The sequence below is a fragment of the Diadema setosum genome, chromosome 4 (assembly GCF_964275005.1).
Source record: "Diadema setosum chromosome 4, eeDiaSeto1, whole genome shotgun sequence".
NCBI classification, from domain to species: domain Eukaryota; kingdom Metazoa; phylum Echinodermata; class Echinoidea; order Diadematoida; family Diadematidae; genus Diadema; species Diadema setosum.
Window position 1 is genome coordinate 32,065,103 of NC_092688.1, and position 121,896 is coordinate 32,186,998.

The following is a 121,896-nucleotide window of genomic DNA, read 5'->3' on the forward strand; positions in this document are numbered from 1 at the left end:
TTTAAAAAAGAATATAATGAAGTTATGAAGCACAATATTGAACAATCTTAAAAACAAGTTATGTGAGAAATATGGTGTAGGCATAACTGCTGGCACTACCCCAAGCAATTATCAAGCATTCAATTTACATATATACAATGTATGTACCCCCTCCCCCCCCCCCCCCCAGTGAATTTCATTGGTCCACAAGATGACTCCTTTTGGAGTCTTGCTCTGTAATGCATTTCGTTATGAAAACAGAACTTAAGTCATAGAGATCTGTACCAAACTTCATTTGTTGCTGATGTCATTTGACAGAGTACTCCACAGATGTGAGGAGTTAGAATTAAAAAAATGAGGGAGAAGAGAGCAATGGTCTAAAACAGCATATCAAATGCATGCTGCATGTGCATGGACCAAGAGGAGTACTGTATGTTGATCAACCAATGATTATTCATGATTATATGCATAGTATTCTTTTACAAAAGTGTAAACTGCCTCCCCAGGAAATTTTGAAATATTCACAGACTGTGGACACATCCAACATCGTGTATATCACGTTCCTGTAGGCAATTACAGTAGTTGGAAATATCATTCCTAGACTTACTGTAGAGTGTATGGTCAGGATACAGCATTTATCTTGACAAACTGTCATGTGATATAACTTGAATAGAAGCAAAGCACATACATCAGTTCATCAAAACTAATTCTGTGGAATATTTTTACAATGGCAAAGGTAATAGTCGACACAGTGATGCAGTTTCACTTTGCAGTGAAAGGAAGTCAAAACTACCAGAGAACTACAATGTTGTACAAGCAAACTATCAGCATTTGTTACAACAGCAACAATAACAACAGAAAAAAACAAATAAACAAAAATTAACAAAAAAACAACAACAGAAAATTGCTATTCTGTTCTGCTAAACATGACTTTGGTGACTACATTTTGTTTCCTCATTGATGTGGGGCAGTTTTTCAATCAGTTGCAAATCACATTTTATTTTGTGTGTAGTTTACAGTAACACTTGTGTAAGACTCATGGTGTGTTATGTAATAGCTTACTGAGCTCAATCATGCAGCACACTTTTGCTGTGAAAACCAAGTAATGAATTGGTAATTGCTTGTAAATTACATTGCTTTATTTATTCAGATGTACAATATTGTATATACAGTACAATTTTGTAGTATATCTTTTATGAACTACAAAGGTATGTGCTGAGCACATACCTTTTTCACCTTGATGTGTATCATACCAATGGACTTTTTATGAATTTCTGATGTACGTAATCTGGGATGTGATCGGCTGTGTGTTTACCTTTGTTCAATTTATCTTGTTTTTAGAAACATGTTTTTAATAAAATTAAATTATGCTACATTGAAATGGCATTTTATGTGTGAATTTATTCTTAAGATACAGCTGTATGGACAGTGTGATTCTGAATTTACATGTTCATTTGTTTTAAAGGACAAGGTCCACCTTCAAATACATGTGGATTGAGTGAATGCAGTGATATTACATGTAGTAGAACACATCAGTACCAGTCAGATCTTTATGTTTATACAGGAGAGGTGGCAAACTTGCCACGATTTCACACTAAATACCAAAACCCGCCTGCCTTACAGCTACAATTTACAGCCAAGTATATGCTTTGAAAAGAAAGAAAGAATGTCCTCAGTCCCCCAAATTAAATTACGATTCCCTAAGTAACATTAAAGGACAAGTTCACCTTCATAGACATGAGGATTGAGTGAGTGCAGCAATATTAGAAGAACACATCAGTGAGAGTTTGAGGGAAATCGGACAATCCGTTGAAAAGTTATGAATTTTTGAAGTGTCTGCTCAGTCACTGCTGGCGGAGAAGACTACATGTACTACAGCTGATGATGTCACATGCATACAACAGTATAAGGAAAATATAAAGAGAATTTCACAAAATTTCAAAAAGTGAAAATAATATGTTGAATTTTCTTTATATTTTCTTTATATCGTTGTATGCATGTGACATCATCAGCTATAGTATTCTTCTCATCCAGCCGTGACTGAGCAGAAACTCAGTCACGGCTATGTGCTGTTTGACCTTTCATAAGCTGATTAAAAAATAAAGAAATCTGCCGACTATTGCCATAAAGTTATCCCATCTCCGTCCCCCTGTAGACACTCGGTTTTTTTTATTCTATTTCTGTGAGGATTTACGGTACAAATCTTTACGCATAATAGGGGACTCCCGTTGTACATGTACATAAAGTCCTCGGAACCGGCAGTTTTCGTTAGTTATATAATTAGCCGAACAAAGGAACTACACGTTGAATATAATGGTAGACAAAGATAATGATTTCGGGACCTGAATTTATACGTCATTGTAACGAAATTTCGTTTTGGCAATATTAAGAGAGAATAAAGAGAGAAAGTATCAAGAAGTTACTAAGTGTCAGCACGTTCATGATAACCTGCAGCAGACAACTATTGAAAAAAAAAGGTGCATCTGTTGAATGCTCACCTCGGTGTTAGCTGGTGGGTGTGTTGTTCAGTGAAATGTGGTTCTACCCTTCATTTTTTGTGTTTATTTTGATTTCTACAAGCTGTACATGATTGTATTGTCCTTACAGTTCCGTGGTTTAGAAAGACAGAAAATGGAATTTCTATTTATGGTAAAGAGGGTAACGGTTTGTTACTCCAAAGGTTCATTACTCCTTGTTAATCCGAAAATGAAAAAAGAAAAAAGAAGAAAAAAGGATGGGCGTTATTCGGAAGGTTCCTTAATCCGGAAACGGAATAAAGTTTCTATGTAATTCTGAAGGTTCATTAGAACGCCCTTATTTTCCTTTTCAGATTAATGAACCTTCGGAATAACGAACATCACCCGTAAATACGGGTAAAGCAAAACTAAGCATAAATAATATAGTAAATAAATATATATTCCCTTTAATACGTAATTCATTATTTTGTTTTCAGAAGAGCAAAAATTTACTCTTTTGAAAATGGCATCGTCACCGCGGGTTTGTTCTCATCCTGCAGTTCTGATTCATTGATTGACTGTATTTTATAATTTCAAAGTACACCGTATAACGAAACAGTGCAAACCAGATAGGAAAGAAAACATTCAAACAACAGTAAGAAAACATATGCACAGTGTATATCTTATGGTTCACATTACAGCGGTTTCCAAGCAGCAATCAATCGATCAATCAATCAAACAACCGATCAATCAATCAATGCATCAATTAATAAATCAGTCCATCCATCCCTTGTCAATACATGTACAACTTGCTTCTTGAGACAGCAGATTAACCTTATTTTTCCAATACAACTTGTAGTTTATAAAATCTTTAAACTGAACATACATGTATCAGATACATTGAATTGCGTACATTTTTTTGTTGTTGTTGTTGTGAAAATGAGTTTGTATCTGTGTTGATGTGATTGCATGAATTAAATGTCCTTTTAAGTGTATTCTTTAAGGTGGGGTGCAACTATCTTTTATCCCTGCTCCTTTACTAATTTTTTATCTGCGATGCATAGTAGCTCCAACATATAATATGGGAATGTGCGAAATAGCGAATTTCGGAATGCGATCTTTAGTCTTCACCCAGGGATAATCAATAACAATGCATTCGTCATGCTCCAGTCTTTTTATTTTTCTGATATAGTGACGTCACATTGCTGCCGTCCATACGTTTACATACATTGTGACGTCGAAATGAAATGTGCGCGTAGCAGTTAGGATAAAGTTATGGTAACGGAGCGCGCGCGTAGAAAACAAAGGGTTGGTAGTCAGAACACGCCAGCTCTGATTCTACTCAAAAACTCAAACTCGTCATACACTCTTCGCTTCTATTGTGCATAAGCACTACTCTCTCACGAACTTAGTTATACGGAGCGAAACATCAGAATATATAGTTATTTTGGCCTGCAGTGCGCTAAATTAAAACTGCAATCAGAAAAAAAAAAGAAGAGTCTTATCCAGGTCAATATGACGACATCTATCGGCCGCCGCAGGGCGGAGACGCCGAGTATGAATGGTGATGCGGAAGCCGACTACGTTCTGGCCGAACAGGAGCTGAGCAAACTACATCGGGAATATCGCATCCTGAAGAATCAGCGCAAGGCCTACCTTGAGGAATCACAGAATATCATCCGAAAACAAAAGTGGGTACAGTGGTTCTACAGTACTTCCCTTCCCTATTTTCGCTGTTTTGTTAATTCACTATTTTCGCTGTTTTGTTAATTCACATTTTCAGAAGTTAATCAAAGGATTACTTTCACCATAGGCCTACCACTTTCGGATTAATCAATGTAATGCATCAAATGCTCGTAATCAAGCAAGCAAGCAAGCAAACAAACAAACAAAAAAGGCAAAAAAAAAGGCAAAGGCTCATAAATAGGGCCTAGATCTACATGGAATTGGATGCGGACGAGGAGGAGTCAGCAGAGGTCATCAAGGTCAATGGTACCCCCCCCCCCGAATCTTTATATCCAATGCCTTTTTTTTCGATCTTATTTCCTCATTTTTTCCGATTTTTTTTTTTTTTTTGTTTTTTGTTCAGACCAAAACACGTGGGGGGGGGGGGTGTGAGGTGGAGTCGCTGTAGAATCATTGGACATCCATCGAACAACAAGTGAACGTATTTGTCAAATAAGGTGATCTTAACTGATAAACCGCTCTCTTCTCCCGATCCCCACCCTGCCGCAATACAGTGTTCACATCACGTCGCTGAAGAGAGAGCGGTCGGAGATGGACATGGACCTCCGGCTGGCCACCAGTCTGAGGGTGTGTCAGAAGGATGCCATAGATGATACCCTGATGAGGACACTCCTCAAAAACTTCCTGGAGTATAAGTCTCTCTGCGCCAGTGAGATGGATGAAATACGAGTAGCGAATAAGCAGGTAATATAAAAATGAGCCCAAGGGATTATATACATGCATGATTATATATAATAGTCAATATAGACCACTGTAGACCGCTGTATAGCACTATGTAACTTAAAAAGCATGGAGGGGGGGGGGGGCTTCTAAAATACAAAGAAACGATTATTCAAGAGGTTACGCAATGAGTTAGGAGCATTGCAATATAGGCATACGTTGCATGAATGAACTAAATTTATTTGTTTGGCATACTGCAGCCTCTATACGTATATGGCTGAAATAGCAATTAACATAAAAAAAAAAAAAAAAATAGCACCCAAGCCGAACAGGTCTAGATAAATTAAATGTTGCATCTTTATACTTCTATGTGAGATTTAATACAAAACGGGTTTTATAAAAAAAAAAAGTGAAGTCATGGTAAAAACATAATTTTTGGAAAAGATATTTCGGAAAGGATATCCTCGAGTCCTCGTTTGAACCTTCTTAATTTAGTGGAACGAGTGAACGATTTAACTTAGATTTAAAAAACAACAACAACAACAACGGGCATTAAATAATGAATCATATCAAATTATTCCTACAATTTCTAGCAGAGGAAGCAGAGGAACAACATGCATGTGACGATGAGAGAATTAAAATGTGCATCGAAGACAAACCAAGAAACATACGGGTCAGCTTGCATGTCTGGTGCATATCAAAACAGTGGGACCTGTGCGTGGTCGCTCGATTTAACTAATATTGCCGACCTATATTAATGATAACAAGCAAAGCAAAACAGAACAAATCAAAAATATCGAGCAGTCAAAGGACAGCATACCAAAAGTGTAAAACATGTCTGACTAAAGAGCAGACAGTTGCTTTGGGTAATGCTGAAATGTGCCAAGATTAATCAACGACTTTGTCTTCCATTTCCAGATGCGCGTCTTGGACGAAACGGTGCGCCGATATCGCCTGGTCAATGACGGCCGTTCGGAGCAGAACCGATATCATCTGACCACGGAGAAAAGAACTCGGGTCATGGAAAACAGGCTCTTCCGGGTAAAGCTCTGCCTTACTCATGATTATTTCAGAAACTATTGGAATCACCGTTTCATTTTCTTCTGTTATCAAGAGTTGTCATATTGATTTGATTATTCAATATCTTTAGAAATATTGACAAGTGTTTATAGTAGTGTTGCAGACACCGTAGTTGTGGGCATCGTTCTAACAGTGAAGCTTTTGGTCTATTTCTGATATGAATGCAGTATACAATGCATACACGATTCGATTTCAAGCTAGGACCTCCCTGATGGATATTCAGAATGAATAACGTTTAGAATGTAGAATATTTTAATAGGCCTGCAATGCTCTTGTTTCAGAAAGCAAGCAATTTGCAGTATATTATGGGCAGTACGGATAGACCCTACGACAATCATTGATAATAACACATTGTATAGGCCTACATTTATCAGATTCACGTACAAGTATTTAAGGAAGCTAATCAAAAAGTAAGTATTTTTTATCAACATCTATACAACGTGTATTGCAATACTGTACTTTTTTCTTGCGTGAATTTAAAGGGCCTGTACAGCACTGGTTGAGGTGGGGATTCATGAAATTGAACATTTCTAAATGAGATAAAGAGAAACCTCTTATGAAATATGAAAGACCATGTAGTTTTAAGTAGGATTCAGCGTTTATTTGATGAAAATTGGTTTTCAAATGGCTGAGATATCCAAAAAAGTGATAATAATAAAAGGCGACAGGCCACACTTTTATTAGGATCTCTTTGTTTCACCTTGTTTTTGGATATCTCAGCCATTTCAAAACCGATTTTCATCAAATAAACTATTGATACCCCTTAGAATTGCATGCTCTTTGACATCTCATAGAGTGGTTTCTGAATATCTCGCAAAACGTTAAAAGCTAAATCCTCACCTCAACCAGAACTGTACACACCCTTTAACGAAAGCTTGCCAAACACAATTTCACAGTATTTGAGACAGTGTACTCACTAACAGTTCACATTTCTGACTGCAAAAATGTTCGTATGACAGCTGATATCGATATAAAATGCACGAGTATAAATCTCTGCCGCAATAAAACCTAAAATGGTAGCAGACACACATAAATTGGACAGCTGAAAGATTCACTGCGGAAGTATCTCAGTTTGCTCGCTGACAGTCATTTGTCTCATGCGACTCATACAGGCAACCGTGACCTTCAATAGGGCGCTGAGGAAGAATGGGGAACTGAGGGAACGCATCGAGGAGCTGCGCCGAGAGCGGCGGCTCTACAACAGCCTCTACCGCAAAATGTGCGCAGATCAGAACGATCTCAAGGTCGAAATGAACGAGATAATCGAACAGTCTACCTCAGCCTACGATTCGAGGTACGTATTGCTCATAGTCAGTCATATTATGGGCATATAAATGTCGTTTCGATCCAAAGTACAGAAAGAGAGCATAATTCTTGTCGTGATTTATACGTAGGGCTTTATATAATGCATTCAGCTTTGTTTTAAACATGTTACACACAACCCTGCTCGTTTTCTTCACTTTTCTTCACTTCTTCTTCTTCTTCTTCTTCATCTTCATCTTGCCTCTCATCTGATTTTTTTTTTTTAATAATGCCATACCTGCTTCTCAACCTCATTCTTCTCGTTCTCACCGCCATCATCATCACCATCACCATAACCACCACCAACACCAACACCACTAACACCACCAACACCACAATCCTCATCATCAGCAGCAGCGGCAGCGGAAACACCACTTTTATCATCATCATCATCATGATGTGTGTTTTCTTCTTCTTCACAGGGATGAGGCGCACAACAAGATGGCGGCCCTCTGCGACCGTCTGGAGAAAGATCAGAATATGTTCAACATTGAGGTCAAAGGTCTCCAGCGCATCGTGGACCACGAGGAGAAGCTGAAGGCCTTCATGAACCTCAAGGCACAGGACCGGGCCGAACAGTTAAAGGCCACGGCCGATGAGGTGCAGAAACGGAAGCAGAGTGAGTCGATCTTTAAGTGACCACTATCGTGCTCAGAATCAAGTTAGTCGTCCAAGGCCGGCTTATCCTTATCATGGACCTACAGTTGTAGGTCCATGTCTATTATACCCCACAACTCATTTAGCCGACCAGAAACTATCAATATCTTGCCCATGATGTCTGTCTTCTCTTTCGTATAGGTCCCTACCATTATCGGTTGCAGTTTGTTATTGCGAAGCTTCGTTAATCCTAAAATGAAAACAAACAAACAAACAAACGAACACGTTATTTCGAAGGTGTGCTAATCTCAAAACGAAATAGGATTCGTAATTCCGAAGGTTCGTTATAACGCATCTTCTCCACTGTTCTCGGATCATCGAACCTTTTTGGATTGACGAACGTCTACAGTGGAATTATAAGGACTTTGTGCGTATCGGAATAACAAACCGTAAGAATGACGAACATCAGCCCCTTTATCAATATTCCAGCATTGTTCGGTATACCTATTTCATATATAGTTGGTAATGATTATTCTTTGCTTACACTCATAGAGCATGGACAGCCAGACAGTGCCGAGACCAACATCAACGACCTCGAGTCGTCGTTCCTGCGTCTTCGCACGGCCACGGGAGAGGTGGACCTCGACAAGCTCGTTCGCCGATTCATCTACCGCGAGGGCCTCAACTTCGCCCTCTTCAACTACGTCAACGAGATCAACGACGACATGGAGATGCTGCAGGAGGAGATCAAGAAGACGGAGAACGACATGGCCAGCTTCAACAGCCAGGGAATGGCGCTGGAGGGAGAGCGACTGAAAATCATGAAAGGGCTTGAGGTATTGAAAGAGATCGCGAAGTGACTGTCTTGCGCGTCGTTTATCTTGCGCGTCGTTTATACATGACTGTATAAAGCGTTCATCACAACACGAAAATCGAAATGACAGAAGTCTTACTGAAGATTTACCAGAACTTTGAACTATACCATTTGTATAGAACAATGACATGCATGTTATCCATAGGGCTGACTGCAGTGTATGACAGGTAGGATACCAGAGCCAATTCTCTTGCAGTGCATACAGTATTCTGTTGGCACTACTTGAGAGTTATACCTATACCTCTCAATCATATTGGGGTTTTAACGTCATCGAAAAGAAGAATTCGTTCTGTAGTCCATGCATGCAACGGGGGCAAATTCATTGTTACGAACAAAAAATAAATCTGTCTGCTTGTTTGTCCGTTTGCCGTTACAAAATGTTCCGCCGTTGATAACACACAAAGTAAATTATAACGCGAGAATATCGCATGAATGTGAATGTTTTCGATGCCTTACAATGATATAAAGGATACGAACGCTATCAACAACAGCAAATTATGTAATTTTCGAGATCTCTCTCGCACAGGAATCAAACTTTTAGGCAAATCATTTTAGTTCTATGAAATATAAGCAAATTTCTAGAATACAATGGTAGTTTCATTGTTAGAGAAAGTAACGGACTGTGTTGTTTTTATTTTTATTTTATTTTTTTGTCACGGTGACGAAACAGCAAGAGGCAAACGCAATCACAGCAGAGGCCCACCAACATCAGAGCAACGCCAAGAAGGTGCTCAAGCGGCTGCACCGCCTCATGGCTTCCGTGATGAGCACCGTGCGCAAACTGGGCTGCGACCAGACGACGGTGCTGCAGAGGCTTGGCGCGCGGGAAGGCATCTCGGAGCTAGACGCAATGTCGTATCTCGGCCTTATCGAACACACCATGAGCGACCTGTTGCTCATCGACAGATGCCGAGAACACAAGGTGAAACGCAAAAGAAAATATTTTGTTTCATTTGTTATTATCATCGCTGTCAGGATTTGATTTGCTTCATTTTTTTGTTTTTGTGTTTGCTTTTATTCCTTTTTGAAGGTAATAGTACTCTCTGTTTACATTGAAGTTTGTTTGAAAAATGATTTGTTTCCAGCACAAGTTACGTAATTGTGTCTGCTTTTTTTTAATTCCCAATCTCCGTTTAAAAGTATTCAACGGTCGATTTGATGCATACGATATATTTATGTTTATGTATTATTACGTCATAGTTTTATCAGACACATTGCCATTCAAAACTGCTTTGGCTCCATATTGTGTTAAAGACAATCACATGTAGGCATTGAATCATACTAGCAACAACAACAAAAAAGTCACGCTCTGTGCATTAAATGACACTGCTACATCACTCTTGAGAAAAATAGTTTCAACTTTGCACCTTTACCAGTGCCACACTGGGAGCACCTTTACGAGTGCAACTTCGCACCTTTCAGACCAGTGTTATACTGGAAACACTTTTAAAGGTGCTTCCAGTGGCTGTCCAGTGTGACACTGGTAAAGGTGCAGAATTGAACGTAGAGCGTATATGGAGGCAGAAAGTGATGCAGATTTTCTCATCATACAAAACGTTCACATCTTCGGAAGTAAACGATGGAAATGTAGGACATTTTTCATCATTATTTTTTTTGAACTGAAGATTTCACATACCGGTACGCTCTTTGGCATGAAATATACCCTGGGAGCAAACGTAACGTCATATCATGTATTTTTGTTGAATGTGAGGCAGTATGTGTTGCATGTACAACTGTTAGTCCTTACGTTGATTATTTGGCTCTCTTTCGGAGACAGAAAGCCATGATTTTGAAGAACAGCGAGAAACAAGGTAACGGGCGGGACGGATCTCCGGCTAAACAGACCGGGAGTGTGACGATACTGCGCCGCCAGCCCAACCCGTCGGTGGAAGTAACCATTATTCCGCCAACCATCAGGTAACACAGAGTCAATATGGACCTCATCTCAATCAAAGCATCGATCATTAGCCGTCCACCACATAAAAAGCGACTTTTTTTCAATAGATTATTTTCTCTGTAGCAACTGTATGATATGCTGATGATATTTAAAAATCTACAGATAATATGGCAGTCTCAATCTCAATGAAACAAACATGCTAACTTGATAATTACCAAGTCGATAGCAATAAACGATAAACAAAATTATTAACTCACACTCATATTATTTAGATAATATAAGAATAAAACTTTAAACAGGTAAGTTCTCGTTCAATTTTGTTATCATGTATAAGACATAGTCCACTTTCCACTTCACTGAACATGAATCATTTGCTTGCAATGCCTTTGAATTGATAAACGCTAGATCGACCCATCGCAGTGACACCAAACACATCGTAAGCTAACAAGCCCCATAAACTTCTTCTGACAACACACACACAAACATACAAAGAAAAAAACACACCGAAACACAAACACTCACACGCACAAATTATCCTCCACCACCTGTATCAAACAATGAAATGACCTTCAGTACAACTGCGTATCCCCCACATCATCCACATTTCGTGTTGTTCCATTCTTTTTTAATTCTTCGTCAAACATCGTTAAAAGTCTGCCGGAAAGTCTGATCCTCCACAATGATAGATCGTATTGACTCCAGTTGTCTGCGGTGGTATTAGTGAGTTTGTGCTCGTTCTCATTATGATTACGACGACGAGTCTTCTTTTGATCATCGTTGCTCATGACAGGGACGAGATCGACGTAAGCGAGCGTTCGTCGTCGGCCGACTTTCTGAACACCAAAGATCAACCCTTGACCCTGGAGCAGGTGAGGAAGCGGGTCACTCGTCGCCTCCAGCGCCTGGAAGCTCAACAGCAGAGGGGGAAGAATGTCGGGAAAGCCCCTACAACCACGCCCACTAATCAGCAAGAAGCACCCACCGACGTACCGGACGATAACCAGAGCAAAACTGAGTCTTCGTAACCCGATCAGCCGAACTAAGAGGGGGAGAAAAGAGGGGAGGGCTTTTATAGTCACACTACGGGATTGCAAGTTTTCTGTGTTGCACTTCAGTTGAACTCCAGCGGGTAACGTTGTAAGCTAAACAAGACCCTGGTTCAACTGATTTGTCAAAATCATTTGTACGTCAGCCCTCCTTTGCATAGCTACCGAATACTAATAGACGAATTTCGCTCTGCCGTTAGATTTCTTACTTTATACTAGTGTTTACGAGCCTGCCCATCAAATAATTGCAATCTTAATCTTCTTCTTTCTTTGGCTACTGCAAAACATTTTCATCTATTTCACAAGCCAGCCCCTCTGTGCAAAATCCTCATCTGAAGAAAGCACAATCGTAGTCATGTTTGCAATGCAAGATACGTTTTCTTCCAAGTGCGTAATTCCACTTAAATACTACAGCGAATTTGAAGAGGGAGTACGGTTCAGGATACAGGGGAAAAACAACAACACACAGACAAAATGTGTATTCATCCTCTACCTCCTAACCAGTGCGTAAGTTTATGTACGTGTAAGTGCCCCTGTGAAGACGAGATAATTTCTCACCTGATTCGCCCTTTTCGGGCCCAGCAAGAAGGCTGCAAAATCTGAGGATCTGAGGAGGCGAGAAGGCGAGATATGACTATGAGATCTCGTCTCCTTTCCTTCCCGGACCCAAGAAGTCGAGGAGACAAGATCTTACATCATTCCTTCTCTCCTTTACTGACCAGAGAAGTCGAGAAGACGATATCTCACAACTCGCCTCCTCGCGAGAAGGATCTTGTCTTCATGACTTCTCGGGTCCCAGGAAAGAAGACGAGACTTATAGTCTTATCTTTTCTGTTCGCCCCTACAAGGCGAGAAGACTAGGTTTCAATATGATTATCTTGCCTTCTCTGACCCGAGATGTCAAAATGTCAAGAAGACGAGATCTTGCATCTTTTTTTTTTCTTCCACAAAGAAATTTTATTAACTTATCAACACTCAGGGACATATCAATGACACGTCATTATACATTACACACATAATACGGTTTGGCGGCAGCTACAAACAGTCAAAATGACATGAATACGATGCCAATATTGGATACGAAACATTCAGTTGTGTGTGTGTTGTTGGGTTTTTTTTTTTTCAGACGTTGAAAAAAAAATCATCCATTTTCTTTATTTGCATTGAAATCTCGAATCTTTGCTTCTTCCTTTCTCGGGTACGAGATATCGAGAAGACGAGATTCCACAGCTCGCCTTTTTGCTTTCTCGGACCTGAAAAGGCGAGAAGATGAGCTCTCATGTTTTGCCTTCTTTGCCTTCTCGAACCCGAGAAGTAGAGAAGATGAGATCTTATATCTCTCCCCTCCATTTCTAGGACCCGAGATGCTGAAAACATTAAACCTTATATCTCACTTCTCGCTTTCAGGGACCCGAGAAACGAGAAGACGTTGAGCTAACACATCGCGCCTCTCGACTTCTCAGACCCGAGAAAACGAGAAGACGAGATCTCAGAACCCGCTTTCTAGTCTTCTCAGACCCGAGAAGGTTGAGCAAGCGAGGAATCATCTCGTCTTTTCAGGGGCACTTACAAGCTTCCGTAAATCAAGATCCCCCCCATCTATCTATCTTTAAAAAAAAAAAAAAAAAAAGGTATGGGTGACAGCAAGCTAACCACCGACATGACCGAGGTTTAATGTTGTTCATCAGTGACGCAGGAGTGAACATTCATCATTTTGAATCGATAGTGTGTATATTGCTGACATCGTTACGTCAGCAATGGAGAAGCTTTGAAGTCATTGTTGATGACAAAGCAATGTCATGTTCCTCTGTTAAATTCCTCTTTACTACTTGTTATAGCTCAACCATGGAATATGAACGCAGTCGAGGATATGTAGATTCCACGTCTTCGAATGACGTTTATTGACTATCGACAGCTTCGCTGCCTTTACATCATCAGTTTGAACTATATCAGTAAGTCTAGTCAACTGGACTTACTTGTAATTTGGAGTAGCGACGTTTCACGTCCTCTCCGGGACGCTTCATCAGGCTGACTGGTCTTTGGCGGCAATTGGTTGTTGACCCGTAACAGGGTCAAGGAATTTCGGAAAGCATCGAAGAATCTTCCAAACTGCCGGGTTGTAGGCTCCGGCTAGATTGTGTCGCAGGCCCCCGCCTTTGTTTAGGGGTGGCTCCTTCCTTTTTACGTGAGATAGACTCTTTGACTCCCCTCTCGAACTACCGTGCCTCGCGATCTAAGATGACCACGTCCTTGTTGTCAAAGGTGTGGTTACTGCTGTTCAGATGGGAGTTTATACGGCAGAGTCTCCACATCAAGACGACCTACTTCGTCTGTGCTGGTACATACGTTTGGCTAAGGTCTGCTTTGTCTCTCCTTTGTACAGCTCTTCTCACTCGTCATCCTTCCATTGGATAACATAGACCACGTTATTTTGTTGGTCTTTCGGAGTTGTATACTTAGGATGGACTAACTTCTGTCTCAATGTGTCGGTAGGCTTGAAAGAGACAGGAATATCAGAGAAAAATTCGTAGAATCTTCAGCAAGCATCATATTCCTGTCTCTTTCAAGCCTATCAACACATTGAGACAGAAGTTAGTCCATCCTATAAAGGATTGTCTCCGAAAGACCAACAAAACAACGTGGTCTATGTTATCCAATGCAAGGATGACGAGTGTGAAGATCTGTACAAATTAGGAGAGACAAAGCAGACCTTAGCCAAGCGTATGTACCAGCACAGACGAGGTAGGTCGTCTGGATGTGGAAACTCTGCCATATACTCCCATCTGAACAGCAGTAACCACACTTTTGACAACAAGGACGTGGTCGTCTTAGCTCGCGAGGCACGGTGGTTCAAGAGGGGAGTCAAAGAGTGTATCTACGCAAAAAGGGAGGAGCCACCCCTAAACCGAGGAGGGGGCCTACGATACAACCTAACCGGAACCTACAACCCGGCAGTTCGGAAGATTCCTTGGCGCTTTCTGAAATTCCCCGACCCTGTTTTGGGTCAACAACCAATTGCCGCCAAAGATCAGTCGGCCTGATAAATCGTGCCGGAGAGGACGTGAAACGTCGCTACTCCAAATTACAAGTAAGTCCAGTTGACTAGATTTACTGATATAGTTCATGATATACTTTACCTGGATGACTAAGAACACTCACAGACTTACATCATCAGTACTTGACTACTTCTGTTCCTTATAACATAATATTTTCCGACGTCTAGGTAGTACATAGTAAAACATTCAATCACTCTATTCCTTGGCTGTTTTCATACTGAAATTGCTTCTAGAAGATCATTAGTCATGCCAAAGGTGAGCCTTTTTTTTCCGCCTGGCACTCGTATTTGATTTTCCCCCCTAAAGCGCTATCTTCCTTCGTGAAATATTGATACTTTGCAAATGTGACATGCTAATCTATTCTATATCGAGGTTTACCCGAACAAAAATAGTATAAAACAAACAAAACAGTGACATTTTTAAAAATAAATTTCATAACTCATAAAAACGTGTAATATTAATGTTTGACACGTTTTCTACGAGATGATGTTTTCTGTCGTGATCACACGTAAATTTACACGACATCGCGATGTCATTTGCGTTGCCACTTCCCATCATTTTGCAAATAAACCTTCACTTAATTGTCTCGTAGAAGTCAATTTGCATGAAATTATTATTGCTTTGTGATGGCTACGCAATGATGACTTTATAGTGATAGGTTTATAGGTTTAGTTACTCAATCATCGATGATTTTGCTACCCCCTATCCCCCCCCCCCCCGTGACCGATAGTGACCGATATATCTATACTAATACACGTATTTCTTGAATTCATACGTAACTTTCAAACTTCCTTACCCTTTCTGGACTATTTTTAAACATTGTACCGCAGTTAATAACAGTTTCACGTTAGGCCTGCTGTTAAGTTTCCCTTCAAGCCCACCGTACTCTCTGCCACAAGAATTCATATTTACCATCTTCAGCTTTCACGGCAAAATAATTCTCACCAACCCTCCTTTTTTCCTCCTGACTGAGCGTCCTTTACGCCTGAAAAGTTTGTCGAATTGAACTTACTTTGCATATTGGTTTATCAGTGTGCGATGAACGGCGCGAGAAAACCCGAATCACAATGTGTGTATTCCAGCTTTAGCTTTTGCTCGCCAGCCTTTATAATACACTGAAGTGCAACACAGAAAGTGGGACCTGCTATAGTCCCCAATCTAGCACGTGTGACTAACTATATATTAGAGGATTTTGATTTGTGGAAAGAAAAGGGGCCCTTTTCAGGTAGAATTAGGCCAGCTGGGGTTGGCAATAATGCAATAGATTAGCATTGGTATGATAGAAACGTGTGCAATGAGGTCAGTTTAACGTGACAACACCCACAACGAACGATCGTGGAGTGGAGGGGAACAGCCTACTCACACAATTAATAATGATGCTTTGATATTTATCTTCTGATCACAAATTGTAATACGGGTATTGCCAAATCTGGCAAAGGTTCTCGCATCAGCATTGAATAAATCAAGTGAGGTAGGCCTAATGATAACTTTTGAAAAATCGGTTTGTGATTAATGTTCGGTTATATTTGAAAGTGTGTGAAGCATAGCAATTGATCAGATCATGACAAAAAAATTACAATTTATACCTTGGCACACACGCGTTTGTCGAAATTTCAACGAGACTGTACTTCTAATAGCACAGTAATATTGTTGTGTCCGTAGGGCTATGAGCATGTACGGTTGGTGTACGATATACAGCTTATATCTGCGAATAAAAGCATACAAATTCAATAACATTTTCCCCCTTTTTCAAATGCTTTAAAAAGAGCGTACTGATGTCAGTCATTGACAGTTGTTGTGAGGAGACAGATAACAGGAAATTGATCGAATTAAAGGGATTCAAACCAACTCTGTTGAACGCATAGGGTATGGAATATCTGAGACTATATCAATGTCTTCGTGTGATCGTGTGTCTTGTGGATGTCTTGTGGATATGTACGCTGCATATATAGGTCTTCCCGGCCAATATCGAGCTTTTGTCAGTCCAATTCCTTATTGCTGCATTCAATTTAGCAAAATTTAGCCGTGATGACATGTTCGGTATTTCAGTTTTATGATCTCTTCATTGAAATTCATTTTGGAGCATTCACATTACCTTTAACCTCAATCTAATTAACACTTTTCAACAGAAATTCATTAAACAAGCATCATTTCGCTATTCGTTCATTCAGTTTAGAATGATATAGTCATGTGATCACGTATATGCTGCGTTCGTTCATTTGAATTCATTTTTTTGGGCATCCAATTCAACATCTTTTGCAGTCAAGTTAGCACACATGTTTATTGTTTGGTTCTTTCTTTATTTTCTTTCTTCATAGTCACTGTTTTGTAAGCATTGATAATTACATTTCATATTTTCGTATTCATTTAAGAGATTTTGGCAACAGATTTTTTTTTTTTTTTATGTGCTTTACTTTGGGTCTCCCAATCCGAAGATAGTGCATGTGGCCACAACTTAAATCTGGCCGTTGAGCGCTTTATTCTGAGTGTGTCGGCCAGTCCTAGGAAGTCAAGGTTATGATCTTCAAATGTTTCTATAATTCTTTCTCTGTCTTCTTGAGATATACGTCTGTATGTTGTGCTGTCATAACTGTAAGAAGATAGGCTTATGTAGGCCTATGATGGCATGTATGAAAGAAAAGGGACGTTATAGATCAACGAACTCGAGTTATATATAGGGTCAAAAATATGATACTTTTACTGCTTAACAGTGTGTGGATGAAATAAAAAGTCACATAGAAATGCACGTTTAAATATTCTCACCTTTTCAAAAAAAGAAATTATATAACGTAAATTTGAATGAAAATGTTTGGAATTTGACTGCCCATTCGCGAAATTGAATGACTCAAAAACCCTTTTCGGCGAATAATGGCGAATTTGAATGATCGTAGAGTAGGCCCTACATGCCGGCCAATTTGAATGCTCATTTTATGAATTCGAAAGCTACATGTGCAAATTTAATTGATCGAAATGCTAAATTGAACGCACAAGTTGCAATTTTGAATGACAGACTGTGCGATAACCAGGGTTTTTGCTAAATTGAATGAACCTTCTATCAATTGTCTGACCAAAGTGCAAAATTGGTCGGGAGAACCTATGATAATAAAGGTTTGCTTGTACTTCAAGGTAGTACAGTTGTATACTGAGTATTTCTGGGGTTTTTTCCGTCGGTTTTGTGAATTCTGTTTACGTGGTACCTTATCACTCTGATAATCATTTTCATATCATTTTTGTTTAAAAATACAACTGTACATTGTGCTTGTGAGTATTGATAATCTATTTTTGTGTGGTTAGATGATCAGTGACGTGATTGGTTGAAAGTTTTGGTTTGCCGAATTTGCGTGGATTTAACTCCTGAACCGATCATAAAATATGTTCCTGACCTACATATCTAAGTGCACAAAAATGATACACTATTATGAAATTGGGCGCAAACTCATAGACAAACAAGGATAATTGCGCAATATTTTGGAAAACCCCACTTTGATTAACTAGAGCATAACTTCGTCGAGCTATGCATGTGAACACAACTTATGTCCGTAGAGTTTACAATGCATACAATGTCATATCGATATATACTGTAGGCGAAGGTTCATAAAGCAATCATGGCGGACGATCAGCAGAACTCACTGGAGAAAGTGGCCTCTCCAAACCCGAGTGAAGAGGAAATTGACGAAGAGCGTGAGGAAGTTTTGCTTCTCGAAAGTGACTCCGAAGATGATTCTGACAGCGAGCGGAAGCCGGTGGAAAAAGAAAGACGAGAAATCCCTGTGATAGATCCTAGAATCGACAAATCTTTGTCGGAAATAGTGGTAAGTACGTGGGTGAGAAATTCGTTGTCCCACGTGTTTAAATCTGTGTGGTAACATTGAACAATTGCCGTTGGTTGTCCCTGGTGTGCGTACAGATGTATCACCCATCTTCGTCTAATGCATGTTTAACGACTATAAAATTCAGTGTAGCTACTCACTGTTTAAATCAAATCAAAGGTATATCATTACAGAGGTCAAATGTTCATAGCTGATCAATTCTTCTTGACAGGAACATGATTTTACAATTATGTTAATTTACAAAGTCTCCAACAATCTGAATGACACTGAATGCCATGCCCATGCAATATAATTGAATCACAAACTTGTGTCAGCGAATACTTCTATTGCTGCTAGTACCTACTGCTGTTATAACTACAATACTGGGCTATTGTTACACTCCACAATATAGGCGCGTATATTCAAATGACAACAGATCTGTTTTACATCAGTACATAGTATACTACATACACGGTCTAAGAAATGGCTAGTAATAGAATCTATAAATTAGTCATTTATTAGAAGTACTTAATTTTATTAGGGTGCAGACACACATCTACATGCATGATGCACATACACTACAAAGTACAAACTTATGAAATGAGCTTGTGGTGTATGGTGTGCACCATATACTCACTTATAGTCATGACTCTTGTCTTTTACTTTTTGTGTGTTCAAATTCAAAAGCCCTTGATATAAAAATGGGGGGTTGGGTGTCCGGACACTTAAGACTCTCGCGTACTGACTTGCTTATTTTACTTTGAATGCACATTTACGCACAGCTCCTCACCGACAAACAACTGTTTACGTAGGCGCATCATTGTCAAATGACGCGCCTACGTATCATATTTGTATCATATCAACTTTTAATAATATGGGGCCCAGATCCCCCCCCCCCCCACCCCCCAAGCCCCTGGTGGGGTGCCCCTTGAACTGATATCCAACAGGTACAGGTACCGGTACCCTGGTACAGCAGGTAAAGTAAGATGGACCAAAACCCTCCCCCATTACAGAATGTTCCACGGCCTAGCACCCGTCTTCATACAGATCAAATTTTGATAACTGAAAAATGACACAATTTATAATTTTCTGCATGAGACACTATTAAGTTGGATCGTATGGCTGAGGGTTATATCACTCAGATCCATCTAACTTTCTTGCACACAACTCATTTTACAGGCATGATTCTTGGATTGCAGCAATAACCTTGAGCAAACCATCCTCAACGGGTTAATCTGTATTGTGCTACCTTGGCTTTCCTTTTGGACAAAGTCACACTGTTATGCCTGAGTGGGCTGACCAACTAATACATTTAGGTCAGTTTGGGAGGAATTGCCTGAATGCTGATGAAAAAGCTTGACAAGTTAATACCACTGTAATGAGAGGGTACATAAAGGTTTGAGACAATAGTCCTATCCATTTAGCTACTTCTTGTATGGTCTGTAGTCAAGATAAAGGCAGGATCCTTTTTTTTTATATTGAAATATTACAACTTGATTGGATTTTGTATTCATTGATAGGATACACTAGTGTACACTACATGCATGTGTACATTGTATACCAAACCATCAAACCCCGTAAAACAGTATTCTAGACCTCCCTATTGGACTTGAATATAATTTGCACATGTATATCTTGAATGATGAGCACTGTGCTGCATACGTAGCGATTTTAATAGTTTACTGTGGACAGTTCTTAAAATGATAATGACTACAAGATAGGCCCCGTAGCACAATCATCTCTTCAGACTTGTCTCGATACCCCTATTTTTGTAGATCCCAGTTGTCCCACTGTGCAAAGGAGGGGGGAGGGGGCATAGTGAGATACTGAATATTTTTTTTTTTCCTGCATTGAAGTTTCAATAGCAGAAGAACTTAAAGACCCAGTAGTATGGGGAATCATGTGTGACCCAATTAATTCGCTGCCCACCAGGTCACATTCTAAAACCACAAATAGCACCAGTCAGCAATAGGTGCATCGAGGCATGCCTCTTCGGTAAGCAGTTAACTGTAGTTACAATTCTGTGGCTGTGTGTGTACTTAACAAAACACTCAACAAAACATAGAGATCAGTGGGTCTGTAGGTCTTGGAAATTTGACCGCTTTATTCATTGACAGTAAAGAGAGGAGCTGTGGTATCAACAATGTTCTAGAAGAGTTAAAGGGGTTTACTTTGTGGTACTAATGGGGGAGACAATAAATACTTGACAAATTTCTTTGTAAATGTTGTCAGTGTGTATCAGCAGATTGGACAGATAAAAAGAAGACTACCAGATATATTGTAAGGAATCTTGTCGCAAAGGGCTAGTAGCTGTCAAGACACAGATGCCCTGGAGAAAAGTTCTTTCACAATAACAGACGTGAAGTATGAACTTCAGAAGTCTGTTAAAGATTGATGAAACTGAGAAGCAAGGTGTAGTTTGGACCATTTGGCAGTTTGTATAAAAGTGATCTACTCTGTATCTTTATGCTCAATAAGCAGTGACATCATTACTTTGAGAAGAAGTTGAGAGGGAATATCTTTGAGCTGAATTGAACCGAGTCCTGAAAGAACGTTTAACAGTCACACAGTTTTATGTGACTGTGTGTGTGTGTGTGTGTGTGTGTGTGTGTGTGTGTGTGTGTGTAAGATTCACATTAGATATGTACAATGTAGTGCTCTTACTGACCAAACTGTCAAACTATGTCTTACTATTAAAATTGTGTAACTGTCGGTTTGGTTTCACTTTCTCTTTAAGGCCATTCTGATTCCAAGTATGATACTGCCCTCTATGGAGGGGAGTGTAAATTGCATCAAAGTCCATTGCATTTTGGGTAATTCAGACTGGAATTGGCACAGGAAACTTGGCTGGTTCAGAGCTTCTTTGAATTTGATTTGTGTGGGCTTGAATGTCTGAATCTGATTAGGGCTTTTCCTCATGATGATTGCGTAATTTAAGACAGCTGCCCTAGCTCCCCCAAAGAGAAGGAAAACTGTGACTGTGGGCATCACGCTTGTTGGAGTTGCCGTCCGAGAAGGCTTCTTCTTCTAGATCTGATGCCCCCCACAAACTCATGTTGGTATAGACACGTATGTACATCACAGAACAACTTTCATCTCGATCGGTTACAGGAAATTGGCCCCGTGCGTCAATTCTCTTACCATGTCTACACAAGTGTAGAGAATTCAATATTGGTACTTGTATTATATCAACATTTGTCATTCATTTTTTTGGGATGAGCAATTTTGTGGTTTAGCAAGCATTACTGCTAAGGCGTGTGCCAGCATTGTCAAAACACTCACGGTCAACTGTGCCACTGTGTTCAGGTCATTGGCTTTTAAAAAACAAACTCAGTAAATTCTTGATGTATGGTATGTCCATGAGCCCTTTGGTTCTCCCTCTGCAAAGGCAGTTTTATTTGATGAACAGATGTCAAATATCAAACATATTGACCACTTTTGAACAAAAAATGCATTTGAGATGATAAGGTTAATGATAGCTTCTTTCAGAAGAGAAAGTAAATTATGATGAACCCATGACATTATCAGGAAATTCACTTTTGCAATTTAATACTATGTCAGAAGTTTCTGAAAAAAACTCAAGTTACCGGTACCGGTATATAGTGGCTGTGTTGGTAGCAATTCCATGATTACAGTTGGTAAGATATTAATATCATTTTTGTACACTTTAACAAAAGCCAAGGTGTAAGGAAAAGAGTTTATATTATTAAGATCTCGTGGATGTTAATGTCATGACACAACGACTTTGCTACAGACAATATTTAATTTTTTTTTTTCAAATTCTATTATTTTCTTTCTTTTTTTGTGAGGGGGTTAGAGATTTAAAATCTGCCCAACTGTGATTTTAAAAAGTTATGCAGAGCCCTGCTTTGGATGTCCTCTCTCCATGAGAAATTGATGATTTGTTCGATTTGACCCTTTCTACATAATCACCCAGTTATGAAGCAAATTGTCTAAATTGTACAATGTACTGCATGTTATATCACCAGAAGGGTGAATGCTCTTGTGTGGCGTAGGTCAATATCAGATCATGTCTTAGTTGCCATGGGTTATTGGCTTTCAATGACCACGTCTGTGACCTTGATTTCCCTCCCGTCTCATTTTCCTCTTTCTGTTGAGAGAATATTTCAGTGGATGATTTACGAGGTGGCTGCAGAGAGTTGCCGTGGCAAGGAAAAAGAGAAACATTTTGTTTACCCTGTCCGATTTGATTTCTTTTGCAAGGGGCGCATTGTGCAGTAAACCTGGGGAAAGGATGAGTGTGATGCATGCACGAATTCCGTTGCTAACCAATTACGGGTTGGGCGAGACAGATAATGAGGGGAAAGAAGAAGACGCAGGACTGTGCACGTGGGACTGAGAGATGATACGATTGGATGTGATTTACAGGATGTGGGACCTCATGAAAACCACACCATATTTCTGTCCTACACGACAAGGAACTGACACATCAGAGAGGTTCACCGTCTGGCATGCTGTTTCGATCTTGACAGTTGCTGTGTAGAGATGGGCGTTATCATGATTACAGACATAATTTTGTCAGACAGCACTGCCGCTCTTGTAGTCTACAGATCATCAAGATAATCGGGGGGAAAAACAAGCAACTCAGACGTATTGATAATACTACTACACCAACAGATTTGTTTCAAAGCTTACAGAATTTTGGCAGTTGAGTTTACTAAAGTATAGTTCTTGTCATCATCGTGAAACAAGTTTTGAAACTGTAATTCCAAATGTGTGCACCACATGTGTTTCTTAACAAAAACATAAATACTGTGGCCCCCGCTAATTGGGAGGGGTCGGGAGACAAACTTTTCTACCATTCAAGCGAGGCTCCTACTTAAGCAGTGGCTGATATTGGCCTGTGCAAATCGTCCCACATGAAATCCAGTATGTATATCAAGCTAAACCATGCACAGTAATTTTACCCATTGATACCTACATTTGCATCATAAAAGGGCAAATATGCATCACCAAAGTTCCCTTTATTTAATTGTACTGCAAAATGATTCTCTTCAGTTTCAAAGTTTGCATTACATATCAAGTCACAATGTACTGCATGTGGTCGAGATGACTCCATAATCGCACTTACTGTAAAACACGATATATTCGCGGCATGAACATTTCGAGAAATGGAGCCAACGGCCTTTCTCGCAGCATGAAATTTTTCGCGAATTGCCACTGGCATCCCATGCATATTGTGTAGGCAAGAACTTTTGGGTGCATTTTTATTTTGTGAATTTTGGCTCTCGTGAATTTCACGAAATTAAAATACATGCGAACATTCCTCGTTATACAGTATATATGCAAATATGAGTAGAAGCTGACAGCGCTCGATGCGACTGCCAACACAATGCCACCAGGGTACTGTGTAGTCCCACAAAGTAAGTCCTACTGCCCAACAGCAAATGTTTCGACTGCAGTCGGCAAAATCTATCTGGGATTGGTTAGAAAATAACTGTCCAAGTGAAGAAAAATTAAGTCCCTGTTATTATTTTTGTAGATTTAGTTATCATTTTTTAAGACATTAATGAGGGACCATGATAGTGTTTTGGCCAATCTATGTCCTGGTAAAGCAGTCTGTGGTACTGATTAAACAGTGAAATGAACATGTCTATAGAAAATTTGTTACATTGAATTTCATTGCAATTTAGTGATCTCACCACTATTCTATTTAAAGCACTTCTGTAATATTGGGTGAGCGCTGTACTGTGATATGGGTTCAGTCACGCTGTTGACTTCTTCAAGTGGATTGTTGGGGTAAGTGATGGGATCAGAGCAGATATGTACTGCAACTTTTGACACATTGGGCTCCAAAAGTGAATTTTCCTTGTGTGTATGTGTATTTGGTGGTGTGTGTCATATGAAGTTTTTTTGTTTTTTTGTTTGTTTGTTTTTTGCAGACAACAAGGAGAGCTCTAAGAGTGCATGCTGTAATGATTGTGTTTAATCCTTTCATGTGCACACACCCAGCCCCTGCTTGTGCAAAGATGTTTTTGCAGGACTGGTAGCAAGGAATGTTTTCAATATCAGTGTAAAACCCATAAATTTTCAAGGAATGTTATTATTATTATTTTTTTTTTTTGTTAGCACCTTAATTTTTTGTTTGTTTGTTAGAGCATCACACCGTCTACTCTAGATATGAAACATCAACGGAAATTCTTATTCATTGTACAATTCTCATTAAAGTAGCATTGATTTATGCAAAGGAACCTGTTGAATACTTTTATGAAACTTGCCACAAGTTCTGGCAGGATTGAAATCTTTGTTTTGCACCCTTTCACAAATATAGTATGCCTGTGAAGGCAACAGCTTGCCTTTTAAGTTGCTGCAGAAATAGGCACAGCTGTGTTGTCACTGATCTCATGTTGTGGTTTGCTTAGTGACGACGTTGTGTGTATCGGATCACTTGGATGGTGACAAAGGGGTGAGGTATCCGGGGAGGGGAGGGGATTGAGGCAGAGGCGATAATTTCTCGGGGGGTCATCGCAGGAAGTAATTCACGGGTAAAGTAGCCCTGGAGAAGCGCGCCGTAGTTACCAAGGGCGGGACAGTGGGAGAAGAATGACACCGACAACACCTGTTGCCATTTTATTAGGCTGAGCTTGATGGGTGCTGCATGCCAATTGCCAATGATGCCAACTGTTTTTCCCTTCATCATGTAAAAAAGAAATGATCTGAGTAAAAGGATCGCACCACATGATTATTGGAGAGAGTACAACTCCATGAAACTGCATGTTAACGGTGACTTATTGATAATGAATGTAAAATCATTTTTGAACAAGACGGGGAAGATTTTATTGGAAACTCAACCAAGGTTTGACACTTATGAAACTCGTTTCATGTTCACATGTCTCCATGAAAAAGCATTCTTTATTATGATTCAAATCATAAGCCACTCGGATGTTCTCACCTCACAACTTTCCAATTGCTGCTTGCATATCAATAAGAAATATATTTCAAAAAACTAAATTTCTATGGTTGATATAAAATTAAATAGCAACTGTAAATGCCTCGTCCTTTCAAGTCATCATTGCCAAGTCAATAAAACTCATGAAATATTATGCAAAGGGTATTATTAGTTTATTTGGTTTGTTTTGTTTTATATGTATTCATTTCTTCTTTTTTTGTTAAAGAAACAGGAAATTCATGCGTGTGCAGGCCAGTTGGAGTCTTGTAAGGCAATTGCTTTAAACATTACCTCATCTATCTCGCATGTGTGACTATAACGACTGTAACTGTCCTCGGAAAACTTTATTTAAGGGGACCTCCAGACTAAGGACAACTTTTTGTATGTCTGTTTAAATGCTTAAAAACATGTGCTCATGAAATATTAGCATCTCATAAGCGTAATTTTTTTGACCAGAAAACCGAGAAAGAATTATTGATGTTTATGAATTTTATGGAGTGTCTTTGCATGGCCTTTAATAATTTGTTCATTTTAATGATACTTGAACATTCAATGCTTACTGCTTCTAAATTATCAGGTCCACTCTATCAATAATGATAATAAAGCGTGATAGTAAATTTTGCTTGATTCTGGTGGAATCTGAATACCTAAAAAGTTGTACCTTGCAATGCTCCCTTTGATTACAGTTGGCATTAAGTAAAACCATCAACTCCATGATTGCTCCACACTGCTTTTGTACCTCCTTTGTCGTATCTGAGACACTCGAGAGCAGATGAACCAAGGAGCTTTAATTGAAGTGTTTGAATGAACACATGTACAGACAGACCAATGTGCATGGATATACGTATACGCAGTTGTACATACATACGTGCATTGTACAGACAAAGAGACACACATAACTGAACTTGATATGACTCCAGTGGCCATGTTCCTCGAGCGTCAATAGAAAACCTCACCCATTTCTTCCACTTTTACCATACACATCAGATATTTCATGAGTGTGATGGTACAGTAAATAAAAAAAAAATTGGGACTTGTACACTGTTTTGCAAGTAGTTGGATTCTCAATGAAGAAATGCAATGACTGACCGAGAAAGAAGTATTGATACCCCTATTCAAGAGAAAAAAAAAAGATAGTGTTTGCCCAATTTCAAGATGATATATCAAAGTGCACAACACATTTTGTGTCATGGGAGGCAATACTTTTGCAAGTTGCTAATTATGCAAATATTGGCTGACATGCAACATTAACAAAAATAAACCTCAAGCAAAATACACCAATGGCTGGGCATTTGCCCATGTCACATGTCTTCTACTGTTATCCAGTCTCCTTTCTATGGTTGTCAAAGTTTATTTTTACTCTCAGCCATCCCATGGTCTTGCATTCTGCACACCTATGTGTCAAAAGAATTGTGTACACAGAAATGAGCAGACCTGTGGCCCGTTGCATAAAACTTACCGTTGAATTTCAATGGTAACTACCGTCAAAATTAGGCATCACAGCCAATCAGCATCAAGGATTATAAGCTTTACCGCTAATTTGAAGACTTACCGCTAGAAAGGAGCGGTAAGTCCAGCGGTAAGGGTTTTATGCAACAGGGCACAGGAAACAAAATTATGACAGTTGAGCTAACTGTCAAACCAAAATGCACATCTGCATCATGTACAAGCATATTTTCGTCTGTATGTTAGTTTTGTCAATTACATGTTCAACTTATGTGGGCATGTTAACAGAGATTGCCAGCGTGAGGAGTGCGGAAGCTGTGACACCCCGCGCTCCTGATGTACCCGCCCGTCTGTCAGCGGGCCAAGAAGTGAGAGATATTAAATGAGTAGTGCTTCCTACTATTTCGTGGTCACAAGAATTCATTGTCTCTGGGCTCCTGGCAGCCTGAAGATGTTCCAAGAGACACGTCATTGTCCTTGGGTGTTTGGTGAAAGATGTCTTCCTCTATCGAATCCTGGAGCATTATTCAGGAGATATCTCTGGCAATGCATTTTGATTCATTGACAAAAAGAACAACACAAAATAAACAAGTACAGTAAGTACAGCGTGATTCATGCAATTCTGTAAGTCTTTTTTTTCTTAGTTTTGCGCACTAACAGTTTCTGGAAGAGTCAAATGAATGAAAGTTGGATGATAATCTTTTTATAGTGCTCTTGTAATCCCTGTAGTCAGACACTTGACAATACACAAGGTTGATCCCTTTCTTGATTTAATCAAAACATATTTATTTCTTAACTCAAAGTTAGATGCTTCTACAATCATCACCACCAGTGGGACGAGGATTAGTTTTTAGAGGAAACATCCTCTTTAGTCCTTATCAAATCCTGGCATCATCGATAGAGCCAGGGATCTCTGTAATGCCTGTGCTTGATGAATGCTGTTCTTCAGCATGTAGGTGAGTTCATGCGTTCGGCTGGGTGAAAGATGGGTGCGGGCATCTTTCCAGTCCTGACTGAAACCGAACCTTGACGTGTGACTCATGCCCAAACATGATGTTCGTGTTCACCGCGGCTGTTTGCTGAATGTCAAGACCCCCTTAACCTGTCCCTGATTGCAAACGGTACAAATTTAATCAGCTAATTACGCTCACCGAGGAGCAGATGCGACACTTCTCTGCCATTTGGGCAACGTATGGTTTTGAGTTTCCATTTTCATCTCAGGCCACTCTTTGCAAATATCCTGATCTTCTGCTCAACTTTGATGAGATACGTTAGATGTGATAATGATCACAAGGGATAAAAATCATTTTTTTTTCTTCTTCACATCAAATAAATGTTACAACTTGACAACTTCAAAAAAAAAAAAAAAAAAAAACCCACAATAACAGTGACCATAATAGGCAAAGTGAGGGGCCTATTTTATTTTCATCACAGAATGCATGTAACTGTAATACCCGACGTCTATACATTTCATATAATACATAGTTCATGTTTGTCAGATAATAATGAAGAAAGCAAGTGCAAATGATATTTTTTCAGCTTTAACACTTCCGCTCCAAAGTGTGCCAGATGTATATGACTGTGGGTGCCAATCCGTCTGTCCATCCTGAAGATATCATGATTTTGAATAGAGTAAAGGCCTCATGGAATTTCTTAGTTCTTGGACCAGGTTTGTGGCATTTAAGCTTTTGCATTGATTTGATTTTAGGCAAAGTCCCATTAAAGGTCAAAGTTAAAGGCAACTGAATGGATACTAAAAAGGCATTTTTTGCTGCAACTTCATCTAGGAATATCCAGTGGTATATTAACCTGCTGAGGATGGGCTGATTTTGCTATAACACGCATTTTCAATAGACACCTGCCCGAGTATACTTGGGACTCGTCCTCAACGGGGTAAAGTTGGTAGGAGGGGTAGAAATACAAAAGACAATTATTGCCTTGAAATAATGATTTATGGTGAAAGGTCAAAGGTAAAGGTCAAAGATCTCTATACTTTTGCAGATTAAGTCATTTCAAGTCATTACTTCAGCTGAAAATGTGAAGTGATGATGTAAGTTGTTGGACAATGCAGAAATGAATTAATAATTATTTTGCACAAACATGATAGTGGTAGTAGGTCAAAGGTTAAAGACCAATCTACTTTGATTGAACATGTCATTCCTGAGTCATAACTTCAAGTAGGAATGCCCATTGGAAATATCATCTTGTGAGAAGGATAGAATGTAGAAATTGTTTGGAATGACGGTCAAAGGTCAAAGTCAAGGTCATATCGGAGTTTTGTATCTACGTCTGCTCTACGCCAGTTGAATTATAAGTGTATTTGTATGGTACCAGTGAATTGCAAGTTACATTTATTTTAGTTACAAATCAAATTGGACAGAAACAACTTACATTTGAAGAACAAAGAGGAGAAAAAGTTAATACATGTGGAGGGAGCACAAGATTCCCAGGCAGATAACAATGAGCAAGGATAGGAAAGTCAAAGTATGCATGGACAAGAAGGTTGAAGGAAGAAGTAAACTGAGTTCTTTCATAAACTTTACAGTTGTTGTTGTTGTTGTTGGAGCTGTCAATCATGAGTTTTCGGAGTAATGAGGACATGCCATATAAAACATCACAAGTTTTCATGTTGCTATTTTTCCCCTTTTTTTTTTGTGAGAATGGTCCATTTTTTAGACGTTTGGATAGACTCAAATTACAGAAATGTGACCTGTAACCCTCTTGATCCTTCAATGTTGATGTTGTTGTTGTTGTGTATAATATATGTATGTGTATTGAGAATTCATATATTGTGTAGAGAATGTATCTTGCTGTAACTAGAAGAGACACAGAGAAGAGGAGGGTAGGGGAAGGAGGGAAAACCGGAAAACCAGTCAAAAGGAAACCACTTCTAGTGGTGTGGAAGTCTACCCACAAAGTTTCAGATGGCATGTGTATAAGATGTCTTGTGTGTGTGTCGGGGGTGGGGGGGGGGGGGAAGGGTGGGGAGAGGGGGCTGTTGAATTAAGTGTGAGAGTCAGGTCGTAATATTTTGACACTAATGAGATATGAGGGGGCAGAGAGATTGTGATCTGAATCAAGTCTCTCACACGGATTCTTACAATCATCTTTTCAAGATGCCCTCCCCCGTGAGGACATGAATAGTAAATTAAAAAAAAAAAAAATAAGAGAACATGTGGAACCGAGAGGTTAAGAAGATGGTAGTGACTTAGAAATAGAACCCCTCCCCCCAGAAAAAGAACAAAATAAAACAAAACAAAAAACTCAAACAAACTGCATATATTGTCATGTAACAGCTACATATATCTAGAGCCAAAAGAAAATATTGATTTCATCATTTAAATCTGTAAAGAGAGGAATTTTTCTTTGCTGCTAAAGAAATTTGACACATGGCACTTTTTAAATTTTGTGTACAGTGTACTGATATTGCACTGTACATGCATTGGATATTATTTGCAAGGTCGCTAAGATGTCTCAGAGATGTCACAGACAAAATTAGTCTCCACAGCGCAGCCACAACTATTGAAAAGGAGTTGTCACAGAGACATCTCCGAGACCAACTGGAGACTGGGAAATACCTTAGAAAAAAAAAAATTGAACATGAAAGAAAGATATTATTCAGAGGGATGAAGGTTCAGGTGTGAGTTTCTTCAATTTTTCTTCCTCTACAAATTTAATTTGCAGAGGGAGACAAATTGAAGAAACTCACACCTGAACATTGAACATGTTCAAATCTCCCACGACTCTCCGGAGACCCGGCCAGTCTCCAGTAGATGTCGTGGAGACTTCACAGAGATCCACCTGGGCCCCATTTCATAAAAGATGTTAGGATAGCTACTCTTGCTGGAATGGCAACTTCCAATAGCAACAGCCACTCAGGAAGCTTGATTCTTGTTGTTACCGTGACAATTGCCATTCCAGCAAGAGTTGTTATCATGTCAACTTTTTACGAAATGGAGCCCAGGTCACCACAGAATCTCCGGCCATTGAGATACCCACTTCAGACTGCCACATGTACATCAAGGTTCTCATCGGATGCTATGAAAGGTGATTTAATAGCATTTAAACTAGCCAAACTCAAAAATCTTATCACCTGCCTACTGGATGCATTCAAATTTTCACCAGTAGTTTGCCTACGCAGTGCTCACCTGTTCTCTGAAATGAGCACCTTTCTCTGTAGGCGAATGTTCCTTGAAGGCTCATGCCTCGTCACCTCCAGACACCTTACGGAGACATTCCCATTAGCTCCCCAACACCTCTTCAATCAGCCCGTCTGATGGACGCTGCATTTCTTCACACGTTTCCATTTCATCGTCCGCCCCTATCTCAGATCTGACAAATTTCCTGCGTAGTAAAAAGCTGCAAGGCTCCCTCTCTCTCTCTCCTCTACCTGTCTCTTGTAACTCTGTGGCCTTTTAACTATCACTAGCATACATCATGGATGGGTGGCAGGGAAAACAACGATATCAGTAGACAGTCACTGAGGGGGGGGGGGGTTAAAAGGATGATCTAGCTGTGGTTGAGATAGAGATTCAGATTTGAAGTTTTTTGCGAAATAATTAGAAACCACCTTGATGAAATATTAAAAGCATGTACAGTATAATTCTAAAGGGATTTAAAAGTTTTATTTGATGAAAATCGGTTTTGAAATGGCTGAGATATCCAAAGAAAAAGCAAAACAAAGTGGTCCAAGGTAAGTCCCACCTTTTCTTAGGACCACTTGTTTTACTTTGTTTTTGGACATTCTGAGACATTTCAAAATAATTTTTTATCAAATAAACTTTTAATTTCTTGTAGAATTGTATGCTCTTTTAGTATTAATTCATCAAAGTTATTTTTAATCATCTCACAAAAGGTTAAGATCTGAATCCCCATCTCAACCAAAGCAACACCATCCCTTTAATGAAAAAAAAAAACAAAAAAAAAAAACAAAAAAAACCATGAAGCCCAGAAAGAGCTCTGACATGAATGGGACATGATCAGGGATAACAACTTCAGTCAGTCTTTCAGTCCACAAACACACACTCAAGTGAATAAATGCATTTAACCTGTTCAGAATGAGCTGATTTTGCTACAACACCCATTTCCCATAGGACACCTGCCTGAGTGTACTCGAGACTAGTCTTCAATGGGTTAACAACAACAAAAATCACATTAAGAAATTACCAAATGAAATACACAGAGGTACTGTAAAAGAGGAAATGTCTGCATATTTTGTGCAAAAATAAAAACATGCGAATATTTTTGTTTGCAATATGTAATAATGAGGTATCAAAATTGTGAAGACAACATCTCGCGAAAGTGTCTGTGACATCCTCATTCGCGAAAATATCTGTATGCGAAAAAAAAACAGAAAGTATGGTAGGCAAAAACAAAACCCGCTCATTTTCATACACCTACCCCTTCCCACACAACAGTTTTACACACACATGCAAGACACACATGCAAGCAAATCATTGAGTGGTTAAATGATTTTAAATGAAGGGACCACTATTGATTCAGGTGCTGAAGGGTTGGTTGTGACAATGCAATTTCTCTTTGATCCCACCCACAATGCACTGGGAACGAGAGCAACTACCATCCACCAATGAAACAATTGGAGAAAAAAAGAGTAGGAATGTCCGTGTTTCACCTGGCCTCGCTTCTGCGTAGTGTTAGTATCGCAAGTAATTAATGAGCCCAATAAGAAAGTGCGAAATGCCAACGTTGGCAGTTTTTATGTTGTGCAATTTTTTTCTATACTCTTGGTTTCAGTTTTCATGGGCAACCCTGCCAGTCCCTCATGGAGTCGATCAGCGTAACCTTGCCTCCTATCATGTATTTAGCAGGAAGATGTAAAATTCCTTCGTTTGCCGCACTCCAAATTGGAAAGAAAAATACCCCTTAAATCAAATTTACCCCTCTGATGTCTCAGCTTCCTCCCAGAGGTGCAGTTAAAAGATCATAATTTTTCTAAACCCGTTCGGGATTTCCTTACCGTTAGGGTTCACCGCCGCCTTTGCTTGATTTGATTAATGCTAGCCGGCAATTACACCATTCTTGAAAAGCTGTGTGCTTTATAAAAGGAGGCGCAACTGAAGCGATACCCTGCCAGGGCAGTAGGAGTGAAGAGTGGGTGTATACAGCAACCTGCTGATTAGAATAATAATTTAGGGCATCAATCAATCTTTTTGCTCATATTTTTTCCTTTTTTTGTGGGGGGGGGGGTGAATAGAAGATGGGGATTTCGTATTGATGCTGATTATTCTTTTTTATCGAAGTTATTTGAGAAACACTCTGAAGTATGCTAGCACTTAACTGTCAATTTTGATTATTACTCAGAGCTCTCATTTTGACACTACTTTTCATGGTGAGATGGTGTGTGTGTGTGTGGCATTTTGTGTGAACCACTGCAGTGCATTTCTAGTACATCTCTGAATCATTCCGATATATTGTTTCCACTTTTATGAACTGCAGCAAGTTGTGTTATGAGCAATGTATTACATCATCAGAGCACAGAACAAAGTTACTGTAGCATTGTAGTATGTGACCCACCACAACAAAAGGATCCGAAAGTCGCTGACGGCTGAGTCGAGAAAATCGGGTTTGAAGTCAGAACACTAAAATCGGTTTTTGGCATGATGTTGTAATCTAATGTTTCGTTTATGATCTGCCGAAATTTCGAAGCTAAATGACCAAAGAAAGCAAGAAATTAGCATTTTTGTGGGCCATGATTTTCTGACTTTCAACGGAACAGAATCATGTCCGAAGATTTGGATTTAGCGCCGCAGGTAGACTTCGCCCCTAGCAACGAGGGATTGATCTTATTGGTCAGTGCAGGGCATCCTGGTTACTGATTGGTCATTTGTAGACCGCGGGGGCAAAGATTGAATGAACATCGTGGAGGTTGCTATGAGCAGACCTTCTATTGTCAATTGATGAAAACAGTCTTACCTCCCCGCAATCTCGATTGCGTGGGAAAGAAAACTTTGAAGACAGTTTTCTTGAGACACTGATTTCCTACGCCACTTGACATGGTCTCATGAAATCATTAATATCTCCGCAAGTGAGTACGTTTATAAGTCGTGTTATATATGAAATTGAAGTGGAAGAGTGAGGGAATAATGTCATGTCATTTTCAGAAAATTTATCCCCCTTGACTTTCGGATCCTTTTGTTGTTTTGGGTCACATATACAGATATTAATCAAATGTCAAGGGTGTAAATGGTCCTATACAGATGCCACTGTTGCAGTATGTAATGGTTTAATCTTATCAGGGGATTTGCAGAGAATGCTCTTTGGAATGGATACGTATACACCAATGTGTTGATTCAAGGTCAGTAATTTATGTGTTCTAATCTCATTTCTGCACTGGTCAGATGAAAATTAACAGTCCTTCTGTCATAACAAACCCTGATGTCCTGTTTTCGGAAACTAGAGGTTAATGTTCATTAGAAGCCAAATATGAACGCCTAAGTCAAGAACCTTGACTTGCAGGACGGTGGCTTGTGACAAAGGGACAAACCAATTTGCATATTTTTTGTTTTCTTAAGTGGGTATCTCATTGGCTTGGAGACTAGGTGGCAACCTGGTGGCAACTCTAATCTTGCTTGTCGCAGAGTGGTGGTGAAGATGTCTCTGCGATGTCTCCCGGAGACTAGCCTGATCTCCAGGGAGTCACAAGAGAATCGAACATGCTCCAGTCTGTAGCTGATCTCAGAGATGTCTCCTTATTCGCGGCCAAGTTGCAGAGACCAATTTTGTCCAGAAAGTTTCGGAGACGTCTTTGCGACCTTGAGGAGACTGTTTGGTGACCTACAGTACCAGAGACGTCATGGAGACATCTCCATGACTGGGAAGATGTCTCTGAGATGTTGCAAGGACAGTGTCTATGCGACTTGTGGGTGAATATTAGAGTAGTCACTCTGTTTGGAGACATCTCAGATGTGGCGCTAGATTCACCTTCTTTTTGAAAGCGCAAGCCATTTCTTGGTCTTTCATGTAGCAAAAGTAGGAGAGACTGATCAGTTGCTGCAGCTGTGCCAGGATCTCCAGTGAGATAGGTCCTTAAAGGGACTGTACAGTACTGATTGAGGTGGGGATTCATGTTTTGAACATTCCTAAGTGAGATAATGAAAAGCCTCTTTTGAAATATGAAAGAGCATGTAATTTTAAGAAGGATTCAACGTTTATTTGATGAAAATTGGTTTTCAAATGGCTGAGATATCCAAAAAAGTGCTAATGATAAAAGGCGACATGCTACAACTTTATTAGGATCTCTTTGTTTCACCTTGTTTTTGGATATCTCGGCCATTTCAAAACCGATTTTCATCGAATAAACTTTTGATACCCCTTAGAACTGCATGCTCTTTGACATCTCATAGAGTGGTTTCTCAATATCTCGCAAAACGTTAAAAGCTAAATCCTCACCTCGACCAGAACTGTACACACCCTTTAGAGGGATGGTATAGTATTGGTGGAGATGAGGACTGCACAAGATACTAAGAAAACCCCTTTAACATAAAATGTTATAGAGCATACCATTCTAAAAGGAATTCAAAGATGATCGATGAAATTTGATTTTAAAATGGCTGAGATATTAAAAACAAAGTAAAACACAGCAATCCTAATAAAAGGTGGGTCCCACCTTTTATGAGGATTACTTTGTTTGGATGTCTCTGTCATTTCAAAACCAATTTTCATCAAATGAACGTTGAATTCCTCTTGGAATCACATGCTCTTTCATATTTCACAAGATGTTTTTCATATTCTCACCCCAAAGGTTTGAAACCTAAATCCAGGTCCCAACCAAAACTATACCCTCCCTTTAAGAATGAATCTCGACATATTCATCAACCTCCAGACTAATATCGGGCCTCCAGGGAAGGAGGTTGTTGTGTGTGTGTGTGTGTGTGTGTGTGTGTGTGTGTGTGTGTGTACAAACCACCCCTTCCCTCACTAGTGACTAGATTTACACTTCACAGAAAACCGAGGAGGAAGAAAAAATAAAGTAAGACTGATGAGCCAACCTATTGCTTGGCCGATCATGAGAACTTCTGGGCCTGTGCCCAATTTGTTTTTTTTTTGTTTTTTTTTTTATAGACATTGAAAAAAAAAAAAATTAAAATCGAATATGTATCATAGAGATTTAAAAAAGACTATGTTGCAGTGAACACAGTTTAATATGGAACGCTTTTATTCTCCAAAGCTGTACCTATATGAAATGTGACCTTAGAAAACTTAATTTTGAGAGAAAAAAAAAAAAGAAGCCAAATAATCCCCTTCTTGAGTGTATGGGGCACCCTCTCCCATAAGACTCTTCCCCCTCAGGTGCTGTGTGCCCTCACTCTGTTATTGCAGTCAATCAGGTCTATGATGTCCTGTAAAACACGATATATTCGCGGCATGAAAATTTCGCGAATTGGAGCTGACGGTCTTTCTTGCAGCATGAAATTTTCACAAATTGCCAATGGCATCCAATGCATATTGTGTAGGCAAGAACTTTCGTGTGCATTTTGATTTCGCGAATTTTGGCACTCGCGAAATTCGCCAAATTAAAATGCATGCTAACATTCCTCGTTTTACAGTATTGGATTGCACCTCAAATTAAAATTTCAGTCATAATCCTGTTCTACCTCTTCATTTCATGGGAGTTAGTATGGGGCATACATTGTATGTGAGAGGTCTAATTTTTGGAAATATTTGTTGTAGACAACTCATTGATTGAATGTGGACATGGGACGTTGTATGAATAGTCTGGATGCTGATCAGGTTTAGAATCATTTGTTGTCAATATCAACAAGTTGGGCCACCATTCAGGTCAAGCTTTGCTTGTGATGGCATTCTCCTACATTTTGTTGTTGTCAGCAAGTTACAGAGATATAATACTGTACCAGTTTTCCAACTGGCTGGGAGTGGGAAACTGCGATTTAACGAAGCGATTAAAAAGTGCGGGGAAGGGGGGGGGATAGGAGCAGGTGCCCCATTCCCTGTTTGGTGCTTTTTAATTTTGAAATTTGAAATTATGCAGCTGACACACACTTTTAAAACAATTTTCCTTGTATAATGCTCATCTATTTGTTTTTTTTATTTGTTATTTGTTTTATTTGGTCCTGAAAGACATCATTTTGACCTTTTTTTTTTTTTTTTTTGGCCAGAATTTTGATCAAGGGTAAATAAATGTAGAATAGATGATTGACAGGACATAGTAGATGGCTGAATTTTTAGAGAGCTGTTTGGATTATGATATGAAGAAAGGAGAATAACTGTAAGATGCAGTGCATGTAGGACCTAGGTATCATCTGTAGCCAACATATGAATCAAATTTTTATTATTGATTAATCAATGATTTATATTTAATCCTTCTAATGATTCCTTATCATGAATAAAGTATTCAAGCTCCAAGAAGTTTAGATATCAAATTGCAGTTGCTGTAATAGAAAATAAGCCATAGAATTCATAAAGTTCTGCAAATGGCAAATGATTTTTTATGTGAAATGTGAAATGATAGGATGTCTTGTTTGAAAAAGCAAATTTGTGAGATGTTTATCATTTCTACTTATTAAATGTACATTGTACATCTTCTGAGAGGAAGTTTTTGAAGTTCTTGAAGTTTTTAAAGAGTTTTATGAAGTCTTTGGAGTTTGCTTTCTGTCTGCTAAATGGGAGTGCCCCGACTTCCTCATATATGCCCTTTAGTCACGATTGAAGCAAGGTTGAAGGACGGTAAAAAAAAAAGGGGGGGGGGGGGGGAGGTTATTAATCGATGTTGTGCCATGGATATGCTTCTTTTGAACTTGGGAAAAACACTGACCTTTTCGGAAAAACATTTACCTTTGGAGAGGACACGGATGAATAATCGACTTCTACTTCCCGATCCCGTCCCTTCCCGTCATCACTTGGAGCGAGTCACGATCCAGTGGAGGAGATAAAATTCACGATGTCAGTATCACGTGTTGAATGGGCACGGCAGCGATATGCTTTTTATCGGAATGCTCGTGATGAGGGTGCACTTTGAATGGTCTTCATTTAAACCAGAGTGTCCCAGAAACTGGATTTCTGTGGATTTGTTTCTGGTTGTTTGTTTGTGTGTTTTTTTACTATTCAGTGTTTGTATTCCATAAGTTAAAGTATTTTTTTCTTTTGTGTGATGCTCATAAAATTTTTATTGTTTTGATCTACATAGTACTATATTCTAAAGGCTCTAAATTGTTGGGATTTGTAATTCATTCTTAAATTGGCAACAAATTGCAGAAGATTACAGTTCATATTTCTCTTTTAATTTGGCAGTACACCTATAGTCATTTTTTTTCTCACATTTTTTTTTTTTGCAGATTTGATGAATCTAACCAGTTCTTTGTAATCTTTCTCAAATGCTAGAGATATGCATTTAAAATTCAGAGTTGCCAATCTAGTGAAGCCAAGATGATCAGTTCTGTAGCACGCACTTATAAATAGGACGTGATGGATTGAATTTGTGTCAGCCATTTTGTTTGTCATGGAGCAACAGATACACTTTTTTAATAGTCCACCAAGTTCAACCTTGACCAATACTTATTGTGAATGATCATGTCCTCTGAAGAAAGATATCATTAATTTGCAATATGTACTAGAAATTTAGATGGTTTACGAAAGGATCAACATTGAGATACAAGTATCTTCTCATCCCCATTACTTTTCTGCAATTGTCCATTGTGGAGGATCTCTGTTGTTGGTAGCTGTGCTCTCAAGAATATACAAATATAGCAGATGGTACTTCAAGTTGCTTGGGAAAATAAGACTGGCCTTATTTCATTTAGTGCAGAGATCAAATTGTCCAGGTGTTGTCCACACCTCGCTTCCTCTCCCCTCGGACAGTAGGATAAATGACGGGCAACCGAAATCAGAGGTTTGCGAGAGTGCCCAAAAGTAGTCGTAATTGAGATCAAGATTTTTCCAAACTTTTAGGTCATTTCGTCAGTGCTTCCTCGTGGTCGTTGATTGAGGGTATATGACTCCCTGCTACCCTCTGGGAAAAAAACATTTGATTGAACTGCTCACTTTAGGCAACGCCAAAGTTTTATTTTCTCTGTCTCCTTCGTTCTTTCTCTTTTTGAACGATTAGTAAAGAATGAACAACTCATTGGCAGAGATAAAATTTAAAATGGCAGATTTTTTTTTTTTTTTTTTTTTTTTTTTTTTTGCTGGAGATCACCATCACAAATGTTTTCAACGGTTAATGACATTTTAATTGACATTTGCATTACAACCTGTAGCAATCTTAAATGATGCTTGGTCTGCTAAGTGGATGATTTTTCTTGCTATCAGCATCATGGCCCACTTCCTACAACTTCACATCAGCCCTTGTCAAAGGGTCACGAACATGGGGTTTATAAAAATGTTTCTCTCGACCCTTATGTCTGTTGATTGGTATACTCCTGAAAAATACCAAGGTGCAGTATATGCTTTTGATTGTATCTGTCTCTTTTTGAAAGTCTTTGCAAATGAATGATATTTACTCAGGGACGCTCAGAATCACTAGAGATGAGTGTATATGTATATATATATATGTCAGTACGTCAAACTTTAGCTGTGACGTTGGTCCGGCAGCATTAATCACCCAAACCGTGTTGGAGGAAAGAAGCAAGCAATGCCAGCAGAAATACCTGATACTGTGATAGAATCAAGGCCCATGTGTATTTATATAAGCTTAAACTGGACAGAAACTGCGTGCAGTCATTTCCAGGCTGTTTGTCATAGCATCTACTACAAGGCCTAGACACCGCCGAGATTTAGTGTTTGGTGTTTAGTTTATCAATCCTGAATATTATACACAGTCACTGGAAATTGGGTAGGAGAATGGGACTGCAACTTCAGTGACAACAATATAATTATAAAACCATTGCATAGCAATCTGATGACTGATGATGCTTTTCTTATCTTAACTGCAAACAGGAACTAACAGTGAGATATCAAATATTAGATATAAAGCACACAATTAACAGACGAATGTCCGTAAAGAGAAAGTTAAATTCTCTATCACATGATTCTAGTAGCTTATGAATGCATTGGTAGCTTTATAGCCTGATGTGAAGAAAGCCGCATCAGTTCCATGTCTGTCTGACATTTGCGGCTTTATTGGTGAGACAGAGAAAGAGAGAGAGATAATTAGTAGGAAGAATGAAACAGAGGATGTTTCCTCACGTACCAAGAGTGTTCTATTTGAATCACGGTTCTAGTGATGCATCATCAGAATCACGATTTAAACGACGCATTTTGGCCGTGTGTATACAAGCTGGAATCAGAGAGGGTGATTTCGGTCATGATTCGAATGACGATCTGTAGGTGTTTTCCTGTCTGACGATTGTCCAGAATAACGAAACGAAACAGTAGTGTGTACGGATTGACCTCCAAATTGTATTTTTTGGGGCGGAGCTTACGGTGACCTTTCAACCACTTCTGCAGAAAACCAGCACTCCTTACCCCAGAGAGCCATTGATAGAAACCCGAAAAGAAGCCACACCTCCTCGCTTCGCTCTGAAAATCAAAACTGCAGAATTCGTAAAGCCTCCTTTGGTCGTATGTTCATGCAATAATTCTATTTCTAATTGTAATTGTAATAGTAATTGTAATTCAGCATTACAATTATGTTTCTCGACCTATGTAAAAATGGCCAGAGTCTATTGGTTGTAAAGACAAAACCAACATGTGGTCTTATTAAGTAGACAAGGCCACTTCCTGAATACGTGCATATTTTTTATTGTAAAGAGCTTGAAGGATGATGGTCTTGACATAGTTCATCGCAGCAGGAGGAAATGCTTGCGATAATGTTCATTTGTGTATCTCGCATTGGACTGTTCCTATGTGGAAAATAATGCATTTTGTCTGTGCAGAAAGGGAAAGCGATCATTTCAATCATATTCTTGCTTTGGGGCTGATTGCAGTAAAATAGTTGTACAGGTCATTGTTAATTACCTGAATAGGTCTCATTGGGACCATTGATTAGACACTGCACAATCTGTTGTCCTGATTTTCCCTTCATTCTCTCAAAGGCTCTGGAGCTCAGTTCAAATCTGTATGTGATTGTGACTCTTGTGAGAGTTTGCTAGTGATCATTTCAAACCTTGGATTTTTTTTTTCCAGACACTTCCATCTTTAAAAGGTAATGTACTGCACATATATTATTCATCTTTAGTGAGGATTTTCATAAGAAATTAAATTTAGTTTCTTCTTTTTGTTTCAGTTTTGAATTGTTGCTACATGACAAATAAAGATTGGGTATGTTGAAATCAGTATTGCAAGACTTCTAATTTCCTATGAAGCCCATACGCTTACCTATTGCTCCGCATTTGAGTGTGTTTCAAAATGCATATTCCCTTCAGCATGGCTATAGATTGTGATGTTCTGATATAAACTGAGCAGTACGAATTGTAAGTTTAAGCGAGAATGTTGTGCTTTTCTGTGAACCCCCCGCCGAGATCACATTAGATATTTAAAGTTTTCAGGCAGAATGGATCTCTCTCTCTTATCCTGTCAAAGTTTAAAGCAGAATGGGGGCAAGACAGAGCTCCTTAATACTTTTCCTGTGGGACTGGCACCAGACTAATCTCAGGAGAAGGAAGCTGGGGATTTTCAGCCCATGCAAAGTGTGGGATGGAATGGAGTTTGGGAAGGGGGGAAATTTCTGACCCTTTACACGATCCTGTCCAAAGTCCTCCCCTTGCCGGCTCCCCCCCCCCCCCATCATCATTTGATTCATGAAGGGGGAGCGTTAATACCCCCTCTCCTGCCCCAATTCCAATTTCCCAACGTTGACTAGCACGTGTCATAGAGCCTTCCGTCTTGTTGCTTCCCAGTATCCCCTAGTCGCTTCGTTTCATGAAGTCGCTTCATAGAAATCAGGATGTCTGTCATCTGGGACTGTGTAAAGACCGCAGCTGTATACAACAGCTTTACCACCATTTTTGTTGTTAGCTGTTGTTCATTTCTTTCTTTTTAAATAGTAGTCTTGTTTTGTACATTTTGAAATCTACATGTGATATTGAAATGTCATTTACAGGTAGTGTTCTGAATTTCAATTTGCAAGCAAATGTAATATCTAACCTGTTGAGGACGAGATCTGCGTATATGCGGGCAGGTGTCTATGGGAAATGCATGATGTAGCAAAATTAAACTCCTCAATGGGTTAAGAAGACTTTACATTTGGGATGAACTGAAATCTTTACAAAAAGAACAAAGTAGATTATTTTGTGTACCCTCCATTCTATCTTGAGATGTCCTACAGAAGAACGGGATCATTTTATATACTACATATTCATTATTTGTTTATAAATTCTTTTCCAGGGGAGAATAGCCATGTAGCCATTGATTTTATATTTCTCTGAATTTCTCTGACATAAACTGCATATAATGGCCTTTCATAAAACGATGAAATCATCTTTAACCAGCTTTTGAAATTGATACCATGCCTGTTACTTTGTGGAGATGTGATTTCAAACTTTGTGCTTTGACATGAGATAAAAATATTGAGTATTTTACCATTTAGTCTGAGCTGTAATTTGCATATTGCATTTCTTGAGCTTTCTTTTCTGTCTCGCACACAAGTGAAATGTGTATTTTGCTTCTTTTTCTGAATTGGTTTCCATGGAAACCACCCTCCCATCCTCACTTGTAATCATCATACCATCTCTTATCTCCTCTGATGTTCTGATTGATAATTTCTCATCCATCTCTGAGTGAAAAGAACGTTGAATCAGTTTCCTCGGCATGTCAGAGTGATGACACCCACAGCTAGCTCTGGAAAGAAATTGCCAGAAACAGTGTCGTGAGTGAAAGAGATAGAGAGAGAAATAGAGATGAATACGTAGATATATGGACATATGTTTGTGTAGATAGACAGATAAGTAGATGAATTATATCGATGAATAGATAAATGTTTGGATGAATAGATAGATATGAAGATGAGTAGGTAAAGAATTAAATGAATATACCAGATAGATTAATACAGAGAGATCATGTGTAGATATGAAGGGCATCTTCTGATCACTAGTGTCTCTTTATAGTTGTGGCTATAGTAATGAAGGTTTGCCCCAGATTGTGTGTGAGAAAGGGGGGAGTGTGGGGCAGAGAAGTCAAGCCGACACTAAGTATGAAGTAACTTTGGGTGCTGCATCTAGCTCTAGGAAGGTTATGATACTCACATACATGTATGATAGAATTCTCTCAGAATTTGACACCACTTATTATCACCAAGAGACTGGTGTGATAATGTTGATGATCTGACCAGCATTGTTGATAGAAACATGAATATTCTTACAACACATTCATGCATTGGCTGGCACATATTTTGGAACATGTTTTATGACGAGGTTTGCTCCACAAAGCAGAGTTGTAATGGAGCAGTTACAGAAATACAGTCACAAAACAATATTAAAATCAGATGTGATCCTTTAAAGCTGTATGCTGTGATTACTGCAACTATTTCAATTTCTTGATAGTTGCAAACATTATACTCTTGTAATGGGCCCCTTCTATATCGCTACTTTTAGCTTAGAGGGGAAAAAAGTTTGTTAGTTCTTTCTATGTGTATATTAGATGATGTCAAAAGCGACTGTATGATATGAGGATGATAAGGAAATTGTATGTATTTTTAGCCTGAAATGCTAGGCTATCTACATGTGTGGGTACATTTTGTTATCCTTCTGACACATACCTCCCATGCACAGAGCTTTCCAATTACGATAATTGAAATATGAAGTGAGAATGAGATTTTATTTTCCTCCTCTCTGGAGTATCGCACGCACACAGCACTTGACTCCTTTTTCTTGGAAGTTTTGAAAATCTTTCATCATCTGAGTGATTTCTTTCTTATCCCGCTAGTTATATACAGTGTAGAAGCAAACGCTCTCCTGAATGTTGTTTGTTAAATGGCCGAGGAGACTTAATCTTTAAATGATCTGTCAATTGACAGAAGGGTACTGCGTAATAAATACGAAGAAGAAGGAAGATATAATACTACATGCCATATATTTAGTGGGCCTAATATTTCTGAATCTGGACTTTCCAACAATCTTGCAAGTGGCTGAATTCATGATCGTGGAGAACAATGATGAGCAGAGTAATGTATGCATGCACATCGGGATCAGAGTTGATATTTTCCTTATTTTGTTAGATTTGCGAATAGTATCCGACTCGCAGAATTCATGGAAATAAACACCCTGTGAAATATATGGCAGGTACAATTCATATCAATACTATAATGATGGGAAAGTTTCCTGGCTACCTTCATTCTACTATAATGATGGGAAAGTTTCCTGGCTACCTTCATTCTACCTTATCAACCTCATTTGACAATTGTGGTATTAATTGTTTTCAATGAGGAATATGCCATGGGTAATTGTTACTAAGTAGTAACTGCCATTGAATTAAAGTTATTATCATTTTTTTTTTTGGGGGGGGGGGCACTGGGGGAGGGGAGAGGGGAAGGGAACTTGAGTTGATGTTCTATGGGGTGGTTTTCTGAAGCCCTCCTTTGACAGTGTTGACATGAAACAATAACATTCATGTTGTTGCATCTCCTCCTCCTCCCCCCCCCCATCATGCTTTTTTTTTTTCCACCCCATTTAAAGATGATGATGTTCAGATGCTTTTTGATGGACATCAAATCATGATCCAAGGAACATTTCATGCAGCAACCTCAAGAGTCAGTCGGGATGATTTTGCCTAGGTAGGAAGTCTGTGGTGTTCTTCAGGGAGAACAGAGCAAGAAGACCTCTGATATGTGTAACTTACACAGTGTCGGTGTCACGCCATGACGATGATGAGACTGCCCACCGTGCTGTGGGTATCGCACAGTCATTCAAGTTGTATATGATGGGTTGTCTGGATCCCACAGTGCATTCACTTTGGTTTGAATCCCTTCAATTCATTATACCTGCATGGTATCACCACAGCCAAGAAAGAATAAATCCACTGGCAGTCTCCTCGCATTTACCATGGGGGCGTGGTGGCATAGTGGATAAACTCCTGACTCCCAATTGGAGGACCCGAGTTCGATTCCCACCCAGCGCTTACGTCCCAAGGATCCAGGATGTTTTTACCCACCACATTCTGATGGGCCTGGTCTGTAGTTCACATGAATGCATATTCATGGGAGGGGGAGGGGGGACTTGAAAGATTGAAAAGTACATGTATTTAGGCTGTGCTGTCAAAGTCCATGCCTTACAGTTAACATTGATTGCATTTCTTTTGGGTATCCCTTTTGCAACCCTGAAAATTAGATTCCTTTGCTTGAGCTGGTATATTGTAGAGTTAGGTCATTTATACCTGTCCTCCAAATAATAAAACTAAAAAACGTGTTTTATGATGGAGGGAGAAACAATACTGTTGATCTCCAGTTAATTTTTCAGACCCTGAAAAGTTCCAACTGTTTTTTCTCTGTATAAAAAGGAAGCTTATTCTTTTGTGACATGGGGTTTAGTTAGTTTTTCATTTCTTTTTTTTAATCAGAGCTGTGTTACCATAAGATTTCATAAACCATGTTTGGATTCATTATTCTTCAACCATGCAAACTTTTGTGTTGTTTGCAAAAGAGATATACTACCTTTAAGTGTGTGTATCAACCACATTCACAAGAGACTTTAGAGATCTAGATGTCAAGAAGTTAACCTGTGACTATCTCCGTTAAGTAGTGAGCTGCGTTAGTGGCAAGTACTGTAATTCATTCCTGTCTCTGTTCTCTGGCTGGTTGAACAAATTTTGCGATCATCCCAAACTGATCGGCACGGAGTACAGGAAAGATCTCTGGTATGGATTCCACGTCCGGGAGTCACAAATGTCACAATAGGTTACCTCAACAGCCAGAGTGACAAACCGCGTACATCGTGAGAGCTGTGGTTTCGGTTCTCTGCCGACTGGGGAGAAATACGAAGAAAGAGAGAGGGAAATGTTTCCGATTTACAGAACCGAACCTCTGACAACCGTCCCTGACAAGCTGGTGCGAGAGAGAGAGACTGTCGCAGGGCCACGATCTCTTATCGGTTCGTCTTGTTGAGACTATTTATTCATTTCCCTGGAGCGAGGGATGTCTGAATAAGAGCTGACAGCCGCGTTGTCGGGTCCCCATTACAGCACTTCCTACTCCCATTACACTGGCACGAGACGCACCGTCTTCGCATAGATGTGTGTACGTATTATACGTGAGCAGGGAATTACCTTTTGCGAGGTACAGCCAGAGAAAGGGGTTTGCATTTACTATCTTTTAATCCTGATAAATTCATCTGCAAGGAAGTTACAAGATAATTAGTCTGTACAATATATACAGTATGTACATTTTTGACTTACTATGAAAACAGCATATAAGATGTAATACTTCATGATAGATATATTTCCTGTGAACCAGATTGTAAAAGAAGAGCAGACAAGGACCGTTTGTTTCCCTCCCTGATGCACTCAATATCATGTTCAAAGAGGAACTTTATTCTGCTTCAAGGCCATGTGAAGTTTTAGGGAAATTCCCTTATCTTTTTTTTTTTTCTTATTTCATTTATGTGCCAGTTGTGGTTTGTGTGATTAATGCCACATTTTTAGAGAATATTTATTTGGTCTGATTCTTTGTAATACAGTGATTGATAGTACAAACATGAAAAAAAGAAATGATGTTCATAGATGCATGAAAAATCATATGTATTCTCCCCAGCATGTATCTTTTATCTAGATCTCTTATCTGTAGTACGTGGTTGTATGAAATTAGTGTAATTTTTTTTTTAGGTGTACACAATCCTGTATAATTATTGCACAACAATTGAATCAACGCATCTTTAAATTGCACATGTTCTGACTTGTAGTTCAGTGAATTTAGCGTTTACTTTGAATAGGGGGAGCATTGTGCTGTGTGTAACTACTGTGCACACACTGTATTTAAGAATGTGAAGGATTGATTACAGTTATTGTAGTGAGGTTGTTTTTGTTTTTGTTTTTTCCACGAATTCCCTGAGTCAGGTGCTATTCACAAATTTAAAAATGTGTGGAAATGTTAACTGTGATCCCAACATGAATGTGACCTGCACACATTAATACATTTCTCCATTTGGTTTACTTTACTCTCCATGATCGCGGATCTAGCCACTCGCGAAATTGTTGGGAAGTCCCAATTCACAAAAAATTAGACTCGCTATTAAGATATATGGCATATACAGTAAATGTCACGTAAACCAGTCATTCACAGTGTCATCTGCTGATCTTGTACGACTGATCTCCAGTCTGATGTTCACAGCTTGTTGTCATTAAACTTAAAGGCTGGATGAGGCATCGCAATGGAAAGCTGCCACCGTGCTCTTGGGGCATTAGCAATTTTTGTGGGTCAGGTCCTTAACTTTGAACACATGAACCTTTAATACTACATCAGCCTGACCAAGTCACAGGCATTGAAACCAACCAACCAACCAAACAAACAAACAAACAAACAAACAAACAAACAAAATAAACAAACAAAAAGACCTATCTTAGGGTTTAGTTAAAAATGGGAAATTTGATATTCAGAAGATTGTTAAAAATTTGATATTGTTATTGCCTTCTGTTCACATGTCAAAGTCGAAGGGCATTATTGATTTCATTTTTTTTTTTTAATGAACCATGTCACTAATGAGTTTGCAGTGATGACTCTGTATTTAAAATCGAAAAGGGGGAGTTGTGCTGTATGTAGCTGTGTATTTATGTTGGATGAAATATGCATTTGGAAAATGTTTTTATTTTCTATACATGCTAAAGCCAAGGGAAGCATTATGAATCTATATCATGTGATTTGGACACATGTTTGCACCAGATAATATGAAATCTTAGGAAACTTCAGAATGCTATAACTTTTTCCTTTTTTTTTGGAGGGGAAGATATATGGTTTTAACAAAACTTTCATTTCATTTATTTGACAGGTTATTGCAGGTCAAGCTAAAAAAAGGAATGTAGTTTTGCCTTTTTGTGTCGCGATATATTTTAACACTTGCTTTATAGTTGAACTTTATACAATGTGTGTGCATGTGTTTTGTATCTTTGTTATTTTGTTTTATTCTGTTGGACCTGTCCGATAAATGTCAAGCACCGTTAGCTATGTCCCAGTGCAGCCGCAAAGCGGGAAGGAATTAGCACCCTCTTGTGCAAGCACTGTTCAATGTGAGGATACAGACGTGAGGAATCTAGGCCAGTGTAAATGAGAAAATTGGACTTTTCCATAGAGATTTATGATTAATACAGGCACTTTTTCTTCGCAAGTGAACTGTGCCTAGTTGAGAACTTGAGATGTAGATCTTATAACAGTTTTGGAAGATTAATCAATCTCATTTTGTTTTTCTTCATGGGGTTCATCATTCAGGGTTGGTATTTACAAAAAATGAGTGTAATAATGTGTTGCCCTCACAGTTAATCCATCTTTGATTCAGTGGACTTCCATGATATTTGTGAGAACATTTTCAGTCAAACTAGAAATATCCGTCTTCAGTTTCCACAGGTACAGGCTGGATTGTTTTGTTAGCCTCACAGTGTAGAAGTCTTCTTCACAGTGAACTGATTACTTCTGTTATGTCACAAAGTAGCATCAGGTATCATTCAGTATTTTTCATCGTTGGAAATCAAGATTTAAAAAAAAATGGTTTTGTACAGCAATACCTAACTACCATTAACAATCATTAAAAAAAAAGTGTTCCACATATTTTGTAGCACAATCCAGTATTAGGCCCTACTGTTTGATTTGGAAAAAATTCCCTGCACTTTGCTGAGCCAGTGCATACAATTCAAAATATTGGAAAATTTGTCATTGACAGCATAATGATATGCAAGCTTCTCTCTGAAATAAATTAATTTTTACTACAAAATTTTAAAGAGGCTTTGCATGAGTAGAACAGTCAAATACACCAGTTTATTCCTGTGCTGTTCTTTCTTCAGTACACCTTTAGAATGTTTTTTCAAGACTCTGTATTAGAAAAATGTAGGAGTTTGGCTCTCACATGAGTCACTGAATCAAGTGGTGCAGAACACGCGCTTGAGCATCGGGTTAGCCACATAAGCCATCCTTTCCGAGTTATGATTGATTAATGAGTTTGGGTCTTGACCCACTAATCAGGAGTTGTAAATCCTACTCCAGATAAGCAATGCAGCCCTGGCAGAGAAGAAATTGGTTCAAATTTGAATATTCATGAGTGTGTTGTCATTAGGGGGAGGGGGCATTCTCATTTACTAGTGGGCGGAACTTGCATCCAATTGGCAGTGGGAAGTGACCTAATATTAATGGGAGGAAAGCTAGAAAGTCGCAGTGGGCCTAACAGCTCTTTACTCTATCCTCCAAAGTCACAACCACTCTCTGTATACAGTGACAGTTGTGGGAGGGGACTGAGCTTTGTAACTTATGAATATTCATGGTGAGACCTTCCCACAGCTATAGCAAAGTGTGATTAGTACTTAACACTGGGAAGGGTTTTATGCTGAGAAATTTTGGCTGAGGTTTGTGTAATGTTGTCATTACTATTGTTGGGTGTAGATTTTTTTTTTGGAAATATATGGAAAGAGAAAATTAATTTTCATCAATATTCAATACATGTCTCTAAAAAAAATATTGAAATTAAGTGTGTAAGATGTATGTTACCTGTGAACATATCTCTGTCATATCCTGAGGCTGAAAGAAAAGTGTCAAAGAAGTTCATCTTGGGAAATGAAATATGAAATTCTTATGTTTGTTCAAAAGTCAATAGTGAAGTTTATGAACCCCCTTTGAAAATCAAAAAGTTTTAGAATCTGAAATTTTTATAAAACTCTTCAGCATTTCTGAGACTTTTGGCTATGATAGCTTAAATTAAACTAGTGTACATAAATTTGTAATCTTCTGCATTTCTGAGAAATAGTGTTATGGATGATTTTTCTTACCATTCCTCTGTACCGCATTTATATTTCAAGCCCTAAAATAATCAGTTTAAGACTCGTGATTTTTTTTCCTCCAACCATTGCTATTTACCTTAAAGATGTTCCAAAGTTTTGTTGATTAGAATGGGCAACAAGGAATTTCCCTTCTGAATAGAAATATGCTCAAAAGTCAAGAGAATTATTCTAGAGATAATGCTTAATAGTGTCCAAGCTTGCAACTTTGTGAGAGGAACAGAAAAATGTAGTAAGAATGTTTGTGTGTGTGTGTGTGTGATTGCGTGTGTATGTGCATGCCCATGCATGAGTGTGTGTTTGAATGTTCTGTATATGTGCTAGTCTGTCAAACTGTGTGTTTATCTATGCAGGGAGAAAGCAGGAATGAAAAAAAAAAATGAAGTGAAACAGAGCCATGACAGGGGTGAAGATCAAGAAAATAATTTCTCAAACTCTCTTTCAATTTATGTAATTGAGTTAATGCCTCTTCATGAATATTCATGTCGAAATCTGAGGCTGTGCCGTAGATGACGAGACCTGAGGGACTGGGAGCCTGCCACGCCATGCCACGCCACGCTGAGTGATCACCAACAACCCTCCGCGCAGCCAGCCAGCAGAGAAGGGGGGGATAACGTCACCAAGAGGAAGGGGGGCATGGAGTCGCAAAACTTTTTACATCATGCACACATGCTCTCTCTTAACTCTCACCCTCGCTGTGGGATGATATCATATACTCGTAGTAAGCTTGCAAGGGCCCTTGTGTTATGTTAACACTTGTTAGCTCCTCCTTTAGCGGAGTTGGTGTTTACCCCTCACACCAGTCCTAGTTAGGCCAGACACGGAGTGGAGGGTCACTGGGACATACTGTACGTCTGTGGTACTCGCCAGTCCTTTCATGACGCTATTGGGTGGTCATAATTGTTCGTCTTTCTCTCATTTTGCCTTAACAGGGCGAGAATGTTAAGCGGTATGAGAACAAGAATAGTGCCAAGTTTGTGACCGGACTTGATATCACCTCCAAGGTAAGCACAAAATCATTTGTCTATGTTTGCATTTATAATAGTTATTCGTTACATTGCACACCTTTTGATATTAAGGCTTTGTCAAACATTAAGTCTTAATTTTTTAACTTGTATGCTATTATTTTTCCATAAATGCATTACAGTTCGTGACAATTTGTGTTGTGCCTTGCATTGAATAAGATCCCTTTTATATGCTTAGTGATGATTCAGGGTATTCTAATTTGATTTTTAGAGTACATTTCTACTTATAGTGGGATGTATCCTGATTTTATCTATACTTTTGTTAATCTAAACTCAAGCTAACGGTAATGTATTTTACCATCTGTGTGTATCAGCAGTAAATAGAATTTAATGCTTCCAGTGGACTTACATTTATCACACTTGCACATTTTTCTTTTTTTATTTACTGGTAATTTAAAAATATGAATGTAAGAATATCAGGTTTTGAAATTTGGAGACTGGACCACCTGGGGAAATTCAGTGACTCTAGTGCATACAGGGAAAAGCTGTGTGAATGAATGTAGTGAGAGACGTGCTTTGTAGATAGTGCACTTAAGTACATATTCCCTGTGGTATTAGGCAGAAGTTAAGGATATTTCTTGAGGTTGAATTTTAAAACAGTAATTGTTTGCCGTACTCCTGTCAAGGCTAAAATGCTATAATAATCAGCATTCATGATTTTGTATCATTTAATACCGTCTAATTAATTAGTGCTGTACTTACCATCAAATAAGATATGAAATGTGGAAATTTGAATTAATGTACATCATAATCTTAAAATTCATCCGGAAGATTATTGAAGTGTAAATGAGTATTACAAGAGATCAATAATTATTTGTTTATTTACAGTGATACTTCTTCAGTATTTGTGCAAAGCACAGTGTTTGTTGATAGTGTGTACATCACGACAGTGAAGCTATTAACCTATTCAAATTATTACATAACATTCAATGTATATCATCTTGTTACAACACTTGCCCTCAGTATGGTAGATTTCCCCTTCGTATGAAAAGCAGCACGTGACAGTTAGGAAAAAGTCATGCTTCAAAATCTTGTTTAATGTGCTTTGGTATTCCATTCAGTAATAGTGTTGAAAAGTCAATTCAATTCAGTTCAATTCATTTATTTCATTCTCATTTTTTCTTCCAACAAAACAACACAAAGTAAATCAGAAAAAAGAAAGAAATAGAAACAAGTTCTTTGTTGTTGAGTCAAGACGTGCAGTATGTAGCTCTTTGTGAAGGTGCGTATTTATGAAGTTATCACCTGCACACGTGTCTTGATATAGAGATGTCTACAACACTTGCTGTCCTTCGAAGATGATTTTCGCTGCCGTTTTTCAATGACTGAAAACTTGGGGGAAAATCAAATCAAGGGAAATCTAATTAGAAATCATTAGTGCTTGGTGCCACTGGGTCCCCTCTGCTGTTCTGTACTCTACCCCATCCCCCATACAAGGAGGGAAGAAAAAAAGGAGCGATAGTGTCGAGTTGACAAGGTGTCCATCAACGCCCGATGAGAAACACAATCCGTGCAGGCCTGGTACCCCGCATCAGCCCGGTTGCTGTCACCGGAGTGCCTGCATGTAATGCCTGCTACCGTAACTATATGTGCTGCTGTACGTCACTAGGGGTGCGTAGCATACAACAGTATATCCATGGATATAGAAACACCTTGATCGTTGTGAAACTATGGGAGCAGGAAAAGTGTGTAGCTGGTCTTTGAAATTCCAAATCTTTTGAAGAATTAGTGCAGGGACATTGTAGCCATGGAGAATGTCAGTTTGGAGCTTTGTAGGATATCTCAAAAATGGGAAATTGAGTTCATTCCAAGAAAATCCTCTTTGATTCAGTTATGGTTGAAAGAAACTGTTCCTTTTGAATTCAACAATATTTATGAACTTGCTCATTCACGTGAAAAAAGTGACTTGCTGAAATCTCAATTGTATTTAAGAAAAGAATGTAAAGCAGTGGCACTTTTAAGATAAGAAGGCATCACTATGAATTTTCAAATACACTCCAGAAATTGGAAGAATGATCAAGGCGATTTGAAGAAACTTCAAAATTATGCAACCGTCTTGAATAAACAGATGGCTGTATAGTTCTCATGGCCACCATTATTTATGCTGTGCTTTACTTGTTTGTCTTTTGAATGTGCACTTTCTAATTTCAAAAACACTGAGGGTAGAGAAATGGAATCACCTTTTTCAACCGTGTGCTGAACCAAGTCATGAAATCTTTCTCAGGGGCTGTTTTTATTCCCTGTCTGACTCACAAATGGAGGTGAGAATAGTAAGCCCTGAAGCAGAATAGGGTCTCTGTTACTTGCTAGGCAATGCAGCACGCCATTGGAGTCTGTACTGAAATAATGTGCCTTTTTTCTCAAGAAAAATCATTGTTCCAAATTATAGGGTAAAATATCAGCTTTGTGGTTTTAATTTGAAATATTTTACTGAAACTGAATATAATTCAAAATTGATACCATAATGTAGAGGAGACCAGGTTTTGCACCATGATACCAATATCTCAATACCCCCAAAAATTTCAGTGAAACCTTTCTGGTTCTCAGCCGACAATATGTATAATATTGCTAATAAGCATTTGTGTTATTTTTGGTGTAGGATTCAGCCACCATCTTGTTCATAATCATAATAATCACAACATAGTATACATAGCACCATGCAGTCTATGTATGTGTATGTTGTTCATAAACCTGAAAGCATGAAAAAGAAACATTTTAACATTTTGAAAATGAAAAAAAGTAAAATGCACATTTCAAGCATCTACAAACAGGTAATCTTTAACACTGGCATTAAAGTAGCCAGATCACCAGCTTTGCAAAGGCTGTTGGAAATTAAATAAATGTTCTTTAACAAATATGTTGAGGTATTATAAACTCATCAGAGGAAAAAGTTCAGACTTAATATTAAAACTATATAATTGAATAATGAAATGATAGTTGAATATTCAATTCTAATTTCTCAAGTAAAAAATTGACAATTGAATTTCATAAGATGGCTGGAGGAGGACTTCATGAACACATTTCAGTGAACACTACAATGCTATGAACATTTTTCAGATCTAGATGAGTTGAATGATTCATGCCATTCATTTGACTTAGGTACATTGGTTAAAATAAAGGTGTATGAAAGATTTTTGAGGACCCTGCTGTTGTAACGAAGGATTTGTGTTTGCTGAGATAAATTTTGGCTTGTATGGCGATTGCAACTGTACTAATATAGAATGAATCATGAATTGCATACACAGGATTGTGTGGTAAACTTTAAGGATTTTTTTTTTTTTTTTCAATTAGTGGGTCTGATCTCGCAATGCTTTTATTTTAGAAAGAGTTCAAGAGACTTGGCAGTCTCTACGTCTTCCTTGACTGGGGTGGTGGCAGCCATAAGTCTGGCAGGAGTAAGCCAGCAAACATAGCAAGGGCCAATTTGGTCTGCACTCTGCTGTAATGATAGTAGTCTCTTTTTGGAGATATGAAACATCTGTCTGTTGTTTGCATCTTTGCAGTGAGAGACATAATAAAACTTAATGAAATAGTACATTGTGATTATGTAATCTTTAAGTATCTCATAAACTTTATGGTAGGATGGATATATAGTTATATTGAGTTTTGTTGAGAACTTACATTGTATATTGTGTGTGATAGTGGAAAAAAAATTTGAATGAAGTAGAGTGTTTGAGCATATGATAATCCAGTACTGGCATTCTTTCATGGTCTTGGGAGAGGAGACATATATGTAGCATTTCATTCTCTTTAAAGTGTACCAAATAATATCACTTTCTCAAGGCCCAATACATTTCTTCCCTAATGATTTTGATCCGTTGTTTTCCCCAAACAAAGACATAATTGCATAATCAAATTGGTCTTATAGTCCCATTCTTCTGCTCTCTATTTCATAGAAAGTATGATTTGTAATTTTTTTTTCATAGTTTTAGTGGTAAAGAAATGTTTTGAAATTTGTAGTGCTATTCTGAATGGAATTCAGACACTCTCTATCTGAGATAGGATTTTGTTTCCAAATGTTGTGCAGCAAGAAAGTTTTATTCATCTGGAACCTTTTGATTGATAAATGAGAGTAAATAGCAAAATGGGAAAAGCTAATTATTCATGAAAGACTGAACTTTCAAACTTCACCAGAGTTTGTACATTATGCATGTTGTGCATCCATGTCTCAAATTCACAATAAGATAATGCAGCTATTTTCTAAATATTTGAAATATGTTCAACACTTTCATTTTCTGCTCTAAGTGTTCTTCAGTCACAAATATACGCTGTTATTTTCGCATACCGATATTTTCGTGAATGACGAGGCCATAGACATTTTCATGAGCTGTTGTTTTCGCAAATTGACGCCGACGCTTACGTTAATGCACTATTAACAGGGCGCATGGAGACATTTTCGCGTGTTGTTAGATTTGCGATCCAACTGTGATTTGCGAAATTCGCGAAAATAAAACCACCGCAAAAATTTCAGCTCGTACAGTATGTGCATTGGGTTTAGATGTACTAAGGGGATTTGGGAATTTATTTTGTACCAAAGAGTCTTAATAAATCATGTTGTTTATATTGTATGCATCTCACTGAAAATGAAAGACTTTTTTTATAATTAGTTCCTCTGCCTCCTATCCAAGTAAAGATTTATTACAATGTTCGGTGGTGGATCCAGAGGGGGGCACAACCTGCGCACGCCCCTTTATTTTTCGTTAAAAACAAAAGAAATAAAAAGAAAAGAATGAAATTAAACCCGGAAGTGGCACCAGAAATATTAGTTGCCCCCCTTACAGAATTCCTGGATCTGCCCAGAGGATGTTTATATATATCTTTTGTTTTCATTGCAACTGATTGACAAATTGCCCAACATCGACGTAAATAAGTACTGAATTGATCAGTGTTTTAGTAGTAGCCATGTCATGATGAAAAAATCATGGGTGTACATACTCGAGCAGGATTCGAACCTACGACCTCCTGATCTCCGGACAGACGTCATCTCCACTAGACCACCGAGTTTCCGCCCGACAGCAAGTGCTGGTTGTAATCCTTATAGCATGCAGTGGGTACTGCTTTTATTATTCAAATTTTTTACGTCGATGTTGGGCAATTTGTCAATCAGTTGCAATGAAAACATCTCGACGGAAGAATTTCACTAATTTGAATAATTTTTTGCTTTGTTTGTTTGTATTTTTTTTTGCGGGGGGGGGGGAGCAGGGGGATACTGCATGATGATGCTCTCAAACAATATGCAGAATTGATTGATGCATCATTAGTGCTCAGGAAAAGGAGATATAGTAGGGGATCGGGTGCATGTTAAGGAGATCAGCTGATTTGTGCCAGCCTGCTGTCTGACGGATTGACAGTCACGGCAGCCAGAAGTCTGGCAGAGCCACCAGTCACTTACAGGGTCTGTGCTCGACTTTACTGGCTGCTAGCCATGCCTGACACCTACCACTTAAAAAAGAATAAAAATCAAATCAAGACTTAAAAGAAAGAAAGAAAAAAAAACACACACACACAGATTCATGTACCATTGTCATCAAGTAAAAAAAGTTTTACTGATCAACGTACACTTAATCTTTTAAAGAATGATATTCTGCAGCTATCAATTTACATACTGCCCCTTTAGTTACATGTAAATTGAAAATCATGATTAAGAAGGTTTGAAATTGTTTTTCTGCTAATCATTCAACACACGTATTCATTTTCCATCATTTAAATAGGAAAAAAGGGAGAAAGAAAGATACATTTAGTGTGTTTTTACAAAAATTTACCATTGGTCACAAGCTTGAATTAGTGTGTAAATATATGAATCTAATTACTTAAGTATTTTTTTTTTTAATTCAGAAATCAAATATCCACAGCCTATTTTGAGAAAGTTATAACATTGTTGAAAGTCAACAGTGAAGAATTAGGTTCAAGGATAAAATTTCATCTGTTTTAAATTGATTTTAGATGAGGAAATGTGATTTTTTTTAATTCATAAAACACATATCATAAGGAGATGTGTTAAATCTTTTAGAGACTCAGTAGAAAGAGAAGAATGTCTTAAAACCCCAAATGTAGGAGCTCATTCTCGACAACAATCTAATTAACCTGTCAAGCACGCAACCGTGAATGATGAAAGATGGATAGCAGCTTTCTTGCTCGATCTAAATCTCTCTGTTATAGCCCCACACCATGTCACTGAATACAACAGCCACCTACTTGTCCATTAGCGTGGTGCCAGCCCCAATTTGCCTCATGCGATCTCATTAAGGCAAGCGCTCCCGGCGAGGTTGAGCCGAAAAAAGTTCCGCTTATCTCGCATCTCCAGGCAAAATGTACCGCGAGGAATGTCTTCATTCTCACCGTTTCCCCAGTAAAGTGTAATATCTATACTATTAAAGTGTCGTATCCGTATTGTTAAAGTGTCGGATTGTTAGATCACATAATTGCTTCCCCTGAATGTCCGTGTGCATGTGATCTGTCACCACTGACCAGTAAGTAAGCATAATATGACAAAAGCCAACCTACTCTGATGATAAGTGTCCTCTGGTAAAAGAAAGAAAAAAGAGACACCCAGCCCAGATTGATTCAAATCTTTTATGGCCTAGGGGACACTAGCCCACTAAGAGCAATTCAATTTCCACTCCAGCCACCTACTTAAATTATTTAATGACAGTGGTGACAATGTTTGCCCGAGCACAATTATGAGTTGTTTTGGATGCGTTAAAGTATACCAATATCCTGAGTATTATGTTTGCTATATTTGTAGAATATACTTTAGACATGCTTTATGCAAAATATTAGATTTTTTTTTTCACTCAAATTTCTATTTATTGAGGTTTAAATGTATAAGAGTTTACAAATATAAAAACAGCTTGAAATAGACTAGTTATCACCCAATTCTTTCAGTTCAACGATCGTGATATCAATCTTCCTTTCCAAGTACATTGTTAACAATAGTGATCATATGCAATGCATGGGCGTGATCAGCTAACCGATTGACATGGAATCTCGATATAATTCGGAAAAATGTACGCGTATAGCTAGAACACGCACACATCAGTATCGGCACTTACGGAGCAGAACTTAAACATGCGGAGCACAAGTGCCATATTGTTATACATGTAGCTACATTAATGATCTGATTATCGAAATATGTATACTTTCAGGGACTATCACAAGTGAACTATGGATGTTTTTGTGTATTGTAGCTGCACACAAATTTGATTTCTTGGGTATTGGCATACTATCCCATTGAGGACGAACTGATTTTGCTACAACACATCTCCCATAGACCCCTGCCTGAGTATACTCAGGACTCGTCCTCAACGGGATAAACATGAGAATGCTTGTGAGCTTCTCCACTCATTGCTTTGCATCAAAAATTCAAGTCAGAATTGAGATGCTCTCTGTTATGTTTCTTTAATCTGATAATGATGATTCATTGTTGTGATGTATCTAAATTGATAGATTGGTAATATAATGGTTACTAGTACTCGTAAACATTACCTTGTTTGTGTTACACTCCTTTTGAAATATGCTCCCCACTTAAGGCTAATGCCAGACACTTGAGAAGACACAGTTACAGCTTGTATCATTAGATTTTCTAGCTGTCTGACAAGTTATGAGGCCCATTTACCGATAATGCTGTTAAATTTTATGGATCCTACCCCTACCTGCCTACCCCCAAAGACAGAAATGAGCTGTTTGTACAGCCTGTTCCACTGAGTTTTATTCTGAAGATATACAGTATTTTATGGAATTCAGTTTGTGTGCATTAGTGCACTGCTATTCTGGGCTGTGTATCATAAAACTGTCAGTTCGTACATTACATGGGATTTTATGGATAAGATGTGATGCATGTTATGATAAATGAAGGGTAGCATTGATACCATATAATAAAGGAGATGGATCATACATATTGTACACCAAAAGTTGCCAACTACTGTAAAACGAGGAATGTTCGCGTGCATTTTGAATTTGCGAATTTTGCGAGCGGCAACATTAGCGAAATTAAAATGCACGCAAAAGTTTTTGCCTACACAATATGCATTGGATTGGATGCCAGTGGTAAGTTGCAAAATTTCACGCTGCGAGAAAGGCCGTCGGGCTTTACAGTATCACATGTACAATGTATACACATTGTGATATAAGGCAATGCAGTTGGATGATAGTAATGATATTACTCTGTTTTTTCACCAAAATTTTTGACTTTACAGATTTTTTTTTTTCCAAACAAGCTCTACTCTCACTTGTGTTGCATGATGTCCAGGGGGGTGTTTCATGAAACTTTTTGTCGGTTATTTACACCGACAACTGTTAAAAGCTACTGAAATCCTTGCGTCTGATTGGCTGATAGCAAATTTGTCGGTGAAAACCTCCGACAAACTCGTTGATGAAACGCCCCCCAGTTTCATTTTGCTGTACATGTCACAGCAGAGCAGTCCATTATTATTTGTTTCTCGTGCTTTCTTCACACTCGCACAAACACATTAAAAAAAATTAAGAAGAAAGAGAAAAAATAAATAAATTACTATATTATTCAGCATTCACATTGCCTACAAACAATGTTCTAGTGTTGCACTGAGACACGGCCTAGATGTTACACCACAACAGTCCCTTAACAAACTCATTCACATTGCTCGCGCTGTCTTCTAACAACTCCGGTGCACTTTTCTTTTAAAACATAAATAGTCTTTTTCAATTAATTTAAGAACTAATTACATTGTTAGCTATGTTCCAATATATATTAAAGACGTCTTTTCTAGAAAACTGACTGGCCCCTTCAGGATTGTATAAAACAATAAGTAGTGTGTTTGACCCTTTGAACTTTTTGCAACGGAGTTGTACCGGGATGCATTCACATTGCCATCCATCTCGGTGCAAGACCGGTGTTGCAATGGGATGCACCCTAGTAACAGAATCTTACTGGACTGTACCATGATGCACCACACCGTTGTAGTCTATGACGGAGTGTGCACCTTCACATTGCTACCCTTCCTGGTGCAACAGCGGTTCAACACCGATACAACATCGGAACATTTGAGCAATGTAAATGCTGTATACAGGTGTTCAAGCCGGTGATACTGAAACACCTTCTGCAATACCTTTAATGTTGTGTTAACATACTTAGATATGAACCTACTGTGAAACCAACGTTATTTGGCTGTCTCCAGTTCTGGGCAAGCATATTTTGTCATCTTTCATCCACTCCCACTCCCAAATTGTGAGCTATTACATGTCGGATGACTGTCGAGCAATTAACTGAGTTACTCTAAGATGTTTGTCAGAATGTCACAAATGCACATGAAAGTGTGGAAAGATCCAGAAAAGGACTATGAAAGTTAGGTTGCCTCGACACCTTTCGTTGTTGTTGTTGTTGTTGTTGTTGTTTTTTTTTTTTGGGGGGGGATAGGTCTAATATTTTATGCCACCCTCTCCACGAGCTTCCTGTACTTTAATCCTTTGCGTGCGTATACATGTAATGCTGGTTTGCACAGAATACTGTATACGCCGAATATTTTGTGAGATTTTTATTGTCGCAAATTTCGCGAGTCAGGTGCTATTCGCAAAATTAAAGACACGCGAAAATATTGACTGTGATCCCGATGTGAATGTGATGTATGCCTGTACACTTCTCCGTTCAGTTTTGGACTCCACGATCGCGAATTTAACCACTTGCGAAATCGTCAGGAATTTCGGATTTGTGAAAATTTAGACTCGCGAAATATATGGCGTATTCAGTATTCCATATATCATTTTACACACTGTCCAAAGTCCCTGGTACAGAAAGGTTTAACTGTACTGTATTTATACTTTCAAGATGAAAAGATAAATGCATTGTTATGTACCATGATTGTACAGGTATATTATCCTTTTAAAGAGAAAGCCCGCTATTCGCACAAGTGTTCTGCAACAGTTTGAAAATCTGCTTTTTCGACTGGGCAAGTGGTTTAAAAAAAAATAAAAAGGTTTTGTAGCACCCTGCTTTGTTAAGACATAAAAATGTGCTGGGATGTTTATTCATGTCTATGTCTGTGTTTTAAGCCCAGACCTTCCTCGTCACTTTGAGAAACTCCTTCTTTGTTTCTAACCCCTGATTTAGGAAGAGTGACAGTTTTGATAGAAAGTGAATAAATTGTCATATCTAAACCAACTACTGCTTGTTATTTACAAGAGAATCTCACTAAATAAGTTTCCAGTGAAGGGAGGAATAGGAATGTCAAAGAATAACAGCATCATTGCGTGCCAAATACTGAGCATAGACCCTTCCAAGTTTGTTGGGTATGAGGTCAAAATGGTCTATCAGTTGCCCATTTCCACGAACGCTGCTCAGAATCTTGCAAAAAGGGGGAATCAGTAGAAAGAATATGGAGTGTGATGCTCCTTTCCTGAAGACATTTGCCAGGGGAAGCCAAGATTGGAAGCACATTCGACTGCTGTTTGTCAGCTGGAGTCGCAAGATTAAAAGGGGAAAATAAAGACGGCCGTTAATGCAGCGCACATTCTCCTTATTATTGAATTAGCGCGGAATGACACGGAATGAGGATGTCGGTTACCATGGCGCTTGTTTGCGAATCGCTTTGGAAACAATTCGCAAATGGGACCAAAGATGCCAAACATGTGAATTTGTAATGGATCTCAAGAAATGACTGCGAATTCCCCGTCCCTCGCTTCCATGTTGCGACATGTGCCACGCGTGCCCCGTGGGAGAGTGAGAGTGATAACTGCTCCTCCTTTTTTTCGTGGCGAAAAAGGGAACATGGGAGAAGAAACTGTCACTCTTCATATTCACTGTTCCTCAAATTTATCTGAGGAGTGAGGCAATGTGTACAGAGGAATGGGTATGCTTCTAAATGTTGCGGTTGATCGAGTTCCTCATAAATGATGGCTCTTATGCTTATAAAATGCAAACTAAATGAATCCCAGGATACTTTTGTAGTATAAAGACGTTGAAAGCATCGACAAACTAATTGTATTTTTTTTGTGTGTGTGTGTGGCCAAGAGCCGAAAGCTTGCCTCCAAAACTCTGTGATATGATTCATTATAAATACATGTACAATTGTAGTTCATGTTCCATCCCCTTCACACAACATGCTCAGGTTCACAAGTTAGGAACTTTATTGAGTTAATCAATTTTGCTGGTGTTTATGTATGAGTGCTCCTTTCACCATTTACCATTACCCTAAGCAATGATGATTCTTGGATATGAAAGGTCATTATTTATTATTGAAGTACTAGTACTGTAGAAGCTGTTGTTTTTGTGTAAAGATATTTTCATGAATCACTTCACTGCTTTAAATACTTCAAATGTGAAGTACACTGCCAGCGGAATGGGTTTCTTCAGCTGACAAGTATAAAGAAAAAAGAAAAAATTCAAAAGAAAAGTCTTCAGCGCAAAATCATAACCATACTGTGCTCACACTTCAAGGTTTCTATTTCTTTCTAGTGCCACTTACGCACTTCTTGGGGAATTTTTATTTTTTTTTTATTTATTTATTTATTTATTTATTTATTTATTTATTATTATTATTATTATTTTTTTTTTTGGGGGGGGGGGCCCAAAGTGGTGACATCTTATATATTCCTTTGTATGGTGCAAAAAAGAGTGTGTATGGGGGGGGGGGGGGGGCCCTCCCGTTCTGCCGGCCATGCCTGTTGTTTAAGAGGTGATTCCTTCTTCTACAAAGAAAAGAGGACAAACCAGGTGCTTGTTGGGTCAAGCCAAGCAACAAATCAATGTACAAATTTAAGGGAGTTGGTCGGGAGATATAATGGTACATTCAATTAATTTGATCTCAAGTTGGCTACCCACAGCAGTACATTTGAAAATCATAACTTGCGCAGGCCTGCTATGAAATAGAATTGCCTGTCAGCAAATGTGTGCACAGAATCATAAATAAAAAATAGAAATAAATAAAAAATAGATTTTTTTTTAAAGCGATTACAAAAAAAAACCCACAATAGCAACTTGATGCCACTCATGCTAAATGGCTTTTATACAGACCTTTTCCAGCAGACCTTTTTACTTCACAGGGATAAGTAAATATTCAGGGAAATTATCTAATATCAGTTGATGTCAAATACCCAGATCATGTCATAATGGTACTGTCTTCACTATGAGTGACCAATAGTGACGATCGTAGCACCACAAGAGGATAGTGTCAATTATACTGACCACATACAAATTAAAAGAATAGGGCTTGTCCCTCAGAATTGCCTTATACACTCTCACACCTGTCTGACCAAGAGCTTTCTCACTATAGATAATCCACATCCTAGCCTGCCTCACAGTACACAGTGGCGTACAGTGTGACTCTGGCATCTTCTTGCCAAAGTTCGCAATCTCTCGTCATGCTCGTTGGCGCGCTTTCTCCGCGAGAGGATTTTGCCAAATTGAACAATTCCCCAAAAGTCACGCTTCCCCAGTAAGGGGGATCTCTCAGCAGATTGTGGTATGATATTAAACGCAAGAGAGAGTCAGAGAGAGAAAGCGAAAACGTCACGGCAGTTTCGTCAATTAACTCGCAGCTTCCCCAACAAAGACTTTGTGAGAAGAGATAGATAGACCTATGAAAACCCTAGTGCAATAAAGAGTGGAGCTATTAATACCGTAATTGTTTGCTGTAGTTGAGTGATTTAGTCAAGTTGTTGAGGAAGAGTCCAATTTTCTGGATCCATGGATCACGGAGAAATGTGGAGGTGTATGGACCTCATTGTGTAGATTCCTGTGTAAGAGGATGCGGGTATCACGGGTCACCTCCCAATTGTTTTATGGCATTTGGATGAGGGTCAATATACGTTTGTCTCTGCGTTAAAAGCTTCAAAAGTTATTACTGCCTGTACAGTTATTTCTCCTCTGCAGTTATATTACTAGCCAATTGATATTAACCCGTTGAGGACGATTTGAGTTTGCTACAACACGCATTTCCCATAGACACTTGCCAGAGTGTACTCGTGACTCGTCTTCCATGGGTTAATCCACATGATCACAGTTCGAAAAGTGGAAATGTAGTGAAAATTGATATCATCAGCTTAGAACCAGAAGACCGCTATCATGTTCTAAGATAAAGTGTAAACATAAAGGAAACGATCAATTTTCATGAAATGAAAATTTTATTTAATCAAAGTTTGTAGATTTGTTAGTGCTCATTATTCCAAATATATATGGTAAAATAGGGCCGTTGTGGTTGTAATTTTCAACATTTTGCTGGAAAAAAAAATCTAAAATTGACACCATAATGTAGAGGAGAGCCAGCTCAACAACATGATAGCAATATCCCCCCCCCCAAAAAAAAAAACAAAAACAAAAACAAACAAAAACAAACCCCCCCCCAAAAAAAACAAAACAAACCAAACAACAAACAAACATTGCCATAAAGCCCTCCTGGTTTTCAGGTGACGATATGCAGATCACTTTGAGAAATCTGAGACTGAATACTGCCAACTCATGTACTTTGCATAATCTATGCAAAAGTGACCAAACTAGATATTTTACGAAAACATGTAGCACCTAAAAATTCTATGACTTTCAACTTAAAGAATTGAAAGTTTAGAGAGCCAGGAATCCCCTTGTATTTTTGTTCTGGTGTAAATGGTGTAGCAAAAGCACTGATCTTTGAAATCTGATTTTTCTGATTTTGTAGACCCCTAATATTCTAATCAATACCACACTGATACTACAGTAATATTTGATTACTCAGAGAGATACAAATTATACATTTTAAAGCTTGTGCCCTCTGGTTAGGGATTATCTAAGTGTTGAATCCCTGACATCATAGAGGTAAAGAGGTAATAAACTATCAGAAAAGAAGAGATCACATGGTTTTATTGCCCAAACTCGTGATATTGAGGCTTGTTCAGATTCTGGCTTAGTTGCTATGTGATGTTAATGTCCTTATCAGAAATAAAGAAGGATGTACATGCTGTTGTGCTGTTAGATCCAATTGGAGCTGCTTAGATAATTTTCAGTGACTAAAAACCCACCCCTACACCCACTCACAAGGTATCCTACAACAGTCATATTTCAAATGTAGCAACCATTTCAAAATTTAAAACTATGTCACTTAGTTAATGTTATCAAAGGATTGCAAATCATTTTTGGCTTAGCAGGAGATAAATATAAATTAGATATATTACTCTAATTTACAGCACATGAATCTGTGACGTTATCACTTGAGAAACTAATTTCTGGAGGTGTGAACTCTTCGCCACTGGCAGGGCCCATTCCCTTGGGGTGCGTTGCTGCTCACTGCGTCCAATCACCCTGGAGTTTAGTTTCGGCACCCTTTGGAGATAATTTTGCAGACAGATTTGAAAAAGTCGGCTTGTAATTAGATTTAGCCGTAGCATTAGAAGCAGATGCAGATGTATTTGAAATCCGAGGGAGAGATGGCTGCGATAGGACAGTGTGCGTGCAAGGCATTTGTGAATGTGAAAGTCTGCTACAGGCTCTTTTCCCCATTGGGATTCCTACAGACGTGATGATACTTATCAGTCACAGTATCGGTGAGAGAAAAGGAAAAGAAAATAAGACAATCAAATGAGAAGGAAAGAAATGATAAAAATGTGTGTACGACGGTGAAGTCGAAAATAAATACAAACAAACTATCAAAAACATAAACCAGAAGCTAATCTTATCCTGTCATATGAAACGAGTTTTGATTTGTCGACTACACACCCAACAATGTTTAACCGTACTTTGCTCAATGTTCCGGACAGCATGTGATGTACGTTTAATGGAAGAATACAGGATCTTCTCCTGTTTTTAACCGCAGAAGTTAAACTAACTGCGAGTTTTTAGAGGTAAATGGTGCCAAGACCTTTGCATAGAGCGGGAGAGAAGAACGATAGTGCAGCAAGTCACACGGAAGACGTCGGAAAGGGGTTAGGCTCCCAATCAGATATGATTACTCTGTGACTTTAAAGTGACTCTCCAGTCTTGATATAACATATAGCCCTCTCTCTCTCATGCACGAAAATGTAAAATGTGGGACGTAGGCACAGTTTGTGGGACTAAGCATTTGAACACTATTCAAACAAGGAAGAAGAAAAGGAGAAAGAATGAAGGGAAGGATAATGAAAGAGAAGAATAGAAAGAGTTCATACAAGGCTAGGTGACCCAAGGAATCAAATCAATGTGGCTTGATAACAGGCAATTCTTTTAGCAGAAGTAATGTAAAGTATGTTCTTTAGCATGCTGAACATCAACAAGAACTTATGCATTTCGTACATTTGCCCGAGAAGTACGTCAAGGAGTATTTTCTTGACAAACACATGACGGGGCTAAAATGCTTATGTGAGAGCAACTAGTTACGTGTATTCATTGCTTAATGTCACCAATATCTTTAAAAAGTCCTTTTGTAGAAAATATAGATATCTATTTCACCAATACTATTAAACAGTCCTTTTATAGAAGACATAGAAATCAAACGTTTTTCTTCACTTGAATGCGAAAAAATTCCCTCTGGAATTGACATGTCATACTTCATTTTACAACAACGTTACTTTTCTCTAATAATCAGTGGATATGCCAATAAAGTGCCGCAAACTGAAACCAATGTTTGCTGCCGAATAAGCAGTGATTGGTCATGGGACATGGCACGACTGACTGCTTCCCATCCAGCGAAAGGGAGAAAACTTGATCGGCATCCGTACCCAGTTTTGTACTTTTTATCTCCTGTCGGATCTTGGAGATAGATTGCATTTATTCTGAATCGGCAAAGTGAAAAAAAAAAAGGAATGGTTACAGAGTATAAGGAGAGGGAAGAAAAAAAAAACTATAGGAATAGAGTCTTTAAGTACGATGAGTAAGAGTGACTCCCTAATAACTTAACCAGTGGGGGAGAAATTAAGCATAACTTCATTCATTCAAAAAAATTTGGGTGGATTATACGAGCAGGAAGCGCTAGGAAGAATCCCAGGGACTTGAAATTTTGCCATGTTGTCTTATTATAGCCTTCTGCGACCCCTTGGGGGTTGCAGGATATGATGGTCATTATGAAAAAAGAGCAAGAAAAAATGAAGTGAGAGTGAATGTCAAGGGGTTTAGTTGGTAGTAGTGTTGGACATGAGACCACACTGCTGAATAAGCAGTGATGTAAAGTTTTGTCATGTTGGGGGAAACTATCCATTAGGGGTAACTCTCTCTAGGGTATGTTCCTTCACGACGACGAGGGTGGTATTTGGTCAGGGAACTTTTCTTGCTCACCATTATGTAAACTGTGTCAACTTTTTGTGGGTCAATGAAAAAAACAGCAATACAAAACCAAGTGGTTGATCTTTGTGTACTTGTTTGTAGCAAAAATGTCTTTGTATATTTCTGTGTCTATTTCCTTCATTTCTATCTTGATTTCTTGATGTATTCATGTTACTGTTCATTTGTATGCATTCTAATCAAATGTTTGGTGTAACTTTGCTAGTAATAACTGCTTTATCATGAATGTTCACTGCCTTGCTAAAAACCAGCTAATTGCTGAATGCGGGCTTTTAAGCAATGTAAAGATGTTCTGTATTATCCTGAAAAACAATGCTTTCAAGCTCTAATACTTATTCCAACTTCCTGTTTCATATACATGTATCAGTGAACTTTGTGATGATATGCTGGGCTATACATTCAGTATTTCTGTGCATTTCCTCTTACCCAGTCTTCAAGGTTTGGAGATTGGGTAAGAGGAAATGCACAGAAATATTCCAAACCTTGCATGAAGACTGGGTTGGAATACAGTACAAGTTTTCTATGAAATTAAGCCCACTCAGGTGTAGCAATTTGACAGCAAAGGCCGTTGTGTGCCATACAGACTACATTATGTAATCGCGCCATTGCTTTTCAATAACTTTTTGAGGACGAGTCTCGAATATACTCGGGCGAGCGTCTATGGGAAATGCGTGTTGTAGCAAAATCAAACCGTCCTCAACGGGTTAACAGTTCATTTCAGGGCATCGAAAAACCTCATTGGCTGATAAAGCACACAATGAGAACAGATTACATTGACTGAATCTCTCTTCTTTTTGATCCAACCAGGAAGCAAGAAGAAAGAGAGAAGCCCGCGCCAAGAGATTTGGAACAGCCTCCAAGAGTCGGTCCGGAGAGGCTGAGGAGGAGGAGGAGGAGGAGGACATTTCATCAGTTCTTCTGGCCCAAGGCTCAACAATTGGTGAGAGAATATTGAAAGATTTTTTAGGATTAAGATTTTTAAGAGCAGGGGCTGTTTGTATTGTATTTCTTTTCCCACCATAACTGAAGGTTCGCACATAACTGAACACAATCAGTTGCTAGCGGTTTGGTCCATATGCTGGCCGTATGCTGTGTGCAAATGAGTGAGGTCAACAACATGCGGAGTCACTCTTTTTTGGTGCACTTGTGCCCTTCTAGTAATGGAAATTTTAGGCAGAGGGCATAGTAATATGTGGTAATCATATCTAAATTTCCCCTTTTCATCATGGCTAGAATATTCTCACTTCACAATAGAAATGCATTTTCAGAGCGTACAGTTGATGTTTCTTTTCCCAATATGTAGCAATTACTAAAGGAAACCTACAAAACTACTGTAGTTTCCAGATTGATTAGTGCTCCATGTTATACATACATGATCAAATAGACCTCGCACTGTGCACTGGCACAGCGTTATTGACTTGTTGCTCTGGAAATTAAATAGCGCCGCCGCCGTTCATGTCTTTATTTGCCATAGTGAGAATTTGTCACTCTAGAGATAGGAATTACCAGGGATATGAATTTGAGAAAGGGATAAGGGATTGAAAGTTGTGAAGGCAGAGTTAAATCTAGAAGTCAGAAGAAGAGTTACCTGATGTATGTGAGATTGATGAATTAACAGACTCAGGTGTTTGTTTGTTTGTGTAATGTCCTTGTGTCTTTGTGTCCGTCATTGAGCTACTGACAATGTGTCAAACTCTATTCAATTTTCTGTTTCAATTCATTAAATGTCTTTTTTGTCAACCAATGATCGTGTCAAGCCAGCTCAATAATTTGGAATTGAACGCATTAAAAAAAAAAGGGAGAAAAAAAAAAAGAGTACAACTGAGTCAGCAAAGACACAAACTAAAGGAAACACTTCAAAGTCGTGATGGAAGTCGTGATTGAAGTATCGAGGAAGAACTAAATGAGATAAGAGGACGGTGAGACAAACAGACTCACAAGACAGATAGAGACATTTGAAAATTGCTCACGGCATGTGATGCAAATTGGGTAGTGAGTGAGTAGAAAACAAATATTTCTCTTTCTTTTTCTTTTTCTATGGCACAGTGTTGAAATCTATAAGAAGTATTTTATCACGATTAGATGGCCTAGATATCACTTTTATCGAAATTTCTCTGCCTCTGTTGTCTGTCTATTTGTCTGTTTATATATATGTGAGTATAAACCATACATTGTATATAAACACCACAAGTATATGAATATATACACACACACGCACAGTTGATATGATTTGTGAGTTTTGCTTTTCTTTTTTTTTAGGGGGCTTATATTTGGGTTGCTGATTTCGAGTCACCTTGAGTTTTTACACTGAGTGGCTCCATGTCGGACGGACAAAGCAAAACTGGAGGAACTGTGCAATCGATTTGCTGAGTGGGATGATGTAATAGATGCTGAGATGGGGTAGATTTCACATTGCCCACATCGACAGGAGATCAGTGCTGGCATGTTTTGATCTCGAGATATGTGTTCTTCGTTTGTGGTGATGATTGAAACTTTGCGTGCCGTCTTTTTGCGGCGTGCGTTCTCTCCTGAGCATACAGGGAGGCCTCCTCAAAAGTGATGATATCATCAACACTTAAAAAGAACATTCGCGGTTTAATACTATGTCTGAATGGTGTATCACATGACTTTACTATGAGGAATTGAAGTGGAGTCTGGTTTCTTGTGAAATCAATATCATGGCCATTTCAGTGCAAGTGCCTCATAGGGATGAGTCTGCTTCAATAAGTGCAATATATATGAGTCTTCAAATTAAATTTGATCCTTAGCATATTGGTTCTATCAATGGATTCTTTTTTTGCATGTGTGTGTAAACTCAGTTTATTTTGACAGTTTGCATCATGCTATCTTATTCTTGGAACAAATTCATGAGATATTGAATTTAGACAGAAAAAAGAATAGCGTCCAATATGCAATTCAATTCAATTAAGTTCAAATCTTATCAATATCATATACACTCTTTGAAATCATGAAACGAAGTTTGCCCCTGCAATGATTACTCCAGTCTTATTTTCTCCAAGTATTTAGGGTTAATGTTATGATTGTGTTTTAGATTTAGTTTGGTGTGAGGATTAGGATGAGGGTTAGAGTTGTGTTACTGGGTAGAATTTATGTTTGGCTTATTGTGCATATATTTCATGGGAGCAATTATTGCAGGAGCAAATGTCATTTGACCCTTTTAAATACAGTAATTGAAAACTCAATGTAATATAAAATGTATAAATGTATAAATTTAAAAGTGGAAGAGAAAAGGAAGCAAATGCATTATAACTTCTATTAACCCATTGAGGACGAGTCACGAGTATACTCGGGCAAGCGTCTATGGGAAATGCGTGTTGTAGCAAAATGAAGCTATCCTCAGTGGGTTAAAATTATTTAAACAAAATCACAGTGTTATTGGAAAACAGACACCCACATAGAAGATAAAAATGTAGGCATTTATTTGTAGAGATGAGGGTCTCTGAATCATTGAAGTGCAAATGAAACAAAAAGAAATATGATAGCACACAGAAGGGATTTGCATGAAACAACAAGTTAAAAAATGTCACATACCAGCTACAGTTATGCCCATATTATATTCTTACAGTCCATTTTTGTTGTTGTCATTTGATATTTGTTTGCTGATGAAGGTGGCAACCGTGTGCGGCTGGAGGCGATCAACATGACCGGAGTGGACGACATGAGTACTCAGGACATCTTCAGCTACTTCCAGAGCTATGACCCATCTTCCATAGAGTGGATCAATGACACATCATGTAAGTACTGACCCTGTGATTTGTATAGTTATCACATCAGGCATTCAATGTTGCACCAGCAACAAAATTAGAAGCATCAGTTAAAGCAGGGTGTAATTCTTTCATTTGTTCACCCCCCCTCCCCCGCAATGATACTGTGCATGTATAGCTTTATTCTTTGCGCAAAAAGCAGTGCCTTATATTTTCTTCATAAGCATTCATCAAAGTGGACAAAAGCAGTCTGAAGAAGGTATTCATTAAATATCCACACGGTCAAGCTGTACTCATATGAGATGGATTTTCTGGTGATGTTGATTCTTTTGTGAAGAGTCCTGGGATTCTTTTCAGGGGATGAGGAGTACCAAGATAGTGACAGCTTGTTAAACCTCCTCAGTGGTCCTTTTGTAGATGATTTGGAGGTCCTCTTACCACCCACAGTACGGAGCTGTCGATTTGCATCACTGATACATCATCTAGGATGCAAATTTGCTGACGGTAATAACCCAAATTCAATTGCTGAACAGCATTTAGTAAGCTGAAATTAGGACTTACAGAATTCTAAGAAAGAAGTTTTGGTATAGCTAAATTCAGTAATGGGAATTAAAGTCCAAATTTAGTTGTGTATCTTGGGAAAAAATGACAGAGCTCTTCCCCCATCACAGACTACTGAAAGTTTGCCTCAAAGTTAGTCCAGAAAATCCTTGTTTGATCACCTCCAGGCCTGTAACTTTTCTCTTTGAGAGAGTCAAGGATCTCCCGCTGCGTTGGATCTCTTTAAAAAAGTCCTTCGCCGTGATGCGGTGATGAAGATGAGTAACACGGCTGATCAATGAGTAGTGACGGAGCGGGCTAATTTTAGTCCCTCTTCACTGGAAAGGGCTGCCAGATTGTCGCCATGGGGCGGTGCAATGAAGCTGTGATGCCGCGGCAACAGGTGTCAGCACACAAAGGCTTCTCCACATGCAATGCGTCCCATTAAAGACTTACCAGCTTCATTCATTTACATTACATCTCGTGAAAAATGCAGCTTTCAAAGTTCATTACGCACACCTTGACTGATGTGTAAGGCTGTGTAGGTTGCTCTAAAACCACCGTCAATGTTCACGATCAACAATTTTGGCTGGCTTGACATTGGGAAGTGGTCAGTTTTCTGGGTGCATATTAGGGAGATATTTTTGTTTTTCACCTTCCAGACACACTTAGGATAACTGGATTAAGGTGGGGAATGAATACTATCCTTGACCCAAGTAGGTATCATGGGAGTTAGTGGGTAGGACTCTTGTGAAATTGATTTTTAAAAATATACCTACTTTTTGCTATCAATTCAATTTGAGTTATGGCATATATTGCATTGAATCTAGTACCTTCTAGTTTGTAAGTTCAAAATTAGCAACAATTTTTGTGTGGAAGATTGCATGAAAGTCTTATGGTCAGAATGACGGGAATCGAAACTGCATTTTAACCACTGATGAATTCCATGAATATAATTTGCACTAATGTTCATGAAATGAACAGTATCCTTTTATGTACAGAGCTAATTTTTATCAAAAGCTTGATCTTTCTTAATAGCATGAGTGATAATTTAGTTTTGCAATATAATTTTCAGAAGTATGCAAGATTGAGTTTGACACATTACTCAATCGCTTGCCAGACAAATTTGTATGTGTGTGTGTGTGTGTGTGTGTGTCTTTAGCTGGTATGAAAAATTGAGTAGTGCATGATATATTTTATCACAAGTTTAAAACGTATATCATACTAGATCTTAGAATGTTATCAGAATTAGATTACCAGCAAGATATTAGAATGTTATCACAATTAGATTATCAGCAATGAACAATATTGTTCTGTGTATTTTAGTCCCATCGATATCAAAGGCCCCGTAGAGGCGTACAATCTCTGCTGCTATAGCATGAATCCTTTTTTGCTGCCGATCAAGATAAAGCTCCGTAAGCATGACTGCGAGACACTTGTTGTTTCAGCTGTCACAGTCAACAGCAAGAGTCAAACCGTGACTGTTGTCTGCAAGGCAGACAGAAGCATTGTGACTTGCCCCTCTCCCCCCAAAATGACAATGGTACCACCCAACCAGCGGATGCAATCGCATGTAACAATGGCCGAGTACATTGTGCCCTGCAGGGGTTGCCAATGTCTTGCGTGCCAGTACCACCTGTATCACCTAATTGCCTGTCAGAAGGAGTTTTCGCTTTGGGCCCTGAGTGGGACTCGGCAGAAACTTGGGGAGGAAACCCTCTTTGACGTCATCTTTGAGGGGAAACTATGGTTTCCGGACTGAAAGCTGTGAGCTCCTCACTATTTTTTTTTTTGGGGGGGGGGGGTGGGGGGATGGGGGAGGGGGCATTTGTGGAGGTATAGTTGCAGCAGCACTCAATCACGTGGAGAAAAATGTAGAAGGAGAGTGTTTGAGTGTAGTTTTTACTTGTGTCAAGGTGAGACAAAGAAAATAAGAAAGCGGAGGGAATATTGTAAAAGTGGGAATTTTTGCTGAGGGGAAATTTTTGCACATTTCACTTATCATGAAACTAGATCAAAAATATGCAAAATTCTTTGCTGAGCAAAAAAAAAAAAAACAGAGATGGGGAGAACGTATTGGCCATTCACACCTGGTGAAATCAACAAGATTTGACTGTCAAATTTTCTGTATGCATGCCAAACCAACCTTTGATATTTTCACACATATATGGTAATGTAAATCTTTCACTCACATCTGAAGTCAGCTTCATTGCCAAAGGGTGGTTTTTACAAAAACGATTGTGATGATTTAATAGACATTGTTCTGAATTTTAAACTTAAGTGCTGACGTAGTGAGAGTCCGCTGGGCTTTGTCCTGTAATATCCCTGGTCACTTTTCAGGCTTCTGCAACAAGTCCTTTCCTTGCATGGGTTTTACATTGTTGCTGTTGATTTTTTATATGTGAATGGGTTCAAAAGGATTGGACTTACAGGGTTTAAGCTGAGTTTCACTAAATTTATACACATATTTGCTTCATTTCCAGGTCTGTACACTGATTTTCATAAAGATCAATACCCGAAACCAACTTTCCGCAAGGTTTCCGTGTAATCGGTGGGATCTTACTTTTTTTAGGGGGCCGATGCTAGAGAAGAAAACAATAACAACAAACTGCAAAAGAGTCCCTTGTGAAAGCTCCTGAAATACAGGAACCAACAGGAATAACATACACACAGGCAGAGGGAGAGAGAGAGCGAGACACACATGCACACACACATAGAAGGGAGAGAGAGAAAGTTAGTTGACTGGTAGATGTCATCACCCCTCACTTTGCCTGTTTTCGTGGAGTTGTGCTCCATTTCTGCCTAATTTCTAGATAATTTAATGCCAACGCGCCGACACTTTCCTCCGCTTGGCTTCCGCCCTGTTAGCACCCTCTGACAGCCTAACTCTCCCAACTGTGCTCCGATTGACCAGCTTCTGATTTATTGCTGCTCGTCTTAAACAATCTAACAAAGAGAAGTAGTGGCCTTTGTTTAAAATGCTTAACAGGGTATTCTTCATTTTAGTCATTGTAGTCCCATTTTGTAAGTCATTCTTGATGAGTCATGTTAAGAACATACTTATATAATTTACTCATTTTTTAAATAAAGGCCTGTCAGGAACATGGGGTAACAAATTATTTCTTCTTTGGACTTATGGAATATGTCTTCAGCAATTAATAAGATATCAAGGTTGATGTAAAGAAGGTCTGTCACTTATCTGATTTTGTTTATTCTATCTTATTTCATTTTTTTTTTTGGGGGGGGGGTGGGGGAGGGAGGGGAAACGGAATCATATCAGATGATATTACCTCATGTCATTAATACATCATACTTGGGTGCAGTGCATCACATTGATTTCTGTCTTGGATGAATGTGGCCCTGAAATGGACCTGATCAGTTGTTGGTTTGACCAGTGCATTTGGTCAGTACATTCTAATCTTCATAAGATCATACTTCTGCTAGAAGCAAAAGGTGTGATGGCACTTTTCCAAAATACCTGGATTTGAGAACGTGGATGTTTTTGGAAGCAGGCAGGCAAAGAAATACTAATTTAAAAAAAAAAAAAAAAAAAAAAAAAACCTGGATGCTTTCCCTTCTTGGCATGTACGTATTTAGACGAATCAAATGGTAAATAGTATGACATGTTTGTTTGTTTGTTGTTTTTTTTTTGATGTCTTAGAGAGAATCTGGGGACTTACATTCCTGACTGTATGTCCACAGTGGCTTCAAAGTGGAAATCCATTCTGTCTTCTGTTTGACTTAGGCTAACAGAGTACAATCAAACTTACAAAACTGTGAAAGCTCATTTAATAAAATGCACATATTCAAGACACCACTCTAGAAAACTTATGGAATTTTACAGTTTCACAAATTTTTATGGAACACTTTTTCTCCTTATTTCCTCATTTGAGGTGAATTCAAGAAGAAACATTTATATTCTTCAGGTCAAATTGTAGCAGAGGTGAGCGGCTTGAGGTTGCTGGAACGATTCTGGGATATTTTCTCCGAGTACAGACAAATCTTAAAGTTGTAAAGTGATAATGGCTGCAGCATGTTTGATTTGCATCATTTATCACGACTGATATCACTGCTTTAAACTTCCAAATTCTGTAAGTTTGTCATTTCTTTTCCTAATTAAAGAAATAACAACAAAACTGTAATTATTATAGATCTTTAACGTGAAACTTTTTTTTTTTCCTTACTACTCACCCATTGCTTGCCGGAACATGGTCGGATCTTCACAAATTCTATGAGAATTAGAGAATCATGGAGAAAACAGGTTAAGTTTTTTATTTGTTGTTTATTTTTCAGTCCCCAAACACTGGCTGTGATCTCTAGAGTATTGACCCTTATTCTCCAGTGGGTGTGTTTGGCAGGAAACGTGTGATGCAGGGGGGCAATCTCTCCATAGATGTCAGAAAACAAGTCAAGTGATTGGCCCGAGAGTTAGTTGGTCGTGAAAGAGGGCAGAAAATGTATCGATTTCAGGGAGACCACTGCAGTGCAATGAACTTGTTTGCCCCATGGCATCACAGTGCCTGCCCCTGGAGTGTACTCCAAGTCCTGTACAGAGGTACATACATTAGACACAAAATACATTGTATGCCTGCATCTTGGAGTTGTTGTTGTTGTTTTTTTCCAGTGATATCTATTCACTTCCATTCATACAATACCAAAGATAGCAGTTCAATCTCGTATTACTGTACAATGTAACAAAAATTCATCATTGGTCACAATAAACAAAAATTATTCTTTCAGTGCGTAATATCTTTATATCATTTTGGAAATAGAAATATGTACTCTATTTCTGAGTTTATACTCTGAGTGATGAACAAGTACACACACAAACACACACACGCCTACTTTTCATTTTGAATGATATTTTTTATTCAAATATTGTTCGATGTCATGCACGCGCACATGCACACACCCACACACACACACAAATGTGTATACTGTAAAACACAATATTTTCGCGGCATGAAATTTTCGCGAATCGGAGCCGACGGCCTTTTTCGCAGCATGAAATTTTCGCGAGTTGCCTCTAACATTCAATGCGTATAGTGTAGACAAGAACTTTCATGTGCATTTTAATTTCACGGATCTTGGCTCTCGCGAAATTAATACGCACGCGAACATTCCTCATTTTACAGTGTACGTGACTATGTCCCTTTTGTAGAGTTCAAATTCATACATACGTACATTCTGTATACATAAAACAGGTATATATTTTGTGAATTCTGACATTGTTGCTCAAGGAGTATAAGGATCTTGAACTTTGCAGTCTGATAGGAAGTGGTAATGCCCCGAGCTGATTATGTTGCCCTGAGAGAGACTCCGGTCATGGAAATGCAACAATTTAATATATTTTTCCTGTTGCTCTCTCTGAAGAGGTCTTTTAGGCAAGGTGGAGTAATTTCGCCTCTGTCATCAGGGGACTGTATGGACTATGCAAGTCTGCAGATAGACTTACTGCATGACTCTCAAATTGATAGGTCGAGGGTAGTGTTTGCATGCAATTTGCAAACTGTCCTTGAATATGAAATTAATAATTATTTTCCTTTGCCCTCATCAGTAAGATTTATCATTTAGATTGATCAAGAGTCAACACACTCACACACACAGACAGCCAGACGCACACACACACACACACACACACACACACACACAGACACATACTCAAATATAACATGATGTTGAGTAATCTGTGTTTCTATAATATTTGTTTCATGCTGTTTTAGGCCTGTTTTTGTACAGGTTAAAATTCTTACTGCTTGTCGTAGTGCCTCTCAGAATCTTTCTCTCACCTATAGATGGATATTAGTTTGTTACATGTGTCCCCAGTGTGTAGAAGATGATCCCTTCCCCCTCCTTCCATTCATATATTAGTCAGAAATGAACATACCTGTACACTAATTGTATGTTTGTCGATGGTTCCGTATCCTAATCAATTACCATTGATTGTCAGATCCTGTACCTGTATGTACTCTGTGTAACAATTCATCATAAACATTAGCATTTACGGTTGTACCTGGAATCTTTCAGAGGGGAAGCACCAGTTTGTGGATTTGTGAATAACCTTGTCATTGCTACCTTCCTGTATCCAATTGCTGTACCAGATGATCCATTCGCGGAAATGAGTGATGATTGGTAGGAAAGGTTTGTTACATGATTCTGGCAGTCAAGGTGCTTTTATTTATTTTTATTTTTTTCATGTGGGGCAAGGTATGATCTCTCGTTCAGTGCACTTTGACAGGTTACTGTCCAACCCTTTACAAACTTTTCAAACTTTTAAGCAGTCTTGTAACTAGTTGCAGTCTGTTTATGATTGTGATGTTACAATGTGAAAATAGCGATACACACTTTATTTGTCTTTTTTTCAGTGGAAAATATAAAATTAGTCATGAGTTTGACAAGTCCAATCTTTTGCAAAAAAAAAAAAAAATCCAAGCAAAAGATACAAACTTAGAGAGGGGAAGGATTGTCTGAAAGGAAGACTACTCAGAAGACTTGTGAGCATGTGCCGCGAAAATTGTCCATGCGTGCGCTTGTCCCATTTACCTGCGTTAGGACCGGACATTGTCTCGTTAAGACTCATATCCTGATAGCTGGGCTGTTTGTGTTAGATTTCTGCCACTGCTTATTTTTGTGTCACTCTCCCCACGGGGGCTCTCACTCAATTCATGCACTTTTTATAGAAAATGGCGATGATAGTACGAGAGTGGCATCAAACTTTCTCGTTCCCGATATTTTCCTGGCGTTGAGAAACAACTTCCTACGATAGCACCTTGAGGCCCCGGTAGAATTTTGGTATCAAAATGTATGTTGATATTCAACAAGATGCTGACATTGTCCTGTATGGTCAAGAATGCAAATTAGACCTTGTTATGCTAACGTCACAATGCTGTTTGTACAGAGGATGAGCTACAAATTTGAGGGTACAGTATACGTGGTATAAAAACTTGTGCAGGCATTCTCAACTGCTTTGAAATATATCCTTGATTCAACAAGTTGCATCAGCTGCATGCACAGTATGTTGAAAGGTTGTGGAACAGATTGCATCGGAATGAAAACAGACAACAAACAAAGAAGAAAACATTAAGAACAGTTACAAAATACTCTAGAAGAAAAATACTACAAGCGTAAGTTGATTTTAGTGTTCTTATAACTAGTTAATCACTCTTTCTCTTTGTTTTCATGACCGAGAAAATTTGATGGCAATCTGTTTCTGCAAATCATAAACCACTGAATTTATACTTCTTGTAGAGTTAAAAAAGAATTAAAAATGAAATTATCACTGATATTAATTTGGGGGAGTGTAGGATGAGCATTGAATCATATCCCCAAAACAACTTTTGTAAATCAAATGTTCCCCCTAAAATTCTAAACTCTCTGTAGATGTTGCAAAAGATGCAACAAGATTTTGCAGTCAGTGGGCTAAACTGCTACCTCACTTGTGTGGGCTAAACTGCTACCTCACTTGTGAGTGAGTGTAGGTTAATTGGTTTTGATAACTCATCCGGCAGAGCACATGAATTGTGACTTCCTGATATCACAGATCATCATTCTTCATGTGTATAAATCTGCAAACTTGTTGGTGTTAATTGATCTGTAAGTTTGTTTTTGATGCCATTGCTTTGATAACGCTTTAGTATTTGACAGGGATAGTTTCTATTAAAAAAAGAATACAATATTTGCCCTGATCACACGTGAAGCATTATGAAGTAAGTTTCATCAGCTCATTGAATTCAGAAATTAAATTCATCTTTAATAAACAAACTTGTTGTTAAAAAGGGAATACTAAATAGTTTCAATAATAGAAGAGAGAGAAATGTGATTGACAAGGACACAGGGCATTGTATTATCCTGCTGTGTATTAAGAATTAAAGGTAAGTGACCTCTGTACTATGCATCAGCAGTACTTATGAGTGTTTTTATGATTTTTAACCCCCATATCTTTTGTGATAAACCATCCAATTTTCTTATTCCACAAGAAGAATCATTATGGAGTTTTATCCCAGAGTTTGTTTTATTTTGTGTTTTGTTTTGTTCATTATTTACTTTTAAGAAATCATCAATTATGACAGACGATTTTGAAAGCGTATAAGTAAGCAGTCCATACCTTTATGATATCTTTTTGTTTTTCTCAAAAATTGTACCTCCCTTTCATTCACTTTTTGGTGACTGAAGGCTCTCTTTCAAAGAATAGCAAATGGAAGAGAAATTTAACAGTCAAGACAGTATAAAAAAGTAAAAGATCTTGTCAAGAAAAATTTGTGATTGTGCATTCCATGTGCTGAAAGAATGAAAACTGGAATTAACAAGAAGTGACAGAAGATGCATTTTATGTTGGAAACTTGCAGTACTTCTCTGTTTAATGAGGAAAAAGAGACAAACTTACATTTGCTAATCAAACAGATGTCACCAGCATTAGGAAGCTATTCATAGTTGGCAGAAATTAGTGCTCAAAGCATTGGATATGGAGAAAAAAATCAGTCTATCTGGCATTTGAAGAATAGAGGATTTTTACACGTGCTTGTAGCATCAGAACCATGCCCACACAACATTTCTGCTCTTAATTACCTGGGTGCCAAGCTCAGGTGCTATCTGCCAAGTGGTATTACAGTTGGTACCAATTGATTCCTTCCCAGTTTTGTCAACAAACGCCCAGGCACACCTGGCAAGAGCAGCTAGGCCAGGAACGTGCTGAATTGCTTCTGAATCCATTCAGCGCTCTGAGTCAGCCGTGCGGTCTCCGTTCGGGGCGATTCTGCGTCTCCGTGGCACCTCTTGCCCTAATTGCATTTTGGCGTCCTCCCTTCTTGCATTTCATAGCTTTGATCCACCGCAAAACTTGCGCAAGAGTACATTGTCAGACCATGTAAAATGGGTAGCGGGCTATATTTGAAGTTGAAGTAGTGTGCGTTGCATCAAGGTTTAGTAGTCAGGAGTCTCCTAAAACGCACGGCTGTGACTTGGCAGTGACGGTCCTTGGAGAACAAGGGGGTTAATCACTGATTGAATTTCCTTCATCAATCGAATGCCTCCAATCTCTGAGAATCTAGACTGTCAGCCGCAGAGAAATGTATGAGTGGGACTTGGACAATCTCAAGGCTACCCATATAGCCATCATATGATCGCTAATATGCTATGGTCGAAAGTTCATGTGCAGCTGGCTGGTACTTGATCCAATTGGATGTAGAGCACTTGCGGGCTTTTCTGGCCGATGGTGCAGTTTGGTTGCTGTAGGGATTCCAGGCCGAATCTTCCCCTGTCGAATAGTTTGCCAACAATTTGCTGAACAGTTCATGTAGACCTGTTAGGGTTATGATGAAGAGAGGAATGAAAGTGGTAATATGCAGTAATTTACATTTCAAATAAAAAGGAGAGTGAAACCTATCACTTGTAGATTGAGTGAATGCAAAAATATAAAACACAGATCAGTGAAATTTGAGGAAAATTCAACTATCCTTTTGAGAGTTATGAATTAATAAAGTTTTGGTACCACTTGCTAGATATGAAGACTACAATGATTTGTGATTTCACACATGGGCAATGATTAAAACAAGAATATATTATTAAGAATTCCACAAATGTCATATTTTATGAAAAGTATACATTCTTTCCACTTGTAACTGGCATATGGCATTTCTTCAATCTTCATGGATGTGTTCTACTAATATTTTTGCATTCACTCAATCCGCATGATATATTTGGGTTTCATTCACCTCTCAGACCAGTTTCATGTGGAGTATTTTATAAGCTTTGATACAAAAAAGGGCTCTGAGTTGTACCATGGGCATGATGGTAATGGATGAAAGGGGGCTTTGGTATTGTCGAGAATGTGAATATGCAGGATAGGAGTGAAGGTTTTTACCAATGAAGTCGTGCCAGCCAGGGGTTACTTGAGGTTGAGTGTTAGAAATTTCATGCCAAAGTAACTTGAAGACAAAAAAGATTATAACAGTGTTACCATGGGAGTGATGCTAACTGTGATTGGTTGTTTCAGGTTGAGTGATGGAAAATGCAGGTTAAAAGGGGAAAAAGAGAACAGTGAAGTTATGCTGTAGTACCAGGGAAGTGCACAGTGCCAGAGATTGCGAGGATAATTTGGAGTTGAGTCTGTATCAGAGGACATCAGTACAGGTGGCAGCAAGAGAACGAACCGTAAAAATGCTCGGAGAGCAGTGCCAGCTGAGGACGAGAAAGCCGCCTAAGGTTCACACCCTGCACCTTGGGGATCTTGGTGGATGGGAAACAGGAAATGTCACAGATTTACCGTCGGGGAAATGCGCATCGCCCGGGGTCTGGACATCGGGTTTCGGCGAGATAATGGTTAGAGTTCAGAAACTAATCGAGGCTGACATGTGTTCCTGATAGAGAGCATTTAAGGAGAGAATTATTCGAGAGGAAATGTTACAATGAACTGTATGTAGCTCCGTGAACTTTCTGCATTCTGAAACGTGTTTGTGACAGTTGACTGAACTCGAGATGCAAGTCACAAGATAGGCTTTTTGATCCTTCTCTACTTTTATGCAATTATGTGAGTCTGTTTCTCATCATTTTCTCTTAGGTTCATATTATTGGCAGTCAGGATCATATTTTACTTTGAAAAAGAATCATTTTTGGACATATATTTCAGCCATGTGAATTGCCATAAGCAGAGCATCAGTTCTGTTGTGCGCTTTAAGCACAAATCTACCATGTTATCCCTCTTGGAGAAAAGAAAAAAAGAAAAAAAAGGTTACTTGAACTTCCCTGCTATAATGAATGTACTGCAACATTTGCTACTGAACAACTGTTGTCTGTACAAGCACTTGTTGTTTTTAAATCCAAAATTAGCAGCAAACAATTACAGCTGGCGCCTGAGCAATTTTGTCCCCCTTAAAAATCAATTTTTACCCCCTTTCTTCCTGAATATACTTGGTAACCAAGTTATTAGCGTCTTGTAGTACTCGCTATTGTTGATTTAGAGTTGAGTGTGATGCTATGTAGCAGCAAGGAGGGATGAGGCCTTGCAGGACAAAGTTATTTGTACCTTTGCCGAGGAGTTTACTGTATAACCAGAAATTTTTGTGTGCATTTTAATTTCACAAATTTTGTGAGAGCCAAGATTCATGAAATTAAAAATACATGCAAAACTTCTTGTCTACACTATATGCATCGAGTGCCAGTGGCAATTCACTCAAGAAAGTTTTTTTTTTTTTTTTTAAATCATCGGGAAATGGGGCCATTTTCATCATGATGTGTATGTTGGTGCGGAATGATTTACTCATCATCCAAGCATACATGTCATTTCAGTAGCCTGGGTCACAAAGAATGTGTGACACATATTTTATAACACCTTTTATGATTTGCACAATCATATTTAGACAAGTCTGGTCATTTGGCATTGGGGTTTAATTATTTGCTTATTTCCTTATCAAGCTTAAATCAAGGATGGACATAGATTAGACTATGGACCTGAGGGGTAGTTAGGCAAAGCAGGTGTTCTCTTCTTTACAATGGTTTAGCAGAACATTTTGTGTCCTTTCTGTGGTACTATACAAGTACCTGACTGGCATTTAACCATTGAAATGACATCACAGCAGCAAAAAGGTGAATTCCCCATTTTTGGGTTAATACATCAGTGTTGTGGCTGAGTTTCAGCAGAGGCAGAAAATATGGGTCTCCTAGCTTTTATAGTATACACTCAGGCTACATGAATCTGTTGAATTTGCCAAAGGGCAAAGTTGATTGCCATTCACGCCCACCTCCCAATCATCAGCCACTGCACTGTCGGCTTTGAGAGTTTGGCCTGTGAGAAGCGTGACGCATCCCTCCAGACCTGGGCCACCGCGTATCCTATATAGGATCAGACACAAGCTGCCGCTAATTGAGGCCACGCTCCGCAGAGCTATAAATTTCCACGGCGTAAAGCCGAATGCCCACTGGGACCACCACACAAATTAGGGTCCTGGCTTCACACGGTGGTACAGCCAGTGCGCCTCTGACGCATCTCTGGTTTTTCTGCCTCAATCCTGAGCAGGTTGTTCTTGGAAACAGCTTTAACTATCTTTTTATCTTTTATCTTGTCCTCAATATTACATTCCTCAAATATTTTATAACTTCAATCTCAAAGGGTAGATGTTTCTTATCACATAAGTCCTTTAATAAGGTACGAGGACTCATTTCATCATAATTGTGATTAAATATTCATGCACCTGTCTCATAGTTTTCTTCCTCTTCATGCTTTTACTTCATGTAGCAGAAAGTACAGTAAAAGCTTCGCTGTACTGAAATAGAGATGTAATTGGGCCAGAAATCCAATTCTTTCAATTTTGGTGGTTGCAGATCTTACGCTAGTTTGCTTCTGAGCCTGCTAGAGAGCAGCTCGTTAGGCTGGTGATAGGTATGTATGATGACAGATACAATAATCATAAATTCAACCTCGTCTGTCTGCAGTGGCCGACAATTCGGTCAAATTTGTGTAAAGTTTTTTTTTTTTTTTTCCCCTCATGAATTTTCTACCCCATACCCCCTCCCCATATATTTCTGAAATGGGTTGATCCCACACTGCAGACACTGTGGCTCGGAAGCATTTCCTTTTCGGCGTCCCCGCCACCAACTGCAAACAGAGTTCTTGTGTTGCCTCAACCGGTGTTCTGGGGATCCTCTAGAGTACAGCTCCCAGGGACAAGCCAGGGAAAGTGCTAACCAGTTATTGGAAGATTTATGGAGTCTTGACTAATTTTTTTTTTTTTCCCATGACAGGCAAACAGCAATCTAGCAGATGAGAAGTGAATCATTTGCACCAGTCAAGTCAACAATTTTTTTTGAAACAATTTGCCTGTATCCAAAAAGGGAGAAAGGGGGAAAAGCACAAGATTTTGAAAATATTATAATTGTAAAAGTTTCTCCCAAAAGCGACTTTTGTCCCCAAAACTCAAAGACATTTCTATTATGTCTCTCAAGTGAGCTCATAAATGTCAACAAGAAACATGGACCTTCAGCCGTGTGATTATAAAAATGACATTTGTAACTATAAAAAAAAGTTTACTCATCAGAAGGTGTAGTTACAATGGCAAAACTTCTCAAAGTTGATGTTTTCAAACTTACGTAAAGTTCTCAAAGTTTTGCCAGTGTGACGGCAAACTTCCAAAAAACTTCTCAAGAAACTTCTCAAGAAACTTTTTGCAAAACTTCTTGCAAAACTTCTTACAGAACTTCCCACCTAAAGTAGGAAAATTTCCCGAACCCCTACAAATCTTCTCAATTTAGTTTGTGCAATCTGAACACATGAAGCTGAAACTTTGCGAAGTTTGTCAAGTGACCAGTCCAGTTCCTGCTTATGGCACATGTTTTCTTCTTTGTTTTGCATGTGCAGTGGTGACCAAAACTTCAAGAACTTTAATATTGAGAACACTAACTTTGAGAAGTTTGGCCACCAATGGGAACGAATGAGCAAACTTTGCAAAGAGTTCTTGAAGTTCAAATTCAAAAAGTTTTGGCAGTGTGACTACAGCTAGAGAGAGAAATTTCTCAGGTGTGCATAGAGGCATTGTCCTGTGCCTTGCACTATTCTGGACTGCACATCACATAACTCAAATATTAAACTTTGTTAATTTATATATTTTCCAGCCATATTTTTTGCTGTTAAAAATTCTTTGTAAAAATTCTGTGTGCACATTGCCAAAAATACAAGCAAAACCTTGTGAAGTTATAAATCTTGCAGTGATTTGATTTCTTGTCCGTATTCATGGCTGTTGTCTTTGCAGAGGGCCGCCCATGCATAGATACATCATCAAACTCGTAGGTCCCTCTGGGAGTTGAACCTGGGACCCTATATGTGTGAGTCAGGTGATGCTAACCACTAAGCCACCTCACCTCCCTTCATTGACAGAAGTGTTGCTGTTTGTGTTGTGGGGTTGCCAGGCATCAAACCTTCAAAAGGCCGTAGCCTTTGTAGACATAGAAGGTGGTGCTTCATTGATGCTTTTTGATGGCGTTAAGCCGCATCTCTGTACAGCCCGTGAATCACTGCTAGAGGAGAAGCAATCTTGGCAGCATCCCGAGGGAATACATCCCCGGCCTCTTGATCACGATGAAATCTGATTGCCTGGTGAATAATAACATCATCCAATTTACACAGATCACATGTCATAAGGAGACAGAAAAGGAAGAAGTGAAGAGTCTCGGTAGTGAGAGTTGCCCCCAATTTTTTTTTTTTTCCAATCTCTCTTTCTCCTCCGTCTGAGGATATCGATGTTTTGAAACATTTACTCACAGTGCGTTCCAGAATGTGACTTCTTTGTATAAACCCCCGCTAACCACTTCCAAGGATTAGTGCACATCCACTCCAATTAAGTTCTGACACCAGCCCCTGAGGAAAATTTATTAGTAGATCGAGATGCAAATTTCCTACTGTCAAGAGAGATTCGGTGACCCTCACACTGATGAGAACCACTTCTTACTGACAGTAGCATAAAGAAGAAGAAGAAGAAGAAGAAGAAGAAGAAAGCTCACCAAGACGGGAGATATAACAGGGGTGAAAACTCGGAAGATAGCTGATGCCACATCCTTCACCTTGTTTATTCACAGACCACTCCATGAGTCGTCTTCTTCTCCCTTGTCCACTCCGTCGTCTTTTCTTTTATCATTTTTGTTTTGAAGCAGAGACAAGCTGTCCTTTGCTTGTTGTCGTTTCTGTCTAGCGCAGTATTTCTGGCGGAATGAAATTGGATTGAGGTTGCCCGATGGATAGATGGTGGAGTTTGAGTCATGCATGCGCAAAAACCCGTAGTGCCGTTAATCAATGGTGAGCAAAGGAGATGATGCAGTTTGATGACAGACCAATAAAGCAAATTAGATAGAAAGACCTTGTTTGCAATCAGAGAAGATGATTTTTCTCAAATGTTTCTCATGTTGAAATGACTATACAAGGTCCTAATGTGTAGGACATTGTCTTGATTTCCTATTGTAAGGAAGTTACTGTCGGGTTTAACTCTATTCCTTTTCATTTGTGGAAGTGATTTTCTTGTGATTTTCTTGAAGTGATTTAATTGCAGAAAGAAAGATTGTTTTATTCTTTTATTTTATCTTTTTTTAAAGTGCATTATCATGGAAACCTTGTGATCATTCCTTTCTGTTTTAGGTCTTTTATGTAGCATGAGAATTATGACAAACAGGTAATGTCTCATGAACCTTTTTTTTTTTTTTTTTTCCGGATGTCTATATATACAAAATGTATTTCAACACAGCATTAGCCTTTCTTGACATCTGGTATGAGAACGGGACTCTGTCATTATTTTGCTCAAACTGTCGCCATGGTTTAGTATAGAGAACATTTATTGTCATATTTAATACTGTTTGAAATGTCTTACTATGTCCTCATGATGCTTTTTATTATTATCACCATCATCATTGATCAATATCTTTACCAACATCTTTAAGCACTGTCAGTTGCAACAGATGTTTCTGATAAATGGCACTAGCAGATTATGATTAATGTAATTGACCTTAAATTGAATTTCCTGAATTTCCCATTTTTTTTTTGTGTGAAATGGATGTCATGTCTACATATAACGAGACTGTTTATCATTAATTATATTTCACTTCTAAAGGACATATTGTCATACATTTAGGAGGGGACACTGTAGATGTTGTGTTTTGGAGATTCAAGAGATATCACAGGAGCAAATTCTCAATATTGAGATAATTTTATTTTAAAATCAATGACAAACAGTCATCCTTAAATCCTCAAATGAAACAAAATGTCAGTCAGGATATATTAGAGGAAGGCGTAAAATCTGGCGTTAATTTCCAAGGGTCAGTCAGAACGCTTGTTATGATGTAAGGGTCTGGTTCGGACAAGGAAATGGCCTAATTTTTCTGTTTGTTATTGCCGCGACACAACAAGGCCAGGATCAGTGTCTGTGGACCAACAGTCAAAGGGATCTAGAATCTTATCTCTAACCAGCCTCATGATTCGTCATCCAGAGTAGTATAAAGCCTGATGGTTGTCCAGTCGAAATAGCTGGTAGCAACACCATTGACCTCCATGCAAACGGTCCACTCAAATTCATTTAGCAATCACCTGTACACACACACATACACACAAACTCTCATAAGATGCTTTAAGGAAACTGGGCATATTCCATTATTTGTTTCTCAATTTTTTTTTCCACTAAATTTACCATTTGAAATTGAAAACCATCAAAACAATATTTAAATCCAGTTTTGTTTTTTATTAAGGAAAAAAAAAGCTTCATGTAGTGTGTAGGTGCATACACAACAATTGATGGTACACATGATGACTGACATTTTCAAATTTCCCCATTAGAATAGTGTGAAGTACATTCAGCTATAAAAAGATCCTAAATATGCAGAACACGCCGGTACATGTTATACACCAAAGGCACTCGCAGGGCCTTTTTCGTTTGTTTGAAATACTTTGAGCAAACAGGCACAGGCCCAGTTTAAAATGTATCCAAGGTTGATTGGAGTGAAGCACTATTTTTATCCCTGATTGGAGCCGTTTACGAGAACACACACACGTAAACATTGATGCATTTTAGCAGAGTCCATCAACAACAAACATTGAAGACAAGCACAATGATCTAGAGTGTAGAAAGGCAGAAAGTTTGCTGAATTGTTTAATCAGATAATTACACCTCCATGTATCAAAGTACAATGTCATACTGTAAGATGCATGACGTATAGTGGACTTCTCGGAATTGTATAGATTTGACCCAGAAATGGAAACAATGACTGAATTGTAAAATTGACCTTTCATTCAATGATAATGACTTGATAATTAATCAAAATAATCAAGTATGACATTGTTTCATATTAAAAGGAGAGATCAGCACTCCAAAAGAATGCTGTGCTGCATTGATGCAACAAATCTAGTTCTTGTAAGTCAGAGAACTCAGCCCCTACTTTGAAAAACATACCCCCTTTACTGCACAAATAATCATTGAATATGATTTGACTTCATTATATAACAGGCATTCATGGAGACCTTGGCATGAATATATTTGAGAGCAATGTGGTTATATATTTGATAGTGCTGTCATTATATGTGAAGCATACATGTGACCAGGAACCACATTTCTGTCTTCTTAAAAAAAAACCCAACAAAGCCTGCAAACAAAATTATCTAATATGCCTGTAAAAAGGCAGTTTGACTTTTCAAAAATTTCAAAAGTACATTATCTTGTACTATGTCCTGTTCAAATTCAAAATAAAGACTGGGAATGTATTGACATTTTAGAACTACACGTATGTTCCTACAGTGTTTTGCATTAAACTTCTGCATTCAAATGCCTATAGCTCAAATCTCTTGCGCACTTGGACTACCACTACCCTTCAAAAGCTCAGAATACTGCATTACACCATAGGGTATTTCCAGTAATGATATCACTGGTATTTTACAAAGCTTTTTAAAGTCCTATGTAAACATATTGATACCAACATTCTTCCCCATCAGAGAGTTCATTTACAGCATCTGAAACAAACTTGCCGTGTGTAAAATCTCAATGTTGTGCATCAGGACCAGGACACTGTATTTGCACTTGTAATCGATCTATCATGTTTGAGGATACATCAATGATACACCATCGTGTTTAATACACTTCGATATTAAACTTTTCCCAGTGCAAGGCCTCTTTATTGTTTACAGATTCAGCGCGATGATATGATTGTGAATGGTTGATCGCATCCCAGTTATTGTTAAAGGTGACTTTCTCTATTCTTCAAAAGAGCACGTTGAATAGCATGTGGTGTTTCTGCACTGGAATCTGGTGAATTTTTGACAGTCATTGTCAATCACTCAATTGATGACGTTAACAATCAAGGTTGGTTTTTCTCATCCCCCCCCCCCCAAATCCATGTTCATGTACACAGCTTGACAGGTACATGTATGGACAGGGAAATGCCAAGTCACTGTGGTATAAATGGGTCCAAAGATCATTGGGCTGTATGGAAACTGGCACGCGAGCCTATTGTTTCCAGTTACGTGTGCATTTTCTGCATCAGCTGGAGTGGTCTTTGGTGGTTTCTGTAATCTCCTTTAACACTCATTCAGAGTGCTTTGAGAGCTTTAGTCTTGTTTCCTTTACCTTATCACAATAGGAAGAGTTAAGTGTTGCTTCTTGGACAGAACTGCCAAAGGTCTGACACAAACATTAGTGATCTTTCCTGTTCTTTGCAATGAAAAGGAATGTTTGGTATGTTTATGTTCTGTGTATGTACTGAGCATTTGCGAGAAGGGCTGTTTTACACCAGGAAGTTAAGGCGACCTTGTAGATTGTTGCAATTTTGTTAGTCTGTGTGGAATGAATCACGTAACTTGTGCCGTTATAGATGGTGCGATAATCAAAGGTGAGTTTGTGACGTGCTTTCAGCTTTGTCGAAATCTGTGTAAATACACATTCTCCTACTGTGGGAATCTCCAAAGTCATTTGTGCAGTGATATCTGTAGGTTTTTGTCACTGCATGTTTTTATTCATTTTAGATTGACTATGTTCATCAAAGTTTTAGGAAAAATCATTTGGATTGAGTACTTTTCTTTGTCTTTTTGAGCATTTTATGACAAGTCTAGATTTACCATGTTAAATGCTCTATTAGGCCCTTGACCTACACATAACAGAAGAGACAGAATACTAAGAAAGACCTCTTGAATATTGTGTACCAGTTTAATACCTATGTTGCTTTAATAACCTTTCCCAACTTTCTGTCATTTTGAGCAGTAAATATGGTGTTGGCTGTTGGACAGAAGCATGTGTGTGTGGTTTTGCTCAGCTGATTATAAATGAATCCCCACATTTTTGTAAGGATTTCAGTGAGCAAAATTAGAATACATAAAGTGTTTTATTGTGGCACATGCTCTCTAAAGCTATACTTGTACTTCAAACCATTTTTATATAGTTATGTAAGAGTGCCCTTTTGTTTTAAAAAAATGAATAGTGATGATGTTGAATTCTATAAGTTTCACTATGTAATCTCTTGTTGATTTCGTCATGCATATGGTTTTGAAAGAAATATTGAAACTTTGCAGCAGCTTTATTTCTTTTTAGTAATTTATCAAAAACATTCCCCATTTTCATTCCTGACCATGATTGTTGTGTTGTCTTCTTGCCCCATGAATGATGAAGATATTTCATTTAGATAGTTATGCACTTGCATTATGACCATGTAAAACTCAATTTTTAAAGTTAATTTCTCTCTTTAATTCAGGTAAGTACTACATGTAATTCTGCTTTGAACTTTTTACCACAATGCAGTGCACATTACAGTATCTATGTTGAAGAAGAACTGCTCTACATAGATGCCACACATTTAGCAAGTCTATTTTTTTTCTTCAAATCAGGACTTCCTGACAATTTTGTGAGTGGTTAAATTTGTAAATAGCTCCCAACTTTAGAAATTAGTGAAAATAAAACCCTGTGAAATATATGGTGTACATTCGTATTATACAGTATTAGGTTTTAAACTAGCAGTTTTCAAGCTTCATTCAGAGACATTCATTTCCTTGCGTTTATTTGCATGTGTATGTTTGTGTAGGCAACATTGTGTGGCTGGACCCCCATTCGGCAGCCAGAGCCCTGCTTGGGATGAGCAAGCCGCGGGAGGGCTACTTCCGGCTGGGACTGAAGAATCTGGCCCAATGCAGACACCTGATCGATGAGGACCAGGACCCCTTGGACAAGGCTGAGACCGATGGGAAACTGGCGGCAGAGCAGGAGCACAGCGGGGAGGGAGACCAGGAACCAGAGCCCATGGAGGAAGGTGGAGGTAAGATGGCTGTAGACAATGTTGTACCCCCAAACTATTAACCAGTTGAGGACGGAACGATTTTGCTGCAGCACACATTTCCCATAGACCCCTGCCTGAGTATACTCGGAACTTGTCCTCTACGGGTTACAGACGGTAGTGTGGAGATCCACTGAGTGGGAAGGCTGGCCCGGTTTGGATATATAAAGAATCCCTGTAACAAATTTGTCTACAGCTTTCTATCTACTCTCTGTGTGAGTACACGCATCGCCGAAAAATCTTGACTGCAGTCGACGTTACCGATGAGCATGCGCTTTGATGCACATATTTGCTGACTGGTGCTAAATGTGGTTTTCGAAAGTACCCCGGTGGGCAGCGAATGAATTGAGACACGAATGATTCCCCAGGCTACCAGGGGTCGGTTTCATAAAGTCACCACATAAAAGTGTTTACATAAATCTCAGAATGGCCGAAGTCGCTCATATGTAGCTATATGAGACTTTTGAATCCATTTCATGAAGTAGTCTCTCATAAGTGTGTCTTATGAGCGAAAAGTTTCTCATGTATTTTTGTACTTGCCCTGTCTAGGCGCAACAACACAATCCATACATACACTGTATGTGCAAATGATCACATATGGTTGGGAAAGTCTTATCCTATTATCTAATGGCTTATGCTGTTTTATTCAGTTTTGGAATCAAGCTCAAAAATAGCATCATAGCATGACAGAAATCATTGCAGTATTTTGGGCAGTGCAACATCGCGATGTGACTAAAGTTTCAAATGTAGTGTAAATTGCGCCCAGTTCTGTGTATTGAAATTAGAATGTTTATAAACTAGAAGGGTATATTGATAAAACTGCTCAGGGGAAGTTATTATTAAATAGTTTATTGTATTAGCTGGGTTGAGAATGTTGCTTGGTAAAGGGCTATTAAATAGGAGTCTTACATCAGAAACAGGTTTGGGAACTTCAGATGTGCCATTTTGGTCCTGTGAACTATTGCTGCACAGGCATATAACATAATCATTATTTTAGATAGATGATGTCAGGACAGTATATGTAGTGTGTCTTACTTCTTCACCTGTTGAGGACGAGTTTCAAGTACACTCGGGCAGGTGTCTATTGGAAATGGCGTCTTGTAGCAAAATCAGCCCGTCCTCAATGGGTTAACCTAATTTTGTTGAAATATCATTTTCAGCTCAAAGTTTTGGCAGTCAGAAGTGAGCTCATGACTCTCAAAAGCTCTTGATGAACTTCCTCTCTCCACAATGATTTCATTCAGACTTTGATTAGGCAACAGACCCCACCCCCTCCCTTTCTAATTACACAGATATGCCCTGGTATTCCGAGTTGCACAACTTATCATGGCACACGAAAATGGCAAAGCTGCTGTTGAGCACCAAACTTGTTGAGCACCAGACTTCACTTTGTGTGAACTGTAACCTTCCACTCACCCCTGTCCAACACGTGGTATCACAAGTAGCAGTATTATGATTTGCACTGTCATCTGAACTTTGTACATTAGGGGAAACAAATGTAAACATACTTTTCAACATTAATTGGTACTGTACATGGTACATTTATTTTTTGCCTTTTGTGTATTCCTCTTCTTGGCACACGTCATCAAAACGGATGAAGTCTGTTTTTTCGAAGTACACTGAAGACTTTCGGGCTATTTGTTTTGTGAATTCTTGCCAACAGGATATCATGAAAATTCAATCAAACTCTTGCGCACGTTCACTAATATGTCATTGCAGAGAGTGTTATGTGGATGTCAGCTTTAAATCTGCCCTGATCATGCTTTTATCTATGTTTCTATGTACATATCCCACTCTTTATCTACCTTCTTTTAGTAACAGATTCTTTTTTTTTTTTGGTAAATATTCTTCCCATTTGTGTCAGGGTGCACTTTGTTGTTTCTTTGTTTTATCAAACTTTTATGAGTTTATTCCCGAGTAAACTGCAATTCTTACTAGAAGAGTTTTTGGGTCGTAGCTGTGTATATCTCCATTCAGGTGTTGAGAGATAACCAGCTTGAGACATTTTCACTGTTACTGTGCATTAATCATTTCCATTCGTGCGTGTGTCTACTGCTAGATGATGAAGATGACACGTTCGATCTGGTCAGCGACCGAGAGACGGGCGAGAAGGTGCGGCCGTCCCAGAGAATAATCCCAACTACCACATCAACCTCACAATCACATTCCAACTTTGGTGAGTTTGGGGCCCCGCCCAGCAGGAGTGGAAATAGTGCTGTCATGATGGTGTGGTGACAAAGTGGTGGTTACAAAGGTCATGGTAGTCTTGACGATTGTGTTGGTAACGGATATATGATTATGTATAGATGATGCATGGAGAATTATAACACTTGGGATGTTGGATTTTAGTCGGTGGTATGTAACAATTGTGGTGGTTGTGATTGAGGTGAAGATTGTGGTAGTAGATTATGATTGTATGTGTCGTTGGTTGCAGTGTGATGATGGTGACATCGAATGCTATTGTGGCAAGGAGATAGACGTGCTGGTAAAAAAAAAACTATATATATATATATATATATATATATATATATATATATATATATATATATATATGCACTACTTTTCAATCGAGGATGAAGAATTGCAATGCAAGAAGCATCTACTGAAATAGGCATCTGAGAATTTCTATGGAAAGTTGAAGATGTTTGTGACCTTCCAAATCCTGTGTTTGTTCATTTTCCTCCCAGGCTCAAGGACGGAGAGGGAGGAGGGCATGGAGGGGGTCCAGCTTGCAGACGAGGACCTAGGACCAGTGGACATCACCCACGACCAGGCCCTCCGGATAGGACTACCACACCCCAGCGCCCAGGAACTCCTTCTGAGATATGCCACCATAGGTATACACACTCGCTGTTTAGGGGGTGTATGGGCATGAGATGGTAGGAGTTTTAGATGCTATTAGCCACACCTGCTCTGTATAAATATAGTTGATATGAATGCATCATAATCATAGGAAGTAATAGTAAATCATATATTAACCCTTTGCTCTTTATAAGGTGACTTGAGATTTTGAGAGCCCCTGAGATGATTTTAGTAAATATGATAATGTGAGGAAGAGAATGGTAATAAACTTGATCTAGTTCTATGATGATTTCGTCTGTGTTTAGTGTGGATCCTATCCGTCAGAATGAATTTAAAAGATAGTCACTTAATCCAGGAGAGATGTGCACTTAACAACAAGAGAAAGGGTATAATTGTGATCCATTTTTAATGTTTTATGAAATTCCTTTTTACAAGATTTCATCGAATCTGACCTTCCTTGGATAAACAATTTATATGATATGTGTTTCATGATTGTTTGATAAATTAAATGATTAAGTGTTTCATGATTGTTTGATAAATGATAAGCCAAAAGCTAAGCTACAACAGCAGTGATAAAATATGTGCTGCATATTTCTTTCACCCTTGTCCATTATGGCCTTAGCTATTCTCATTGTCAAAGCGTTATTGATATACAGTAATTGCTTGATAACATTAGGTCCCAGCAGGGCAGCAGATTCTTCGCAAACTTTCAAAGGATCTGTTTTTTTTTTTTTTTTTCAAAGTAATGAATTCTTACATTGAGTTCTATTTATTGCTACTGACTGACAAATTGCCCTTTGTCGACGTAAATAAGAACCGATTATTCAACATTTTAGTAGTAACCACGATAAAAAAATGATGGGCATACATACTCAGGATGAAGCAGTACCTGCTGAACGCAGCAAGGATAAGAACCAGCACTGGAAGTCGGGCGGAGGCTCGATGGTCTGGTGGATGTGACACCTGTCTTGTAATCAGGAGATGTTTTTGTTCAGTGGGAGTAATTGACCGATCTCATGCTCTGTTCTCTCCATACAGATGACAGGAAGGAGCGAGGGGCGTACAGACACAGTCAGTATTACATCAAGTATGGCAACCCAAACTTTGGCGGGATGAAGGGCCTCATCAGCGAGTCCATGTGAGTAGCATCATTACCTCGAGCTTAAACAAGCCCAAGGACTGGAGATGCCTTTTGTTTGACTGGGCGGGTGCGGCCGGGGGTGGGGGTGGGTTTGGGGGGTAGAGGGGGTGGGGATGGGGATGGAGGGTGGAGGGGAGGAGGGGATAATTGCTTCACCAATTCACACTACATCCATATACTTGCACACATTTGTATCCTTGTCCTTTCCTTCTGTGAGATGAACACTCACATGCATTCTTATTTTGTTTATCAATACATGAAATAACTTGTGAGCTTGCACTACATCTTCTCTTCTTTTTTTTTTTTTTTTTCAATCTGAGATACCAAATGAGAAAAACAACTACCTTGCTGTAGTAGTTTCTTGTGAAGTTGTCATGGATATTCGTAATGATACTCAATTATGTTGTCTGTCAGCCCTGGAACTAGCTCTACTGGCACTTCATGAGTAAAACAAACAAACAAAAAAGCAAACAAACAAAGCCTCAAAGAGCTGTGTTTCGTAGAAGTTTCCTCTGAAGATCTGGCAATCGATCCATGTCACGCCGGTTGGCCTCATCTGAAAGACTAGAATCATCAAAAGGGTATCATCATCGTAACCTGCGACCGACCGATGACGTAAGGCGCTGTATTCCCGCCTGATACGATTACTGGCACAGGAAAGCAAGACATCACTGCCACCTCCTTCACAAGTGCATAATTTAGGGAAAGTAGATTGACAAGACTCTGACAGCTGCTTCATTCCCTCAGACTTGGCTCGGGGAATTTATTGATTCCTTTCCTCGTCGTCTCAAGGAAGACAAACAATATTTCTTTGTTGTTCTTGTTGTGGTTATCTCTCCCTCTCTCATTCTCCACCCAATACGAGTCAATTTTTTTTTTCTCTCAATTTCCTGATAATGCGAGTGAGAGTGACCTTTTGAGAACACTGTTCAGTAACCGGCCAATACCCCTCCCTGTGTCAGCACTGATGATTTTGATGGTAGGCGGCAAATGTACATGACTCGTGAGTCTCTTTCCCCCCTCAAGAAAACTAGAAGATGTCCCAAAAGTCTTGATGATTGGCGCAGAAAATGGGCCTCACTCTCTCTGTCTCTCCCTTTTTTCTTTATATCTCTCTTTTCCCCTCCTTCTCCCCCTCCTTTTCTTTCTCCTCCTTTCCTTTCTTCCTCTCTCTTTTTCTCCAGGTGATTCTTTTTAACCTAATTTTATCGAAATTGACGGCCTACATCCTCAAGATAGGTTTCTGTCTCTGAATATCTGAATAAGGGGATCACATTGGGAAATGCAGAACAATAGGAAATGTGTGCCAAGGCCAGCTTGGAAGCCAATAATACCAGAAAGAGGTTTGGGCCTCAAGGGCAACATAGGTATCTTTATCATTCAGTTTGAAGATTGTCCATTTTAAAGTGTCCGTTTTGTGGGCAGTGTTGTCTGGTTATTCTGGGTGTGAGTATTAGGAATGAAGGGAGAAAAGACCGCCACAAACTTTTGTAATGAGTAGCTATTGGGAATCATTGCCATTTTCAGAGTGGACAAGGAACAGGTCTTACATCTGTGAATAATGCTCGTATCAAATTTGACACTGAAATATTGATGTTTTTTCGTTGTTTTGTAGATCAACTGTATTTTCTTTTGTTGGTATGGTGTTGGACAGTGCACTTGTTTTGTGTTGTTAAGAAGAAAATGAGAAGAGGCCTATTTCTGATGCTAGGGGAATTGAAACCTGCAGCAGTCTCTATGTAATAGAAATATTGAGCAATGACAGGCATTTGCCATGCATCAACAACAAATAATAACAAACAAAAGCAGTTTGTGCAATAACAAGAAAATATATGATCCTTCCAAACAATCTCATCAGAAAGCAAATATCCGTTTATATAAATTATTTATATATCTTGCTGTATACGCAAAAGGATATTCATTTCCTTTTGAGCTTCTGTAGCTGTAGATGCAAGCACTTAATTCAATTTGCAGATTTCTAGATGCATCGGTCATGCCGGATTCGAAACCACTCAATTGAGTCTCCTGCAACGTAACATGCTAATTAGCCCCTGGAAGCATACGTCCCAAGTGTGTGCACCCTGTGTTTTCTGTGAATGAAGAAGAAGAAAAAGAAAGAAAAAAAGTAGGAATGTGTTGCATAGGAGCTAGGTTTTTGACTCGCTGAGGGCTAACATAATTTGACAGTCCGCTTCCGGGGTTTGCGTAGGTAATGTGTGCACATGAGCTGCTACTTCTGATCGAATCAGGAAAGGGTATGCCCCCAGCTGGCGATGATCTAGTCCATATGGCCCACAGTAGCTAGTCTTGTTCCCCCCCCCCTCCACCGACCCATTATCAGGACCTCTCCAAGTCTGCAATGGCTTCTTGCATAATTTGTGTGCTTGTTCTTTGGAAAGCAATATTTGTATTTAGTCCTGATTAGGAAGAAATTAACGTCGGTGATATTTTTAATTATGGGGAATGCTATCAACCTCTAGTTTGTTTTGACGTGAAGAGTGTCTGTCCCTGGCTTGTATGACCAAGCAGGTAGCGTGACTAATATAAAGTTGATGACACGTACATCTCTTGAAACCACTTGTGGTATCGATTGTGGTGGACAATGGAATGGACAATCCCTTACCTGGAGGTGCAAAGACAATCTCATTTCGCAACTTTCACTGACCGCTTTAAGTTTAGGAGAAACCGGAGGCAGAAACTGAAACTGTTGACGTTCATCCAGGATTCTAATGAGCTAAAGTCCCACTGGTATTGACTTCATATGCAAGTTTGAACACCTCAAAAATGTCTCAAGGACTAGAGTGGAAGACTACGAGATGTAGCGTGCGACTCCGTCAGTGGGGATGATGAGTGTTAGTTTCGATAGGCTTGCATTGTTATCTCAGTCACATCTTGAACGCTTCCCCATCATGTGTCATTAGTTTGTCATGTGATATGGAATGCCTTACCGGTGCTTTACATTCATCGACAAGTAAAACTTCACATACATGCATACATTGAGAGATTAACCCTAAAAGGGCGGGGGGGGGGGGGGGGGGCGGAATCCGCCCCCCCTCGATGTTTCGCGCCATAATTCTGTAACGCGAGAAGGCCTCATCGCGAGGCTTCTCGACTTTATTTGTTCAAGTCTCACGCATGCAAAATTTCATCGCGATCGCACCACCGATGGCGGAGATCTCGGGGGGGGGCGGAATCCATCCCACCCGGTCTGAGCATAGCAAAAAAAGCCCGGCCCCTTTAGGGTTAAACCTGCTGAGGCAGTCTGTAGTATGAGGTGTCACACCAACTCAGTTCCAAAATGAACACACAAACACACACAGACAAAAAAAGACTTTGTCAAAAGCTGAAGTACGTGTGTATACTTTATGAGATGTTTTAATGATGTGTTGACTGCTCAGTGGTTGCATAGCGTGAACCATTTTCTTGGAAATTTTTGGTGCATAGATTCTTTGGTTGTGTGAATCCTCCATGGGTGGTGCATGTGGATCAATTGAGGGGATTTTCTTGACAGCTATTCTTGGCTACTGCTGGGACCCCAGAGAGCTGAGTGGGGGGGCATGGGGAGGGGGAAACTCTGGGAGGTCTTTTCCTTCTCAGGAAGAAGGGGATGATGGTGACTTGTTGGGGGAACAGTAGATGGCAATATTATCGCCATGGAGATTGGAAGGTAGAGGAGGAGTAAGAGGATGGGAAGTGGATTTTTTTTTTTTTGGGGGGGGGGGTGGGGCAGACAGTTGTCATCTTTGAAAATTGTGCAAAATGTCTGATGGACATGAGGAAAGGTCAGTATTACTCACACCCGGTGACTTGTCCTCCAAAACCCCCACGGAATTTGCTCCAATTTAGGTTTGATTTATTGCATTAATCATTAAATAGCTGCCAGATGGTACATCTAAACATCTTCAGATTATTTCTAATGCAGTCCTCAGTAACTGTCAAAGTTTGATCATACCTTCAGTGTGTGCTGATTGGCTTTGAATGAGATTGCTGATAAAAGTGAAATATAATGAAGTTGATGTGGCAATCATAAACATGAAAGTAATTGAGATATCATCTGCTAGGTAACTTAACCCATTCCTTGGGAGCCTGGTATACCAGGTTCCGTGGGAATACCTGATACAGTCAACTTCGGATACCTCGACGTCGGATAAGCCGAATATCACTTACCTCGGGGGCAAAATGAAAGTCCCGATTGTTCATATGGAGTTTCCGTGTATTAAAATTCGCATAGCTCGAAGAAATAACTCGAAGTTCGGTTACCTCGAAGTGAAATCTACTGTCCCCATCTTAATTAACTTATTGTTTTTCCCAGCATGTAGCTCGAATCGAATTGCAACATCACTCAGCATCTCCGATTAAGCGCGCGTGGACAGCGAAGAAGACATGTCACAAATCTTTTCACACTCGACTGTACTATTCCCGACCAGAACAATCGCGCACCCAAAGAAATACCCGGTACACAGCTGACAAGAAAAATCCCCAACACCTACCTACACACGTACACGGTATGCACATAGCACCCTTGCCAATGGAGTGCTTACGATAGCACTACGCTCTGCCCATCATCTTCTTTTCTTTAACCACTGTGTTTTAATTCTTGATCATGATAGTCACGATACCGCGCGCGTAGATTTCTAAACCGTCGTGGCGCACCTGCGTAGGTGTTGGGTGTTGACAGTTATATCTTTGGCAATAATCACGGTCCACTGTCCAAACATCAATCTCCTGCGTAGTGCCTTTTTTAACTTTTTCTTTTTGCCTTTCACGAAGTATGTTTCATTTATTCTTCCCCGAGAACGCAAGTACTGATTTTTTTTTTTTTTTCAGCAATGCGATTATGAAAATATTGTGGAACATGATGTGGAAGTATAGGCCGAGCATGATAAAGAATAGAATAGACAGGGCTCCACACTAACTTTTATCGGGCCACCAGTATCACTGATCTTTATTTTTTGGTGGTCGAATTTACTCGAAATTAAAATGAGAAAATCCAATCATCTTATTTTGTGTTTTAAGATTTAGCAAATAGGCGTATAGATTATTATAAAAGTTGATGCCTAAAAATTTAGGAGGTCAAAACTTACGTTTGAAATGAAAAAGTGGGAGCATTTGCCGACATCTGTTAGCATCCGACATTTGTTTTAGCATTGTAAAGAACCGAAAGTTACCGTTATTCATTTCTTAATGTAAAAGCAATCATCCAACATTTATTAGTCTGTTAGCACCTTACGGAGCCGAATATTACCGTTAATCATTTTTAAATGTAAAAGCAAATAACAGACATTCATTTTAGCATCTTACGGAGCTGAATGCTATCCTTATCCATTTCCAAACGTGAAAGCAAACATCCGCTATTTGTTTCAGCATCTAACTGAGCGGATTAATACCGTTTATCATTTCCAAATGTAAAAGCAACAATCTGTCATTTATTTTTGCATCGTACGAAGCAGAATATTACCGTGATTCATTTCAAACATACGACATTTGTTTTATCATCGTACGGAGCCGAATTTTACTGCTGTCCACTTCCGAAAGTGAAATGAATCATCTGACAATATTATTTTATCATCGTACGGAGCCGAATGTTACTGTTTTTCATTTTTGAACGTCGAAGCTGACATCAGACGTTTATTTTACCATCAAACGTAGCTGAATATTACTGTTATTCATTTCGAAATGTAATAGCAAATATCCAATACTTTTTTTTTTGCATCATATGGGGCAGAATATTACTGCTATTCACTTTCAAACATGCCAAACGTAAAAGCAATCATTCGAGATGTATTTTATCATCGTAAGGAGTTGAATGTTATTTTTACTCATTTCCGAACGTCAAAGCAAACATCAAACATTAATTTTACCATTGAACGCAGCTGAATGTTACTGTTATTCATTTCGAAATTTAAAAGCAAACATCAGACAGTTACTTTAGCATCGTATGGAGCAGAATGTTATTGGAACTTCCGAACATAAAAGCGATCATCTGACATTTATTTCAGCATCTTCCGGAGCCGAATGTTATTGCTATTTCCTCTCGAAAGTATAAGGAAACATCCGACACTTATCTAACCGTCGTACGGAGTTGAATATTGTTTTTCATTTCCGAACGTCAAAGCAAATATTCGACATTTATTTCAGCGGCTTCCGGAGCCGAATGTTGTCCTTAATCATTTCCGAACGCAAAATCAAATATCTGACATTAGTTTTAGCACCATACGGTGCTGAGTCTTATCGTTTTTCATTTCCAAAAGTATGAGCAAACATCCGACATTTATTTTAGTATCTTACGGAGCCGATTGTTACCGCTATTCATTTTCAAAAGTAAAGGCAAACATCTGACTTTTTTGGTGGCGCGATAGGGCCACCAAAATCTTCATTTCTGATATTCTGATTTCAATTCCGATTTTCATTCAATTCATTCATATAACATATCGATTCAATTCCAATTGATAAGCATGCAAACAATCGGTAGGCACTATAACAGATACCATGTTGAAAATCGATAAATGTTGGATAAGTCGAAGAAAATTCGACGTACGTACGCGTACCTCGAATTTCGCGTACCTCGAATTTCACGTACCTCGAACCATTTTCTTCAGTCCCGACGAATTCGAGGTATCCGGAGTTGACTGTATATGGAAACCTGGTTTACCAGGCTCCCAAAATGAAGACAAGGGTGCCTGCTTTCGTGGCCTAAATTCATGTTTCTTTGTGTTATAAAGTCCCTCAAAACTGGTTTGATAAAAAGTTTAGAGTTTATTCTATCAGCACTTGTTCTCTTTCTTTTGGAAGAATTCCTATATCACAGTATTCTTTACCTTTGTTCTGGTTAAGTTTGCCCTTGCTCCGCTACAAAACTCATATGAACATGTACATTGGCGATCAAAGCTGATCACAGTAGATATCTGTGTTCGTTGACCCCAGTCATCGCATTCTGGTGCCTGATTTGTGTAGAACAAAAGAATCTGAGAGCCCATCAGCGCACGCTCTATTCATACATTGCACCTGATCGATAATTCTATTGTTCAAGGGCACATGTAGTTGACCGTGGGGAGGGGATGCGTGCACCGCTTGACTGCTTTCGCACAGGTGGATTACCAATCTGTCCGTTCTCTGTCGACGGGCAAAAAGAATCTCGTTTGGGGACCTTGAAGGTATCTAGAGAATTGCGGAAGGAACGGGTTAAGGGTGTACACTCCTTGGACCTCATGAAAATGCCAGCTTTTTCTCTGTGGATCATTAACCCATTGAGGATGAGTCCTGTGTATGCTCGGCCAGGTGTCTATGGGAAATGCGTGTTGTAGCAATATCAGTACGTCCTCAACGGGTTATGTATGGCTTTTACGTAGAGGACTGTACCTTTTATATATTTTCTTTTTATGTCTTTAAAACTTACTTCCAGATGCTGTTTGTTTTTAAAACTTACTTCCAGATGCTGTTTGTTTTTTCTTGTTTTATTATGTAACAAATCATGGCTTTGTTATATCAAAATATGCCATGATCTTATTACACTTTAATAGCACATCAGCTCATAAAATACAGCTCTGGCAAACTAGTGCACCACTGTGCCAACCCATTACACTTCGCTTTTTTAAAGCTATTTTGCAGCACTACATGGTTAGGCATTCTTCTCTTCGTGTTCTCGGCAGGTTCTTCCTCTTTCCTGTATCCAGAAGTATCCAAAAGTATCCGAAGGTATCCAGAAGTATCCAGCTGACAGTGTCTGCGGATATGCTGTGACAGCTTTTGACTTCAGAAGTGTTTTAGATCCTGTTTTAATAAGAAAGGCCTATTGTTTGCGGCATCATGAATGAATTGTCTCCACGTCTGTTTCACAGTCAGCCACATGTCATTACGGTGTATGGTGAGAATATTTTCCATTGATATTTTTCCACCTCTGCAGGAAGAAGAAGATCCGGCAGGGGAAGTATGTACCAGGCCAGGCCAGAAAGAGGAGGTACAGGGAAGACTCAGATGGAGAGCGGGAGGAGGAGAGGGAGGAGTGGCCGAGAAAGAGGAGAGTTCCCGGTAAGAAAACTTGATTTTATTATTATTTTTTTTTTTTGGAACGTCATCAAAATACAGTGGAAGCTGCTGGCCCGTTCACAGTTTGGCCATCAAAGATTTCTCATACAGTAACAGACAAAATTCTATTGGGTATAGCATTCATTTTTGAGTGGGTTGACAGTCAAAATGGAACAAATTTCCCCAAATTGTCAAAGAGTACACATTTTAAGGCATTAGCACAAATTTAAGTATGTGGGGCCACTGCACTTATGGTCTGTTCTATTTTTATTTCATCAATTTGAGAAATCTCTGTGGTTATCAGAATGTTCATATTTTGGTGAGACTTCTGTCTATAAGGCTTTGTACTGCTAAACTTCTTTTGTGACATAACTTAAAGTGATGGGAAGAAAGTGAGATTTATGAATTTTGCAACATCTCTCTCTATCTGAAACCTTAAAGGGGAAGGCTAGTAACTGATCAGTGGGAATCAGTGGAAATGCTGGAAGATGATTGTTCCAATCCTTATGGGATTCATTCAAGAGTTCATTGTATATCTATTATTGTGTGAAAATGATTTGCTTCAGAATGGTCTCATATTCAAGTAATGTACAGTTTAATGCTTCCAGGTTAGCGTCCCTGGTCAGTGACGGAGCATTAATCTGCACATTACTTGAATATGAGACCATTCTGAAGCAAATCATTTTCACACAACAATAGATATACAATGAACTCTTGAATGAATCCCGTAAGGATTGGAACAATCATCTCCCAGCATTTCCACTGATTCCCACTGATCAGTTACTAGCCTTCCCCTTTAATGTTTTTGTTTCACTTCCTTCTATACACATCCTTGAAAGACTTTATTATTTCTTGTACTTTACGAATCCATCATTGTTATCATTATCATCTTTACCAGTGTATGATCGTAATTGTTAATGCTGGTATCATATTCATTATTATCATCATGAATTGCTATTATTCTCATCTTCATCAGCAGCAGCATCATTATGGGTATTACCATTATCATATTTTATCAGCAATGTTGCAAAATTTACAGATGACTGCATATATGCAAATATAGGATCCATATTCTTTTTAGAAACCCTTTTCTAGCTGTGTGTCATGGCATTTGGGACATGCAGAGAGATAGTGATGAAGGCCACTTAAAGATTAAACACTCCTGGCATATCTTTATTCACACACTTTCCAGGTCCTATAAAACAGGGGAGGGGGTGGATATTGTTCAAAGATGATAACCATAAATCATAGAGTTATTGGGTCCATGAAAAAAAAAATAGGACTTCCTAGAGGCTCCCATGCCAAGGTATGGACATTTATCTTTTTTGACATGTGACTCAGAAACGTATTAAAAAAATATGACTAACTGATCAGTTGGACACTCAACCTCGTTTGTCCTGTCAACTTTGTCGGACAATTTTGTTTGTAAGGTTGACCTTCTGGCTCTTGCCTCAGGTCATAGTGGCAGACTGTGAGTTGTGGACTTACTGTGTTTTTCCTTCTTTTTATGATTGTTTTAGCATACATGAGGATTGAAACCAAAATTGCCATTAGCTGTTTTCACATCTATGTGATTATATTGCCTGTTTATAGACACATCCTTCCAAAATGATTTTGTTTTTCTCCCTGCAAATCAGGGTGACCTTTTGTTGCTGCCCTTTTGGGTAATGTTGGCTCATTTTTGATCTGGATGTTAGGCCATTAAACACCAGGATGAATGATGACGTGTTTACCAAATGAATCATTCAACTGGTGTGTTGCAATAAGCAGGATTCTGTTTAAAAACCCCCAGAGGTACTTAATGAACTGTCTTCGGAAGGATATGTCTTTGTGGCAATATGTTTGTTTATCTTCTGAGGACAACATTCCTATGTGAGCGTTGTACTATTTTGATTGAATATCCTTTTAAGTAGTTCTTTTGGTGTACCATACATTAAAAATAAGAAAAAAAAAATCCTCTCTTGTAAAGCCTCTCAAATTGTTAATTGCAAAACATCTGCGAAGTGCACTTTTAGACAATCTATTTTCACTTGAAAGATGAGGTGATATTTTCGTGTAAGACCGGGTATCCCCCAAAGGATGCCATCCTGTTAGGGCTGGGAGACATCGCCAAGGACTCGCCACAGAGAGAGACTACGAAATCAAGATTGTCGAAAGATAAAACCCTGTAAAGGGATTGAAATCTAATCTCCAGGTAGCGGGAGAGGAAACTGGATAAAGTCAAAACATGTGATGAACAGACTGCTCCATACAAAAAAAAAAAAAAAAAAAAAAAAAAAAAGATGGAGATTGCTTGTAAACGAAGGTATGACGAGGAGAGGAAGCAATGTACAATCCTTCCTGTCATTCTTGACATCTTTTAATTGTTGCCATGCACTGCACGCACCCTTCAAATCCTATTTGAGTTGGTATTGCCCCCCTGCTCAGCCAACTGGAACAGTGTGCTTGAGGCTACAGCACTCCCTCCTGGCTCGCTTGACCCCCGCAGGCATCGCCGTGCCCCTCTTTCAGCACTCAGCCTCCGGTTTCCAAGCCCGGGCGGAGTGAGAGGGGACAGATAGGAGGCTGTCCCCTCCAGCTAATGAGGCGACTTCTCGGGGGGTCCTTTTGCAAAGCAAGCGTGATGCTGATATAGGCCGCAAGTGTAGTGTGAGTCACACACGAGACATTGGGCTAGGAGTTAGGTTGTTGTCAAATTGGCCGTGGCGCCAAGACGAGTTGGACCCATGGGTTTTATGTTAGGATGGTGATGTTGGGGGGGGGGGGGGGCTGATTTTTTGGTGAGATTCATAACGTGAGGAGTTTCTGATCAGATTCATCTTTTAGTGTCTATTTATAGGTCAGCAAGTAAATCCCCACTGTTGTTGCACAGCATGTAAGATCTTGAGGAAGAGACAAGTTGAATATTTTAAACCTCTTTTTTTTTTTTTAAATCTTCATTTTTTCCTTCCCTTTCTATACTACCGGTAGCTTGGTACCATTTCCATGCTGTCAGTACCTTGTTACTACATATCAACAATCTGTCTGTAATGCCTGGAAAGTCATTTACACATCCAAAGAGATATGTTGCTCCCCAACTATCATATGACATACACAATGTACTGTTGTTTGTATCAAGCAATACACTTTAATTTTCTGTCACTTTAAAATAGATGCAATCAAAGACTCTCAAAAGACATTCACTGTCTGTAACTCAAAAGACTGAAAATGTCAGAGCTGGTAACGGAACAAGGCTATTCAACACAGGAGGGCAGAACTCAACTACATACCATAATGTGCCTGGAGTAAGCCTTGTAAACTAGCTGGCAATATGTACAAGCAGACATATGAGATACTGATACCACTGATCCTTTGCCAGTGGTTCTATTTCTAGTGCACATTACCTGGAGAGCTTCTTTTGCATAAGTTTCGACAGTACTCTTATCTCATCTGTATCCCTTCTCTCGATATGTAGGGCGGATGGAAAGGAGATTGGGTGAGCGGGAGACGGACAAGCAGCAGAATTCGCCCCCTCACTCCAACGATGAGCACGGCCAGGACTCCGGGGGCGAGGATCTGGTGGCAGAAGTCAGACATGCCCTGAGGGAGCGTGACGCGGGCCGCGATAAGGGAAAGATGTCTCGCCGAATGTATGCCGACGAGATCGAGGACGAAATCAAGAAGATCAGGTGAGCCAGTTTGGGTGGGTGAGCCATGACACATCCTAATGGCATCTAGCACTGTGCATTCATGTGCTGCTTGCTCCTTCCTATTTCCCATGGCATGTGTGTGTGGAAACTGGGTAGCCATGCATCAGCCCTACAGGAAGTTGCAAAATATTTGAACCAGTGGGTTAACCCAGTGAATACTATTCTCGAGTATACTTAAGCAGGTGTCTATGGGAAATGGGTGATATAGCAAAATCAGCATGTCCTCAACTAGGTAAAGTAAAACTGGACCCTAATGATACTTTTAGGATGAAGGTTCTGAAATGAGAATGACGAAGTAGTTGTTCTGACTTATACATGGCAAGACATGTCCAGTTGATCATCAATAAACCATAAACAATATATGTTATGGAAAACTAAAAGCACATAAGTGTATGGTCATGTGACTCTGATACAAGGTTCTTATCATGCCAGGATTGCTGGAAAAAAAAAAGTTTCATCTGTTTGAATATTGTCTCTTCCTTCGGTGCTCTTTGTTCAAAATTAAATTCTTTCTGGGAACCATTTCCTTCATATCTCTTTGAGACTCCCATTTCCTTTCACAGGATTGGTACTTGATAATAAAGTTTCACACATTGGAGGCATATCTATTAACTTTTGCATTGTCACTTCAATACATCTTTTGCATTGTTTTTGGCTGATAATATATGTCAGTAAACAGCAGACACAGCTGTATGCTCTATCTGACAAACTGACACACAACTTCATGCTGAAATGAGAATAACTTTCTGCAGGCAAATGACATGCTATTACATGAAAGAAATTCAGAGAGAGAGAGAGAGAGAGAACAGACCTCAATCAGGCTTAATAGTACAAGTCATGAAGTGATGGGGTAAAACAAAGGCAAATTAGGTCAGGATGTTGTGGCGCTGCAGAGTTGATAATACAAGAGAAAAAGGAGAAAAGTGGAGTAAGCTGTGGAGCGATCCGATAACAGGTGCAACGTCTGTAAGCCCATTTGGATTTGTCTAAGGTCACAGCTGAGGCGGGTTTAATCCTCCCAGATTCTTGTGCGTAATCTGTGAGCAGGAAGGAACACTCATACCCCTTCCATACTGCTCGCGGGTTTCAGAGCGTCCTCGAGGAGGTTCGAAAGCCCAGTCTCAAAAAAGCGGTCTCTTTGTCTGTTAACCCGTTGAGGACGGGCTGATTTTGCTACAACGCGCATTTCCCATAGACACCTGCCCGAGTATGCTCGGGACTCGTCTTCAGTGGGTTAATACTGCTTGGGCTGTTTTGGCCGAGCAGGCCTGACTGGCTCCATTCCCATGATAACCTAGTTCCCCTCTGATACAAATTGCAGTCATACATAACTGTTAAAATGTGATTGGGCATGAACATGTTGTGCAGTGTTTACAGTTATCAGCGGCAATCAGTCACGATGGCTGGTTTATGTTGTAATAGCTGGCAATGACCTTCTGTGATAACTTCTGAGTCAGAAAATAAGCGACTTCTCGAAGACTCTAGCATTTATACTGCAGCTGAGGCTCTTTGAGGCTGACATAGGAGGCTCTTAAACCACCCCCTGTTGGTGATTTTAGAACCTGACCCGATCAGATCTCCTTTTCTGAATTCTGTCTGTATACACTGAGCTGAAAGGCTGCTCGAGGCTGCTGCAGGAGACTTCAGAACCCAGACTTCAAAACTCCCTTTTTGCTTTGTATAAATGGGGTATCACCCTCCCTTCTGCATTGAGCATTTATACTATAGTATTTTCCCTCCAGCCACTATTTTTTAACCTGACAATTTGGGGCTTCTTAACGTTGTCATGTGGCTCGTATATAACGGAGGTATAACAGAGGTAGAAGAAGTGTTTTTACACTGTAGATTTTAGCAAGGCATTAGCACAGCTACTCAATACAACAAGATGTATTGTAAAGAACACAGTCAAAGGAAGGAGGAGATGAAAAAAAATGTGTCAGATGATAGGAAGACAGTTGTGAAAATGATTCATTATTAGATTCAGATATTCAGCTAAATATATGATATTGAGGAACCATTGCCATATGACAGGAAGATATGAATGCAGTGAACAATTACTTAATGTGAAGATGGATGAGTTGTGTCAGATAGCTATCATGTTCCACACATTACTTTCTGTTAGAGACACCTATCAATAGCATGTGGTATGCTTTGATGCAAAGTTAAAAGGAATTGCGAGCTTCATACAAAATTTCATTCAAACTCTAATTTTGTGTGAAATTGCAGATTCTGTAATATTTTCTGCTTATGTTACAAATTGCTGCGGAGGGGGGGGGGGGGGGGGGAAGGGAGTAGAGGACAGGGGGAAATCATTGCAAATTTCAGGAAATCGGGCAACTTGGCACCCCAGTCATTATCCCAAGTGGCATCCGTCATAATGTTATCTTTCGTGACCTCATTAACTTGCCGGGGCTATATTTGGGGAGCGTTGACGAAACAGGTTCCTAGCCGTCTCTGTCAGTCTTTGTCACTTGTCGAGCTGATCAGTGCAGCAAACCTGTTTGTCAGCCCGACAAGAAAGTGGCGGGAAGACTCACTTTACTGCTTCCAAATCTGCATCACTGCGGAGGATCTATTTCATTTTGTGATCAATATCTCCTTAATTTTTTCCCCTTTTTTCGACTAGTAGAAGATTTGTGCCTATTCCGTCCTGTCTTATCAAAAGCATCCCGCATCTTATCTTTTCCAAAGTGCTATCTTCATCTTAATATGCCTATCTCCTTCTTCCTTTGCTGATTCTCTTAAGTGTTTATCTCTTCTGTCTTACTGTAGATTTTTGGTATTTTTGCCTGCCATTTGCACTTCAGAAGGTCAGCTCTATAAATTCTATGCCTTCCATTTTTTGTTAACATTTATTGTTTCTTCTGCAAATGAATCGTGATTCCTTCACACACGGGACCTCCGATTAATGTCCTGTCTGAGGGACAGAGTGATTTTTGCCTCTTGCTACAGAGGATGGTTGTTAAAGAACAACCAGCAAGGTTTCATACTGTCCCAGGACATTATGTGTGTCTGTTTGTGCTTTGTCACTTGGGAGATTACACACAATATCCCTCAGCTAGACTCAATAGAAATAAAATTTGATTTGTAGTTGATTGCGATGCAGTCGCATTGCCTCCTAAATTAGCCACGATGCCACCCTTCACAATGCGTAATAAATAATTATGATAAAAAGATACTACACCTAACCACCTACACTGTATAGATATATGCATACATAGGACTTGATGGGGGCAAGCTGGGTTCACATTGCTACACAAGATCTGTATGGATTACCTAGTAGCTGGCTGCTAGAACCAAGCGGATCCACGAGTGCTCAGTCTTCATGGCTTTTTGGCTCAGTTTATATAAAATTGTGAGACTTAAAGTGTTTGTTCTGTTGATGTATACATGCTTCAAAGGTGCACAGAATCTTGTTGAGGTTATATCTTAATTTTTCTAAAGTTGAACATCTCATATATCTTGAGTACACTATGTAAAGCTGTCAATAACAACTGTTAAGGATATCATGTGAGCTTGATATTGCAGTACAGTATATACAATTGCATACTAGCACCTGTCGTACATGAAGACATTATGTTGATTGGAGATTGCCGAGAGAGTAGGATTTGCAGTTGGGAGAGAAAAGGGTTAAAGAACAACCAGCAAGGTTTCATACTGTCCCAGGACATTATGTGTGTCTGTTTGTGCTTTGTCACTTGGGAGATGTTTGGCTTTGTATTCACTTTGAAACACTGTGATAAATATATCAATGTAAAGCATACTAGTACTGTGGATCAGATGAGAGTCACTGAAGTATTGGAATACTGTATAACCAGAAGCTTTGGCGAATTTTGCGAGGAGCAAAGATTCACAATATTAAATGTAATATTAAATGTAATGCAACACAAGAGTTCTTGTCCGCACTATATGCATTGAATGCCAGTGGCAATTACCAAAAATTTCATGCCGTGAAGAAAAGGAATATTTCCGGTTTTACAGTAACTGTCGAATTAACTAATGAATGATTCTTCAAATGATAGAGACCAAAATACTTTTTTTGAGGATTTGAGGATTTGAAATGGAAATGTATGTAGATAGATACGTAAGATACTTAGACAATTAGATAATGTTGACATACATATATGGCTAGATTCTAAACTTATACAGTCATATGGTATGAAGATCTGTACATAGATGTTTATATGTGCTTTGACAATCAAATGATGTTGAGATACGATGATGGTTAGATTATAAAATTTAGATGGTCAGCTAGTATGAAGATACTTAACCTGTTGAAGACGAGTCCCGAGTATATTCGGGCAGGTGTCTATGGGAAATGCGTGTTGCAGCAGAATCAAACTGTCGTCAACGAGTTAAGATGGTTGTAATAGATTGTGTGCTAAGACAATCAGGTGGTATGAATATACATAGATGCATAGAGTATCATACATAATATTTGGATGGTATGGTAGTAGAGACTCCAACTCTCCGCTTTTGACAGGAGATCTCCCGCCGAAAGCCCATTTTTGCAAAATCTCCCATTCTCCCATTAAGATGGTTGTAATAGATTGTGTGCTAAGACAATCAGGTGGTATTAATATGCATAGATGCATAGAGTATAATACATAATATTTGGATGGTATGGTAGCAGAGACTCCAACTCTCCGCTTTCGACAGGAGATCTCCCGCCGAAAGCCCATTTTGGCAAAATCTCCCGTTCTCCGGCTAGAAATGATCTCTTACTTCGTGTCATTGAATGTCGAAAAATAGCCTGAGATAGCACGAGAGAGCATCTAGAACCCTATAGCTTCCAGGGCCCTTAAGCAAGCCCTGGACCCCAGCCGTAAGGAACTTCGTGCTTCGCGCTCGTGATATGTGCTTCGTGCACATCAAGTTGGAGTTTCCGTTTGCTAGGGGTTTCAGGCAGGAGAATCTCCACATCAGAAGGTGCTTGGGGTTGGAGTCTCTGTGGTAGAGTGTTGGATGGTACATCAAATAGAACATTTACTGACTTGTGTGCATTAAACAGAAAGATTGAAAGAGTGAGAAAGAAAAAAGGGAGAATGGGGGGGGGGGGGGGCTTGAAAGAGTCTCAAGGAAGACCAGCAAACCTCACTCAGCTTATGTTTCTCCCCTTTGCTTTGCGTGCGTGGCGTGCGGACACCTATCAGACCAACATTTGCGGTGGAAATTGGCCCAATATCCTGAACTGCCGCTTATCCCAGCAGGGAGTTTCCCGTCTGGTGTGAGTCCTGGTCACGTGACCCATGCTGCACCCCTCGCTAAAGAACAAAGTGCCTTCCCGGCATGTCTCCCCCCGTTAACATGCGACGTGCCCATGTGGGCTGACGCGAGTAAATGCTGGGACATTTGCCAGCCAGTTCTGATAACGAAGTTTGTGTGAATGATGCTCAATGTTCACCATTATCCCAAGAACCTATCTTTTTCAAAGATTTGGGGGTACGATTTATGTCTCTGTTTATTCCCCTCAACCCCACCCCCCCAAAAAAAATCTCTCTACATGAATTCCTGTCATAATTTGTAACTGTACCCTTTCTAACTTTATACAGGAGTACCCAAGGGGAGTACACATTTTGTAGCATGTTAGTCATTCTCCCTGTATGCTTTTATCTTACTCACTTCCAATGTGAAGGTTGGTAACCCTCCTTTGCACACCCTCTTATTTACTTTCAGAGTTGTTTCCCCCAAGGTGCCTTATGATTCATTGTGGTCTACCAAAATGCAAAATTTCAGCTCACATTAATCAGCATTTATATGATTTGCAAGAAGTTATAAATTTCTTACCATCCTCTTAAAATTAACATGAATGCCCATGGTATTTGTAAGTCACATTAGGAGAGAAAAGTCTACTTTGTCAGATAATGGGGAACTGTGTTTGCATTTTAAACCATTGCTTCCCGGTGAGATGTTTCAGCAAGAATTTTAAAGTCGATCATGAAAGTCAAGATAATCTTAAAATTTTGGTATGTTGTGTGTATCTTCAATGGTACTCTAAGTTTCTAATGCCAATGAAAATTTTGGAGACTTTTTCATACAGCCATCAATATACAAAAATGAAATAAGTGACAAAGGATTTTTTTGTGTGTAAATTTTGATAACAATTTGAAGTGGATTCTGAAGAGCTGATAAAACTAAACAGGGAAACTGTATAGCAGTGGCATTGTACCATAAGTTTAAGTCAATCTTAACTACAACTGAGATTGACTTTCTTTGTAGAAAACCCCCAAGATTTGATATCTTTCCTGATGTGTGGTACATTGTACATTGCACACCTAGTTTGTGTAGATAATAGGATACAAATGAATTTAATGTCATGACATACATATCAACCACATGGGTTGATGCCCTAAACTTGCAATCAGCTTATTTGGGGGGGGGGGGGGGGGGGACGGGAATGGGAAAAGGATTCCATCATAAAACATTTTCACTAAATTTTTTTGCTTATGACAGCTACAGTTTCTTTCCAATGCCTGACATTTAAACAATCTTTCACATCAGCTCAAAAAAATGCCCGACAAATTGTGATTTGGAAACAAATTAATTCATACACAGCGAGACAACCAGTTAGATTGTGTTTCAAAGAATGGTGTTTTTCTTCCAATCCATTTCCCAACCTGTTGCCATATTGCCAACCTTAATCCTTTGCATATTAGATTTTGCCATCATAGTATCATTTGATGTACTGTTTTTAATGTCCTAAAATAATAGTCCACAATATTGAATAAGTAGTAATAAACTGTGTCTGGGATTTTACCTGGTGTAACACTTATGATTGCAATATTCCAGCACTGAATGCAATATGCACGGATGCTTCAGTATTGTAAAGTTAGTGTTATCAGTGTCTGTATTGTGGCTTTTAAAAATTGTGGGACCATCATTTTTCATTCAATGCTTTTTATCTCATCAGTGAACTACATCCTGATGAGAATTCAGTTTGGTTTGAGGAATCTCCTCTGAAGAGTGAAAGATTGGTACAAGTATTTTGTGTTTATAGCAGCCGACAATCTTTTGACAGGGGAGAAATTGAACCCAACAAACTGTTCCCCTCTCCCACAAACATAAGCCCCGATATTATGACAGCCGTAATTAGAGAGCTTCTCTTTCCGCCGTGAAATCGGACCAGGATATTAGACTTGATGGATTAGCCCAGGAGAGGTGGGAAGGACACAGGAGCGGATCCCGTGGGGCTTGGGGGGAAACGATAAAAGCAGCAGAGACTTGTCAACATCCTTGGCGCTGGAGTCATGGGGGAAGGGAGGGGGGGGGGGCGGGAGAAGAGGATTGCTGAGAAGGTGCAATAGTAAACCACTCATTCTCCATCGTTCTGTAATGCATACAGTCAAACCTGCCTCGAATAGCAGCCACCTGTCTCTAGAGGGCACATGCCATAAACTGCCACTTTTTTTGGTCTCCAGTGGGTGGCCACTATAGACAGGTTCCACTGTACCTGCAGAAATAAACTTCCACCACCAGATAATTCACTTGAAGTCTGTTGGGATCAATGACCAATGCCTTTGTACGGATACATGTAGAGTATGTTTTCTGTTACTTTGTACAGCAGGATGACCGTTCTGTTCTCATGCAGTATACCTACGTGTAGGTGAAGACCGATTGTTCACTCATACCAATGCTAAAGTTCTGTGAAGTAAACCACGAGAAGTTAATGAATAGCTTATGAATTCTGTTGTTTGAGCCCCTTCAGGGAGCATTCATCTATTAATCCGTTGAGGACGAGTCCCGAGTATACTCGGGCAAGTGCCCATGGGAAATGCGTGTTGTAGCAAAATCAGCCTGTCCTCAACGGGTTAATATTTCATGTTTTGTGCCTTTACAACGTTCACATGGGGGGCTTTCAATTTACATCCCCGTCCATGGGCAAAGTGTGATGCCTTTGTACAGAAAGGAAGGCATACTGATGCCATCAGGTAGAAGTGGACCACCATTTTAATCCGTTGAGGACAGTTTGATTGTGCTACCACATACATTCCCCATAGACTCTTTGCGGGCGCTTGCCCGAGTACACTCAGATCTCGTCCTCAATGGGTTAATAGTTGAATTGAACCAGAGAGTCAGACCTTCAGTCTCTGACGCATACAAGCTATCCACACTGCCGATGTGTCCCCTCCAGTGAGTCCCTCGTGTTTCTGTTTTCTTGTGTTGTTGAGGAGTTGTTATGGCTATGCAGTGGATAAGACTGCAGGTACAATCACAAGGTCCCTGGTTTAGGTTTCCTGGTTGCAGCAGTTGTGCCCCTAGGCAAGGCACTTTATCCTCATCACTTAGTCCTTCAGAGGGGACGTAAGGTGTCAGACTCATGATTACTTGCTCATAAGCATTCATTGGATTTCTTCTTTTTTAGTGGTTACGTATGAAAAACATATCAATTCAAATTTTTTTTGTGTTTTTTTGTTATTGTTGTTGTTAGTTTTTGTGTGTGTGTGTGCTTTTAGTAGCCAGTAGACTTCCGGTGCTCCTTTGCATTTGTATTATAGCATCCCTTTAATGTATACACTGGTGTGATATTAAGTGGAATGTATGTGTGCATTATGTCTCTCAATACCAATGCTCATGTCCCCAATAAGCTGTTTCAGTCGATCCATTAAAAACAATATCTCATCCGTGTTTTTGTCTTCATTCAGGCAAACTTCGGATGTCAGACCTCAACAGCCCACCGAGCAGGTGGTGGCAGACGCCCGGGAGAGACTGCGCCAGGGCCGGGATCGCCTCTCCATCAAGAACCGACTTGGAGGAGGTGTGGCCCACTCCGTTACCCCCGCCCCTTCCATGGAGAACCTCAAGATCATCCTGGATGTTAATGAGCGTGTGTCCCCCGATGCGTGGGGCAGTAGCGGGGAGGAGGACGCCCACGAAACGCTGGTGGTCGAAGAAGACTATGAAGACGAAGACCGGCTGGACGACTTGGATCTGATGACAGGTGTCGGCAGCGACCTGAGGTCGCGGTTGAACCGCCGCCGGCCGGACACGAGGCCTCGCCCCGGCTTTGGACAATCTGAGCAGAGGCCGGCTTTCCTGGAGAACCTCCCCTCGCTGCAGATTGAGATCAGAGAGGAGATGTGAGCAAGTCTTGTCTCAGATCTTTGGAATAGAGTTGAGCGACTTTTGACCCATGAGAATCAAGGAACTTTTTTGTGGACTTCAGATAGATGTCGCACCTGTCTGGTTCTCCACCCAACACTCTGCCTTCTGTTGACATTACCACAACGTGATCATTTGAAATGTAACATCAGCAAGTGCAATTTTTGTAATACAAGGACGAACCTTTAGCACTAGCGACTGTAAAACCTAAAGTGTTGGAGTAGCTTTGTTCATGCTAGAGATCTTCAGATACCATTAAAGGGACCAAATGAGAATTCACATCTGAGTATACTGTGGAAGATTCACATACAGTGTGTGATGATGACTTAGTAGCTAGTTTAACTCATAGAATGACATGATAGTTTGCTGATATTCAGCAATTATTTTTCCTGTCTTTCATTTGTACAGTGCGAGCAAAATACTTCTGACTGCAGCGTCAATCGCCAAAAAAATAATGTGTGCGTTTGGTAGCTTATTCATACGTAAGAACACACTCAGTTACTTGGTGAAGTCAGTATTATTTCACGTGTATGCAAAAACGTGCATAAACCTGCAGAGCTGAACAAATGTTTGTCATAGGTCAATGTATGCAGCACACTCCCAAGTATTCTTGAAGACTAATTTGACAGATAGGTCAAATTCAGTGCCAATTCTTCACACAGGGAGGAAGAAATTATGAAATGATGAAATCATGAAATCATGAAATATGTGCCAGATACATCTTTTTTGTTAAAAGTCTACTTGATATGATATAGTAGACAAGTTGTGTACAAATAAAGCTTTTGTACAGATGTATAGTTTGCTAATTTCCATTTGATGAGTGGACCCAACATTTTCTTACTACAACATTATAATAATTATTATATAATTTCTGCTCTTCTTGGCAATTACAAAAATTCCTGTACTTTTGAATGTAGCAGAAGTTTATTGTAGCTTGAATGAATAGAGAAGTCTTGGAAGTTATTTTGTGATGACAGAAAAACAAAACAAAACAGAAAAGACATAGACTTGAAAAAGGCCTCAGAATTTCTGTTTGTCAATATTTATGAGAATATTTATGCAAAGCAGTGAAGTTGGTTTTTGTGTGTCGTTTCTTTTCCACATGTGTCCTGTAAAGCGCTTAGCGTACAAATTGTTGTGCTGACATTACTTTTTAGTGAAGGGATGTGGTGTATGAACCCGTGCCTTTCATAGCAACATAGAGGACAGGTGAAGAGCATTGAGCCCTTGTAAAAAATGTCACTGCTGACAAGAGGTAGCAACTGTATGAAGAATGTCAGCTTGGCACATTGTGTCGTACAAGAAAGAAAGTAGCAATATCATGAAGATGTCAATTTTGTTTGTGTCAAAAGTAAGCTTGCTGGCCAGGAATGTACCAGGCACCTTGATAGTGAGGTAATATATAAAGCTATCCCTGCAAGCTGTTTCTTTGTAGGGAAATGAATCATTTTTCCATTGCAGAGATTTGCATGCTGCTTCCAGCATTTCATGATTTGGTGCTTAATCTGTCGCCTATTCCACCTCACCATTCTCTCTCATTCTTGATTGTCAGACCCCCAGGTTCTGAATCGTCGCCTCTGACGGTGTAGTTTCGTAGGATATTGGGGAAGACGTCGTGCTTTGCATGATGACATCGCTGCCCCGAGGAGCAGTCCACCCCCCCATCCACCATCCATCCACCCCCCCCCCCACCTACATTCCTATCTCCACCAGCTCATGTACACCCCCCCCCCCCATCATCAATTATCCTTCATACACCACCTCCCATGTCAGCTGTTCATCTGTACGTCACATCTCATTAGCTTTGCAAGATGAAAAGAAATACTGAGTTTTAAATTGGTGACAAGGTGTATTTGTGACCATTGCCAGTGCTGCTGGCAAAATTCATTAATTTGAATAATGAGCATGCAAACAAAGAAAAAAAATGCAGAAGGAAAAAAAAAAAAAGAGAACAAACAATAGAAAACATGAAATTTTTCATGGCAGTCACATGCCGTGTAATACATGCCACCATCTGCAACAATGTGTAATGAATAGATTCAAGGTGAACAAATCATTAATTCCTGCTTCAAGAAAATTTTCTTGTCGCAAAACTGCACTTTTCACTGCCTGGTCGGGCCGAGTGTGAATTCGTACTGGTCTGCCTTTCTGTGTGGTATGAGAAAAGCGACTGTAGCTTAAAGGAAAAGCTCTGTATGGGATTTAAAGTTTGTCTAATACTGTAAAACAAGATATTTTTTACGGTCTGAAATTTCTGCAAATTGGAGCCGGCGACGCTTCTTGTGGCATAAAATTTTCGCAAATTGCCACTGGCATTCAATGCTTAAAGTGTAGACGAGGACTTTTGTGTGCATTTGAATTTTGTGAATCATGGCTCTCGCGAAATTCATGAAATCAAAATGCTGGTGAACATTTTTGGTTTTACAGTAGTTATCTATATGTTTGGCACAGACCAACAAACACTTAAAATGTGATTTCTCTGTTGCTGTTTTGTTTATCCCCTTTCTATTCGGCAAGAGCCTTCAGGAAAAGCACCAAACTTTTCTTTGTCAAGGAAATCTTCATCACATTGTATATGCATTGTGCCACTTTGTCATGCACATTTAATTTTTCTTTGAAGAGAAAGAGAAAGGAAGGAAAAGTGGACCAAGGTATATAGAGAAAGAACTAGAAAGATAAAGAAAATCCGTTCAGAGAAGATAGAAAAGAATGAATGTGTAGTTTTATGCTGGAGATAAGTTGAGCAGTGGCCTAGTGGCAAGATATCAAAGTAATGACAAGTTGGATGCATCCGTTCCGATCCCATTGTATGAGTGTTGTTGTCATGTTTGCATGTTTTATTTCTCTTCTTTTGAAGAAGAAATCAGTTTGCGTGTACATTTTGTGGCATATACCTCAAGAGGCAAAGAAGTGCAGAAATATATTTTTCAGCAGTGTGAACAAGAAAGTGTGGAATGATTGTTTGTTGTTTCCTGTTTTGCGTACAAAAAGACCGACAACAATGTGAAGTGTACGTTGTACAGTTTATTTTGATGGCTACAAACATGTATTGTACATAAAGGGAGCAATCTGAAGAATAGTAATCGACTGCGTGCTGTCCTTTTTTTTTTGGCATCATGTTTTTAAGAATGAGAGAGAGAGAGAGAGAAAGGAAGAGGGGGAGTGATACAGTTTTAAAAAAAATGACATATAAAGGCACTTTACACTGTTCATAATCACTATTGTGTTAAGATGTTTAAGTGTGGTATAGAGGGAAATGGTGGGGGGGGGGGAGAGAAAAAAAAAATCAAAACAGTAAATGCCAGCAATGATTCATGCCTGTGAATGGTTGAAAAGAAACAAATGCAGATGAGAACATTTTGTAGTTTGGATTGGTAAATTGATCCATTATTGTGAGGAAGTACGTTGGAGATGATTAAATGTCACAATCGGGTAATCACAATGACTTGGGAGTATAAGACCATTTTTTAATTCAGTGAGTATCCACATCTGAAGACATCGGAAATCTAATCATCTTTGTACAAACAAACTTCATTACATAAGCTCTCACATCACATGTTGACCTGTTGAGGACGAGTCCCGAGTATACACGGGCAAGTGTGTATGGGAAATGCGTGTTTTAGCAAAATCAGTCTGTCAACGGGTTAAATTGCACACACTTGAATATCACAAACGAGCTCGAGCTCTCACTTCCAATGAAACTGTACACATTTGGGAGTTTTTATCTCACTTTTGACAATTTAGCCGAGTTCCAGTCAAATGATATGACGACTGTATATCAAAGACATCAGCATCGAAAATACGGATCAAAAATCCCCCATTTTCTTGTACCAGTCCAGTATTGAGGTCCAGTCTCCATGAAAGTCTTGGCCCTTTCATCTACAGCCACTAGTAAGTAGTATGTGAAAGAAGCGACATTTTATGTTGGATGGCCTTGATACAGGCATTTATGATGTGCTGTGGGCACATAAGAATATTGGATAAAGCTGGTAGTTTTAAATGTTTCTGTGCAAGCACAAGCACTGAAGTCAGCATATAGATACCATGATACTCTCCAACACACACACACACACACACACACTCACTCACTTGGGTTATATCGCACATCACATCTCAACCATGGTAGCTACAGCTCAATGACCACAACAGATTCACTGCAAGCCAGTGTTTGGAGTAAACAAGCCTGTTTAATAATAAAATTCATCTGAATTTTTGTCTGTACAAACGAGTTTCAGGTTGCATATTCACAACAATATCACTTGATACCATAATCCACCTCATATCCAACTAGGCATGACTTGAGCATTGCTCCATACTACAATGAAAGAAAAATAGAGCCAATGAAATATTAAATAAATTATATATCGGTCCTTGAACCATTTCTATTTCACAATTAGCAAATACAGCTACTATTTAAAATCAACTCCTCGTTTCAAAGTCGTGCAAGAAAACATTTTATGCACTTCTTGCACTGTCCAATTCCACCTGCTTCTCAGCTCTCCCTTCACAGCAAAACTGATTCACCTCCTCTACTATAAAGGCTGCACAAATTACAGTTGTCAAGCAGCTTAGTTTCCTACATATGGGTGAGTGCATTAGGGAGCATAAAGCAAGTGCGACAAGATCAAAATTACTGACCAAAGAAAACAATTGCAAGCTTAGTAATCCGTAACATCAGTGAACACGTATCACTACTTCAATATAATGATATGCAAGTGGGAGAACACAATTTCTTATCATTTCTATATTGTTTATATAATCATTGTGAAAACTTGAATATCAAGAATAAAAGAAATTAACTCTACATTCTCCTGTTACTGTTGAAATAATAAAAGGTCTTTTTTTTTTTTACTTTTCCTGGACACATGAATTTTAGAAATAACTGATACAGTCAATTCATCTTGATGCATTTGATCCTGATCTATTCATCAAGATTCAAAAAGCACCAATATCTTTCTATTTCAAAGTAAAAAACATTAATACTGTTCATAAACACTTGTACAGTATTCATCGCATAATCGGGACAGGTTGGGAGTAGCAAACACGGCCCCTTTAAGCGAGGTGCCCGATTTCGCGATGAGCACTCACCATACACTAATGGCATACAACATGTACATGTAGTGCACACACACACACACACACACACACACACATACGCATGCATACTGACGTACTGTACATGTACATGAATACACAACCACGCTACCCCTCGGCGCGACCCTCTAGCTCTCCCTGCATTCTCGCAGTGTTGTAGAGTAATCGCAACTGGTTCTTCTTCTGTCACCTCTCTTCGAACACAAAATATGTGGATGAAAAGCTAGCACTTTCTTAAACATTCGTAGAATTCTTGGACACGTAGGGCGTTCTGTATAAATACATATCCACGACCATGGGAAATGATTACCCAGAACTGATGTGGGAACGTCAATGAAAAGTCCTTCAATCATTCAATCATCACGGCTTGATTGTTTACTTGCCGCGATCACTGCACTGTACATTGTACATGTGTTGTCAATATGTAGCGATCTAGCTCGCCATATATACACATGTACAGAAAAGCGAAGGCGGGCAGCGAGCTGAAATGTACGTGTACTGGATGGATGGAAGTCAAAACACACCAGTCCGAAGCTTGCTTTGTAAGTTCGATGTAAACAGCAACTGACTAGGGAATCTTTGAAATATTGTTGTGGTATTTTGGTAGATTTTTTGTGTAAAATATCAACAAAATCAAAGATCGCTTGAAGAAAAATTGTCCCGTTTATCAGAGGTCCCCGCCCGATTATCCAGTGAAAATAACGTGCATTGGAAATGTTTCTGGGAAGCGTATGTCGTTTAAGCGAGGTTCCCGATTATCAGATGCCCGATTATGCGATGAATACTGTATATACAAATTTGCAATCATTAATTACAGTTTGTATATACTCACATTGGTCATTAACACTACAATAAATTCGTATGGTCCTTAAAAAAAAAAGAAAAAAAAAAGTCCTTTCTGAACTGTGTGGCCTATGCTCTGTAAGCTTAATATGGCACCACCACCAAAAAAAATAAATAAATCGAATATCTAAGAAATACATGTACCATGACTGGCCAAAAGAAGGATTTTTAACATAGCTAACTTTGGTGAATACACCACATACAAATTGTAC

At 39.1% G+C, this 121,896-nt stretch overlaps 2 protein-coding genes across 2 annotated transcripts; both read left to right on the forward strand.

Annotated features, from left to right (window-relative positions):
* Window positions 1-3,950: 3,950 nt before the first annotated feature.
* LOC140227795 (coiled-coil domain-containing protein 63-like) lies at window positions 3,951-12,039 on the forward strand. Its single transcript, XM_072308191.1, has 9 exons — window positions 3,951-4,126; window positions 4,676-4,865; window positions 5,760-5,882; window positions 7,034-7,215; window positions 7,646-7,842; window positions 8,373-8,656; window positions 9,365-9,616; window positions 10,472-10,611; window positions 11,382-12,039. Exons 1-9 carry the CDS (start codon window positions 3,951-3,953, stop codon window positions 11,614-11,616), a joined length of 1,779 nt encoding a protein of 592 aa, XP_072164292.1. The 3' UTR covers window positions 11,617-12,039.
* Window positions 12,040-18,298: 6,259 nt separating this feature from the next.
* On the forward strand, window positions 18,299-118,830 carry LOC140228020 (uncharacterized). Its single transcript, XM_072308416.1, has 11 exons — window positions 18,299-18,505; window positions 50,666-50,737; window positions 67,758-67,890; window positions 70,580-70,705; window positions 90,743-90,973; window positions 93,051-93,167; window positions 93,679-93,828; window positions 94,832-94,931; window positions 102,838-102,962; window positions 106,414-106,627; window positions 115,291-118,830. The coding sequence occupies exons 1-11, from the start codon at window positions 18,299-18,301 to the stop codon at window positions 115,727-115,729; spliced, it is 1,914 nt and encodes a 637-aa protein (XP_072164517.1). The 3' UTR covers window positions 115,730-118,830.
* The last annotated feature ends 3,066 nt before the right edge of the window (window positions 118,831-121,896 follow it).

Excerpts from the sequence above, each read along its gene's own strand:
- LOC140227795 (XM_072308191.1), top strand. The coding sequence starts at position 3,951 with ATGACGACATCTATCGGCCGCCGCAGGGCGGAGACGCCGAGTATGAAT. Across the intron at positions 7,216-7,645 it reads ACCTCAGCCTACGATTCGAG|GGATGAGGCGCACAACAAGA; the intron begins GTACGTATTGCT and ends TCTTCTTCACAG. Across the intron at positions 8,657-9,364 it reads AAATCATGAAAGGGCTTGAG|CAAGAGGCAAACGCAATCAC; the intron begins GTATTGAAAGAG and ends GTGACGAAACAG.
- LOC140228020 (XM_072308416.1), top strand. The coding sequence starts at position 18,299 with ATGGCGGACGATCAGCAGAACTCACTGGAGAAAGTGGCCTCTCCAAAC. Across the intron at positions 67,891-70,579 it reads GGCCCAAGGCTCAACAATTG|GTGGCAACCGTGTGCGGCTG; the intron begins GTGAGAGAATAT and ends TTGCTGATGAAG. Across the intron at positions 106,628-115,290 it reads GACGAAATCAAGAAGATCAG|GCAAACTTCGGATGTCAGAC; the intron begins GTGAGCCAGTTT and ends GTCTTCATTCAG.